At 50.1% G+C, this 143,607-nt stretch overlaps 1 protein-coding gene and 1 long non-coding RNA gene across 3 annotated transcripts in view; both read right to left on the reverse strand.

Moving 5' to 3' along the window:
• Nucleotides 1–47,077: 47,077 nt before the first annotated feature.
• Nucleotides 47,078–119,699, reverse strand: RGS9 (regulator of G protein signaling 9). Of its 2 annotated transcripts, none has more exons than XM_015072649.3 (19): nt 119,455–119,699; nt 108,371–108,467; nt 103,226–103,276; nt 101,691–101,797; nt 101,422–101,473; nt 101,101–101,159; nt 98,995–99,071; nt 92,762–92,843; nt 85,909–85,971; nt 77,054–77,083; nt 76,260–76,321; nt 74,187–74,300; nt 71,756–71,871; nt 67,897–67,984; nt 65,513–65,651; nt 62,956–63,041; nt 60,364–60,481; nt 51,644–52,101; nt 47,078–50,484 (listed from the first exon to the last, which is right to left on the reverse strand). In XM_015072649.3, exons 1-19 carry the CDS (start codon nt 119,509–119,511, stop codon nt 50,334–50,336), a joined length of 2,007 nt encoding a protein of 668 aa, XP_014928135.2. In that variant the 5' UTR covers nt 119,512–119,699; the 3' UTR covers nt 47,078–50,333. The 2 variants fall into 2 exon arrangements, with proteins under 2 accessions (XP_014928135.2, XP_014928134.2); XM_015072648.3 differs by having other exon boundaries at nt 85,900–85,971.
• Nucleotides 119,700–143,103: 23,404 nt separating this feature from the next.
• Nucleotides 143,104–143,607, reverse strand: part of LOC128313451 (uncharacterized) — a 4,214-nt gene continuing 3,710 nt past the window's right edge. Inside the window, exon 2 of the long non-coding RNA XR_008294179.1 lies at nt 143,104–143,607. This exon is cut by the window's right edge and continues 3,316 nt beyond it. This is a non-coding gene — a long non-coding RNA (uncharacterized LOC128313451).

Genomic DNA, 143,607 nt, shown 5'->3' on the forward strand with positions numbered 1-143,607 from the left:
TGGACATAGCTATTTAGCAGGGTTTCCCGTGGGGCCAGGCTGGACAGGTCCCTGAGAAGGCCTGAGAGGACCCTGGTCTCTTTCTCTCATCCTGCTCTGGGGACAAAGCCAAAGGACAGGGGCAAGTTTTATTGCAAAGCGTCAGCTTCTTGGCGAGGCTGCTCCCGGCTTGGCCAGGTTGCCAGGAAGGAGGGGACAGAGCAATCCAGAGCCAAATGAACAAAGGGTGGCTTTTCTGTAATGCAAATGGAGGGCGTGTAATAGCTCAGGCAGGTTGGTTGGATATGGAGCGTGTTATTCAGGAGGGACCATCCTCCTGGGCAGGCTGTCTCTCTCTGAATCAGAGTTTACAACCCCGTATCCAGGGCCCGGCACCTTTTGATGCGGAGAAATGAGGCCCACCATTCTGGTGAATTGCCATAATCTGCCAGTTCAAATATTGAGCTAAAAGGTGACTAGAGAAGAGAGGAGGCCATTTCCCAGGAAACCATTGATCCAGAAGATAGCCGGACAGATTGTTGCTCAGATGTTCGGCCAAAGAGCGGGATCAGCACTGCCAGCAACGCCCCCTCCCCCATTACCCGCAGAAGGACGTCAGAGCTGGGACAGATGACACATAGGTATGGGGGATAGTCGTCTCCAGGATATATTCAAAATACTTCCAAGGTTCTATCCTGCCTTAACCGCTCTCCACCCCGTTTGATTTGTTCTGAATGGGAGCCTCATTCTCCATTAGATCTATCAACAAACATTTATGAATACCCACGCGCCGTGTTGGGGTTTTAGGAAACAGCAAGACGCTTAAATATGATCACCGTGCATCTCCAATGTGAGAGGGAGATCCCCAATTTTAAAACACCCTCTCTGGGGGGGCGCCCGGGTGGCTCAGTCGGTTAAGCGGCCGACTTCGGCTCAGGTCATGATCTCGCGGCCCGTGAGTTCGAGCCCCGCGTCGGGCTCTGTGCTGACAGCTCAGAGCCTGGAGCCCGTTTCAGATTCTGTGTCTCCCTCTCTCTCTGCCCCTCCCCTGTTCATGCTCTGGCTCTCTCTGTCTCAAAAATCAATAAACATTAAAAAAAATTTTTTTAAACACCCTCTCTGGTTATTCTAGTGAGTCAATTCATATATGTCAAGTTCAAGGAATTTACAAATTCCGTGAGTAAAGATCTGTACACATGAAAAGCTAAGGAGTGATACGGTCAGTTAAGAACAGCCCCACACCAGGGGCGCCTGGGTGGCTCAGTCGGTTGAGCATCCGACTTCAGCTCAGGACACCATCTCCCAGTTCAGGAGTTCGAGCCCCGCGTCAGGCCCTGTGCTGACAGCTCAGAGCCTGGAACCTGCATCGGATCTGTGTCTCCCTCTCTCTCTGCCCCTCCCCTGCCGAGCTCCGTCTCTCTTTCTCAAAAATAAATAAACATCCTAAAAAATTAAAATAAAAAAAAAAGTATAGCTCCACACCAGAGTTTCCTCAAGACCATTCAGATAATTGTTCCCAAGCACTTGGTGCAGACATGTTCAGATTAGAAAGCTGACCATGCATAATGTTAACTCTGAAGGCTTCTCGGAGGAGGAGGGATTTCAAGAGGTCTTAAAGGACGAGTAGATTTCAACAGGCAGAACCGAGGAGGGGGAAGTACCAAGCAAAGAGAACATGCTGGAAAATAGACCCAAGTGTTTGGAACAGGAAGGAAATCCCCTTGACAAAAAGGCCCCAGCAGTGGACTGTGGCCAGTTTGCAATAGGCTTTGAAAACCGGGTGTCACGGGGCCACCACTGAAGCTTCTCAGATGGGGACGAATAGACTCAGAGCAATGCATTTGGGAAAGTGTGGCAGGAGGGGGGGAGGGTCAGGAACAAGGGTCAAGAACCAATGTGGTGGTTCTAGAAGGGCCATGTGGCCGGTGGACTCAAGAAACGCAGGGGGCAGGGGGCTGGGGGGAGCGTCGTGCGTGACCAGCTGGTAGAGAGGAACAGGTTTACCAAGTCTTTCTTCCCAGGGGGGTTTACGAGGGTGAAGTTTCAAGCCTGGGGCTTTTTTAAAGGGGGGGTGGGCCCCAGCATGGTCTGTAGGTGTTCAGATGCAGCAGAAATTTCTCGGGAAATGCAGGGAGGGGCAGGCCCAGCAAAGTGACCTCGTAATGCTCCCTAAAGAACTGAATGCAGCGGAGGGGACGCGCTCGCCGGGCACCGTCTGAGAGAAACGGAGTTATAGATCCTATGTGACTTTACGTTTTCTAGGGGTCACATTTTTAAAAAGTGGAAAGAAAGCAGGAGAAATAGATGCTGCGTTTTCATTAGTCCCACAGACCCAGGCCATTTCCATTTTAACACGTGGTCAGCCCTTCACACTTAGTATAGATGCTCTGCATACCCCGTTTGTTTGTCCTGTCCTCTTTGAAGTCTGGCGTATATTTCATACCCTGAGCACATCTCAGCTGGGACCAAATGACATTCCAGGGGCTCGGAAGCCACAGCTGCCATACTAGACCCCTAGAGAAATGCTTCTCCACCCTGGCCGTTTTGTTCCCCGGGGGACATTGGGCAACATCTGGGTTGCTACAACGAGAGATGGAGACCAGGGATGCTGCTGGTGCACGAGGCAGCCCCCACGACAGAGAGCGATCCCGCCCAAAATGTGGACAGAGGCAAGTCAGGGCTCTACATAACACTGGGAGGAAGTGGGCACTCCATGCCAGGTTGTCAGGGTGATGCCACGGCACCCTCCCGCTAGAACTCGAGCCTCGCCTCAGACAGGGCAGGCTTCCAGGCGCCAGTGTCAGAACTTCCTGGTGCTTTGTGATATGGCACGGGCTACACCCTGAGCCACTCAGATAAGCCAGATTGTGTTTGTAATGATTATAGTCCTGCAATTACCCTCCCTCTACCCCACCCAAACCTCAGCTTTGGGGTTGCTGTATAGCGTGGTTCCTGCTCAAGGCAACTGTGCCATGGGCAATCATGTGAACAGAAATCCCTACAGTTATGCAGTGCGCAACCTGGATGACCGTACGTGGCAGCTCTACTCCCAGAAACCAGGATACCATGTCTCATCATCGCAGGGGCCTCTTCTGGTTCTCTGCTTGGCCATCCCTGTGTTTAGAAGCCGCAAAGAATCAGAGCAATTGATGATGATGTATGTAATAAAAGACTTTCTCTTTCAACGTGGGGGCCATAACCAAGAATCAAAAGCGCCACTGAATTTCTGTCCGGCGTTCCTGCTCTTAAGACAGAGAACTTGGTCTTTTTTATAAGGACAACCTATCCCTCCTTTTTTCCTTCCTTCCCTCCCTTCCTACAAATATTTATTGTAGTGCAAAGCTGTGAGTTCATAAGGAGGTTGGGCTAGGTCTCTGAGCAGATAAGGGCAGAAGGATCACTGCTCGCTGCACTGACATCCCTACAGGAAATCAAGATAAACTTAGAGCAAACTGTTTCCAGTAGAACCAGCTCGGTCGATGTTAACAGGTGATAGGGTTTGTTGTTTTTTTTTTAAATCGTCATCAAAAAATAAGGGCAATACTGAGTTAAAGCAAGAGTGTATATGGCATTATGATTACGGGCACACTCTGAACCCAGCTTCTCTATTTGCTGACCCTGCTCTTTTAGGCAGCTTATTTCAATGCTCGGGGTCTCAGTGTCCCTGTTTGTAAAATGGAATAAGGGTTACCTCGGGAATTTTAGCAAGTGAATATATGTAAAATGCTTGGGATCCTGTTTGCCATAGCGTAAGTGGTTAAACAATGGTAGTTTGTAAGGCAAACAGGTTTTTCACTCGTTTGTTTTTACTGCAGAACTTCTCAGAGTCTTTGATATGGCGACGCGCCCTGAGACTCTCAAAGTGGGGATCAGGATAAAGTAGGTAATATTTCCTGATTTTGTTTGGCCTCAGTTTTCGACCAGGCCCCCTAAAACACAAAGCCTGAAGCAAAGGCGAAAGCGCCAATGTTCTCTTCGTCAGGTGTGAGCCCAGGGCAGGGAGGGTGAAGCGGGGGGGGGGGGGGGGGTGGCGGGGAGGAGGTGGCGAGAGACAAGAAGCTACGTCCATCCGCGTCTCACCTCACTGGCTAATACTTTACCGTGATGTTACCCCGCTGGGCACACAGGACTTCTCCAGAAGGGCTACAGGGAAGAAACGCACTCCACTGGAGTCCCCCAAAGAGAGAAAGAAGGAGGGTTTCTCTGCCCGGCTCCCTCCCGTGTCCTGTTGGTCAAATTTCCCTCCGTGAGGAGGTGATTCCACTGGCTGTGCCATCTGGCCCCTTGGCGGGTACTCCAGACTCCACACCTGGAGGTGTGAGTTTCCATCGGAGTCTGGAAGAGGAGGAGTCGCCCGCCAAGGGTGGGAACCAACCCAGAGCCGGGAAGAATGAGGGTAGTCGAGGGGGTCTGAGAAAGCACATGGGGTCATGGCGAGCACAACCACAGAACCCATTCAGAGGAAATGTCTGGGGAGATGCTCCGGGGAACCTGATTCGATGTGCCTGGAATGGCTGGGAGAGCCATACCCCGAATCCTTGTCTTCAAGGAGCCACAAGGAAATCGCTACGTGCTGGAAAAACTGTAACATGTTTGGGGAGGATCCCACCCGGTCTGGAGAGGTCAGACAACGAGGTCTGATGTAGTGAGACTAAAGGATCCGTAGGAGGTGGGTGGTCAAGGTCAACAGATGGAGGGAACATACGATCGGAGAGCACAGAGGCAAGCGTCCATGACAGGGAGGTATTAATTTCCAAGGTCCGCCATAACAAAGTGCCATACACCAGCGGCTTGAAACAAGAGAAATGTATTCCCTGAGTCCAGAAGTCCAACATCAAGGAGTCAGCAGGGCTCTGCTCTAGGGGAGGAAACTTCCCTGCCTTGTCCTAACTTCGCATGGTTGCAGGCAATCCCGGGCACGCCTTGGCTTCTATCGCATCACTCCCATCTCTGCCTCCGTCCTCACATGGCGCCCTCCCTTGTGGGTTTCTATGCCTCTTCTTGTAAGAACACCAGTCATATTGGACCAAGAGCCCACCCTACTCCGGTATGACCTCATCTTAAATGACACCTGCCACAACCCTAATTCCAGCTAAGGTCACATTCTGAGGATCTGGGGGGACACGAGTTTTGGGCGGAATGCTGTGTAGCCCTGTACTCAGGGAGAACAGCATGGGCAAAGTCCTAGAGGAGGAAAAGAGAAAGCCGGGCCAAAGAAGGTGGCCAGAGTGCTCCTTGAGGCCAGGAGTGGCAAATGTGAGGATGGAGGAAAAGTGAGGTGGGACCCCAAGAACGCCAAAAGCCCAGGGGCTTATCCTGAGCAGAGGAGTGAGGGCTGTCTTCACATCTGTGCTCTAGAGAGACCCTTGGCCCCCCCACAAGGACTACAGTTTGGAGAGATCTGAGTCCGGCCATGTGATATTGTGATTTACATGGAGAAATATCCATTGGTCTTGGTCCTGTTTCTGGCACAGAGCTACCGAAACCCTTGAAATTTCCTAAGTGATGAGAGCCATTAAAATGAGTTTTGTTATGTTCATGAGATGACTCTGGACTGAGCCCCAGGATGGGGACCGGCTGCCAGGAGGCCCAACCAGTGAGTAGAGGGTTGGAAAGATCAGTCCCAACCACCACCACTTGACCTCTCCCACCTCTGGGGAGGGGGAGAGAGGGGCTGAAGGTTGAATCTATTGCCAATGGCCCACAATTTGGTCCATCACGCCTAGGTAACGATGCCTCCATTAAAACAAAGAAAGAAAAAAGTCTGGATTCGAAGAGTTGGTGGGCACTTGGAGGTTAGGGAGAGCAGCACATCTGGAGAGGACACAGAAGCTCCGTGTTCTTTCCCCCGCACCAGACCCCACACACCTCTTCCATCTGGCTGCTCTCGAGTTATATCCTTTCCAACAAACCAGTGATCTGGTGGGCGAAATGTTTCTCTGAGTTCTGCAAGGCACTCCAGCAAAGTAACCGAACCCAAGGAAGGCGGGGGGTGGGGTGAGGGGCGGTCATTGAAACTTCCGGCCACAAGCACAGGTGATCATCCGAGACTGCTGTTGGCATCTGAAAGAAGGCGGACAGCCTTGCACGACCGTGGGCTCTGATGCCTTCTCCGGGTGGTGTCAGAACAGCGAAATCATAGGACACCCAGCTGGTGTCACAGACAATTGCTTGGTGATGGGAGAGACGCTCCCCCTCCCCAACACGCACACACACACACACACACACACACACACCCTGGAACCGGTGTCAGAATCTGAGGCAGGTTAACCGGGGAAGGCTTCAGGGTGGATTTGAGATTCGAGCCAGGTTTTGTCCAGGTTGGCAGGAGGGTGGGACGGACCAAGGGCCTGCCTAGAGCCAGGAACAAGCTGTACGTGGGTTCCACGAGCAACTTGCAGCTTGGTTCCAAGGGAGATGCCATGGCGGACTGGGAAGCAATGATGATGGGACACGGAGGTCCGGGGTGCAGGGGCCCCATTGTGTGAGTGCAGACCATCCACGGTGGGGAGGTGACTCCGCTGGCCTGAGCGGTGGGCCATTCCTCCGAGGCTGGCCTAGCATGAGCGGAGCCACAGTGCTGTGGCCCCTGATTCCACCCCAGACGTCCTTTGAAGGACCTCAGCCACTCATGGCAGCTTCTGGATGCTTTCCTAGAGATGGGTTTTTGGAGACATAGCTACAGAGGAGCTACTGCCTTCCTGTCCCTGGTGGGGTGGCTGAAGCCTTCCGGTCACTCCCGCCCCGCGCTCCTTCCCCAGTGCTCCGCTAAGCACAGAGGTGGGAATGCAAGGGGGCGCTGCGCAGCGAATGCTGGGGTCGGGGACTCTGGGAAAGAATGTCAACTGTGAGAGGGGTCTGTCGATTTTAAGACGTGGGTGGCTGGAAGCTGCAGGGGACTCCAGACGCAAAGAGTTTCTGAAGACACTACTTCAAGGTCAGTGACAGGAGGATCCAGGCACGTCTCGTGCCTCCTGCCGAGAATTCCAGAGGCCAGAACCCTCTTCTGGGAGCCGAGGTTGGAGAGTTTCCCATGGAGCCCCCCTGAGGGGGGAGAATTCCATCTTTGCCCACACTTTCCTCTTCTAGAAGCCAGAGCCGAGGGATGCCTCTGCTTGCGGTGGTGGAAAACAGGCAGGCGCTGGGACAGACAGACGCAGATTTGATTTCTGTCTCCGCCCTTATGAACTGCGTGATTTTAGACTACTGACTCAACCTCTCGGAACCTGTTTCTTCACTGTAACAGTAGCTGTGAAATGAATGGAGGCGCCCACATATATGGGGAGTGCTCACTCTCATTTCCCTCCTAAAAAGGTGGCTAATGGGGCAGGACTGAATACACGTAGTTCACTGCCAACTGGGGCTAACCAGTCAGATTTCAGCCATTCATTGGTGCACGCACGTAACGAAAAATTATTGGGAACCACTACCCCCCAGTTGTTATCATGGACACTAGGGATTCGGCGAGGAACAAACCAGTCCTGAGAAGCTTGTACTCTTGGTGGAGGGAGACAGAAACAAATATTATCAGAGAAATAGATATAGAACATCTCAGTTAATGATAAGTGTTAAGAAAAAATAAAGCAGGCCATGAAGTCAGAAGTGCTGGGAAGGGAGACACCTGAGAACACTGGAATTTTATTTTATTTTATTTATGTTATGTCATGTCATGTTATTTTTTTTTTTAATGTTTATTTTTGAGAGAGAGAGAGAGACAAAGTGCGAACAGGGGAGGGGCAGAGAGGGAGAGACAGAATCCAAAGCAAGCTCCAGGCTCTGAGCTGTCAGCACAGAGCCCGACAAGGGGCTTGAACTCATGAGCCATGAGATCATGACCTGAGCCGAAGTTGGACGCTTGAGTGAGTGAGCCACCCAGGCACCCCCATGGGGTAGCGTTTTAGAAGGGGATGCCAAGACCGGTCTCAAAGCAGTTGGCCTTTATAATTTTTTTCAAGTTTCGGGGCATCTGGGTGGCTCAGTTGGTTAAGCGTCCAACTTCAGCTCAGGTCATGATCTCACAGCTCGTGGGTTCGAGTCCCTGGTTGTGCTCTGGGCTGACAGCTCGGAGCCTGGATCCTGTTTCAGCCTCCGTGTCTCCCTCTCTCTCTGCCCCTACTCCACTCATGCTCTGTCTCTGTTTCTCAAAAATAAATATCAAAAACAAATTTTTTTAAGTTTATTTGTGTATTTTGAGAGAGAGAGAGAGAGAGCCAGCAGGGGAGGGGCAGAGAGAGAATCCCAAGCAGGCTCCACGCTGTCAGCACAGAGCCCAACCCGGGGCTGAAATCATGAACCACGAGATCATGACCTGAGCCAAAACCAAGAGTCGGACACTTAACCCACTGAGCCACGCAGGCACCCCAAAGCAGATGGCCTTTAAAGAGAGAGCAGAATCAAGCCAGGAAGAAAGACCTAGAAGCTAAAGGGCCCTGGGCAGACACAGGGAACAAACACAGGGTCAGAACAGCTGAAATGCAGAGAACAGAGGGACCAGGGGTCAGCAGTGAGACCAGAAGGAACTGGGCCCATATCATGGAAGGTCTTGTCGACCACAGCAAGGCTTTTGGGTTTTCGTCACAGTGAGATGGGAGCTATGTTATCAGTTGTATCTGTTCACAACTGATGCTAACAGGGCTCCTTCCAGGTGCCAGGCACAGGGGCTAAGCACTTTACATACATTTCACTCTTCCAAGAAGCCCCTAAGTGTGGACCATCCCTCTCGCCACCTTCCAGATGAGGAAGCTCAGGTGTGGAAAGTCTGGAGTTGACTGCCCACCACCCAGCCTGGAGGCACCTGACTCGAAACCATCCCTAGGTGACCTTACATTAGCCTTCCTGCAGGGCCTCCAGCTCTCCAACTTATACCCTTGGTATCAGAAGAAGGAAGTCATGTTAAGGCCCATGTAAAGACAAGGGTAGGTTGAAGAAGTCACCCTCAACCAACACCAAGGATCGCCAGCAGTCACCAAGAGCTTGGAGGGAGGTGTGGGACAGATTGTGCCTCAGAGCCTCCAGAAGGAACCCACGCTGCCAACACCTTCATGTGGGACTTCTGGCCTCCAGAACTGTAGAAAGAGTAAATACCTGTTGTGTTAAGTGACCAAGTTTGTGGTCATTTATTATGGCGGCCCAAGAAATGAAAACAGATTTATGTGGCAGAATGGAAAGCTGTATTTAGAGTCAGGTGACCTGAATATGAGCTCTAGCACTACAGCAACCAGCCAGTGTCCTCAAACAGCTCTCTGACTTGTACCCAAGCCTCGGTGTCTTCTTCTGTAGAATGGGTACACTATGACCTGGCTTCCGGGGGCTATAGTGGGAATGAAGTGAGATTGAGGACAATGTCGATAAAGCATCTGGCAGAGATGAGACGATGAGCTGGGATCCCTAGTGCTCAGGACAGGACTCAGGACAGGGCTTGGAAGCAGCACCTCCTGGGCATTTGCTTCCAAGCGCTCCAGCGTGTTGCTGGCAAGCGACTTCTTCCTGACATCACCTCCTGAAGAGAGAGAGTCTAGCTCCTGGGCCAGGCAGAGGTGACCATTTGGAGAATGAGTCAAGGAGCCCTGGCAGTTGGATACTCAGTCATGACGTCCTGCCAGGATTCTGGGTGTGTGTGTGGACAAGAAAGCCCTATGCCAAGGGGAGTCTTAAGACTTCAAAGCCAAAAAAAAGGCAATTAAGTTTATAGTGGAATTAGTCAGGAAACTGTAAACCTAGGCCATTACCCCTGTACAGTAGATCCTTTTAGCATCATCTCAGAACACACTGAATAGTCTGAGATGTTCCAACAAAACTGTCTCTTAAAAATAAATTTAGAGTCTAGACAAAGTTACCATGCCCTCCTTGCCACCCCTGGGTCTTCATATGTCACCAGGTTGGGGAGTGTGCCCAGTGATAGGCCAAGATATTCCAAGTCCTGGACCCCCAGCCCCAACACTGCCCCATCCTGAATGGGGCTGCCATTTGGTCCCTTCCAATGGAGAAACATGGGGAAAAAACCAGAGACGGTGTGTTGCACAGCCCATCAGAATAGGCTAGGCATGAGTGTGAATTGGCTTCCCACACTGGATTGGCCTCACCCCAATCCCCACAGTCTTAGGTGGTGAAACCAAGTTTTCAGCAACCAAAATGGGGACTTGTAGGCTATAGACCAACAATAAACAAGCTCCTTTCATAACAATGAAGGGATCAGTTAACCAAGAGGACATAACAATCCCAAACATTTATGTTCTTAATAACAGAGCCTCAAAATACATAAAGCAAAACTGGATAGAACTACAAGGAGAAAATTACAATCGACGAAGAGACAAATTACATTTGTAATTGGAGATTGCAATACTCCCTTCTCAATAATTGATAAATCATGTACACAGAAAATCAACAGAGATACAGTAGACTTGGACAACTCTATCAACCAACTTGACCTAACTAACTGGAAGTAACCCAAATGCCCGTCAACAGGGAATGAATAAGCAAGCTGTAGTATACGCACACAGTGGAATACTATCTGCAATAAAAAAGAACAAACTATTAATCACTCAATGACATAGATGAATCTTGAAATAATTATGCTTAGTAAAAGCAGTAAACCAGGAAAGGAGTACATGCTATATGAATCCCTTTATAGAAAACTCTAGAAAATGCCAACTTATCTATGACAGAAAGCAGATCAGTGGTAACTTGGGAGAAAGGTGGGAGCACGAGGGGGAGGGATTGATTAACAAGGAACACAGAAAACCCTAGAAGGAGAGAGATACGTTCACTCTCTTGTTTGCAGGGATGGATTCACGGGTATAGACATCCGTCAAATTTTTACATTTCAGGTACAGCATATCATATATAAAATATACCTCGATAAAGTTGTCTTTTAAAATGTCTTCAGGGGCGTCTGAGTGGCTCAGTCAGTTAGGCGTTCAATTCTTGATTTTGGTTCAGGTCATGATCTCATGGTTTGTGGGTCTGAGCCCCGAGTCAGGCTCTGGGCTCCGTGCTGTCGTCGCAGAGCTTGCTTGGGATTCTGTCTCTCCCCGTCTCTCTCACCCCCTCCCCTGCTAGTGCTCACTCGCTCGCTCTCTCTCTCTCTCTCTCTCTCTCTCAAAATAAATAAACTTTAAAAAATAAATTAAATAAACAAATAAATAAAAATGTCTGCAGCCTCCCCAGAAGGCAGAAAAGAAAGTCCCCTCTTGGAGATCTTTTTTTCAAGGTTGCACAATTTGCCTGGTGTCCAGGCTCATGTGTCCCACTCCTGAGACATCAGCAGAAGGCATCAGACCCAGCTCGGCGTTCTCGGTTGGGACACACCATCTCTAGGATCCCAAGGGAAAGTGCCAATGGTCTCTCTCAGGTAGAATCCCTTCCAAGAAGGGAAAATGAACACAGCTACTTTGTAAGCAACTACAGAGATCTTACCAGGGCAGGCAGACACAGAGCTCTTGTCCAGGGCTGGTCCTCCTGGCCTCCTGATCCTCTTGGCACCTGGAGTTGCCGCACCCAACCTCCCTCCCCACCGCACCCCCATGTCTATTTCCACCTGGGTCTGTGGAGGGACCTCAGACCTGCTGGGGCAAAACCTTCTGGTATACGGCCATTGTTCAGCCATTCACAGACGTACTTGGTAAACTTTGGGTGGCAGTACTGGGAGGGACCCAAGTCATCTGAGAGAGAATCGGTCATTTTGGGAGAAGGAGTTTGGCCAGAGGATGCCGACTCCGCCACCGGACCCGAAGATCGGGGCCGAGGGTAGTTCTAGGCCAAGCTCGCAGCTCTGTCTTGGCCCAGCTGAACCTTGGGGAGGAAAATGGTTTCTTGTGTGAACTCAACCATCCCACTGACACCAAAGCTTAACTTATATACCATATCGACCCCCAGACCTGGGGTGTGCAGACCACTAGCCATAGGCCAACCCAACCCTCTGCCTATTTGTGTAAATAAAACTTTATCAGAACCCAGACCCCTCCATTCATTTATGTCCGGCCATATGGCTCATAAAGCCTAAAATATTTACTATCCGGCCCTCACAGGCCTTATGTTGTGAATAATCTGTTTTATATATATATACATACACACATGCACACACACATACACGTGTATATATATATATGTTTTTTATGTATGTATATGTAAACATATAGAGTAAAACCTTGTTTTGCGAGCATAATTCATTGCAGAAACATGCTTATAATCCAAAGCCCTCGTATATCAAAGCAAATTTCAAGAACCATTGGCTCAGTTGTGATCATGTGACACTCGGCGACACATACTACTTGTCTTGCAGGACGCAGCTCATTTAGCAAGTTCAAATTTATCAGCAATGTTTGCTCGCAGCACCTTAAGTTACGTGCATTCCAAGGCTTTCCTGTATATGCTTTAGTCTATATTTATATTTATTTATTTATCAAATAGAATGTTCCTCAGCCTTCTAAAGAGGGAAATTTCGACACGCGCTACAACGTGAATGAACCTGGAGGACATCACGCTAAGAAGCCAGACGCAAAGAGACGAACGCAATGATTCCGCTCACGGGAGGTACTTACATTCATAAAGACAGAAGGTGAAATGGTGGCTGGCAGGGGCTATGGGAGGGAGGATGGGGAGTTACTGTTTACTGGGTACGAAGTTTCACTTTGGGAAGATGAAAAAGTTCCAGAGATGGTCGGTGGTGATGGGTGCACAGCAGTGTGAACGGACTCACTACCACTGAACTGTATGCTTAAAAACGGTTAAAATGCGGGCGCCTGGATAGCTCAGTGGGTTGAGCCTCCGACTTGGGCTCAGGTCATGATCTCTTGGTTTGCGAGGTCGACCCCCCCCCCCCACCACCGCCGCGTCAGACTCTGTACTGACAGCTCAGAGTCTGGAGCCTGATTCGGATTCTGTGTCCCCCTCTCTCTGCCCCTGCCCTGCTCTCTCTCTCTCTCTCTCTCTCTCTCTGTCAAAAAGTAAATAAACATTTTTAAAAATGGTTAAAATGGTACATTCTGTGTTATATGCATTTTACTATAATTTTTTTTAACCTTTATTTATTTTTGAGACAGAGAGAGACAGAGCATGAACGGGGGAGGGTCAGAGAGAGGGAGACACAGAATCCGAAACAGGCTCCAGGCTCTGAACTGTCAGCCCAGAGCCCGACTCGGGGCTCAAACTCTCGGACCGTGAGATCGTGACCTGAGCCAAAGTCGGCCGCTTAACCGACTGAGCCACCCAGGCTCCCCTATAATTTTTTTTTAAAGAAAGAAAAGAAACAGATATGTCATGAAATAGAATGTAATCTTCCACGATTTTTTAATTTTTTATTTATTTATTTATTTATTTATTTATTTATTTATTTTAGATAAAATGGAGCACGTCAAAGAATGTTCGGACATCTTTGGTGGCCTCCGCTGTGGGGGGACACATGGGTGGTGGCAGTCAGAAGCCCTGACTGCGACTGCACAGCCAGGGCCAGGCAGCCTTGGCAGGTGTTCCGAGGGACTCATTCCATCAAATCCCTCTTCGGCACCGGGAGCCCCGCGCCCCCCCCCCCCCCCCCCCCCCGCCCCATGTCTATGCTGCAAAACGAAGGCCTTTTTAAGAGCCCGTCTCAGGAGAGGGTGGCTACCCACACACTTGGCGGGCGCTGGCTGTGCCATGGTTGGCGGGGTCCCCGGGGCAGGGACCAGAGCCAGGTCCGGGGTCTCCCCACCCCCCACCCCCCATCTGAGATCTCCTGGGAGAAGCAAACAAGGTAGCGGAAGGGGACACGCAAAGGCTTTCATGAGTTGAAAGCACGCGCTGACGGCTGGACGTCTCCTGGGTCTCCAAGGGGTCACGTCTGTTGTTGCAGGTGGTGCGGGGGTGCGCGCCGGGACCCAGAGCTCGGAGGCCTCGGCTCTGCGACCTCCTGGCTTTGCGACCGCTGGCGTAAGCCTGCTCCCTGATGTGTGTGGTGCACCACACTGATAGGTGAGGCCTTGCGCAAAGGACCCAAGCGCTGTCTCAGCGTGGGCTCAGGTCCCCGCGCCCCAGCCGGGCAGCCAGCCGGTCCTTCCAAAGCTTCTCCTAAGCCCGGCCTCCGGTCCCCCAAACCCGAGGCGGGGGAGGGGGCTCTTCACGGCGAGGGTGGTCTGAGAGAGGTTATCAGACACCTGCTTGGCGCCGGGGAGGCCAGCATCTGTGTAAACCCACCCCATCCTGCACCCACAGGCCTGTCGGAGTGTTGAGTGAAGCTGTCGCCAGAGATCCCCCTGTTCCGCCGACTTCTAAGCCAACGGGGCCCCCCGGGGGCGGCATTGATTATTGTGACAAGCCGATCCAGGCCGAGTCGTGGAGTGACCACCACTGACTTGTCAAGATGGGGCCTTCTGGGCGTGGAGAGGGGAAGGAGTAACAGAGCTACGGGACCCGGAGACCAGGGCCTCTGAAACTCGAGAGGCCCTCTTGCCGGCCTCCCGCGGGACCGCACCTGTCACAGAAGAGTCACCACTCTGAGCTGGCTTTTAAGTGCGGGGCTGCTCAGTCGGCCGGGTTCCCGCAGGACTCATGGGACACTGCCCTCAAACGCAATCAGGACCTGGGGGACTTGGACCTGTGACCAGGTCTCCCCCGCACTGTTGGAGCTGGGGGGGGGGGGGGGCGCTGCGCAAGGTGCTGGGTTGGACGTGAGAGATCGATAGGACAGACACCCGGCTGGCTGGATGCTTCTGTGTCAGGAGACACAGACACCACGGTCTTCTCAAGAGAGCTTGTGTGGACCCCCGAACCAAAACAGAAATTAAAGTGGAGAAGCGAAAAGAATAATGTTTCTGTGGAGATTTTTCAAACTAAATAAAGGGTGGAAGCAAAGGAGACCATCTGCCCCTCAGTCCGGTCTGCGTGTGCATGAAAGGACACTCTTCTTCATTCACTCTTCTCCTCTCTCTGAATGCGGCTGGATCGTCAAAGGACACCCCGCGGAAACTGTTAAAACCTAGAGGTCACGCCCAACCCAGCTTGGAAGCGAGGGGACGGTCTTCCGTCTTAGCACAAGCGCATACTTGGAATTGTAAATGCACATTCTGTAGAGACAAACTCGCCTCCCTGGCCGGTGAGTACAGACAGAACATTTGAAAGCAGGTCTCGCTTTAATTTTTGACAAGTGTCGGGAAGAGATCCCCTTCACAGCTGGAGAGAGAAGGAGAACGCAAACCAGCTTGCAGGTCAGAGTGTGCAGAGGGAGGGCGAACGAAGGGGGCTGGCTTCTGGAAGGGACCGTCTGACTCAATTTCCGCCTCTGTTGAGGGCTCTCTCTGATGAGAGGGTGGCAGGGACGTCATAGGGGAAATCCAGTGACGTCATGGCAGCCAGCGCAGTGGGGGCAGGTACCTATGAACCTGGCAAGCAATTTGAACTTTTCCGGGGGGGGGGGGGGGGGAGAAGGGAGCAACAGAGGCTCGGGTTCCCAGAAACTCATCGTAGTCAACTTGGCTTATGGTGATTTGCCAGCCCTGAGCCTTTTGGTCCAGCTGAACTCTTGTAGGGCTCACCGGAAGTTGCCCTCAGACAAAGTCTAGACCTGAAGGGTTTGGCTGGGAAGAGATTCTCTTCCCAGTAGAGCCTGAGTGAGGGCACATGGGGCAGTTCTGTCTCGTGTGTAAACACCAAACTTTCGGTACTTTCAGTGCTCTGGGAAGACGAGGAGAAGGGAAAGCAAGGCATGAACATTGACTGGATATAGACCAGGTCGCAGAGAAGGAAATTCAGATCGATGGGGGCCCAAGATCTGGCAGTGAGCAAAGGGCAGAACCAAGATTCTGGCTCTAAGGCTCGTGTTCTTTCTTCTATGCCAAACTACCCACATGCGTAAGAGAAAATCAGGAGATGTCCAGCGACCAGATTAAAATCACTAAGCAATGGAAGAAACAAGACCAAAATATGCATGTCCCAGTCGCCTCGTCTGGGCCACTGTCACTTTGAACGAGCGACCTCTTGCACACCTCAGTCGTGTTTGATGATTACGAAAAATGCTAATGTGGACAAGAGAGATGAGTCTTGATGTCGCCTATGCTCTCGTTTGCCCCCTTCACTCTCCTAATCCATTTCCCAAATTCATCCCCACAGTCTTTTTAAAAAATTGAAACATAACTTACATCTCATAAAACTCACCCATTAACAGCATACAATTCTGTGGGCTTTGGTGTTTTCCCAAAGTTCTCCAACCGTCACCACTGTGTAATTCCAGAATATTTTCACCACCTCTAGAAGAAATCCTGTACCCATTAGCAATCATTCCTTCCCCATCCCCAACTCTTAGCCTTTGAAAAACACTACTCTATTTTCTGTCTCTGTGAATTTGCCCACTTTGGACATCTATATAAATGGAATCCTATCATACGTGGCCCGTGTGTCTGGCTTGTTTCACTCAGCATCATGTTTTCAAAATTCCTCAATGTTGTAGCATATATCAGTACCTCATTTCGTTTAATGGTGGACAAACATTCCCTTCCAGGAATATTTTTATCCATTCGCCAGTTGATGGGCACGTGGGACGTGTGTACCTTTGGGCCATTATGAATAATCCTGCTGTGGACATTCATGTACCAAGTTTTTGTGCAGACATTTGTTTTCAGTTCTCTTGGGTGTATACCTAAGAGTGAATTGCTAAGTCTTGTGGTAACTCTATCTTGGACTTTCGGGGGAACTACCAAACTGTTTTCCAAGGTGACTGCACCTTCTTACATTCCCACCAGCCATATTTTTCCACATCGTCACCAACATTTATTACGGTCTTTCTTTTTGATCATGGCCATCCCAGTGGTTGTGTATCACATTGTGACTGCCACTTGCGTCTCTCTGATGATTAATGATGTCGAACATCATCCGCTTGTTGGCCATTTGTAGGTCTTCTCTGGTGAAATGTTGATTCACATCCTTTGTCCATTTTCATTTTTGTTAATGTCTATTTTTGAGAGCGAGAGAGACAGAGTGCAAGCGGGGGAGGGGCAGAGAAAGAAGGAGACACAGAATCCCAAGCAGGCTCCAGGCTCTGAGCTGTCAGCACAGAGCCCGATGGGGGGCTCGAACCCACGAACCACGAGATCATGACCTGAGCCGAAGTCTGACACTTACCGACTGAACCACCCAGGCACCCCTCCTTTGTCCATTTTTAAATTGAGTTCTTTGTGGTTTTATTTTGGAGCTGTAAGAGCTCTGGACACTAGACCTTATCAGATATATGATCTGCAAATATTTTCTCCCATTCTGTGGATTGTCTTTCCATTTTTTTGGTAGTGTCCTCTGAAGCATTTAATTTTGATAAAGTCCAACTTATCAGTTTTTTTGATTGCTTGTACCTGCGGTGTCATATCTAAGAAAGGCTAAACCAAGGTCATGAAGATTTTCACCAATGTTTTCTTCTAAAAATTTTAGCTCTTACATTTAGGTCTTTGACTAGCACTTGTTGGGATGAGCGCTGGGTGTTGTATGTAAGCAGTGAACCACAGGAATCTTGAACCCCCAAAACCAAGAGCACACTTGACCCACTGTATGTTAGCCAATTTTACAATAAATTATATTAAAAAATAATTTTTGTATATCGTGTAAGGTGGGGGTCCAACTTCATTCTTTTGCATGTGAGTACACAATCGTTCCAGAACCATTTGTTGACAAGACGATTCTTTCCCCCATTACGTTGTCTCGGCACATTTGTTCAAAAGCAATTGATCATAAATGCATGGGCTCATTTCTGGACTCTAAATTTTATTCTATTAATCCATGGGTCTGTCCTTATGCCATATAGAAAACTGTAGTTTTGTAGTACATTTTGAAATCAAGAATGAGTCCCCCCAACTTTGCTTTCTTTCAGGATTGTTTTGGCTGTTCTGGGCCCCTTGCATTTCTATATGAATTTTAGGATGGGCTTGCCAATTCCTCCAAAAAGGCCAGCGGGGATTTTGAGCCCATGTCTTTTAATCTCTGAACAGGGAGGGGAAGAAAAGCTATGGGCAGATAAGGGAACTTTTTTAGCACATGGATAATGGGAACAAGACAATATCTGTCCAACAGACTAATTGTCTTAAACAGGCTACTAAACGCTGATGTGACCATGGCTGTCATAACAGCTGAATAACACAGGGTGTCCATCCAAGCCACCCCAATGTGGGAGCATTTTACATTTGCCTGTGCGTTATTCCACGGCCACTTGAGAAGAATGAACTAATTTCTATCAAGTCTAATCTGTCACCAAGAGTGTTGAGATGCACAATGAATTTGATTTGGGGTTTAGCGTGCCATCTTGAAATTAAATGATATATCTTCTGTGATTCTGAACCAAAGTCACTGAAATTGGACCAAGGTTATGGAAGCCCCATGGCACCAAATTAGATTGCTATTAATGAAGGCTACCATTAATTATATGTGGACACTCGATGTGGGCATCTCATCTGTAGAGATCAGTCTTGGGTCTTTCAGCCCTTGAAGGTCTGTGGTTTGTGTACTTGGCTGAGTTACAATGAGCAGCTCCTTCATACCTCGGGTCCTTTGCCAGTGCAGGAACCACCACCGCCCTTGGTGATCCTCATTGAAAGGGACACCTCAGAGCTACTTCTTGGCTGAACCCAGTGATGAAAGGAAATGTATCCTTTTGAGTACATCCTGCTGCTTTAAGAGGTTCTCTAAGATAAGAGAACAAAGGTCTTTAAGACAGGGGGAATCTCCCTTAAGTGACTCTTAGACTGCTCTTCTCATACATCTTTAGGTTAATAATTTCAATTCCAGGGGAGGCTCATCTTGTAGGATCAGCAATACTGCACTTTCTCAGAGTCTCCTAAGTCCATCTGCATAAGTGACTAACCAACCCTGATTCAACCAGGCCCATGTGAACTCTTTCCCAGTTCTGGAAGTCTTTTGTTATTGTCTTTAGTCTCAGAACCATGCCCAGCAAGCATCCCCTGGTCCCCACCCTCTAAAAACTTGCACCCTGTATCAGAGGAAGGAAATGAGCCTATGCGTGACTTCGTGTGTCAGCTCCCATAGATCGGTAGTGATTTCTTGGAGTCCTGGGTTAAGAAGGATTCTGAGGCCGAATTTCAGGTTCAGCAGGGGAAAAAAATGGAATGATGGAGCGTGCACCGGATGGGAGCCTGGAGACAGACTCCACATAGTTGTCATGCCTCATCTATAGACAACAGCAATTTCGTATATACGTACACTCACTAATCTGTGAACACTAAAGAGACAGTAGAGACTCTCAAGTCGTCTCAATACTGAGCATTATATCTAGAATGAATAAACGATGCCTAACACATACATGTGCAATGATTTTCCAAACCTAAGTAGGTGTAGTCATAAAACGCAAGCTTATTTCAAAGAATGATTAAATGCATTAAATTTAGAGTGGCTAATGTGTTTTCTGTCTACACATAAGGAAAATCCAACCACTCCTAGTTAGGGGTCCGCCACAACCTTTTGATGTTTAAAGGTGTCCTCATCCTGAGAAATGTGGAAACCACTGCTTTGTAGTCTTTCCATGAGCAAAGGCTGAAGGACAACGTCACCAGACATAGCCATGTCACGATGATTTGACATGAGTCAAACATGCTTATATGGCATCATGGTATGAACATGTTTTTTTCCAACAGCCAGGTAAGCCTACTGTCTTGGAAAAAGAGGTCCTGTTGAGTAAGTGAACTCCTTCCCATGCTAATGGATCTCCAGGAAAGAGGGAGTGACCCCACTCTAATCTTTTCCCAGTTTAGATCTTCTAGAATGTCCGCACCAGGGGCCCCTTTAGATACCTGTTTCCGTGGTTCACAAACAGTGCTGTTAGTGGCAGATTTCTTCTGCCACAAAATTTTACCCAGAACTAGAAAATAACGAAGCCTGAAAAGGTAGCCATTACGGGTGAGGGAAGGATAAGATTCCCAGACTCCTCCCTGTTGGGCATCATCAGGGTCCGCTGGGCCAACAGCATCAAACCCCTGACCTCACTGGCTGCCTTTACCACATTGGGTAAGGAAACCAAGACCCCACACCCTCAGCACTGCGCCCGCACCCCACCCCAAAAGCAGGTCCTATCCAATCGCCTTGACAAAGCCCAGGCAAGCCACACGTGTCCTCCTCTTTCCCAACTGACAAGCTAAAAACAGCCCCACCGCGGTGCGGGGACACTTAAGTCGTCATGACACCAAAGGGGTGACCAGCCAAACCTTGAGGGCTCCCCGCTCTCCTGATCATGAATCCTTCCAGGGCTTGGATTTGTCTCCATCTTTCGAAAAGTACATGCAAACCAAAATGCAGGCATATTGTGTCGCCTTCCTGTCCTGTACCTGTACAGTGAAAACCACCCAGAAGGTCCACCCCCACCCCCTTCTTTGCTTCCTCTATCCCCCCACCCACCCACCCCTTTCCCCACTGCTTCCCTACCCCCACTGTGAGCAGGGTTGAGTCAGCCTCGCCTGGGTCCCGCCCCCGTGGTCTCCGGCCCAGCCGCCCGCAGAGCAGTGAGGGCCCGACTCCGTTCCACGCCACCCCCTGGGCACTTCCTTGGCAGGGATTTGAAACGTTTCTATTTAAATGACATTTGAACAAACGCGGAGGGGTTCAGTTGTACTTCAATCAAATTCCGTAGGATCCAGTTGGGAGCCGGGTCCCTGTGGACAGAGAGCATGGAGTTCGCTCTGTTTTCTGATTTGAATTGCTTTGTTCTCTTTCCAGGAAGGGGGAAAGGGAGGGGGGGGGATGCATTTGGCCTAAAATGGAACATTTCCCTTTTAAGTCAAAAACTTGAACATGGCTTGAAGGAGAGAGTTTAAGCTCCATAATCCCCGGTCCAGAGCAAAGCAATGACGAGCCCGCGATTTCGGATTTGGAAGAGAGAAGTCGGGGCAGAGCAGCCGGGCACCCCCGGTGAGCACCCCCGGAACAGGCATTTCACACGCTCCTGGGGCCACGGCTCAGAAATGGTGCCCTGCAGGGCAGTCTATGCAGATACGCTCCGTGTATCAATCCTTTGGTGGGGGAAGCCACAGGGGCAGCTTTTCTGTGGCTCCCAGCTCTCTTCCCCCTCCCCGTGCGTGTGTGGATCCCACCCACGGCGCCTGTCACCACACCACCTGCTTCTGGTTCTCTGCGGGCCCTGCCCCCCGGGAACCTGGAACCTCTGTGCTCAGCCCTCAATCTCTTCTCCTCTTCTGGCCCGCCAGCCGCCGTGGAGTGGCGCCGTCACCAGGGACAACGTCGATGTCAAGTCTTGGCACAAATCCCTCAAGCTCCCTATGCTTGGGTTTTCCCATCTCAGGCCTGGGAAAATTGGACCACATCGCATTCTGAATTATCATGCGTTTGAGAGTTGTTTGAATCATCAAGCACTGAAAGGGATATGAGCAAGTATCTAAGTCAGGTTTTCTTATTTTTATCTGATGAAAAAGAGGGCAGCTAGCTGAGCCCTAGCCACCAGGCACCCAAGTGAAGTGTCTTGCTAGTTTGACCTTGACCACGTGCTTCAAGCCCTCCCTCTCAGAAAGCTTGGGCCAGCTATTTAACTCGATCAATATGGGTTTCACTGAAGGGAAAATATAAAGACGGATGGATGAACAGGTGAATGGATGGATAGAAACTCTATCAGATTAATGAATATTTACTAGCCTGCCCACGCAATAAAATGACCGGGAGTAGGTTTCAGACACACAACGGAACCGACCCAACGTGTCCCATCTTTGCTTAGCCACGCAAGTCTTGCTTAACCATAGGTTTGCGGTTTTGGGGTTTTTTTTTTGTTTTTTTGTTTTTCTGTGTTTTTTTTTTTTTTTTTTTTTTGAGGCCAGGCTTGCCTCTGTTTTGTCCATTCTGAAGGAGGAGCTATTTTACATGGTGACTCTATGTCCTGGAACTCGGAATTAATCAGAACTACACTACATTAATCAGAACACTTTTGTCTGCACCTGCCAGAAACTCAAGTCCACCTGGCTTACACCCCAAGGAGAATTCAATGCTGTACACAGTTGACCCCTGACCCATTGTTCAGGGGGTTGTGGAAAGTGCATCAGTCCCTTGCACAGTTGAAAATCCGAGTATGACTTTTGACTCCCCAAAGACATAACTACTAATAGGCGTCTGTTGACCGGAAGTCTTACCGACAACATAAACAGTCGCGTAATGCATATTTCATCTGTTGTATTATATACTATATTCTTACAATATAGTAAGCTAGAAAAAGAAAATGTTCTTAAGAAAATCATAAGGAAGGGGCACCTGAGCGGCTCAGTCAGTTAAGCGTCTGACTTTGGCTCGGGTCACGATCTCATGTGAGATTAAAAAAATTTTTTTTAAGTTTTAATGTTTATTTATTTTTGAGAGAGAGAAAGAGAGACAGAGTGCGAGCGGGGAAGGGGCAGAGAGAGAGGGAGACACAGAACCCGAAGCAGGCTCCAGACTCTGAGCTGTCGGCACCGAACCGACGTGGGGCTGGAACTCACCGTGAGAGCATGACCTGAGCCCATCGGAGGCTTAACCGACGGAGCCACCCAGGCACCCCAACATTAAAAAAATTCGTTAAAGGAAATCATAAGGAAGAAGAAACGCATTTACGGTGTTGTACTATGTTTAGTGGAAAAAAATCCACGTATAAATGGAGCCACGCAGTTCAAATCTGTGTTGTTCAAGGGGCCGTTGTATAAACAAAAGCTCCAGAGGTAGATTTGCTGTTGTGTAGAGTTGAAAACAGGCCCGTAAACAATGTGATCAGGAATCTTTCTCGGCTTTGCATTCCTCGGTTTTGGCTTCATTCCTGGGCAGGCTCTTATACACGGAACCTTAGAAGAGATGCCACACAGAGAGCAGCTCTAAGCTCACCTGGTCCTTAGAGCCAGCGACTCCACAGTTGTTCTGGCTAAGGCTCCATGGCTGTCTCCGATAGGCCTGGCTTGGGTCAGGTGGCTATTCCTGAACCAATCACCGTGGCCAGAAAAATGGAATAAATATTCTGATTGGTCAGGCCAGGATCGCAGTGGTAGCTGACTGAGAGAGGGCACAACGGACAGGGAGGGTTCTTCATCCAGAGGGAGAGGTACGGAGAACACAACGGCACCTGACCATGACGCTGACGTACCTATTCTGCCCCAGGCTGCAGCTATGTTTTTCTCCACTTTTCCCTAGGACACATTTATCCTCATAAAAGGTAAAGTTTACGAACTTGTGAAGTAATTCCAGGGCCCATGGTACAGGCTTGCGGCACATGGCACTTTCTAAAAACGGCTGCAATAATATCTTCTTCCCCACGTGCTCTTTTAGAACCTTGCTACTCCCCCTCTCCTTGAACCCGGGTGGGCCTGGTGGCTGCCCGTCCAACGGAGTAAGTCAGAAGTGACGCTATGTAACATCCGAGGTTACATGAAAATGTAATGCATGTCATGAAAATGTCATGCATTTCTGCCTCGTCCTTTTGGGATGCCCACTCTTAGAGCGTGACCACCATACTATGAGAAAGCCCATAGGGACGGGCACTGAGCCCCACAGATCTGGCTGAGGCTGAGTCTCCAAAGAATAGCCAGCATCAACGTGCCAGCCATGTGGGTGAGCCATCTCTAGAGAGAATCCTTCAGCCCCCTGTTGAGTTACCCCAGCTGAAGCCACGCCGAGCAGAGATGAACCGTTCCCTCCAGGTCCTGCCCAAATTGCAGATTCATGAGCGAAGTAGATCAGTCTGTTTTTTTAAGGCACTAAGTTGTGGCATAGTCTGTTTCACAGCAATAGATAACCAGTAGAAGGATCTAACAGGGACAGAGGCTGGCAGCCTGGAGTTAATGATGCATAGACCACTCCTGGTCCCTCTTCCACCTCCTTGGGATGGTGACAAATTAGACATCACTTGGTGCAGAGGTACCAGAAGGTGTGGGAGTTCTCTGGTCCGTTCTTCCAATTAGCTGTGTGACTCCACAAAAGGCGTCTCACATTGTTAGACCTCCCGTGTGCCTCCAAATATGCAAATACTACGTCACAGATCCTGCCATATTGCAAATGTAAATCGCACAAATGTAGAGCTTTCTGTAGGGACGATTCTCTACCAGCAAGACGTGGGTTCTGACTCAGGCGCTACCCAGGTGGTTAAACCGTTCTGGTGCCTGTAACCTGCCCCTCTGGAGGTATCTTAACTCAGGACATGAACTTGCCATTAATACCAAACATCCTGCTTGAAGGCTCCTAATCAATGTTGGGTCTAGTCATGATTAAAATCAGAGCTTGAAGAACCCCAGAGCGTCTGCCAAAATGAAAGTAGGTTAGGGCAATGAGTTCATCTCGAGGCAAAATTGGACATAACCTTGCACGACCTCACCCCAGCAAGGATTTCTAGGCTCCAATCTGTCCGCCGTGCCTTCTGGGCTCGGGTTTCGCTGGATTTCTGACCTGTTACTCAAAGGCACTCATGATCCTGTTCAGACCCTTTCTTCTGCCTGGGATTGAAGCTCTCCTATCCCCCCTCCTTCTCTAACACGCCTATTTATCCTCCATGATTCACCTCAGAAATTTGCTCCCCAATGCCTTCCGTGTTGGTCTCCACGGTCAACACCCACCTCCCTCCCCCACACTCCCGCAGCCATCCACACACGAGTGTCCCCGAGGATGAGCCCTGCTCCCAGCTACGGAGCCCTGACAGGGGCTGAAGCGATCTAACGATCTCCCCTAACAGGAAGCCCGGGGCCAGGGCCGTTCTGGGGTTGGCACAGACGTTCCACAAGGCTCTCTGGGAATCTGGCTCATATATTCTTCCCATATTGCAGAACTCCGCACTTGGCCTTTCCGGTTTAGTCTCGACACCTGCCTCCTCTCCAAATGCCATGTCTATGCACCACCATTCCCCAGGCAGGAAGGAGGAGGCCAGACCTCATTGTCCACCTCTAGTCACATGCCCCACCCCTAAACAATTCCTAGAAGTGGGGATTACCCTTGGCTTGGTCTAGTAGTGGCTTATCCCTTGGGATTGGGAGGGACCCACCTGTCCTAAGAATGTGCTCGCACGATACAACCTCCGAGCTCCGTAAACAAAGGAGTAATGGAATTTGGTTGTTGGGTAGGCAAACAACAGGGGTGGGGTTTTTTTTGGTTTTTTGTTTTTTTAATTTTTTTGTCTGTTATCACGTCATGTAACTGCTAGTTATATACATGACTGTCTTCCAGCTGGACTGAGTTTTGCCAAGAAAAGAACAATAGTTACTTATCGCTGCGTTCACAGAACCGCCTCCAGAGCCTGGCACTTTGAAGAAACTCACTAAATATTGCCCAAATGAAGGCCAAATTCATTTTGGAGTCCCCATGTGCTCGGTTCTCTTTACGAAACCCTTTACGACTCGCTTACGAGTAACTTCTTCATTACTCTTGGCTCCTCAGGGGGCCTCCTCAGAGGCACCTGCCATCAGCAGAAATATGGGTGAATTCTACTATGTATATTCACATACATTCAATACAGTCACTCAGTATAAACCGTGGAATATGATCTGTCAATAAGCATGAACAAAACTTTACATACACATCATGGATAAATCTCATAGTACGGTACGATCCATAAATCTCGGTATGATCCATTTCTATAATGTTCAGAAAATTTCCGTCTACAAAGAAGACCAATCTCAGGTGTCAGAAGCCCGGGCGATGGTTCATGGAGGGGAGAGGTAGCTGGCAGAGGGCCCAGGGGGAACTTCTGGGGTCCTCGAAATGCGTGTTTCTTGATCCAGGAGCTGGCCACATGGGCTTAGCGCTCACTTTGAGAAAATTCATCAAGCCGTATGCTGGGTCTCCGCGTGAGCTTCTTTACTTATGTCAAACTTCAATGAGAACGTACGTTAAAAAAAATACTGCCTAGTTCAGAAATTACACTGAGCAGATCAATGTTGAAGCGATTCATGTGCCTTTGTGTTTTAATAACAGTTCAATTCTTTCCAAAACGATTCTTTCATTGTTACATCAATATAATTCATCATGGCAAGTTTTCCTTTCACACTGTACAGACAGCTGTGTCCTCAGGCCCCATGCTGGCCAGCCCTTTGTACGGACTCTTCTGTTTATTGGCAAGGCCAGTTCTGCTCGGCACCTGTGCTCGCCTGGAATCCCTAAACCCATCCCAGATGCTTCGGCTAATTTCGGGTTGAGCAGGAAAAGGTCCCCTGATAGACAATGGGGTGTGATGGAAAGAGCACGAGACTTGGAGCCGGATAGACCCGTGCCGTTAACACATCTCTGCCGCGTGAGTTCAGCTTCAACCGTGTTATCTGTAAAATGTGACCACGATCGTACTCGCCCCATGGGACAGTCATGAGGGGTGAACGGCATAACACAGCGTGGCCAGCCCACTTGTTGGTTGTCTATTTCTCTCTAGATCCGGATGTCGGATGTGGAATCGTTGCATTATCCCTCTGAAACCAATGGAAGGTTGTGTGTCAGTTCTACCTCAATATAAAATAAAATAAAATACCGGTGGCTTCCTTAAGAAAGAAAAACACTGGCCAGCCCAATGCCCGGCATATTGAGTTTCCTTCCTTAGTAAATGTGAGCTGTTGTTATTGTCATCTGAAGTCCTTTTTTCTTCCCATTTTCAAAATTAATGAATGTTCTATCGCCCCCCCCCCCAAAAAAAAGACTATAAAAAACACAGGAAAGCACCAAGAAGAAAGAAGAAATCGCTCAGCATTAACCGCTGACTCATAATTTTGTGGTGTGACCCTTTTCCTGTGCCATAAGGGTATATACCCTTATACCTTTTCCTGCGTATAAATCCCAGCCCACAGCTTCAGGTGGGCAAGAAAGAAATCTTTATTTCCTCTAGCTCAACTCGATTTGTGTTATGAGCCCATGAGGCCCTGCAGGCAGGAGCTCAGTCTCCTCAGTTCAGCCCCTCTCCTTTCCCTGGGCCGTATCCAAAGTCCCACGGCAGGTGGAGGAGGTGAGGAAGACTGAGCAGAAGCAGTCAGCGGCAAGGGGGTCTGGTCCGTGGATCTGGGCGTCCATCCAGACGGTTCACTGCCCGTCGCCCCTCACTCCCAAGTGCAGACCCAGCTGGTCCCCTGCCTCTGCCTCGTGGGTCCCTGGAGAGTGGCGACAAGCCAGGGTGTGCCATAGAGGTTGCCTGAGGTCTCATCGCAGGGACCTCCCCCAGTATTCCCTCTCTGGGGTCAAAGGCCCTTTGGGAATTGGCCTCAGGCCCCCTTGGTTCTTGAAGCCTGTGAAGTTATCCTCCACCTTCCTGCAGGCAAGGCTCAGGGCTTTTTTTCTCAGGAACACTCTAGCATCTAAGCTCTCAGTGTCTCTGAGACAGTCTCCCCTCCAACAGTGGGACAGTGGGACAGTGTCTCTCTGAGACAGTGTCTCCGTTCCAACATACCTCCATCCCTCTCCCCCTCCCCCACCAGCCACCCCCCCTCCCCCCCCACCCCCATCAACCCCAGAGGATCTCTTTCTAGGGAGGGGCGGGGGGGGGGGGGGGAGGGTGGAGTTTATCCCCCTTCTGTTGTTTAAGCCCCTGTCGACTTTCCAACTTTCCGTTTCTGCTGCTTCCATTCACACGTTCCCTTCCCTGAGGCAACAGGCACCAAAGAAGGAACTTTAATAATCCTGGCTAAGGAGAGGGTTCAGCAAAGGGTAAAAGGAAATGCAGATACAAAGGTTTCCCTTCATGTTTTATTTATTTACGTTTTTAAATGTTTATTTCTGAGACAGCACGAGCAGGGGAGGGGCAGAGAGAGGGGGACAGAGGATCCCAAGCGGGCTCTGCACTGCCAGCAGCGAGCCCGATGCGCGGTTCGAACCCACGAACTATGAGATCATGACCTGAGCTGAAGTCGGACGCTCAACCGACTGAGCCACCCAGGTACCCCTCCCTTAATGTTTTAAAAATACACACACACACACACACACACACACACACGCACATGCACCCACACAAGAGTGATGCTGTTTTGTGACCTGGTTTTTCCTCTCAACACTGCATTAGGGACCCATCCCTGTGTCATTAGGGCATCTTGACTGACTGCATCTGTGCCACCGTATGGAGGGGGAGTTACTTACCTTCCTGTTCCCAGGAGAAATGCGTCATTCCCAAACCCTTACTACTGTAATTAACACTGCAATGAACATCCCCAGGGCACACCTCTCTCTCAAGGCAGGGGTCAAAGCCTCCCCAAGCCCCAGTCTCCTGATGTGAAATCACTGGCAATACTTCACAGAGTCCACGAAAGAATCAAATGAGGGGCGCCTGGGTGGCTCAGTCAGCCAAGCATCCGACTTCGGTTCAGGTCATGGTCTCACGGTTCATGGGATCGAGCCCCTCGGCAGGCTCTGTGCTGACGGTGCGGAGCCTGCTTCAGATTCTCTGTCTCCCTCCCTCTCTGCTCCTCCCCCACTCACGCTTGCGTGTGTGTGTGTGTGTGTGTGTGTGTGTGTGTGTGAAAAATGAATAATTAAACATTAAAAAAAAAGAAAGAGTCGAATGAGACATGTGAGGTGCTCAGCAAACTCAAGTTCAAGGAAAGATAAAATGATGATGGCGGTGATAACGGCACAGCTTCTAACAAGTCCCTATTTTCCTCGGGATTAAAACCAAAACACGAACCTTTTGAATTCAATAATACGTACATTTTCGAAAGTCTTCTGACCGTTCATCTCACTTACCCTCCAGAGGACCCTGCCCAGGCCCCCGTTGCCAGGCTGGTGCACCTGCCTCCCAGCTGTTGGCCATCTTGACTGCAAAGAGCTCACAGCTGCACTGTTATCTGGGGAACCTTGGCCTGGGCAGTCCCAGGGCAGCCTGCGGCCAATGGCTGATTGATACAGGGTACAATGGCTAACCCCCTCGCCTCAAGGAGGGACAACCTGTGGCGTCATTCAACCCCCAGAGTCCCCCTTGGGATGGGCTAAGACCAGTTTCTCTTTGCTGGGCTCCTTCCTCTATCCTGCCTCCTTTACTTCCTCAAAGGTATTTCTCCTAAGAACCTCCTTCAATGAAAAAGTCACCTACATGAGTGTCCCTTCTGTGACTCCCTCCTACGGCACTCTTCCGATGGTGGTGTGGCAGAGGCGGTCAGGTTGGAGGTGTTAGGCGCTATACACAAATGTCGCTCTTTAAAACTACCTACAACAGCCGCGCCTGGGTGGCTCAGTCAGTTAAGCGTCCAACTCTTGATCTCAGCTCAGGTCATGATCTCACAGTGCCTGGGTTTGAGCTCCGCATCGGGCTCTGTGCTCCAAGGGTGCAAAACCTGCTTGGGATTCTCTCTCTCCCTCTCTCTCTCTGCCCCTGCCCCCACTCACACTCGCATTCTCTCTCTCTCAAAATAAAAACTTTAAAAAATAATAATAATAAAAAAAACACCTACCACAGAGCTAGGAAGGATGGGGGGGGGCTGGTATGTGGGTGGAATGGGGTTCTCAGTCCCAGAAAACCCCAACTCCAAATGGTTGCATCTCCCTCCAATACCCATGCACAGGATGCCCTCACCCAGCCAGCCAGTGGAGCCTCGGAAGCAAAGGAGGGCCGGCAAGCCATACGATGACCTACGGGCCAGTGCCAAGTAAAGGAGACGGGGCGGGGGGTGGGGGGGGTGGTTGGCTGCCCTTCACGCGAAGAGACTTGAGGAAGCTGGAAAACCACAGGGGAGGACTGAGAAGTAGCGGGAGGAATAGGTGGGCTGCAGGTGAACACAAAGGTAGCCGAGACAAAGTTCAGAATGGAGCCAAGGTGGAAACTGAACAGTCGGCCCCAGTTCACGTGCATCTATTTAACAAGGACGCTCATTGATAAGCCGACCACCTGATGCTCGCCTAGTAGAAGAAATAATAATAAAGCCTGCCTTTGGGTTGATAAGCCAAGATCTTTCATCTTTCTCTCTCTCTCTCTCTCTCTCTCGCTCCCGCTCTTTTCTTGATGACTGAAGTACCCACTCTGTGAGGCCTTCTGCTCAATCCACACTGGTAATAGTGACAAGACTTTGATGTCCTCCTCATTCAACAGAATGTTGTTTAGTTCAAAGCAAAGAACAGAAGCAATTCTTTGCTTTTAAATTATTAGCTCCCTAAGTCTTCTGTAATGATATAGTTTTTGACTGAAGTGTGCAGTTTATTAACCACATAAAGACGACATTATCAGAGCAGAGAAAGGCCGCTGTGAGTTTTGCCTTTCAGCCCAACAGCAGGGGTTCCAGATACTTTGATCTCAATCAATGCTAAATGTCTTTGTGAGATAGAGAGAGGGCTGAAATTATCTTTGGCATGGCGGCAACATCAATTATTCAAGCCCTTTTTCTTATGAATTAAAGTGTTCTTCAACTTCCACCCCACTTGTGGGTTTGGGGTTTTTTTTTTTTTTCTCTTATTGTTTTTCCAGCCAGGAAAGGCACTTGGAATAAATCTCCAAGCGTCCACTAACCATAGTCGAGCTGACCTTTGAAAAGCTACATCCACTCCTCCTCCTCCTCCTCCTCCTCCTCCTCCTTCTTCCTGATTGCTGTCCCCACCCTCACTCCCAGCCCCGGTCTTCTCTGAGGTGACCCATAGGACGACTCCAAGAAAAGGGGGACATTGTTTGGGTCTGGATTCGTGCCAGGATGGTCAGCAGAGGCCAATGAAGCAACCCCTTGACAGAAGCTCTGGTTTGAAATCTGCTGAAAAGGGGACGCCCACAGGCGGTGAGAAGTCCCCCCAGGCTGACGTCAGCTGCTTACCGTGTCCCCCAAGGCAGAGTTCGACTAGCAAAATTGCCCTTGTCGTCAAGACCCGGTTCTCCGCCATCCACTCACCCTCCAGGGCTGGTGATTTTCAAACTGCAGCCTGAGACCCGCGAGAGGGTCATCAAATCCCTTCAGTGGATCACGTCCTGCAGAATAGAATGGAAAAGAAAATGTCAGAGTCATTCAATGTACAGAGTCAGTATTGTTTCTTGAAACTTGTGTTTCAGATATGAGTGTACTGGGTCATCATATATCATCACCACGTTTTTGCCTCCAAAGAGAACCTGAGACAAGGGTTTGGGACAAGTAGCTTATTTGGGGGTGGGGGAGGGTGATTCCAGAAAGTACTGTGAGTAGTGAGGTAAATGAGACAAGAAAGGAGGCAAGCCAGTGAAGCCTGAATTAATGAGACCACTGGAAACCTCCCGGTTCCCTTTAAGAGACCCTATGGAAAGGCCTCGGAGTTATCTCCCTGGAGGCGTGGAAGCGGAGGGTCCACAGACACCCATCCTTCATCAGTTAGTGTCTCGCTTGGGCATTAGCTCCCTAGCACTTCCGGAATGCCCCACACGAAGACCAAGTATGCCCTTGTGCCAGAGGACATCTTCTGGCAGAGCAACGGGGTGTGTGTCAGAATGCAGAGGAACTTTCTGTGACCACCTCGGAATAGACCGCGGGAATCTAGATGGAGCTTCAACAGCGTCTGCTCTGTCATGTAAAACGTGTTTCTTATCATGGATGGCAGTCGCCGTGCTTGGTGCGGTGGGGAATCCAGCCCTTCCGGTGCTGCTGCTCCAACTGGAAGACAAACCAAAGCAGAATCCCTAGCCAGAGAGCAACATGCAGCCAGCCACCGAGTCAGAAACTAGGACTTGTCCTCGTCCTTGTGTGATGTTTAGCTTTGCGGGTCAACCCGAGTCGGCCACGGTCAGTTCGCCCCAATGTTTCTGTGCAGATGTTTTTTAGATGAAATAACACTTAAACTGGTGGACCTTGACCGAACGTACAGACAGGTGGAGACGACTGGGCGGATGATATGGAAAGGGGCGTGAAACCCTATGAGGCGTGGTTACATTTCAGAAGTCCCCTGGGAGGAGATGCTGAAGTTACTCTCCCTTGTTCTGAAATCACATCCTTACTTGGCTTCCTCCCCTTCCCTGTCCTGCTCTTCCCGCTGCCTGACTGGGTTTCTTCTAGAAGCAGGTCCATAATAAAATCACTTGAACGTGAATCCGTCCGTATCTCAGGGTCTGCTTTTTAGGAAACCCACCTGCAACGTTGCTCTTGGTGCTTTAATGCATTTCCTTCCATTCCTTTTCTATACATACAGTGCGTGTCATATGGCTCTGATACACTGTGCTTTCGTTTTTTAACCCTTTGAGAATTTTAATTTTTTTTTTGTCTTGGAGACAATTTTAGTTTATTTTATTTATTTTTTAATTTAATCCAAGTTAGTTTATTTAATTTAATTAATTTATTAAATTAATTAATTTAATTTAATTTAAATCCCAGTTAGTTAATGTATAGTGTAATAATGGTTTCAGGAGTAGAATTTAGTGATTTGTCACTTACATATAACACCCAGTGTTCATCCCAACACGTGTCCTCCTTAGCGCCCATCACCCGTTTCACCCATCCCCTCACCCAACACCCCGCCAGCAACCCTCAGTTTGTTCTCTGTATTTAAGAGCCTCTTATGGTTTGCCTCCCTCTCTCTTCTTATCTTATTTTTCCTTCCCTTCCCCTGTGTTCATCTGCTTTGTTTCTCAAGTTCCACATACGAGTGAAATCATATTTATCTTTCTCTGACTGACTTATTTCACTTAACATAATATATTCTAGTTCCATCCATATTATTGCAAATGGCAAGATTTCATTCTTTTTGATCGCCAAGTAATACTCCATTGTATACATATACCACATCTTCTTTATCCATTCATCCGTCGATGGACATTTGGGCTCTTTCATTAATTTGGCTGTTGTTGCTAGGGCTGCTCTAACCATTGGGGTGCATGTGCCCCTTCGAATCAGCACTTTCTAGCCTTTAGATAAACACCTACTAGTGGGATTTCTGGGTCATAGGGTAGCTCTATTTTTCATTTTTTGAGAAAACTCCCTACTGTTTGTTTTTTCAAATGGCCATACCAGTTTGCATCCCCACTAGTAGCGCAAAAGGATACACTGTACTTTATGAAAGATTTGGCCCTGATCTTCCCAGAAGCCAGTGCTGAGAGAGCCATGATTGATCATATGATTCATGGCATCTATGAGATTTAAAGAAAAAAAAAATCATGACCAGGAAGAAGAAGAATTTTCTGGCATTAAGTATAGAGAACATTTTTTCCTGGGGATTGTAGGGAACCACATCCTCAACGGCTTCCGGCAATGACGATAGTAACAAGTTCCATAAGCTGATGGCAAAGAGCCCAAGTGGTGTGGTTGAGGGAGAGAGCTTTTGATGCTCTGACAAAATCCAAGGATTAAATTCAGTGTGTAATGAGGGATTGCACAAGCAAAGGCCTACAGAGGCAAAGTGGGTAATATAAATAAGGCACCATGTGAGAAAAAAAAAATCACAGGGGGGCACATCTCCTATCTGAGGGAGCCGCTAGTCAGCATGAATTAGGAGTGACCATGGGAGAACATTGCTTCCAGATCATCAAGAGGACCTCGAATTTTCAAGAGGGCATGGAAATCAGAATTTCTATGTAAAATATTCCAATTTAAAAATATTGAAGGGGGCGCCTGGGTGGCTCAGTCGGTTAAGCGTCTGACTTCGGCCCAGATCATGATCTCATGGTCCATAAGTTCAAGCCCCGCATCGGGCTCTGTGCTGACAGCTCGGAGCCTGGAGCCTGCTTCGGATTCTGTGTTTCCCTTTCTCTCTGCCTCTGCCTTGCTCTCTCTCTCTCTCTCTCTCTCTCAAAAATAAACATAAAAAAATAAAAATCTTGAAGATGAATTTTTATTTTTAAAACACTGTGCCAGATATGACTGTGGACCAAATTCAACCCATGACTAACAACTTGCAACCACTGTCAAAATGGGAAAATAATGCATGCTCTTCAAATAAGCCACCAAAAATAGTCCCTGACACAATTTAGCTTTTAACTGCATTTTTCTATTGCTAAAAGTGTATTATACAGTCGGTTTTATATTCTGCTATTTCCCCTATCATAGTATAAGCATTTTCTTACATCATTAAATACCACTCATAAAAATAATTGTAATGGCTACATCACTAAAGTGTCATGACTCACTTAACCCTTCTCCCTGTTTGATAACTTAGCATGCACGGGGTTCGGGGGAGTGCTTTAGTAAATACTGTATTTTAGATACTTGCCCCTGCAAACATCTATTTCACACTCTGTAGGTCAGCTGCCGTGTGTCTGATCTTGTCCAGAATTAGTTAAACTAGACTGGACTCCAGACGTCGTTTGAGTTCTGGTCTTCTTTCCTGAACACAATCCAAAAGAGCCCAGGTCACCTGGGATACTCTCTTCTCAGACTGGAGGACAGAAGGTCTGAGAGAACTTGCTGTGCTTCTTACGACCTCATCTAGGAGCTGGCTCGTTGTCCCTTTTTTCCCACACTCCCCTGGGTCAAAGCAAGTCACATGGCTCACAGGGTGGGAAGTATGTCCTGACTTCAGGGAAGTCACTGCCAGAACGGGGAAGGAAAGAAAAAGTCTACACAAATAATAAATCTGCCAGGCCAGTAGACCAGAAAGTCACTGAATTTAGAATTATTGTCTTGTATCTAATCCTCTTACTAACTTCGTAACTGACTTAAATCGTTTTCGGTGATTCTTTTGAGTTTTCCGTATTTACAATCATATTACCTCCAAATAGCATTCTTCTCCTCCTCTTCCAACTCCGGCCTCAACTCTCATTATTTCTAATATTATTATTACTTATTACTGCATTAGTAAGAAAGAGAATAAAATGATCAAGATGGTATAAAATTACTATCATGAGGAAAATAGCACGATATGGACGTAGGGACAGCGGAAAGATCTAGTAAAACTTTTTGAGGAAATGTCATATAAGCAACACACATAACTTGAGGGAAATATACCAAAATGAACTTTGTATCTTTTGTTATTATGGAAGAGACAGTTTCCTGTGTATCTAATGTTCAATCAATGTTTCTGGCCTTGATATTGGAATGAATGAATTTATACCCTGGCTAATAAATTTCCCTGAAGACGTACATTCCTTCTGTCAAACTGTGCCCTGCCTCTGTGTAGACTGCTTCTTTGGGATCCCCTAGGGCCTTGCTTTGCCACACTCCTGACCTGAATCCAATTCCACCAAACACTGTTTTCTTACCCTTGACCCTCACTCTCTTGTATCCCAGTGCGCCCCTCCCCCCAAGTCCTGTTGACCTCCACCACCGACGCGTCTCTCAGATCTTTCCGTGTCTTTCCATCCTCATTGCCACGTCCCTAGTTCACCTCATCGTGTTCCCCTCCACACTGCTGCTGGAGAGAAATTTCAAACTTGCGAATGGTACCCTATCCTTCCTGATTTGAAATCTTTTGACGGCTCTCCACTGTGTTCACAGAGGAGTCTCATATTTAGAATGGTGCTCATCGCCTGGCTTACCCCTCTAGCTTTTTCCCCGGTCCTTCCACCTCTCACACCCATTCCCTGCGGTGTGAGAATCCTTGCAGCATCCTGAAAAAACCAGAAGAACTAAGGATCAGAAGGCCTGATTGGGAGCTACCTAATTTGGTGGGAAACAGATGAACATTACAGAAACTCCCTTTCTTAATTCCTTTCAAATCTGGTCCATGTGGGTAGAATGGAATAATAAAAACGTCTTCAGTGGTGCAACGATTTTGGAACCACTGAGATACGGATGGGACATAAATGATCACAGATACGTCCAAGGGAAGGAAAAATAATATTATTACTTGTATGCCCCTCATTGCCTGGGATGGGTGGAGGAGGAGGGGAATAATGAGCAAGAAAAAGTTGTTCAAGGATAAAGCATGTTTTCCTACATTCGACACAGGAGTGATATTAGAATGGAATTTCCACTATGTCTTGGAAAAAAAGGAGAAGGGGTTGAAGGTCACCAAAAATGTGATTTACGAGGTCGAATAGGTGAAGTCAGGCGACAGGGAGAACGGACTGAAGGACACGTGTTTGGACGCACAAGCTAGTGGTGGGGTTGAGGCACCTGCTTAGGGGAAATCTTGGGACATGGAGTAGACACGCCCCTCACAACAGTCCTGGGCGCCCTCAGCCAACACGCTGGTTCTCCAACCACAGTGGGTCCTCAGCGCTGCGGGGCAACCCTGCCCGTTCCTCTTGCCGTCCTCACCTCCGCTCTCCTCCAGGTTCTGCTTTTCCGTCTTTTCTCTTCCTCGACTCCGTCCCTCAACACCAGGCCTTCGGTATGTTCGTTACGTCCACGGAGTCCACAAAAGCCACCACTCCCTTCCCAACTCCTCTCCCCGGGAACCCATTCAGCATTTGCAAACATCATGAGTTTATCTCCCCTCCTGACTTCCTGGTCCCTTCCCTGCTCCACTCTCCAGAGCCCTGGGTTCCACATCTCAGCCTCTCTGACCTCACCCTGCCCTTTCCCCGACGTCGTGCTCCAGTTCTGTTCACCTCCTGGGACGGTCCTTTCCTTTCCGACCCCATCGCTGTCCCCCAAGCGCAGTGTCTTTCCTGCTGCGGTCCCGGGGAGGCCTCAAAAACTCCCTGCGGCCTCACTTCCCAGCCCATGTGATCCCTGCCCCCAGATTGACTGTTCCAAAGCACAACTCCAGTCAGCCACGGCCAGGCTCAAAAGCTTCCCATGGCTCCCCGTTACCGATCAACTGAAGTCTCTCCTCCTGAGCTCAGCCCTGGGACCAACCTGTGTTTACAACACTCTCTCCTATACCCCTTCAATAAACTGGACTCCTCCCTGTTCTCGAACACATACCCTCACTCCCCTCTTGCCACCGCTGTCCTCATTGGTCCCCTCCAGCTGGAATGCTTTTCTCTTCCTCTCCGTGTCGCGTAAGGCTCAACCTAAACTCATCTATGAAAACCCCGATGGTGCCAGTGGGGTAATTCGCCCCACTCCGAAACCCTGTGTTCTCTAAGCAATTGATCACAGTCTACTGTGTACTATTTTGATGTACTGTTTAGTGCCCTGACGACTTGGAGAGTTGAGGGTGGAGGCCACGTGAGCTGTCCTTGTATCGCCAAGCAACAACCACACAGTAAGTCCTCATAACCAGCGTTGAGTGAATCCTTAAAATACTCACGTCACCGAGACTCCCTGAGCCAGGCCACATCTGTTGATACGTCATTCTCTTCCTCAGCTCTGCTACGAAAACCACACGCAAACCATCACATTTGTGCTTTCCTCTCAAGTGAGGCAGGCGTACGCCTCTCCTCAGTACAGACGTGTCCAACCGCCCTGTCTTCAGACCAGAGATCTCTTGCCCTGAGGGTTTCGAGCCAAACCCCCTCCCCCGCCCCCCCCCCCCAGACTGGGATCTCAGTCTCAATCTCAGAGCTGAGTTGACTTCTGAGAGCCTCGGTCTCTGTCTTCCTGTCCCCAGCTTTCTGCTTCTGGGACAATCCCCAGGCCCAGAAGCGAAACCAAAGCTTGACCTCAAGGCAGTGTCCCCTCAGAACCAGCATAAGAGCAAAAAAACAAAAAAAAAAAACAAAAAAAACCCCTCTGCCTTCCCTGAGATCAAAGCTCTGTGCCGGATCACCCGTGGCCTAATGCCACGCTGCTATGGCAACGTGAATTTTAAGCAGTCATCTGCGGAACCTGCCTCTTCTATTTCAACAACCCTGGAGCCAGGCTCTTCAGGATGGGACTCCCCACAATGAGGGTCCAAGGTGCGCCTGAGGGACCTGAGTCATTTGGGGGGGATCAGGACAGCTCCGCCCCATGGCTGACATCCTGAGACCTGATACAGGGAGGGGAGGGAGAGGCCACACGTACGTCCCCAGAGATGGAGTGCGTTGCTGGTGAAGACATAGGGGGACCAGCATCCTCTAGGACCCAACCCCAACAGGGAAGCTGGAGACAGCTCCTTACTTCTGTCCCCTCCAGGAACCCAGGCTCCTCTCTGTCTCTTGCTTCCACACGCAAAGATGACCAAAGTAGAAGGCAATCCTGAGGACGTCACCATCTCTCGGGGAGATAAATCACGTACTGAAACAACACAAAGTGTATTGCAACTGAGGTCATGATAAAAATTCTCTCACTTCCGTTAAGCTGCATACCAGACGCCGATGACAGGGACACCAAACAAACACCCAAAACCCCAGCAAGGCTGGGGAGCCCCAGAGGACAGGCAGGGAGGCACATGTCCCAGGTCTCTGTGGTTGTCCCCACTGTCCCGTCCTTCCAGGGTTAGGAGGGTGCAAGGGGACTGTGGCCCCATGTACTCAGCCTCCAGCCCTGCCTCTAGAAGAATGTGCTCGACTCCCGGTGGCCTCACTGCTGAGCAAACACCAGCACAGACAGTCTGGCGGGGACGTAAGGAAATGATTGCCCTTGTACATTCATGTTGGTAGAAATCTAAATTAGTATAGTCTGCTAAAATGGCAATCTGGTTGGGGCGCCGGGGTGGCTCAGTCAGTTGAGCGTCCGACTGCAGCTCAGGTCATGATCTCGCGGTTGGTGAGTTCGAGCCCCCATGGGGCTTTGGATCTTCTGTCCCCCCTCCCTCTCTACTCCTCCCCCACTCTCTCAAAAATAAAAATTAAAAAAAGAAACTAAAACTAAATAAAATGACAATCTGGCGTGGTGTATTGGTCTATGAAATAGGCACACTTTTTAGCCCAAGGAGCTCCTCCTTTTCTTTTCTGTCCCGGGGAGGTACCTATAGACAGGCACAGACAGGAATCCACCAGGCGTTCAAGGCTGTTGTCATGAAAACTGGGAAACAACTTGATACTCGTTTACAGAACAATCAAGCCAGGTTCCAAGCATAATGTAATTCATCTCCTAGAGCTCGTATAACAAAGTGCCACAAACGGGGTGGCTTAAAAGAACAGAAATTTGTGCTCTCAGAGTTCTGGGGAGCCAGAAGTCCAAGGCCTCGGCAGGGCCGAGCCCCCTCTGGGGGATCTGCGGGAGGCTCCTTCCCGGCCCCTCCCAGCTTCTGGGAGCCCCAGGAACCCTCTGCAATCCTGGACTTGTAATCACATCATTCCAATCTCTGCCTCCGTGTTCACATGGTATACTGTGTCCCTATGCGTCACCTCCTCTTATTAGAAAGATTCCAGTCATTGGACTCAGGGCCCACCCTAATCCAGTATGACTAATATTTCAATAAAATTACCAGTAGGGATTTTTTTTTGGGGGGGGGGGTAAGACACTAAAAACCTCAGGCCAGCAACTCCTATGAAGTCATTGGCTTTTCATCCTGTTTCAACAAAAATACTACAGACGTTAAAAAAAAAAAAAGTACTAAAAGGGCCACTGATTCACAATATTAGCCTTAATTTACAAAGTGATCTTTGTGGGCATTTGCTGATTAATCGGGAGATCTTTATCCTAACAGATGATCCAACATCCCCAATACCCCAAACCTCGAACTGAGTGTGGCGTTGCCTTGGGCTCTGGACAAAGATGAGCCTGTGGTCATGACTCCTGCCTTTTAAGTTCCCATTGTTGGCATTTATTGCCTCCAGGAGTCCCGAGGCTTGGCCGAAACTCCCGGGAGTGCCGTGTTACTACAATGCTTCAGATTCTCCTTGCCTTGGAGCCAAGGAGAGAGAGAACGTTGAGGATGATGGCACAGGGAAGGACCAGAGCCAGGGCTCTCCAGGAAAGCAGAGAACTCCCTAATCTAGGCCCTTCCAGTGTCTAATTCACACACACAATAGAAGCTACCGATGTGGGTCGAGCCCTCAGGCCCCACTGGCTACGTAGCTGGCGGTTGTCTCGGGATGTGAAGCTATGTTTCCCTGCTGACTGACCTGTGCTCTGCTCTTTCCTCGCCCCTCGGGACTCCAGGAACTGGCCCCCAAAAGACATTTGACGTCAGCTTCAATGCCTCTTTCATTCTGGGCCTTCTCGCTTCATATGGGTAATATCTCACCACCTTCTGTTGCAAGTTATTGAAGGTGAGTGCACGGAGATTATTTTTGTACGTTCCTGGCCTTCCCTACCACATGTCCCTCATGGGAACTAAAACTTTCCATACACTGGCCCAACACATACAACAGAGCCACATTCTGAGGCCAAGAAGACTTTCTAGAGGCTCTTTTTTGCTTCAGTACCACCCTGTGTGTAAAAATAGCAAACGGTCATCCAGCGCGGATAGGAGCGTTTTACGCACATTAGCTCATAATCTTCGCACCCTTGTACGAGGCAAGGATTGTCCCAATTTCAGTTTTATGGAGGAGAGAACTGAGGTTTGGAGAGCTTTAATAAAATGCTTAAGGTTACTCAGCTAGGAGAGGGTGGAACCTGGGTGCGACTGAGACAGACGAGAGACGGCACCTTGTCTCTCACAGAAGCATCCTTCTAGCTGTCATGCGCTGCACCCCTGCCAATACAGTGTATTCGAATCCTTAGTTTAAAAGTACTCCTTCCGGGGCGCCTGTGTGGCTCACTCGGTTAAGCGTCCACCTCTCGGTCTTGGCTCAGGTCACGATCTCGTGGTTTCGTGAGTTCAAGCCCCGCATGGGGCTCTGCGCTGGCAGCACGGAGCCTGCCTGGGATTCTCTTTCTCTGGCTGCCCCTCCCCCACTCGCCCTGTCTCTGTCTCTCTCAAATAAATCAACTGTTTAAAAAATTTTATAAAGAAAAGTATGCTCTCCAACGAAACTATGAACTCTTGAGAGCAGGGCCTATTTTTATTCGTGACAGCATAGCAAGGATCTAGCAGGCACTCTGTGAAACTTGGGTGAATGGAGGGATGGATGGATGGATGGATGGATGAGTCGATGGATGGATGAAAATGTTAGGAGAAGAAAAAAATTTTCTCTCTACCAACTTATGTTCAGTGATAGGGGGGTGCGAATTAACTGACAAAAGACAAAGTAACAGATTAATTAGCAGAGATTAATCCTCAGATTAACAGAGAAAAGACAAGGTTTATTCGCATTCATGAGAGCACGCAAAGAAATGGCTCCTCGAACAGCAAGAGTTGAGGGTTCATATATCATCTTAGGAAGAGGGGTTAGGAATTCAAGGGAAAGCAAATGGTGGGAAGTAATGAGAAATAAGTAGGGAAAACAAGCAAAAGGAAAGTTTTTAGGAGGTTTTGTTTATGTGATTTCTCATCCAGGTGCAAGAGGACCAATCTCCTCTCTAACCATAAACCTCTGAGAGGGGATTTACGGAGGGTGTATTTTTGAGAGGCTTTATTTAAGTCAGGGGGGAAAAAAAAGCTTAGATAAGGCATCCCCCCCCCCCCCGGTGGCTGCTGTTTGTTTAGATGTTTTCAGCTTAAATTAAGCTTTATATCACATCAGCAGCCTGAGTGGATCCCACCAGATGGAGGGATGGATGGATGGATGGAATGTTGAAGGCAGATGGTATAGACTCATTCGAGTGTTTGTGATGGAAAGGGAAGGAACATTTCATGGCAGGGCCACAGCCAGAATCAGCCTCATAAGGCATTCCCTGAGTACAAATCTCGCTGCCCCCAAATTATATCCACAGCTTGTTTGGTGCCGACCATTCTAAGTTTGGAGATGCATTTCCTTGAACCAGACATCCCTATTAAAATGGAGCTACAATGAAGGGAGAAATAGAATAATTGGACAACTGGAAGAGTATTTATATATATATATATATATATATATATATATATATATAGTATTTATATATATATTTATATATATGGTACTTATATATATACACACATATATACAGAAAATTTCATATATGAAATATATATGTATAATAATAGGAGAAGGAGAAAGAGAAAGAGAGACAGACATCTGTGTTGTGATAAAAATCAGATCCTGGATGGACGTCTAGTTCCAGCAACATGACAACGGAGCTAACACAGACTCCCTTCTGTTACAAGATGTGGAGATCATACTGAACAAAGGTGGAAGTTACCAAGACCCGGAAAGAGCAACAGAGACTTGGAGGGCCTGACCTGAGACCCCTCCATCAAGCTGGAAAAGCAGAAGGGCTGCTCAGGACAGAAAAAGGGGACTCAGAAAAAAAAAAAAAAAAAAAGGAGGGACCTCTCTCCAGGGTATAACAAGCATATAATAGGAGCTGCCAAAAACGAAACAGAGAGAATGGGGAGGAGGGAGACACACTCGAACAGACAATGGTTGAGAGTTTCGAGAGTGAAATCAAGACCTGAGTCCTCAGGACTGAGGAGGCACCACCAGACCAAGATATGCACAAGCACATCCGTGCCCAGACTTGCTGCCAGAAAGCTGCAAAACACTCAAGACAAAGACCAATCTTGGGGGCCAAGTAGAAAAGCACATCTATTAAATGACATCTCATCGGCAGCAAGAAAGGACCACAGATGATGAAATGATATCTGAAGGGCAGAGGGAAGTTACTTTCAATCTGTCATTCTTTTTTTTGTTGTTGTTGTTAAAGCAAGCTCTCCACCCAGCGTGGGGCTCAAACCCACAACCTGGAGACAAGAAGTTGCGTGCTTTACCAACTGAGCCACCCAGGCACCCCAACCTATCCTTCTTTATTCAGGTAAACAATCATTTAACAGTAATGAGGAAGATAGCAATGGGGCACAACAGTAATGGCGGTAAAATAAAGACATTGTCAAGCAAAAAAACTATTTACTTCTCAAAGCCATCAGTCAAAGAATTACTAAGGGATGCACTTCAGTACAAAGAAAACTGGACCTGGAAAGAAGTAGGATACTAGGGAGAGAGGTGAGCAGAGAACCGGGTAAAACATGGAGCTAAAGTTAAATAAGCGTTGACTATAACACACAATACTGACAATAATGATGAAACTCATAACGAAGAACAAAGGTTCGCAAACTTTGACCCTTTTTTTTTTTAATGTTTTTATTCATTTTTGAGACAGAGACAGAGCATGAGCAGGGGAGGGGCAGCGAGAGAGGGAGACACAGAATCCGAAGCGGGCTCCAGGCTCCGAGCTGTCAGCACAGAGCCCGACGTGGGGCTTGAACTCACGCATGAGATCATGACCTGAGCTGAAGTTGGATGCCCAACCGACTGAGCCATCCAGGCTCCCTGGTAAACTTTGACCCTTGAGCTAAATCCAATCAGGAGCCTGTTTTTACATGGCCCTCGTGGTAAGAACACTGTTGACATTTTGTTTTTACTGTGGTAAAATACATGTGATGTAAACACTACCCCTTTATTCTTAAATGTGCGGTTCAGCGGCAGGAAATACATGCACATTGTTAGGTACCTGTTACCATCATCCATCTCCACAACTTTCTCAGCGTCCCGAACTGAAACTCTATTAAACAATGATTGTTTAATGATGGGGGGGAAGGGGGTGATTAACCAATAACTTCCCATCATCTCTTCCTCCAGCCTGACTACTCTACGGACCTCATAGAAGTGGAATCACATGATATTTTTTTCTTCTGTGTCTGGCTTATTTCACTCAGCATAATGTCTTCAAGGTCCATTCGGGTTGCAGCAGGTGTCGGAATGTCTTCTTTTGTGAGACGGAATAATATTTCGTTGTGTGGCTACGTCACAGTTTGTTTATCCATTTGTCTATTGAGGGACACTTGCTTCCACCTTTTGGTGACTGTGAATAACGCCGCTATGAACGTGAGTGGGCAAATATCTGTTGGAGTCCCTGCTTTCAGTTCTTTGGGGTGTGTACCCAGAAGTGGGATTCCGGATCATATGGTAAGGGAATTCTGGTTGTAACTTTTTGAGGAACCGCCATACTGTTTTCCATAGTGGCTGCACCATTTTACATTCCCACCAGTGATACCGTTTCTCCACAGCCTCGCCAACACCTGCTGTGTTTTGAGTTCTTTGACAGGAGCCAACCTAACTGATGTGAAGTCTGAATATGCGTTTCCCTAAATATGAGTGACACTAAGCATCTTCTCGTATATCTATTATCTGTGTATGTATCTTCTTTAGAGAAATGTCTATTTAAATCTTTCACCTATTTTTTTAATTGGGTTGTTGGTATTTTTGTGGTTGAGCTGTAGGAGTTCTTTATATATTATGGATACTAACCCCTTGTCGGGTATATGAAGATTTTACATTTTTATGTGTTTTTTTTTTAAAGAAGACTATGTGCCAGAAATCAAGTGTAACCTGCAGAATCTAAAATATTGTTTTAGTGTTTATTTATTTTTGAGAGAGGGAGAAACAGAGTGTGTCAACGGGGGAGGGGAGCTATCCAGATCCCCAGGTCCCTTAGACGGAGAACTCCAGGACAGGACAGGCTGGGGCTTCCTGCGGGCTGAGGACGAGGAACACGGGATGCCAAGGCTGACTCGGAGGTGGACGATGAAAAAGGATTTCCTCCGAAAGGCTCTGAGAAGGGACCCGCCGTAAACGTGCCGGGACCCGTCCAGAGCATGGCCTGGGTTTCATCGACCCAATCTCGCTGCGCCCCAGCACCCTCCTCTAACACACTGTGCCCACCTCTCCCTGAATGTGTGGCTCAGGGATGTGGAGGCCTTCCTTATAAACATCCAGCTTCTCAAGGACATTCCTGGAGTGCCTCCCGCACGTACCACGGTCTCCAAGCTCACCGCGGAGACTGTTGTGCTGGGGTGGGCGGAGGGCGGTGACTGCAGGCTGTGCCAGCCCCACGTCCACAGCCTCCCGTGCACACACAGCCCAGGGTGTCACAGGCGGCCCCCGGTGCTTGTGTTGGCACAGGTGTGGAACACACACACCTCTCTGTGCATGGCAGGATTCCTCGCTTCCTCGGACGTGGTTGGTGCCGAGGGACCCGCACCTGTACCCAAAGCCGGCTGCCCCAAATACCCCCTCCTATTCACAGGGGCCTTTGAATACCCTTGTTCTACTGCCTGGGAAACAAATGACCTTGCCCGCCTTCAGTCTCCTGTCATATGGCCACACACAGGTCCCTCCCATCAGCGGAGTAGAAAAGCCCGTTTTCTGATGCCATATATTTGCCCTAAACATCACTGTGCTCCCGCCCCTCTGGCTGCCCCAGGCCTCCAGTCTCACCTGCTTAACAGAGCAGCTGACAGAGCCCTGGGGCTAGGAAGTGGACACTGAATGAGGCAGCCAGTCCTAGGGGGCAGAGCTCCACACAGAGAAGGCCCTCGAAAGGGGAATTCTACCACCGGTCTGCAAGCAGGCGGGGGAGGCAGTTTCTTCCTCTGGGGCTTTTCCTGCAGAGTCTCAGCCTCACCCAAAGCCAGCAGGAACAGAGCACCAGCCCCTCCCCACCCCCACCCGGGCACAGCAGCCAGGAGAACCCTGTGGGGGAGGGGGGGCCCACGGCCAAGAGCAGAGAGCAAGAGGCTTCTCTCGCACAGTCCCCACCCCCGCCGGTTCCAGGGGCTCTGGGACTGGGCACAGGAAGACAAAGGACGCGCAGCCCCTCCCGCCGCCCCCAGCCCCACCCCGATCTGGACTTCTCTCCAAGTCCCTCTGACTTCTTCTCCGGTGCTGGTCTCTGAATTCCTAAGGGGAAAGCACAGCCGCCTCTCTTTGGGGATCTGTGAGCCGTGGACTCCCTCTTCTGGCGAAGTCTGAGAACATGGTGCCCGGAGCAGAGGGCTGGGCCTCCCGGGGCTGAGGTGAGTAGAGATCCCATGCCCCCTCACCCTCCCCTGCTCACCCCTGCACCCAGCAACCCTGCAGTAGTCGGCCGGTACAGACTCCTTAAAGATATTTCTTCTTCTCTTTCCTAGCAAGAAAGCAAGGGGCAGCACATTGAACCTCATCCTCTCAGGTTCAATGAATTTCAGCCCCGAGTGGGCCACCAAGCGTCCCCTCCCCAGAAGGCAAAGGGACAGCCACCCTAGGAGTCCCAAAGACAAGGCTCTGCTCGTAGATTTTCAAGAGAAAGAAAATAAGCACACTCCTGACGTTTGACAAATATGATGAAATGTTGAAGTATGATGGAATGTTCTCTCTGTCTCCCTTTCTGCGGTAGCCCCAAAGGCCAAAAATAAAACAGTAGATGCCAACCGCTGGCCAGCCAGTCCAGATGAAGAGCTGGACACGTGGGCACGACTAGCAAAGGCGATGGTCCAGAAGTCATTCTTGCAAACCCACTCGCTGGGGAAGGGGATGCTTTGCTCTCTCTTAAGCTGAGAAAGGGGTTTGATGAGTCACTCGGAGGGCTTGATTTGTGCAGCCAGTGAGAGGGGAAGAACCAGAGGAAAGCTGAGATCAGGTAAAGTCATGCAACCGAGAGGAGAGAAAAAGGACAGGGCTGCCCCGTTGGGGCAAGGATGCCAGGATCTGAAGAGTCTACACGGAAGCGAGATGGGTGCACAGTCATTTGAATCTTGCCCCAGGCAACTGAGGACATGACCACAGCTGAGATGGGGGCCGTGGGATGAGTTCCCCGTGCAGCCGGCTGGAGGACACTCAGGGTTCCTTCTGACCAAGGAGGCTGAGGCCGGAAGGGCCCAAGAATCTAGGAAAACCCCACCTGAGTGAGAGCCAGTGGGGGAATCCCAGCATGCACCATGACCGGTGCTTTTTGTGTGAGTCAACTAAGAACTTCCTGGCTCTCCAGCCCACGCCTCCAGGAGCCACAGGCTACACGTTGGGTGGAGAAGAAGAAAAGCAAAGCAAGGAAGGCAAGAGAGGAGGAGTTGACCCCTTTCCCCAACCCGGCTCAGCTCAAACTGGAGGAGAGTTTTGCCTTTGGATGAACTTCTGAGTTTTGCTCAGCACACAAGAGTCTGAATGGCGTGCGGACAGAGCTAAATTGAGATGGCCCTTGTCTCTGATCGTGCTCGGAGAATTTATTATCTGAAAGGGACCAGAGAAGTTACGGGGCTCACCAGAGCTTTCATCCAGGGTTGGAAAACAAAAATAACTCACAGTGGGGGTTTACAGGGAGAAGTGGACGGGGAGGGGGTGATGGATAAAGATGTTTCCTTCTTGCACCCTACAAAGTTCTGCACAGGCAGACATTTGTATGTGCATTTTACATATCTTCAAATAACCCTATGACAGAGGTCCAATTATCAGCTGCCAGCTCACAGGTGAAGGAATCAAGGAGCCGTCCCATGCTGGACAGGGCTGGGGCAGGACTCACGTATCCCATAGTCCCGTGTCCACCAGTGACCCAGAGATCTGACTTCCCCCACTTGCTTCTGAACAATAACAGAGGTCCCTGAGAGAATCAGCTTCACTCTTAATTCAATAAAACCTTGGACTGCAAGTAACTTGTTCTGTGAGTGTTCTGCAAACATTTCTAATAAATTTTAACTTGATCAACGAGTGAGGTCTTGCAATACAAGTAGCCGAACGTCACGCGATCACAACTGAGCCAGTGGTTCTCTCTCTCTCTCTCTCTCACTCACGGAGGGATTGTGGGTGATGGTCTCCCATGCTTGGATGCTTGGTCTCAGGCCGTGGTGTTTGGCAGAAATCAGTGGTTTTTCAGGACGTTGGAAGGTGCCCACGACTGGCACTGGTGTATTTTTTGTCACTTCACAGCACCTACGGACAGTCCTCTGCTTTTCTGGACAAGAGTAAGCTGAGGAATACTTTGGTTCCTCCTAGGTCAGGCTGCCTGCAGATAGAGACCCTTTCCTCTGCTGCCTGATTGCCAGTTACCTTAAATACAGTATAGGACAAGAGTTTCTTAATACTGTAATCTGGTCAACATCCGTGCCAGTGTATGCAATGGTCCCCATTCAGAAGATTCCATGGAGCCAATAGATAGCAGTGATTCCAGTAGTGATAGTGGAAGTCGTCCTGCACAATAACCCTCCTCTCTCTTGTCTCCCTCACACCAGCTACGAAGGTTTTCAAAGGCAAGTGCAAGTTAATTTGTTTATTTTTCTTTATATTTTGGATTTCCTTTATTATTTTGCATTATATGACAGTGCTGTAGTCATCGCATATGAATATTTTGGGGTTGTGGAACGAATCATCTGAGTGTCCATTATCTCTCACGGGGAAATTCGCTTTGATATCCAAGTACTTTGGATGACAAGCATGTTTCCAGAACGAATTATCTCGCACACCGTGGTTTTACTCTACTTCACCTGGTGTTGGGCGCCTAGGAGGTTTGCATTCTCAATGAAGGAAAAGCCGCCCAACCATAGAATAGAGCAGAGATGCATTTTACAGATATTGACCAAACATTTGGCCAAATACAAACTGATCAGCCACTCCCAGCTCCTCTTGCCCCACCTCCCACATTCTCCCCTTTTACTATACTTTCCACTCCCTCCACCAAGACTGGGTAATAGTTTCGGTCCAGACAAGGTGGAGAATAATCATGCCAATCACTAGGGGACAGGTGAGGCAACAAGGTTAAAAATATTTACCTTGGCCCCTGGATTTCCTCTCTTCCCTGGAATCCAGTCACCATGAAATGCCTCCTGCCTTTGGGCAATTACATGGCAGAGTCAAACTCCTTCATGTTTGAACCACTTCCTTCCTCCTGGGGTCTCTTTGTTACAGCACTTTAGCCGGGACCTCACCTAATCCCATCAGGGAATCCCGCAGCCTTGGATAGTTGATGCTGAAGGTCCATACGGTCTTGGTCGAGGACCCTGGGGGCTTCGGAGTGGAGCCCCCATAACCCCAGTTTACAGTCTGGGCACAATGGTTGCTGGCAGATTAAAGGTATGGGTTGTTGTGCCTGTAATCTCGTTTTAGACCAGCTTCGCAAATAAAGACATCAAGTTCATTGACCCACTCGCCTTCCAAGAGAGAGCCAGCCCGCGTTGTGTGCTCTCTAGGAGACAAGTTTCCTCATCCCCACGTAACTCTTGTGAGCCCAAAGGAGTGGATCCCACAGAATGTAAAATGACACGCTCTTTCAGAATTAAATCACCTGCGCTTCCTTGCGTGGTCAGCAAGTCCAGGTTTTGGCCATGCCCCTAGCCACCGTTCATTTCTAGAAGTGTCAAGACAGATGACTCAGTAGCCCCCAGGGGGGCTTATTTATGGACTGAATAAGGTAAATTGTCCCACGTTAAAAGCAAGTGAGGGGCTCTTATCTACTAATCAGAATCTGATGAAGCTGAGAATTCAGGGGAGGGGGATAATGAATGGTTTGGCAACCCACTCGAAAAATCTTTTTCCCATGAGAGCTTGCCATGCAACTTTGAAGAAACGTTTTTGACGATGTAGTCCTTAATATCAACCCACCCCTGAATCCAATTATAATCCCAGCAGAACACCCTCAGGCAACAGTTCAGGGCTTGGGGGCAGAAACCAATGACAAGGGGCCCGTGTCCAGCAGCCCAGGGAATCACCTGCACCCTCTCTTCGAGGATTTCCCAACAGCAGCACTTGCTGATTTGGACAAGAGAATCTTTCGTTGTGGAGGGGTAGAGGACTATCCCGTTTGTAGAATGTTTGGTGTCACTGCCTGCCCTCCACCTGCTAGAGGCCAGCAGCGTTCTCCACACTAGTCCTGACACCCCAAAAATGTTTTGAGACGCTGCTCAGTGTCCCCCCGGGGCAAAGTTGTCCCGGGCTGAGAGCCACGGCTCTAGATGAATTCAAGGAGGCAAGGAGGCTCACCCACCACTGCATCCCCAGGGCCTAGCACAGTGCCTGGCACATAGCAAGGGCATAACACATACCAGTTGAGTAAATGACTATGAGAAGAGGTGGGGGTGCACCGAGGCCTAAGCCTCCAGAAGCGCCTACCGGGTTGCATGCAGCAGACATGAACGTGCGTGCTCAGACCCCCCTGCTGCAGGGAGTGGATGGACCAATGGCCAGCAGTGTGTCCGTGCTGGGGCCGGGCTTCCCCCCCAGGTGCTCCCAGCCAATGACCTTGCATGGTGGAGGTGAGAAGGCAGAAACGTTCTTGCCAGACCTAGTCACTCTGCGTCAAGGACACCCCAATGGCAAGGCCAAAACTCACTTGGAACTGTACTGCCATATGAGACTCTCCAAGCCTGCCCTTCCTTCCCCAGAGGCCAGCCAGGCACTTGGTCTGAAGGCCCCTACCTCCTTCTCCAGATCGCACTCTTTATCCTTCACAGGTGTTTCCCCCAATAAACCCCTTGCCCAGCTATTCCCATCTTGTTTCTACTTCTTGGTGGATGCGAACAACACACCTGCTCATTCTAGAAAGATGCCTTTCCCCGACACCCCCTTCGTGCACGATGCCGTGCTCTGGGGAGCTCCGTTGATAGAAGTAACATGCACAAACCAATTTAACCAGAGAGGGAGTTCTTAAAAGCGACTCAGTGTCCTTTTGTCTCTAAAACCAAAGGAGAGATGAATTGAACTCATAAACTGATAAATAGTAGCTCATAGCTAATAAAACCAGACGCACACTAACATCCCAGGCCAAGAGACTCTCACAAGTTAACCTCTTATTGGTTTTAAGGCAGCAAGTAAAGTCCTCCGGTCCACATGCCTTTCTTCTGCCCAAGGAAGGGAAGGTCAGGAGGGAGGGTGGGAATCGGCCATCGGGACCCGAGGCAGTGCACGCTTCCCCACAATCCATCCCGTCTTCTCTCTCCAGGCCCCAAATGTGATCGAAATGCACTTGGGTTCGAGAGCCCGTGGCCCCATCTGGCAGGGTCTGCTGGGAGCGTCTTCTTGGTCCAGCACCCCCGGCTCAGCTAGCTTTCCCCTCGGCCACGCTCTCCCAGGGACAGATGACCTCCTTCTCCTCGGCCCGGTCACCCGAGTCTCCTGTCCCGGTGTCCTCCGAGTCCATCAGGCAGGTCCCACTCTGCGTAGGCACGTCCATTTTGATCTGGAAAAAGCTTCAGGCACAAAAGACAGGCAAGTGCATAGGGACAGAAGGGACACCAAATCCTCAGCTCACCCTGACGTCCCTGGAGGAGAGTGACACCCAGATGTGCCGCGAGCGGGCTCCGCGGATCTCTTTCACTGGGGGTAGAAGGGGACTCCTGTTTCTCTGCTGGACTCAGGCTCATTCAAAAGATGCTTTATTTTCATGTTGGAGGGGCTCAAATTGTTAGGGTTGGAGCAACCAACAGGAGCGTGTTGGTTGGTGCAGGGATACCCCTGACTGTCTCCCCAAAACCAAATAGAGGCGGGGGGCTGATTCTCAGTTTTGCACCGTCTACAACTTTTCTTTCTGCCATTGGTCCAGCAGTTGGCGTGCACCCCCTCAGAGCCTTTGTGCTGCCCCCGGTGACCTGCCTCCGGGCGCTTGGGGTTCTCAGAACTCAGGCTTACACCCAAAATGGAGCTGAGAGGGGCCACCTCTCGGGGGAGACTGGGCACAGTCATTTTCACAGAAACACCTGTAGAAGCAGGAATCCCCCCAGGCCCCTCTGAGAGCCTGCTCAGTCGGTTAAGCATCTGACTCGGTTTCGGCTCAAGTCACCATCTCACGGTTCGTGGGTTCGAGCCCCGCGTGGGCTCCCAGCTGGCAGTGTGGAGCCTGCCTGGGACTCTCTCTGCCCCTCCCCCGCTTACTCCCTCTCCTCTCTCTCTGTTTCTCTCAAAGTATATAAATAACTTTAAAAAAAAAAGTACAATGGATTCATTAGACTGACTTTCTGGGGATGGGGCAGGCTGGGTGGAGCACAGAAGGGGGAAAAGGTGGAAAAGAAAGACTCCCATTCCTTTTCTTTCTTAGGAAGCAGGCGAGGGCAACGCTGAGTTTCTGGAAACTATCCAGCGGCCAAACAGCCCTCTTGTCGTGTCTGCTAACCCAGAATCCTCGTTACTCACCCCCCCACCCCCAGTTCTAGACCGTGCTCAAGCCCATGGCCTCGGTACCCAGCACAGACATACACACACACACACACAGACGTGCATGCACGCGCACTCATGCAGAGACATAGGCACACGCGCATGCTCACATGCAGGCAAATGTGCAAACACGTATGCTCGCACAGGGACAAATGTGCCCCTGCGCTCACACACGGCACAATCCTTTCTGGTTCTTACTTTGCTACTCTCCTGGATTTCAGCCGTGACACCTGCTGGCCCACGTCCCCCAGGGGCTGCACCTTCCCGTGGGACACGGGCGGGCACTTGGGCGAGAGCCTGGCAAAGACCGGGGAAGCCGAACAGCCCCGTCTCAGAAACCTGCTGAAGGACAGAGCCACGCGGGCCTTTGGCCGGACCCAGGGGTGTTCGGCCGAGGCCTCACCCCCGGCGGTGTCGGAGGGCCCCGGGCAGGCCCCGGAGGCACCAGCGGCCCCCGTCTGCTCGGAGCTCTCCGAGGCCACCCTCATAGGCGTGGGGCAGATGGTGCTGCTGGGCCTCCGGATGAAGCGGCCCGGCGAGGGGAAAGGCATCCTGGGGGAACGGCAGGAGGGGGAGGAGGGACCCGAAGGAGACGGGGGCACGCAGGTCCCTGTGTACACGGCCAGGTGGGGGCTGGGAGCGGTGTGCTGGCCCGGCTGCAGACAAGGAAAGAGAGAGTTCAGGGTGAGTCGTGGGGGCTCAGGGACACAGCCCTCTGCTGACTTAGCCCCTTCCAGCGCCCGGAGCACGGCCTGGTGTGGCGGGCCCATTGGGGAGCTGGGAAAGGGGCCCGGAGCCCCCTGTGCTGACGGCCCAGCCACACACGGGCCTCCCGTCAAGGGGCCCGCCGGTCCCCGAGCCCTGGTCACGGTGCCTGGAGCTGGACATTTGCATCCAGGCTGACCTTTGCTGGACCTGGGATGCTGGGGTGAGGCCAGGCTGGCTTTCCAACTGCCCTGAACCCCCGTCCCCCAGCAAACAATGCTTAGGACCCGCTAGATGCCATGCATCCTTTCTCCGTCCTTAGTTCCCAGCCCGAGGACACTTTTAACAGAGCAGTGGTGACACGAGAAGCCCCAGCCCGGACCCTGCTCACTCCTCCAGGCTTGAGACCACCCCACCTCGTCCTGAGCCCCGACCCCGTGTCCAACTGGCCACGCCTTGGGGGTCGCCAAGCCCCCGCACTGGCCGTGCCTCCCGCGGCAGAACAGGGTGGCCGGGAGGGGAGGCGGAGTGGGCGTCGTGGGCTCATCGCTGGAGAAGGGGAGCATCCCGACCTCCCTGGGCTCCCGTGGCCCCAGAGTCAAGGAGCGGGAGGGGGGAGGGGCAGAAGTACTGGACCAGCAGGTTTTCAGCAAAGAAGCCCAGGAGAGCTTGGTCTGAGCTGACAAAGTTAAAGTTGGAATTTTCAGGGAGGCTCTCTGCTGTCACCCCTCTGTTGTCACCGCTCTTCCCTCCACAGATGGGCCTCCGAGGGCCCATCGGCCCGGTTCGTCATGCCCCGTCCTAAAGGCCTGCTGTGGCCTCTCACCGTGTCAAAGCCCAGTCCTGGCAGGGAAGGGGGACCCTCTGGGACAGCTGGGCCATCACTGCCTCCGAGAGAGAACTGGAAAGGACTTCAGTGAAGAACAAACCCTCTTTGAAACTGGCACAGCCACACGACGCCCAGCTTAGAGAAACCTGCCTGCCCCGGGGGCCCGGGCACTGCCCCGGGGCCGAGGGAGGGCAGCTCCGGGCGCTGAGCTGGAGGCTGCTGGCTTCTATGGGGTATGGCCTGGTTTCCAGGTCCCCTGAGTGTGCTGGTCCCAGCCGGAAGAGAAAGGAGCAGGCACATCCAAGGACAACTTTTAGAGGAAAAGAAAGGCCAGGAGGCCACAGAAGTCTTTGCCGTGGGGGACAGAGGGGGGACGGCCTCCATTCTCCCCCACCAGCTCCCTGAAGTTCAAGTTCGATTCCATTCTGAAACAGCAGCTGAGAGCCACTGGTACTGTGCCTCTGCTCAGGTCTCCACAGGCCCACAAACCAGAGCCAAGGCCAGGACCTGGGGCCCCAGGGTTAACATACGAAATCAAAACTCCTGGCCTTAACACGCAGCGAGAACTCAGGAAACGTGAGGGTCGAGGCTGAGCACGTTTTGTGGATCATCGCACTTATTTCCCAAAGCCGCTCAGTAAGGCCACCAGCTCTTACTATGCCCATTATACAGACGAGGAAACTAATGCTTCGAAAACTGAGCCCCAAGGACAGGCCACCGGGGACAGGGCCGGCTTTGAAGCCGGGCCCGTGGACGGCCGAGTCTGCACGTGTAACAGCTGGCTGGCCGTCTCAGGATGGCCTGCCCATCAGCGCACCCCGGGATCACCCAGGGTGCTGCTGCAAGTGCGGATCCCAACCCCACCAGACCCACTGAAGGAGATTCTCGGGGGGACACAAGGAAAGCATCTTCTAACAAACACCCGAGGTCACGGTTTGGTTATGTCCAGTTTGAGGAGCCCCACGCCATGCTTCTATAGGACAAGGGGTCTCCACTTAGGACACAGTCTGCTGACCAGAAGAGCAATAAAGGAGAAAGCTGGGCCCTCGATAAGGGTTTGGGAGACAACGGTTAGGTGAAAGGGTCTGGCCCTGTAACTTCTTAAGCATCTGCTATATGGTAGGTAATCTAGCATATTACCTAGTATCCAGAAAATTGAGGTCTAGACGGGCTCATTGCCATCCCAAGGCTCTCACAGCCAACAGGGACAGTGATATGTACAACACGAAGGTGGCCGCTAACACTCCTGCCCCCGTCTTCCAGTGTGGATGTGAACTAGAAATAGCACACGACAGCCACTCCGTGCTCAGGTGACGTGATATGGCATAGGTGACATCAACAAAGGATTATCTGGGTGAGCCTGACCTCATCACACGAACCCTTCAGATCTGAGTCACAGACCAGGGACAGACGTCAGACAGGGTTTGAAGCACGACAGGGACTCAACAAAGGAGAAATTCTCCAGGATTGGCTTTGAAGGTGGGACAGAAGGGACACAGGACGAGGGATAGGGCAGCTTCTAGGAGCTGGGTGCAGCCATCAGCTTAACGGCCAACAAAAACGCTGGGGCCTTGAGTCCTACGGTGACAAACTGAGTCTCCACAACAACCTCAAAGAGATTGGAAGCAGGTTCTTCGTAAGAGCCTCCAGATAGGAACACGACAGCCTGGCGTGACCTTGGGTGTGAGACCGTGAGCAGGGGGCCCGGCCCAGCCTCACCTGGCCATCGGTGCGCGAACAAACGGCTGTGTGTGCGCTGTTTCATTGCACAGCAGTAGATAACTAACACAGAATGAGAATCCCATCCGAGGAGCGTGAAACCCCAAAGCCCCCTGCTTTGTTCAGATGGGACCTGGGGTCCTGGAGAGCGGGCTGAGACACCAAAACTAGGCAACAGGCTTTGGTGAGAGAATAAACTGACTGAGGACACCCTACCTCCGGTTCATTCTCTTGAATCCCACTTACTCAGAATCTGTGATAAAGTCCTTATAATCCCCACTTTACAGATTAGGAAACTGAGCCTCGTGGAGATGACAACTTGACCAAGACCGCACAGCTTATGACAGTACAGGCCACTCCCATTTACTGCCCTCCTTAATTCTGTGCCCTCCTCCCCACCCCACTCTTCTCCCCCCATCACTTTCTTTTCCAGGATGAATGACAAGACAGGTGAGGAGTGGCCACCGTCCTGCTTTACTCACCTGGCCTGAGAAGGTCCTTTCTTCTGGGAAAATAGCCATTGACCCCATCGGCCCCGGACACCCAAAGCAGGAAGGCCTTTTTTACCCCCTTCCCACCAGGACTCTGGCCCCTCCCACAGAGACCTGGCCCCTCCAGCCCACGCCACGCCCACCCCTGGTGTGACACAGCAAAGCAGCGGCATGCAAGGCACGTGGCAAAGAAATGTGACACACAGAGACACGGTGAAGCTCTGAGAGCTCTGTTTTATTAGGCAAGGGAGTGACACAGGGGGAAAGAGCGTGGAATGGAGTGGGTACATTGACATGACGTCACGATCGTAGGCTTTTTAATGGCAGGCAAGGCAGATAAGTGCAAAGAGGTACGATTCGTCTTCTGTCTAGAAACTGGCTGAGAATCTGAAGGAGTCTTTGTGGCCCCCTGAACTCCTGCTTCCTAAGCCACATTCAGGTTCAGCATGCAGTGTGCACAGCACCCTCTCCGGTCCCCCCTTGCTTTCCCCTCGCCCACCGCCTCCAAAAGCAAATAAGCAAAGTTGGCTCCGTGGAAACAAATCCACAAGGGTGGACACATCATTTCTCTTACCCACCATCTCGTGTGTGGTACAGCCTTACCATCTTCAACGGACCCTTGCTTTAGCCACAGAACTTGGACAGACTCATAGAGCACGTGACATCAATGGCCCACCCTCGTCCCTTCAAATACATCCTGATGGTCCCTGGAAAGCTGGGCGGCCCACACTGCAAGACTCTGAGAGAGCAGAGAAGTGAGACGGTTTAAGTCAACAAAGCTAAAAGTGCACCCGAGGGAATGCCCGGAATAGTAAAGAATAATGGATCACCGTACTGGACGAACACCGACAGGTGCAAGGAAGCCCAAGGTTACTCTAAGACCGTACGTGACTAAGGATGGTGGTGATGATGGTGGTGATGATGAAGATGACGACATTGACGGTGTTGGTGATAAATGGTGGTGATGGCGACAGTGACGATGGTTGTGACCAAGGTAACAGGAGCTAGCATCTACTGAGCGTTTATTATATGCCAGGCATTATCTTATGTACTCTTCTCGTATTTTCTTGTCCCTAGCCCTCGTATTACCACAACCCTCACAAGAAGAGCAGTCCTTTCTCTAAAAGCCAAGCTTGAAAACGAAATTCTACAAAGGAAAGCCTGGCACTTTCCAGCATGATTTATATTCTAGCATAAGAGATGCACCACCGTAGGTGGAGAAACTCAAGCTGTTTAAAGCATGGCATTGAGGAATCAAGAGGATGCCTAAGTACACAGAACACAGAAACTATCACAATCGTTTAAATATATCGATAATACTGTCCAAATAAATACTATTTTTGATGCTATCTGAGATCAAGACAGACCCTGCGGGGGCCACTGTTATGTTTGACACACAGAAACAAAGCCCCCAGGAACAGCTGTCACCTGCTGGGGCCCAGCGGCCGACGCTCTTACAAAACCTCAAAACTGGATAGGGACCTGGGTTCCTTTACCACCAAACACGAGAATCTCCTGGTGGATCCCCCCCCCCCCCCCGCCCCACCAGTCCTCCAGGCCAGACAATCCTCTCCCATCTCTGTGCTCTTCTAGTGTGCCACACTCAGTCTCGATCCCGTTCCGTCTCACGTTGCAGCCATTTGCATCTAGGCATCGATGCCGGCCCCTGGAGGGCAGAGAACCTCTTGCCCATTTCTGTACCTGTCCCAGCAGCCATCACCGGTTCTTACATAGAAAAGGTGTTTAGAAACGTGTGGAACGTGGCTGCTGCTATCCAGGAGCGAAGCCATTTATCTCCTACCCTCCTTCAGATGCATTTCTCCGGGTTCTTTATTTATGCATTTATCCGTTAAAGAGTGATAACTGACCCTGTTTACATCCCTGTGCCTCTCATTAGATTGCGGGGTCCCTGTGTGTCTGACGTTGAGAAGGTTTCCATTAATATGTGTGGCGTATCTACTCTGTGCCTGATACGGAGCCCCTGGGAGTCTGCTGGAGGGTGGGAGACATCTCACTTGTGGGAGGTGGATGGCTGAGTCACAGACAAACACGATACACTTTGTAGCCTGCGGAACTCCTGATGTGTTGGACGCCCCGCCATCGTCACCGCCATTGTGCCGGGTATGCGGTCCCAGCTCACAGGGGGTAACCAGAAGGGACAGTGCATCTCTCTGGTTTTGTGCTTCTCAAACTTTCCCAGGAAAGTAGGACAAACAGCAGGAGAGCCGGGTAAACGTCCTCTCCCAGGAGTCTGAGGGTAAAGCCTAAACCTGCCACAGCCAAGCATGAAATGTCTTTGATGTCTCGATTTTTATCTTAAAAAATTCATGTACGTTTTGCATTCTAATTCATACTATATTCATGATGATTTTAATGCAAAAAAATATCTAAAATTACCTAAGTGTCCTCCCATTCCAAATCTTCAAGCAAAATCGAGGCCCCAGGCGGGGTACCCTCCTGGAACTCACAGAGTCTGTTTCAAGAAGCGTGGATCTGGTCCTAACCCCTCACTCCACAAATCAGGAAGCAGAGATCATAAGTGACTTGTTCAAGACCACATGGCTGGTGGCAGAACCAGAGACCAAGAGGCCTTCTCCAAATCCAGGGCTCTTTCCCTTCCTTCCTTCCTCCTTTCATTCATCCACTCAGGTAAGACACGTTTCTGCAGAACCCATCAGGTTTCAGAGTGATCCTGGGCAAACACAGCCCCTGTCCTGTGTCATTCCATTTACAATGGCCATCACCTGAAATTCCTTCTGGGGGTGCCCTCCCTGCATCGGAAAACTTCCAACATTCTCCAAAAGAGAGACGACCAAAGCACACCTCAGGTTGTTCTTTCGGAGTTTAAACTAGTCTACGACTAGGGAAAATGGAGAGAGTAATGGAATCATTTCACTGACATGAAACCAAGAGCTGTAGACTCCTTACAATGGCCTAAAAGGTCCCCAGTGACCTGGCCTCGCCCACCTCTCTAACCTTGTGTGGCACCATATGCCCCACGCCCACCAGGCTCCATCCACCTGGCCTTACAGTTCACCCTGACACACTTTCCCCAATGGGCCTTCACGCATGCAGTCCCGTCTGCCTGGAAAGTTCTCCCTGCCTGCCCACATTCTTTGTGTGGCCGCTTTCACTCCACCTCTGCTTCTCCGTGACCGCCTTGAAGAGGCCTCCTTAGTGCACACATCTCCCTTCTCCCTCTCAGGGCACCATATCCACATCCTTTGTAACACTCTCTACAGGTTTTATCATATATGTGGACTGTTGGTCGCAGTGACGGCTCCGATTCGTCCCTCCCTGTCTCCACGTCTGTGGCGATAAGACTTTAACATTTCTCTCGCTAAAGAGCTAGAGTTTATTTCCTCATCCCTTGATTCTAGGCTGGCTTTGTAACTTGATTTGGCCAAGGAAATGAGGTGGAAAACCAGGTCTAAGCCTACACCTCAAGACTCTGACGTGTTTCCACTTACTCCCTTGCAATCTGCCATCACCACAGATCATGCCGCGGCCAGGCTGTTGGAGGACAAGAGGCACGAGAAGCAGAGAAGAATCGTTCCGCTCGTCCCAGCTTAGGCCACCACAGATCAAGGCCCCAGGCATGGGAGTGAGCTCCACCAAGATCAACAGAGCCACACAGACGACCCTATACCCAGGAGCAATAAACGCTGATTATTGTGTGACGCTCTAATCTTGTTTGTCACATGGCAATGGCTGCCGATACCATTGGCTTCGTTATTTTTGGTCAGTCCTAGACTATAAATTCGTGAGACAGAGACCAGGCCGTTGTATTCACCACTGCCTGGCACGTAGTAGGTACTCAGTAAACGTGTTGAAGGAGTGAGTCCCTTTGCTGCATAACGTCGGTTCCTTGCTCGCGGACTTGCCCTGTTGCCTTTGCGTTCTCACACAGGTGCATGAGGTAAGACTAGCTTCCAGAATTACCTTGTAGGCCTCCCAAGGTCAGAGTGTGAACTGTCCTCTCCCTGCTCCCTGACCACAGGGCTGGCCTAGCCTACAGCTACAGAGGAGAGAAGCACGAACATCGAGAAAATATCCAAAGGAGGGGCGCCTGCGTGGCTCATTCGGTTAAGCACCCAGTTCTTGATTTCGGCTCAGGTCATGATCTCACAGTCTTGAGACTAAGCCCTACATCAGGCTCTGAGCCAGGTATGGAGCCTACTTAGGATTTTCTCTCTCCCTCTCCCTCTCCCCTGTCCCGCCACAAAAAAATAAAAGAAAATATCCCAAAGAGTATTATCTTTGACCCTAACTCGTCTTGGAAATGTCCAGCCGCCTACCATCCCTCTTCCCACGAATGAAGTCACCATCACCTTTCCTTTATCCAAAACGATATGGCCTTCGTCATAAGGCCATTTCACCTTGACTGCCCGGGAGGCTTCCGACTGAGCCTTTCGTCTAATTAGTCTAATTAGCCCTTCATACTAATTCCCCCAGCAGGTGTCAGGCGGTGGGGAGACAACAGGGAAGGAGGGAGCTCACCAGCCCTCAAACCGTGACTAAGAACTAGCTCAACAGGAATGTCTCAGCAGGACCCTTCCAGAAGGTGTAACAGAGAAGCCCAGGGGAAGCGCATCTAGGGGGGACCCTGCATCTAGTGCCTCAGAGGCATCTCAGACTGCTTTAGAAGCGGAGTCTGAATCGGAGAGGTAGGGTGAGGAGCTCCATTAAAAAGAACTATGTCTTGGGGGACGAGGCGGTCTTCCTGTTCATTTTCCAAAGCAAACGGTGCTACACAAAACAGCCTGTTTTCTCTGGGCTTCCCACTCCAAGAACCCCCTCGGTTCTTGTAAGAGGGTAAGTGCTAAGTTCGTACTTACTAAGTAAGCGCTAAGTAAGTCACACAGCACCTGAGTCAGGGGACCTCCCCGCCCCCCACTGCTGCCCCTGTCCCCCCACGAACTGGAGCTCTGGTTGCGGTGACACTGTGAAGTCCACCCCGAAGGAGGTCAAGGGGCTGTGGCACGCACCTGGCGACCCCGCTGCCCACCCCCCACCCCCCCCGGGCAATGGGGCATAGAATTCTCTAGACTCTGACTCTGCCTTTCTTTGCGTGCCTCTCCCGCACATACGCCCCCGCCCCCCCAAGGATTCTAGATCTATTTAGGAGGCAGCTCTCTTTTGAGTTGGCTCCTACGGTCCAGCTTGCTCATGACCTGGGTGATGTCCACCGTGTTGGCTGCTTCTCGAGCCTTGGCTTCTTCTTCCAGCTGCCTCAGGATGACGGGGCTCGGGCTGGAACGCAGGTGGCGTCGCATAAATGGGAGACCGGAGCTGGAAGGAAGGACAAGGCTGTGGTTGGTGGAAAGCCACACAGCTCGCCCAGCTGTGCCACTGTGGCACCTGGTGGGAGACGGGGCTGCAGGACCCGAATCTGGGCTCGTTCCCTCATTCTCCTCGTGAGCACCAAGGGGGCGCCCTCAGAGGCGTGTTCGACCTGAGCTCTTTCTCCCCCTTTGGAGGATGGACCAGAGTGAGGACCAGCCGCCATCGGATTCTAGGCTAGGCGCGTGGAACACTGCCTGTCGTGGTGATGACATACCTCTACAATGTTTAGAAATCAATGTGTCAACTTTCCATGGGCTCTCTCTGAAAGAAGGGGGCAAGGAGAGTTTGATACTGGAAGACCAATGGTTCTTGCCTTGGAGGGGTGGGGGGGAGCATTTGTTTTCAAAAAGCCAAGGCTCTGGGAAGGAGGGAAAGAGCCGGGCTGTCCAAGGGGGCCAGGCTAGACCAGCAGAGAACGCGGGGGGAAGCCTGGAGAGGGTTGGTGCGCTGGTGGTACTTTGTGCATGCACCACGTGAGTCAGAACCTCTCCAGAAGTCAAACATGGGTTCTTGGGACCCAAGTCTGTCTCCCATGGCCTTGGGGACCAGGACAAAGCTCCAGGCGTCTGACAGATGCAGGCAGTGGTGAGCAGCTGAACCACCCCCATGCCTGGAAAAAAGCACTTCAGCAGCAACGGTAGACTTCAAACCTAGGACCTCCCCAAACCTCTGGACTACAAAAGCCCGGAGAACTCTGGCATCTACGCGAGGGAAGAAGACGGCTCCCTTACCAGTGAGTCATGGTTGAACTTGGGTCGCCCACCAGCCCAGCCCAGGGGGAGTTTGGAGCTCGATTTAACGGATTCTAGAGAAATTAAGTTTCACACATTGGCTGACACTCACGAGCCCTGGGACGAGCCCACACGCCCTGCAACCCGCACACACTGACAGGCCGGGCTTCCCTCATTACAAAAGCATCACCCGTGTGTCCTCACTCACAGGGCCATTACCAGATAAGCACTGCACCGGGGGCCTCAGGGCACCCGGCACCCAGGGCCCCCTGGATGCTCCAGAAAAGATGCCAGTTGATTTCTCAGGTCTGCTGCCTACTTATAAAACATCTGGCGAGAGGTGTACAAGACTTCCTTTCCTTCCCCACTACTCTCTGGCAGAACTTCTGGAGCCATTACGCTTCTTTCTTGTGACTTAAAGGAGAAGCTTTCAAGCCCCCAGGGACACTGAACTCCCTTCCTTACCGGGCAAACCTAGAAGAATAGCACCACAAAGCCCTCTTTTCTCTCCTTTTTATAACAGGGCCATTATCCTCAAGAATGAAACTAAGTTGGGTTTTTTTTTTTTAAGGTCCTTTGACAAAGGCTCTCATCCAACCACCCCTCTTTTGAATTGACTGGAGACGCTGGAAAAGAGCCCAGCATGGGCTGAGCCTGCAAACAGGGGAACATTTACTAACCGTGGGGGGTGCGGGGGCGGGGGGAGAGGGATGAACAGACCACGTGCCGTCATTGAGAAAACCCCCACCAAAGTCCCACAACTTTGTTCATGCTGTCATTTGGTTACTCTTTTGAATCTTCAGTCCCTCCCCGTAGAGTGTTCTTTTACCCCTCCAGAAAAGGGTTCAAACTGCCCTTCAGAACACTGCATCCTTTGCCCAAGGGCTCTGCCAGTTGAGATGATCCACATCTCCAAGGAGGAAGTGAGCAGGAACCAGTTAACGGGGGACTTGCTGACAGGCAGTCCCTGGAGTCAACAAGAACACTTAGAATGTCACTGTCGTTTTTCCGCATCAGTCCACCATTCTTCTTGAGGCACAGTCTGCTGTGCTCTCTAAGGTCTTAGGACATTCCAAGGATACAAGGATGTAGCTAATTTAATTCCCACAAATCAGTTTCAAGGTGAAGAAGTATAGCAACTTTTTAAAAAAATTTTAAATTTTAAATTTTTTAATGTTTATGTCTTTTTGAGAGGGAGACAGAACACGAGCAGGGGAGGGGCAGAGAGCAAGGGAGACACAGAATCCGAAGCAGGCTCCAGGCTCTGAGCCGTCAGCACAGAGCCTGACTCGGGGCTCGAACCCACGAACCGTGAGATCATGACCCGAGCCGAAATCGGACGCTTAGCCGACTGAGCCACCCAGGCGCCCCAAGAAGGGTAGCAAATTAAAAAACCAATGAGATGCTTCCATTTGCCATAGGGTAATTATCGGTCTGATAGTCAGAACTTTTCCAAACCAGCGTAAGGGAAACAAAACTTAGTGGCAGTAATTACTAAGGAAGTCTTGCCGGGGTTAATTCAGGGCATTATGAAGCCAATGAGGCAATCATACCCCTACGAAATCCTTCCCAGTTCCCAATATTTTCATCAAGCAAGTATCTCAATCATGACCATTTGGCTGAAAAAGACCCTCACTTCTCTGTAAACAAAACAGCAGGCAACCAGCAATTACAGTCCATCCCACTTGCCTTCTCTTGGTGGCTTCCTGAGGTTCAATAGCTTTGGCCAGCATTTCCTTATAGATTGGAGACTTTAAATAGCGAGCATAAGAATCCTAGGGGGAACAAGAGAAAAACAGTGACTACGAGAGGGGAGGTGTCAAATCAAACACATACACTTGCTGTTTTCAAGTCCTCCCTGGGCAGTCAGATGGCAAAGTTAAGAGAACCTGTACCCTTGCGGGAAAGGCATTCAGGTGTGCGGCTAAAGCAACTGTGGTCAAGTACGGCCCCTGGACCCGCAGAGTCAATTTCACTTGGCAACTTGCTACGAATGCACATCTTCAGGCCCCCTCCCCAGTCCCACTAAGTCAGAAATGCCCAGGATGGGACAATTGGAGTCTTAAGAAGCGGCCCGTTGATTCTGCTACACTTTGGTTTAGAGAACTGTCTATAACCCCCCCACTAAAATCCACCCGGGGGGGCTTCAGCCAAGTAAGCATGAGAGGACACTTGTATCCCACCTCTCCCGCCCAGTATCTGCCTCCAGGGAAAATGAACAGCCATGAGCATGGAGTCCACCTTGATGCCCATGAACATCCCTTTCTGCCCTGAACTTAGATATAAAAGCGAGAGAAAACAAAACAAAACAAGGGGGCACCTGGGTGGCTCCGTCAGTTAAGCATCCGACTCGATTTCAGCTCAGGTCATGAGCTCACAATTCATGAGTTTGAGACCCACATCGGGCTCCTCAATGACAATGCGGAGCCTGCTTGGGATTCTCTCTCCTCTCCCTCTCTCTCTCTCTCTCTTTCTTTCTCTGCCCCTCTCACACATGCTCTCTCTCAAAATAAGTGAATAAAAAGAAAAAGAAAAACCAAGACTCAGATTCCTCTTATGCGGGTATTTCCAGGTTCAGAGAACTCGCTTCACAAATGCTCGTTACGTGCAGGTTCAACTCAAAACTCTCGTTCTAACAAATATGGGACAAAGCCCACAGCAACGATGTAGGGACCAAGGGTTTTTTAAATTTATCAAAACAGTTCCATTCTAAAAACCAAGCAGTAGCAGTGAAAGTTACAAGAACCAGGACAGAGGTTGGGAGTGGGGACTATGGATTGGTGGGTCATGTTGACTTTATTGTCATAGGACACAGCCTCTCGTGACACACAATCTACTAAGCGTATACACTGTCCTTAAGTTACCCACGGCTCTGGTTTTTTCTGGCTACTATCTGGCTTTCCTGGGTATCTCTGTAAAAGGCTGTATAAAAATCACATTAAAAAAAATTTTTTTAATGTTTATTTATTTTTGAGAGACAGAGACCAAGTGTGAGCGGGGGAGGGTCACAGAGAGAGGGAGACACAGAACCTGAAGCAGGCTCCAGGCTCTGAGCTGTCAGCACAGAGCCCAACACGGGGCTCAAAGTCATGAACCGCGAGATCATGACCTGAGCCAAAGTCGGACACTCAACCGACGGAGCCACCCAGGCACCCTCCTTTTTTTCATTAAAAAAGCACATTTTTAAGAATCAAAATGTGGGTGGCTCAGTCGGTTAAGCATCTGACTCTTGATTTTGGCTCAGGTCATGATCCCAGGGTTGTGGGATCGAAACCCAACTTGGGCTCTGAGCTGACAGTGCAGAGCTTGCTTGGGATTCTCTCTCTCTCTCTGCCCTTCTCCCTCTCTCTCTCAAAATAAATAAATAAACATTTTTAAAAACATAACCCAGGGACGCCTGGGTGGCTCAGTCGGTTGAGCGGCCGACTTCGGCCCAGGTCACGATCTCGCGGTCCGTGAGTTCGAGCCCCGCGTCGGGCTCTGTGCTGACCGCTCGGAGCCCGGACCCTGTTTCGGATTCTGTGTCTCCCTCTCTCTCTGCCCCTCCCCTGTTCATGCTCTGTCTCTCCCTGTCTCAAAAATAAATAAAACGTTAAAAAAAAATTAAAAAAAAACAACAACAACAACATAACCCAGAAAGCTACCTGAATTCGCACAGGGTTTTACCAGAATCACACCACATTTGTCTCTTTCGGGTACTAACCTTCCCCTCCTCCAGCAAATGAGATATTTGCTTAGGGCCAGCACCACCTTAACTGCCACCATTCTCCAGAAGAGACTAAGAGCTCAGCCTCTGGATGCAGGCAGACACAGTTGGACTCTCGACTCTACCTCCGGGAGACCCTGGACAAACCACTGGACCCTGGAGAAGCAAGTCCTGTCCCATGGGTTGTCCTTGGTACAAAGTTCCATGCTCTGCATCATGACCGCACCTCCCAAGCCGCTCGGTAAAGAACAGCTGTTACAGCAACGCTATCATCACCAGCGTCATGACTGCCTCTACGGCCACCACAGAGCGACAGCCCCTAAGGACACACACAGCACCTGTAAGTGGTCCTTCCCAGCCACCAAGACTGGGGGCTCGGCAAGGTTCCAGACCAGTGGACAGGTGCAAGTTGACCATCCTGCATCTCAACACCAGCAAAGGAAGCCACCCGGCATCTCCCTTTGTTCCTGTATTTCCCTGGTGCCTGGGAAGGGAAGGGCTCCCTGGCCCCGACGTGCCATCAGCACCGGCCCCACCTACCTTCTTCATGAGCATGTAGATGTGGGTTTGCGCGGCATCCAGCACGTAGCGGTGAGGGTGCCTCAGCCCCTTGACCGTGATGTCCATGGTTTTGCCATCTATGTTTATCCACCGCCTCGCCCCGGGGGCCAAGAATAGCCTGGAGCAGGGAGGGAAATGTTAGCGAGTAGCTAACCCAAGTCCGTGAATGAAAGTTCACAGCCGCTTGGGAGGGAGGGACTGACATGACTCAGGTCACCGGGAATGAAAGCGGTCCTTTTTTTTTAGGAGACAGGAAAGAGCCCTGAACAGGTTGTCACGTGACATTTCTCAGACGCAAGAAAACAGTCACGCCCGTCTTCAGAAGGGGAATATTTAACTTTAGCGTCCCCCACCCCTAAGAGAGAAAACAAAATGCTGGTGGGCAACACCAGGCGTTAGAATAAAGAATCCAATTTCCAACGTAATGCCTTCTGCCTCATTCACCAGGATTTGGGGCCCACCCGGAACCTCCAAACAGGTGTCCCAGGGCCCCTGCTCTCCTTTGGCCCAGCCTAGATGTATTTAGAAAAAAAAAAATTTTTTTTCAAGTAATCTCTATCCCCAACGTGAGCCTCAAACCCACTGCCCCGAGATCAAGAGTCGTCTGCTCCACTGACGGAGCCAGCCAGGCGCTCTAGATGCATTTAGAAATGAATCTCAAATGCTGGGTCGGGAAGCAACCTATAGTCCCAGCGCCCAGAGGGTGGATGACGAGGGCATCCTTGCTAATGGTCCCAGAGAGAACCCAAACCCAGCCACATGGCTCCCCACTGTTCCCCCTTCTGAGTTGTTTCAGGGTTAGAGATGCGTGAATGTTTTGCCACACTATGCAGCTGTACGTTAAAATTTGGAGATTTAGGGGCGCCTGGGTGGCTCAGTCGGTTAAGTGTCCAACTTCGGCTCAGGTCATGATCTCGCGGTTCATGAGTTCGAGCCCCACCTCGGGCTCTGTGCTTGAAGCCTGGAGCCTGCTTCAGATTCTGTGTCTCCCTCTCTCTGACCCTCCTCTACTCACTCTCTCTCTCTCTCTCTCTCTCTCTCTCTCTCTCTCTCTCTCCAAAACAAATAAACATTAAAAAAAATTTAATTTGGGGATTCAGACTAACATTACATACCCGGGGACCCTGGAGAGAAAGGATGCTGCTATAAAGGTGAAGACAGCTAGTTTTCTTACAGTGGATTTTTGGAGTTAGGGGGGGGGGGGGGGGGCGGGCAGTCAGGTGCCACTGTTCCCGGGAAGGGTGTCACAGGACCTTCCCGGAACCACAATCCCTCCGTCACCCCTGTCTCTCTCGGTGCACAGTCCTTGCGTGGGAGGAGGTGGACACGTTGAGAAAGTGCAGAAGCCTCCAAGCGTGAGGCCCGAGATCTCCAGCTCTTACCTTCAGTGTTATTGGTGCCTTTCCCAAAGTTGCAGTGGTCCACTCTGAGTCCGCTGGAGGGACACCAGAGGTTGAGATGGACGAGTGCACAGAGGGGAGGGGCCACCTGGCCTGCTGCCCCAAGCTCAGCGCCACAGTCCGCTGGCTGCCGGGGACTGGTCCCAGCCCAGCACGGCAGCAGGGCTTTGACAACCATGGCTACGCATGTGAGTACGACCCGAACGTGCTGGGCACTCAGAGCCCAAGACTGGTGTCCCCTACGTCCAGTGCTCGGGGGAGGGAGGGTGCAGATCTCAACCGCTCGGCACCCGGCAGCACCGGCTGTCTGTCTGTCTGTCTCTCTCTCTCTCTACCGGGCCATGAGAGGGAGGTCTGGCCCTCTGAGGCCCTCTGAACTGGAACCCCTGCTTCCTGGGTAACACAGAGGGTGGCTTAGACAGGGCTGGAGCAGAACAGACTCACTGCTAGAACGAGCAAGTGGGGCCTACAGCCATTAGGTGCAAGATTAGAGATGTACGCACATTTGTACGCCCAAGCGGGGTGCACGGTCCCAGAGGCTTGGGGGATCTCCCTCTTTTCGTGGTCCTGACTTCTGCAAGATGACTGGGGAGAGGAAGTTTTCCCACACCACCTGGTCTCTCTCCTCTCAAACACGCACGCGCGAACACCCCTCTCGAGACATCTAAGGGGGGGTTTGGTCAAAGACAAAGCACTTTGCACTATAACTCGGGGCAGCCTGCTTTAACTCCTGAGCACATCCCCCTTGGTGCAGGGCGGTGACATCATGCGCCTTCCCAGACTTTCATCCGAGGGAGCCCCAAGCCTTAGCGAGGAGATAGCTATCCATAGCACGGCAGGTGCAGTGACTAAGGCCCACACCAGGAATGCGGTCCCTCCCATTCGATCTCAACCTCAAATGCAAGGGGGTGGCCAGCAGAGGCCCCCCCAGGCAGCTCTCCCAACAATCTGGCTGGTCCTCACTTGTAAATCTCCTCCGCTTTCTCCTTGACCTTGGACTGATCTCCGTACTTCAGATCTTCACAGGCTTCCCAGAATCCCAGATTCTCCCCTGCACGAGGAGGAGGGGTCCACGCAGATGAAAGCCAAGCAGGAACGAAGGCGGGCAAAGAAAAGAAGAAAGAAAGGAGACGGGTCAGCTGGGGTGGATTCGGTCCCCAGCCCAGTGAACACCTTCCTTCCCTCTGCAGAACAAACCAGGGCACCCTGTGAGGCTAGACAAAGATAGGACTGTCCCAGGCTTGCCTGTCTGGAATTTAGCTGTAGCAAATATTGCTCGAGCAAGTCGGCATCTGATTAGGCTTGTGAACATCTACTGCTACACGACAGGCTTTCTCCATAAAGGTCCCCGTTTGCTTTGCTCATGTTCAGTGACTGCACGTGACTTCTGCCTCCTTGGCGTGTATAGCCCCGCCCCCCCCCCCCCCCCTTTGATAGCCCCTCCAGCCGAAGGTGCTTCCAGAGAGGCTACACAGGCAGCGAAGCTGACTGACTCACTCTCAGGGAAGGCCTGGCCAGCGGGGGACATAACAGAGGATCGCCCGAGCCAGACAGACTCCAGAAGGAAAAGCCAGTCTCCTCCCGAGCCTTCCCTTCCTTTCAACGTAAAACTCTCTAATCCGTCTCCACGGCACCCACAAGGAAGGTGAATACTCTGGCGCCATTGTGCCAGGTGGTCATTTTTGCCTGAGAAAATAAAGATGATCACACCAGGGGGACAGCAAGTGCCTGTGTGTGTGCACGCGTGCGCACGTGCTTGTAAATCACAGCACACCGTGGTGTGGGGAAATAGACAAGAACTCCCCCTCGTCTCCTTTCATAGCATTTTCTGGAAAGCTCCCAGGTGCTTTGGAATGGAAAAAGCTGCACAATCCTAAGCTAGTTGACATCTGTCCCATAACCCTATACAGGTCCCTCCTCTTCGGCATGAACTTCAGGATGTTCTGAGGACTGAGATCACAGGCACGAATAAACAGGCCAGCGATGCTTTTAAGGGACAGCTGTCGGTTTCACATCAGGTGCAACGCAGACCACCTCACCCAGGGCACAAGATAGCTGATTGCTTTAGGTTAAATGAGCAGTTATTCACAACAGCCAAAGGTGCGAAACAAAATTGTCCACCAGCAGGTGAATGGATACCCAGAACGTGGTCTATTCCTACAATGGGATATGATTCCGTCTTCAGCCTCTTTTGCTTAATGTTTATTGAGTTTTGAGAGAGAGTGTGTGAATGGGAGATGGATGGAGAGAGAGGGAAACAGAGGAGCTGAAGCGAGCTCTGCACTGAAAGCAGCAAGCCCCACATGGGGCTCAGACCCACCAACCTGAGATCATGACCTGAGCTGAAGTCAGATGCTCAACTGACTGAGCCACCCAGGTGCCTGATTCAGCCTTCACAAGGAATAAAATTCTAACATGGGCTACAACAGGGATGCACCTTGAAATAAGCCAGTTCAAATGGACAAAAAAAAACCATATGATTCTACTTATACGAGGTACCTAAAACAGTCACATTCACAGAGAGAAAGGAAAATGGCGGTCGCAGGGAGCTGGGGGAAGGGAGACTGGGGAGTTAATGTTTAACGGGGACAGAGTTTCCGTTGGGGAAGATAAAAAAGTTCTGGAGTCGGATGGTGGAGACGGTGGAATGGCAGCTTTGGAGATACTGAACCAAACTGTACCTGTAAAGATGGTTAAAATGATACATTTCATGTCATGAATATTTTACGGCCATAAAACACTAAACGAGCACACGAAAATGTGTACATGAATGTGCAGAGCAGCATTATTCGCGATAGCCAAAAAGTCTTAACCACCCCAAGGGCCACCAAATGATGAGTGGATAGACAAAATGCGGTATATCCACACCGTGGAGTATTATTTGGTCATGAAAAGAACTGAACCACTGCCCAACGCCATAGCAGAGATGAACCCTGAAAACGCTTTGCTGCGTGAAAGACAAAAAGCCACACAGTGTATAATTCCATTTATAGGAAATGTCCAGAACAGGCAGACCCATGAAGATAGAAAATAAATGAGTGGTCGCCTAGGACTGGGGGAGGGGGGCGGGGGTGGAGGAGAAAGTAGTGGGGGGCAGAGGAGGAGAGAGGAATAGGGCTCGACTTTTAACGAGTAAGGGGTTTGTTTTGGAGGTGGCGAAAACGTTCTATAATTCTATAGTGTTGATGGTTGTGCGACTTTGTGAATGTACTAAAAATCACTGCTTTGTACACTTTGAAAGGATTGTGGCATGTGAATTACACGGTCTGTGTATTTATGGTATGTGAAGTCTATCTCAATTTTTTTTTTAATTTTAATTAAATAAGAAAACCTATGATTCATCTTCCCTGTTTATATCTGAAGCCTTGGGAATCTCATGAGGAATCACCGAAGTTTGTGTTGTTTTTTTTTTTTTTTTACATTTCTTTAGTTTGCGGGGTGGGGGGGTAGAGAGAGACCTACGGGGGTCGAACCCACGAGCTGTGAGAGTGATATCATGACCTGATCTGAAATCAGGAGGGATGCTTCACTGACTGAGCCACCCACATACCCCATCAGAATTAACAGGGAAGTCTTTTCAACGTGATCTCGCTGTCACTAAGTAATGGACGGGATCAGCCCGGGGGTGTGGTTTGTCGTTTTGCCACTAGATGGCAGCCTATCCTCTTATTCTCCAGTTGCTCCAGGGGCCCCAGCTAAAGGCACTTGCCTTTCCCATCATCTGTTCTGGGTTTTACCGTTATCATGGCAATTAGGCTTGATTAGAGAGGATTGTCAGGGATCCACATTATAATGTGACGCGCTGCATCAGGCGGTCAAAGAGGCTAATGGCCTATCCCCTGGGATTAGTTCAGGAGCAACCCCCTGGACAAATGGGTCCTGGGAGCCAGCAGCTGAGAAGCGAGGTTCAAATGGGATGCTTTGCAGGGCTGGGGGGATTCAGTAAGCAGATGACAAATCCCATAAAAGCACACATCTCAGCCAAAGCTGGTGAAGCCAATTGAATGTTTGGCCTGATGAAACCGGTTTTAATCTGGCCTTTCGTTTTCCCAGGTGTTTCTCGGGGCAGTGTGTTTGAAAAAGTCACCAGTGCCTCCCTACTACCATGCGGGGACACCCAGAGTGTGTGTCTCTGAGACACCAGGAGTAGAAAACGGGGCCCCGCCCGTCCCACTAAAATCGGCACACTCCCAAGGCCCTGAAGGAAGTAGGGCAGGAGCTGAGATGGTTCTAGAGCTCAGCCATGTATTAGAATCACCTGGGGAGTTTTCAGACCTGCGGAGAACCCACCCCAAACCAAAAACAAAACAAAACAAAACAAAAGGAACCTCTGGAGAAGGCATCCGGGCAGATGTGTTTTTAAAATCTCCCCAGTTGAACCGAATGCACAGCCTGGGCAGAGAAGCACTGAGCTGAAGGAAAGCAGGCTGCGGGACAAAAAGAGAAAGCTTGTTTTTCCGCTTCCCTCCTGGCCAGGGCTTGGCGAGGGAGGGACTCTTGGACTCTGACGGTAGAATCAGGGTGAGGAAGTGAGAGAGCGGCCAGAGGGGACTGGGCCCTTGCACATGCGAGTAATGCTAAGGCGGACGGATTTCATTAGCAGATTCAACACCCCTCATCCCTACCCCCCACTATGGAGCCCCTTGGAAGGGATGGAAAGGACACGTCCAAGAAGAGCCTGTTGAAGAGCGCGCGGGCGCAGAGCTGTGAAGACACCTACCGAGAAAGCCTCGAAAGCTTTGCCAGACAGTTCTAACAGGTGTGTTGCTGAAAGTAAAAAATTGTAAAACAAAAAATGTGTGAAAGAAATCAAAAGACCCACCACTGAATTCTTTCTTGAGAAAGTACTGGAAGCTCTGTCGGCCCTTGGGGTCTCGGATCAGTTCACTGAAGTTGAAAGCCCATCGCTCCACCCGCATCTTGGTTGGGATTTCCACCCTGCAAAGATGATGATCTGTAAACGCACCAGACACAATGCAAGACAGGGGCCGTGCCAGGGGGTGGCCCGGCTGGGGGAGAGGGGCTTTAGCACCCCCCTAAGTTCACGAGTCCCTCCGCCCAGGGCTCAACCCGATCCTCCCCCCTCAATCCCTGCACGAACGTACAATACAAGTGATCCCTCGCTAGGAAAATGCAGCCTCGGACAAGTCCCCTGGGGCTCTTATGGAGAGCGGGTGGCCCAGAGGCGAGAAGGACGCCCACATTCAACAGCCTTACAGTCCGGCAAAGGAACACGGATGCGCCCTCCAAGGCTTGTGGAGACTGGCCAGCAGAGGGCCAGTCAGGCTGTCACACCAGACCAGAGAGGAAGGATTTCCAGAGCAGCACTGGTGACGCGAGCTGTGGTCACTGCCACCCCTCCCCACGCCCCTTCACCACCGGCATCTGGTGGGAGGGAGTCTGTGGTTCCTCCTTTACCTGCCCTCAGGCCCCGAGCCCCAGGTAGACCCTGTGGTCACCGATGGGCCCTCTCCCAAAGCATCCTCCAACATGCAAGTCCCACGCCCCCTCCGTGTTTGGAAGGGTCTCCCAGCTCCCAGGTGGGACATCTGAGCACAGCTGGCTGAGGCCTAACATTCCAGAAAATCAGGAAAAGGGTTGGCTTTTCTTCCCATTCCTTATGAAATTCTCCAGAACCCGGCACAGCCCCTTGGAAACAAAGGCTTCCAAGTCCACGACCCCGGCCCAAGAGTTCGCATTTCTAACCAGCTCCCCGCTCGTGTTGCAGCTGCGGGTCTCAGGACCACACTGGGAGCCACACTGCTCTAGACCAGTATCACGAATCCCGGCTGTTCATGAAAACGAGTGGGAGCTTTTCAAAACCACTGGTGAGGATACGAGGGTAGCCCCGGCCAATTAAGAGGCTGCGGGGGGTAAGGGCTGGACATTGGGCTTTGTTTACCTTTTGGTTGTCAAGCCTCCCAAGGTGATTTTAATACGGCTTTCTGATCTAGACCATTCAGAACAAGGCTTCCTGTTTTCAACGGGCACCATTGACGGGCGGAGGCTCCGGAAAACCACCCTACAAACTAGAGCCCCCAGAGTAGGAGGGAAGCCTCTCCGGAAGGTGGTTCTAGAGTCTTCGGGTCTGCGGTTGATATTGGTAAACAAGTCACCCCGAACTCCAGATGAGTGCCCCCCTTAACCCATCAGGCCCCCACAGCAGGGCCAGGAGGAGGAGGTGGAAGGATTTCCCAGCTACGTCTGCTTCCCTGGCTGGATCTGTGCTCCCTGAATGTTCCTCGTGCCTTACGTGGCAATGGCCTCGGTGGTGACCTAAACTGTGGTACGCACCTGATGCTGTCTATCTTCCCCATCACCCCACCTGCCTCATCCACTCCTACAGCCCCTTCCTTCTTCCTCTCTTCCTCTACCTCTCCCTCTGACGTGATCGTTACACCTTCTCTTCTTCCTTCATTGGCCGATGCTCTCCTGCATTTCTGCCTTTGTCCCTCTGGCAAACAACAGGCTCACATAGGCACAATCAGCAGCGACAACTGCTCAAAACTCACAAACAGAGCCACGGAGTGAGTGATACGATTGCCAAGGCAGGTGCAGGGCCCCGCCCTCCAGGAACCTGTTCTCTAATTAGCCGTCGAAAAGGCAAAGCCGTAGAGATGGTCGTTTTCTTTTCAAAAACAGTATCTTGTTAATATAGAGTTACCATTTGACCCGGCCATTCTACTCCTAGGTACATACCCAAGAGAAATGAAAACATACGTCCACACAAAACCCTGTATGTGCATGTTCACAGCAGCATTACTCATAATAGCTGAAAGACCAAAATAACCCAATGTCCATCAACCGATGAATGGATAAAAAAGTGTGTGTCTTTCCAGTGAATATCATCCCTGGATGGATGATATTCATCCATAAATAAGGATGTATTATACACTATACAATACAGATAAAACCTGAAAGCATTATGCTCAGTAGAAAAAAAAGCTAATCACGCGAAAAGAGACCACATGTTATAGGATTCCATTCACACGAAATGTCCAAAGCGGGCAATTGCGCAGAGACAGAAGATACTTTTGTGGTTGCCTAGGGCGGGAGGGGTAGGGGGGGGAAGGGTTCTTATTTGGGTGATGAAAATGTTTTAAAATTAACTGTGGTGATGGTTGCACGACTCTAGGAATACAGTAGAAACCACCGAACTGCACGCTTTAATTGGGTGAATTGTATGGCATGTGAATTGTAACTCGAAAACCTATTTAAAAAAAAAAAAAACCACCAATGTATCAAATACATACAATTTGGCATTCAAGTCCCAGAACTGGGTGTCATCTGTTATCCAAGGATTGCTAGGGAGGCAGCCTGACATGATGGCATCATTGGACAGAAATTGCTCGCTGTATTTGACGATCCTGAAAAGCAAACGGAAAAGGATTTCCTAGAAGTTCAACACCCAAGAGACAAAATCAATACTCAGGTTGATTGACCAGCCTGCCCTCCTTCCTCTTTATCGATTTAGTTACATACTTATTACTGTCTTCTTAGAAAAACGCTCTAATAGCCCTCGGGAACGGCAGGTATTCGACGGGATCTGGTCCCGGCCCTACTTGGGAGATGAAACACTGTCTCCCCATCCAATCCCTTTGCAGTCTCTCTCCTGTACCTATTTCATTAAAATAAAGGCTCTTTATCTTTTATCGTGCGTTTTCAAAATTCAAAGCCGACGCCATGTGCCCGTATTCGAACCAGTGTCTCGGCACCTGCTTGGAAGCATGAGGCAGCCATGGTCTCTCTGAGATTCTGCTGCCACGTCAGGTTCTATCCTTTATCAGGATAATGCATTCATCCTCCAAAACCTGTGGGCTCACTGAGGTGTGAAGCCCAATTTTGCAAATGTGAGCAAGAACTAATTCCTTCTATGTGAGTTAGACCTTCTTAGCCAGCACATTTCCCGGTGTTCGGGCAGTCTGGAAAAGCCTGCTGTGCCTCTACCCCTTAGGCGGGGAATCGTATCCACGGTGTACATGAGACACCTGCCGCGAAGTCTGCCCCCAGCCACGAGATTTTGATAGAACGGAATCCATGCCCTAGAGATACACCCGAGCATGAGGTGTAGAGTTCTGTGCAGAACTCGAGCCCCTTGCTTTCATTTCTCCCCAGACCCTCCTATTTCTCAGCAAGACCCCTACAGTGGAGTCACTCAAGGGAAGAACAAAGAAAACTACGTCACAGGTCCAAACACAAATGACGTCATACAACGGTAACGAGGCACTAAAACAAATAAAAATTAGAAAGTGGGGGTAAAAATATCCAACAGCCTTCGAGTCTCCTTCAATGTTCTTTCTGCTTGGTTTCATTAGATCGGGTCTCCGGAACATCGGAGAAGATGGTTTTTACTTTGTCATGAAACAGGGATGATCATTATAACCCAAGGTGAATGTCCACTGAGTATAGGGGTCCACTCCCATCTGTGACGGAGCTGCAGTCAGAAGTCATTGAAAAATGTGGGTGAGGTCAGGGCACATTTTATCAGGCAGGTGGTATGTTTGCAAACTAGGGATTGGGGAAGGGGTAAAAAAGATATTTGAAGATTTTTCAAAGAGACTAACCCCTAACAGTACTGGAAGAAAGGCACTGGACAAAACACAACGCCTTCCATCTTGAATAGTACCATTACTGAAATCTTACACGGCCAAAATAAATGATTAGTCACACTGTGCCCCCGCCCCCCAGAAGTAAGCCAAGTCCATTTTCATGTGTGCAGGAAAATCTTAGAGTTAGCAAGGTGGGCCTATAATGAATTCCACATCTTAAAAGGACAAGTGCTTACATTTGGGGGGCACTAAACCCTTTTGTGTCTCCCAAATAATATCCTATGAGGGACTGGATCAAGGTACCCTGAATGTTCAATAAATAAAATGTAAATTTCCAATTTATCATCACTGGATTTTAAATCAAAGATTAACAATGGACATTTGATAGTGCGTTGAATCAGTAAACATAACTCAAATATCTGTAATAAGTTCGAGTGAATAATGATAGGAACACAGGCCACTGAGGAGCCCCAAGGAACAGTTCATGAACTTTCAACTCTTCCCTCCTTCTCAATCCTCACTTTAGTGGATCCCAAGAAAGACGAGACTTGTATAAAAACGCCCATTCCTGATCTTGGCTAACCCAAGATGAGACCTGGACACTTACACAGACTGAGGAACCAGGAACTTAATCCTCAAGGGACTGGTTTTGTCCCTCAGAGTTCCTTAGGCTCTTATGTCAACTCATGACTGCTCAAGTTTGCCTGAAAGTGGAAAGTTCTCCTCTTGCCCACCTCTTGTTCAAACCTCAGCAAGACCAACTAATTAGGGACATACCCTCCAAGGGACACCGAAGACTTCACCGTGGACCTCATTAAGGCCTGTTGGTAATACATGATCTGAAAAAGACACAGTGGTTAGAAGACGTCCAACTTCCCCACCTTGAGTGTCACTAACACTGGCACTTCCATGTGGCCTCCAGAACCAGGAGCCATTTATCTGTCACAGCCCCCGATTCCATCCCCTCAAGCCACCCACCTTGGTACTAACAGGACACAGGCTCACAGTAGACAGGTGACCCCAAGCTCCAAACTAGAGGCCTCTGCAGCCCATCATGTATCAGTCCGGGAAAAGGCACCAATTGAAAAAGCAAAAAGTTCTAAGGAACATTAAATCGAGACATGGGGACAGATGCTTGGCTTTTCCCTCAGGTGCTCCTGGCTGACAGAGCAGGTCTAACCTCAACAGCCAACGCTTCCCAGGGCTCTGTCTTGTGCCCTGGTCATGAAATTTGCCAAAATGGGTAGTGTGCCTGTTCAGATTCTGAATGTCCCCCTAACTGTAGGAGCAGGGGCCGGGGTGGGGAGGCAGACACTGTGGCATTCACTCCCACGTCCCTCAGATCTGTGCCTTCTGAGGGTGTCTCATATCCCAAGCGTCGGCACCAATCCATGTAGATCTTACAAAAGAATCTTTGTCATTCTGTGCTGCCCATTACTTTGGAGACAACTGTTTGAACATTACACGTGGTTTTTCATTTCATTACTGAGGGCAGAACATAAAGCCAAAGTACATACAATTTGTGAGAGGATTTAAAAACCAAACTTCCCTGGGACTGGGAAACTAATTACCTCTTTTCTGACAGCAGTGATTGTTTGTTTCTGTAAAACAAAGAGGCAAAAACCATTAAACAGCTGCCAGTAAGTCATTATAGTTCAAACGCCCATTTGAAAAATAAAAATCCTTGCCCATGAGAAAATTGTTTCACCTCTCCTTCCTTAAAAGATAGAATTTCCCCATCACTGACACCTCCACCCTATTCTATACAACCACTGGAGAATTCATTCAACTAAGGCTTTGGTGAGGGAACAGGTATGATTTACTACCATAACTTTCTTTTTTAAGTTTATTTATTTTGAGGTGGGGTGGGGGGCAGAGAGAGAGAGGGAGAGAGAGAGTCCCAAGCAGGCTCCATGCTATCGGCACAAAAGCCCAACATGGGGCTCAAACCCACAAACTCTGAGATCATGACCTGAGCTAAAGGCAAGAGCCAGACACCCAACCGACTGAGCCATGCAGGTGCCCGATATACTACTATAACTTTGCACTGTTCTCCCAAAAGCCAAGATGAATTCAAGACTAAGTTCAGGGATTCGACCCAACCTACCATAGTGCCTACAGGGCCATCTTAAATAGAATGCGACGCAAAGACAGTGAAGCAAGTATGCGGCTTGAATGTTTATTTCTTTTCTCACAGGAGACTGCTCTGAATGAATGGTGACCTCCATTCCTCAGGTATTCATAACAACTTGACCGATACAAATTGGAAAAGAAACAAGCCACATGGCCAAACATAAAGTACGTAACAAAAAAACCTGAGACCAGCATCCAAGGAAGGTGAGTCCCAGAGTTGAGCTGTAACGTGGACGATCATGTCGGGCCCCATCCTCTCATTGAAGCTGCCAAAGCAAGCTCATGCCTGGGGTGAGCAGGGCATCCTCTCTCTGGATTTTTTGAGATGGAGCAGAGAAAGCCTGGCTCCCAAAAGGGACTCCGTGTATAGAGTCTTAGAAGCTCCTGGAAACTGTTACCATTCAGATCTGTCTCCTACTGAAATGCTCTACAATCTGACATGCTTCCTTAGTATCACTTTTCTGCTCGGTGCAACCCCTGGGAGCTGGGCACAGTTGATGATTCCAGTCTCAGTTTTTTGAGATTTGGTTGTGTCCAGGGGCTGCTTGGTGCTGACACCCATACCTTAAATTGATCATCTTAATTTCTTGCTGCTATCATCCAAGCAACTTAACACAACCAGATCTTCACTGGAAACAGAATCAGAAGTCCAAGGAGGACACTATTTCCACTAGCCAGTTAGCAAAATAAGTACTGGCCCATGAGCCCATTGACAAGGAATGAAGGAAGGTCTAATCTGGAATGTCACATCCTTGTCTCTCCTTTCTAATCCATGCTGGGTTCCATTCTGCTTCATTAGATTGCTTTCATGTAATGAGCTTTCCCAGGACATCCTTTTTCCTGGGTGGGGGAGTAGGGAGAGTTATCTCAGAAAATTAAAGGTAGGTCTCTCCGTTTTGGACTCACATGCACCCTGACTTCTTCCTTCATAGCACTTACCACAACTGTAATTAAATATTTATTTGTGTGATTCTATTTCACATATGTATCACCCGCCAGGCACCATTAAGAGCAGGGGGACCATGTCTGCCTCTAACATAATTTCTGGTGCAGGTAGATGTTCACAAAAACATCAGACATGGATGCCTGGGTGGTTCAGTCTGTTGAACATCCAACTCTTGATCTTGGCTCAGGTCATGATCTCAGGGTTTGTGAGAATGAGCCCCGAGTTGGACTCTGCTGACGGCACAGGGCCTGCTTGGGATTCTCTCTCTCTCCCTCTCTCTCTCTGTCCCTCCCCTGAGTGAGTCTTTCTCTCTCTCCAAATAAATAAACTTTAAAAACAAACAATCAGAAAAATGATGGCTTCCATGTTCTTGGTGGCCCAGAAAAATGGAGATGTATTCTAAGCTTAAATTAGAATACAGTATTTTTCCACCTAACATGTTTGAGACACTCCCCAAATGGTCCCTATTTTGGTAACCACACCTATTATCTGTTCCCATTGTCTCCTAACAGGAGGCATTGTTTTAGAAGACTCTCATTTCAGGTAGAAAAGGACCCTGGGGTCAGAGTGGCTTGGCATCCAAACATGATACAATCAGAATCTCTTGTTAGAAGTGTGCTAAAGTAGACTAAGAATAACAGCTACTGGTCTACCAACGCCCTGTGTTCAAAGCGGAAGCTAGCTGTTTGCATAATAGCAACCAAGTAGCAATTCATGCAAGGCAATTTACATCTTCCTGATCCCTTACAAAGTTTAAGGGAGGCAGGTTCCATCATTCTGAGTTTCAGCTGAGGAAACCGAGGCTATGAGATGCTATAGGGCAACTGTCTCAATATCTCCTGGTTGGTAATTGGTTGAGCCAGGATTCAAACCTAGATCTTCCCTTTGCAAAGCTGAGGAGTGATCTTGGAGAACCAGAAAATAGATAGCCTACTCTCTTCACCAGTTCCTTCTTCGCCTTCAAGCGACAGGTGCTACACAACGGAATGACTCTGGCCGGCCATTTAAGTTAAAACCAGACAAAAAGAGAGCTAAAGCCCCCATCACAAGATGAAACAGAAAGACAGGAAACACTCTTTAATCAACACTAATGACAGTAAAACCAACTCCCAGCTACAAGATAAATAAACTCTGGGGAGCTAACACACAGCACGGGGACTATAATTAACAATACTGTAGTCTATACTTCTACGATGCCGAAGAGAGTAGATCCTAAATGTTATCACCACACACTCAAAAAAACCATACTTATGTGAAGGCACGGAGGTATTACGTAACCTCATGGGGGTCACAGTTTTGCAATTCATACCTATTTCTAAGCATCGCATCGTACACCTTAAATTCATATACGTTATATGCCCATGAAAGCTAAAGGGGAGAAAACCACTAATGACGGTAAGGATCGCGATCATACGAGGCCTGGGTTCAACAGCCAGCGTCATAAACGGCCTCCTGCAAAGTGCCCCAGGCCCAAGGTCAAACTCCCTGCAAGCACGGGGCTCCTGAGCACACAGCAACAAAAACTCAATGAGCCAGATTCTCAGTCCGCCTGACGTTCTCCGTTCTCCCGGATCCCCGAGGAGACGTCCCTGCAAGTCAATCCTTTTCACACACACTCTCAATCTGAGCCCGTTTTCTCAGTCTTCGGTGTGTTAAAAATATTTCATATTTGAATTCACTTTATTTGGTTTTAATTACCCCATTAGGGCTCCTGCCTCGGTGGTTCAGTCTGCTGTTTGTTTTCTGCTTTCCAGGACCACCAGCCACCCTCTGGGAAGAGCACAAAACCTGGGGCTTCTCCACCTCTACCTTGGGTTTCCCACATGGATTTTACTGGTTATTTCTAGCTTTAAAAATAGCTTTCCGGGGGCGCCTAGGTGGCAGTCGGTTAAGCATCTGACTTCAGCTCAGGTCACGATCTGGTGGTTCATGAGATCGAGCCCCCCGTCGGGCTTTGCACGGACCGTGCGGAGCGTGCTTGGGATTCTCTCTCCCTTTCTCTCTCTGCCGCTGTCCCACACTCTCTCTCTCTTTCTCTCAAAATAAGTAACAGCTTCCTCTTGACGGATATAAGAGTACCTCTGTCCTGCTAAGGGTCTGTCTACATTGGGATGGTACAGGAGAGGGTTCTGAACTTTTCTAACAGACAGAGAGAGAGAGTTCGGGGAGAGGGGTAAGTCTTAGAAAATGGTATGGACTTTCAGATCAGGCCCAGGTCCAATTACAGGTTCTGTCACTTATTGGCCATATGACTTCGCATGAGTTATTTAGCACTTCAAAGCCTCTTTCCTCCCTTGTAAAAGGGGATTAAAACGGGGGGGGGGGGGAGGGGATTAAATGAGATAATACACACAGGTGACTGGCATACAGGAGAGGCTCAACATCCAGGGGCTCCTGACTGGGGTTCACACACTACTGCTGACAGCTGGCATGGTATGGGGTTACCCCAATCACAAGGTAAAGGACAGGGTGCCCATCAATATCTGGGACATACTTATGCTAAAGAAGCTATCTGTTGTTTATCTGAAATTCAGATTCAGCTGAACACCCTGTATTTTTATTTGCTCATAAATATCTCATAAACTGGTCAATATCATTATTACTTAGCCAAAGGCCATTTAAAAAAAAAAACATTAAAGGGGCACAGGGGTGGCTCAGTCGGTTAAGCGTCTGACTTCAGCTCAGGTCATGATCTCTCAGTCTGTCAGTTCGAGCCCTGTTCTGGGCTCAGTGCTGACAGCTCGGAGCCTGGAGCCTGCTTCAGATTCTGTGTCTCCCTCTCTCTCTGCCTCTCCCCCACTCACGCTCTGTCTCTCTCTCTCTCTCTCAAAAATAAATAAAACATTAAAAAATGTTTTTAACATTAAAATGAAGTTATTAAAAATACACACACACACACACACACACACACACACACACATTTCTAAGCCATTCAAAGAAAACCACTTCCTGGCAACATAAGACATAAACATTTTTTTCTCCCTGTAATTCATGCACAAACCCCCTGCTTTCTCAACAGTTGGCCCTCCTGGTGGGAAGTCACTTCTTTATTCCTCATCCGAGTGACACATTTGCCTACAGGAAGATACTCTGCCTAAGGAATCTTCAAATGTTATGCATTCTTGGAATTCTAACTTGTTATTTTTCTCCTGTGGAGCTACCCAAATAGGGACACATCTATAGCCTGTTTACACAGCTCTGTGGCCAGCTTGCTGGCCTCAAAACCCGGGTTTTGGCTGCAGACAATTATCAGGCCATGCCCTGAAGAGACCCTGGGGCCGCTGCAGACGGGGAGGTGGAAAGGGAGGAGGAGGGGCCGGCAGGGACCCTGGGATCAGGCAGCCAGGCAGGAACACACAAAGAAACAGAGGCGAGGGTCTGGCAAGCCACAGGGTGAAACACAAGATGGGGACAACCGTGAGGAATCGGGGAACACAGGCATTAAGAGCAGGGAGAGGGTCAAAAGTCAGCAACCAGGAAGTCTGGGGACTGATGCAGTTAATGCAGAGCAGACGAGACTAGAGATGGGAGGCGGCTACCGGCCAAGGAGACAAGAATCCCAGGTTGCCACCAGCCCTGCCTCGGACTTCCTGACCAGGCGCAGATTACACAATTTGCAGGGTCGGGTGCAAAATGCACACACGGGGCCCCTTGTCCGAAGAAAGCATGAAGAACTTTAAGGGCACCTGGCCCACCGGGAGCTGTCCGCCAACATCAGCCACCGGAGCGGTCCCTTCCAGCCGGCGCCAGCCATGAGAAGAAAGTCGTTTGTCCCCGGTCGGTGGGAGCAAATGGGGGCTTTCTCTCACTGAGGGCTCCAGGCTGAGGGCTCTGAAGCGCAGAGTATTTAACCCTATGGAGCCACATTTCTGTCTTTCACCCCAAGACTGGTGTGCACGCCAGTGTGAACAGTGCTGTTCAGTGGCCTAGACAAGAGAGGCCTCCCCTTCCCACCGGTAGAAACAGAAGACGGTGTAAGGGTGGAAGAGGAAATTGGCTAAGTACAGCCCCCGAAAACAGGGTCTAGGGTCTAGAGGACCCATAGATTAGTCCACTCACAGCATGGCGGCAGCTACCATAATGACAGCTACTATCTGTGCAGTGACCTCTACGTGGCAGATACCATTCTAGACACTTCACGTAAGTGATCTCACGTGATCCTCCGAGGAAGGGGCTCTTGTTATCCCCATTTTATAGGTAAGGAAACTGAGGCTCTGAGTGGCTCAAAAGCTTATCCGAGATCACATGTCCAGGGAGAGGCAGGGCTGGGATTCACCCTGATGTCAAAGCTCTCTTCAGCACGGCGCACCGGTCCTCATCACGACATGACCATCGTCACCCTGTCGGGGTCAGGGGAGGAAGGGGCAGCCCCGGGCACACCACTGTTCACGGCCTGGCTACTGCCCGGCCGCCATGATGTCTCCTCACTGAAATAAAGGGAAGATGGGGGCCGAGTGTGCCACAAGGTATGGGAACCGAGAGAAGACACGCTCTCTGGGTGCAGCCCTTGGCCCACAGCCAGTTCCCCCCAGGGCTGGGCAGCCACACCAATCAGAGGCCACCAGCCTAAGGAGGTGGGGCACCCAGAGCCCTAGACACCTGCCAACCTAACAGTTTTCTTTCTTGTGCCTGATGCTGTTCATTTCTTTTGGGTTATTTGCCTCCATTTAAGGAAAACAGGTATCTTTTCTAGAATCCACTAATTCTCAGAAATGGCCTCTCTCTCTTCAAACCAGCAACAAGAGCTCTTCTCTGAAATGAGACACAAATCTGAAAGCCCGAGGCCTCATGGAGACACTTCACGTTCTTGTGACCCTCTCCCCTCAGGGCAGATCAGCCCAGAAAAACAGGGGACGTTCAGTTAGATGGTGGGAAATGTCGCCAACAGATCCAACATGGCGCCAGCCTCCATTCCCCGCCACAGCCGGGCCTCACACACGCCGAGGCTGGCTGAGCAGGAGGCCCTGCTCGCACGAGAATTACGGTTTTTTATTCTTCTGAATATTCCAGAGCAGCCAGAGTGCAGACAGGACAAAGAGAGCTGGTGGGAGAGAGAGAGAGAGAGAGAGAGAGAGAGACAAGATGAAGGAAAAACAAAGTGAAAGAGCCCCCGTGTCAAACATGCCCATGGTGAAGACAGCCCTCAGCCTCACACACCTTCTGGCTCTCTGACTCTGAGCTGAGAGTATTGCTAGCATCTGGCTAGAAGTGGGTGGTGAATGCCAGAAGGCAGGCTCTCCTCCTGGCCCGACCGCCCGTGAGCCGAAAGATGCTTCCTCAGAGAGAAGGGGTCTGGCCAGGCTCCTTGAAGTTACCCCCAAGGAGCACAGAGGACAGAGGACCTCAGCTCCTCTGCTGTCCTCCCAGAGCTGGAATCAAAGGCCTCCCACATCACAGACACACACACACACACACACACACACACACACACACACACACACACACAGGTGAGCCAATTCCCAACAGCCCAGGGTCAGAGAACAGTGATGCACTTTCCACCCATGCCCTCCCCTCCTCCACACCACAGAGGTTTCTAGAACTGCCAGTTATCCATTTAAAAAAGAAAAAAAAGCACATCTTCCACCTCAGTTCAGTATTTTCCTTGATAATTCTGTTTCCATAGCAACCCAGCCTACTAGGCCTCAGCAATTATCTGTCGTCTGATGAGGGGAATGTGGAAAAAGCCGTGAAGGCTGACAGTGCCATATATGTGTCAAAGGAAGGGTCACTTTAAGTTGTTGACCAAGGGACCTAGCAATGCTCCAGGGGACACAGCCCTCTGGGAACTCAATGCCCCCTCTCCATGTGGACCCCATCCCTAAACTCAAACCTCTGTCTCACGCACTGGTGGTCCCCACAGCCATCTTGAGTTCCAGGTCCCTTTTTCCTCCTTTCTGGCACATTCCCCCCACCTTCCAACTCAAGACTTTAGGCACCACCAAGGCTTACACGTGACACACGAGGCTAAAACAACCCCTTGCTGCCCAAGGACATTAGAAGGAGAGCAATGAAGCTGTCTAAGACGAGCTTAAGTGGGTTTCAGGTTCCATGGATCTCAACCGGGGCCATCTTGTCCCTCAGGGCACCCTGGACAATGTCTGAAGATACGTGTGATTATCAGGACTGGGAGTCTGGCAGGGAAACGCATGGAGTTACTGGCACCCAGGGATGCTACTCAACATCCTACAACACGTAGGCAATCCCTCAAGGAATTATCTGGCCCCAAAGATAGTGCCACGCTTCATGCTCGCTCTTTCAACAGCTTATGCCCTGCATTTCTTTAAATAAAAAATGGCCAGGGCGCCTGGGTGGCTCAGTCGGTTGAGCGTCCGACTTCGGCTCAGGTCACGATCTCACAGTTTGTGGGTTCAAGCCCCGTGTTGGGCTCTGTGCTGACAGCTCAGCCTGGAGCCTGCTTCGAATTCCATTTCCCTCTCTCTCTGCCCCTCCCCTGCTCATGCTCACTGTTTCTCTCTCTCTCTCTCTCTCATAAATGAATGAATGAATGAATGAATGAATGAATGAATGAATGAAATTTAAAGATAGATAGATAATTGTCATAGAAAAATGGCCATCCATCATAAATGGTGGCCTATCTGGGAAAAGGGTCCTTGCAAAACTAACAGCATAAGAGAATCTTTGCAAAGGCCCCCACCCTACTACTGAGATGCAAAAGAAAGAGTGACATTCTAGGTCACATGGATTAAGGTTTAAATTCAAAGTTGATTCAATGGTTTTGAGCCTGGGGCCTCTAGTCTCCAGGGGGTCTGGGACCTGGCTGAAGTTGTGTGCAAAATGTCTGTCTGGGCATCTTTGGGCAGAATGGGTTCATAACTTTCATCAGGTTTTCTTTAATTTTTTTTATGTTTATTTTTGAGAGAGAGAGAGAGAGAGAGCCAGGGAGGGGCAGAGAGAAAGGGAGGCACAGAATCTGAAGCAGGCTCCAGGCTCTGAGCTGTCAGCACAGAGCCCGATGCAGGGCTCAAACCCACGAACTGTGAGATCATGACCTGAGCCGAAGTCAGACGCTTAACCGACTGAGCCACCCAGGCACCCCACTTTCATCAGATTTTCAAAGGAACTGCCTTGTAAAAGTCTGAAGACCAACCACCTAGATCCTATTTGCACTGACCTGCACTCTACATTCTCTCATCTCCCATCATGCGAGACCCATGGCCTCCCCCCTTCCCAACACTGGTATCACAAGATATCTCTTGGTAGCCTTAAAGGGGAGATATCATTGCCCCAACAGACAAAAATAGGCAATAGACATACGGACACCTTCCCAGCCTAAGAACCTGACCTTGGCCCTGCCCAAAGTATGCAGCAGAGACCTACCTGGTTTACCTGAACTTCATTCGGATTCGTCACTCGGTCCAGGCCATAGTCCAGCACATTGTTCATTCCCGGCTGAATGGAATAAAAACAACATAGGAACCACGACTGGAAAAGCCTCTACTTTATTATGATTCACTTTGGGTCTTCACCAAGCTGCCAGTTATGCGACTGAGCTAAGAAGGGCTTATGGCTTACCCCACAGGGTGCTACAAGCTACCGTAAGATGCTCTAGGTGAGCTGTTAAGCCTCATGGGTTTGTTCCACTACCACAGCATCCCCAGAACCCAACACAATGGGATGGATGGGTGGATAGGTGTTATGTTTGGGGGAGGGGTGAATGGATGAATAAATTTATGGATGGATGGATGGATGGATGGATGGATGGATGGATGGATGAACAGGCGGATGGAGAGAGGGAGGGAGGGATAAAACTCAAACTCAGTAAGAGTTCACTGGGATTTGTCCATAGGACTCTGACTCCTCTGGGAGTGCTCCTTCCCCACCCTACAGTGCAGTACTTTGAAGAGTCCGGGCACATTTGGGTTCCAACCCTGGATCTGCCACTTCCTAGCTGTAAGGAAGATTTTGGAAACTATTTCTCCTCTCTACACTTGCTACCCCTCCCGAGAACTGGAGATGATCTCTCCTACCTGTCAAGTTCTTGTTGAGGATTTAGCAACATGACATGTGAAGCTCTCACCAGACAGTAGCTATTACTGAGCAAGGGCTTGTACCCATTTTAGGATCATGTATGTAAAGGCCTGGCCCCAAACGGGCCTCAGTCTTTACCAGTTCCCTTCTCCATCAGGCAGCCAACCCTCCAGCCAATCTTGCTTGGTCTCTCCCAATTCCTTGGCCAACAAGTTGGGTCTTTCACTTCCTTCTCTGTTAGTTTGGTGCAGGCAACCATCAAATTCTCCATACGTGTGCTTAACCAGGCCTTCCACACTGATGCAGACGCCAGAGCCTGCCGAACTTTGTCCCCATCAGATTCAACCCCAATGGGATTCGCCACATTTTTAGCTCAGAGGCATGATTGCCCAATAAAATATACGGTGCTCAGTTAAGGGTGAATGTCAGATAAACAACAAAGAATTCTGATTCGTTATTTACATAAAAATACGTTCCACGTGTTTTTAACGTAAATATACAACAAGCATAAAAATTTTGCGACATAAATCATTTGCTGTTTATCTGAAATTCCAGTTGAACTGGGCATCTTCTATTTCACTTGCTAAATGTGCCAGCTTAGCTCAGCGGGCTACCACGGGGGCAGACACTGGGCACACGGACTAGGCAAGGAAGAGAAAAAAGAACGAAGTAGAAGGTGGGTGGGGAGAGAGAGAGGGGAAGGGAGCGGCCATCGTTACTCTAATTGTCACATGTGGGCTTCCATCAACAAATATTTATCAGGCACTTCCCATGGCTGACATTGCGCTCAGCCCAGAGAGCCCCTGGCCAACGTGACACCTCGAGGCATCCCCAGATGGCATCTCAAGGCACTTCCAGTCTTGTGGGCGAGGCAGCCCCTTGGCAATTAGTCACACACCCCCACCCAGGGGACTGCCTTTCTCCCTCTGCTGGTTTGGAAGGCTCCCAGCCTCCGCTCATTCGTTCCTTTACTCGTCGGGTAGCACCAAGTGCTCGTTCTCCACGGCGGTCACCACCGCTGATGCCGTTTCTGGCGCACAAGAGGGTGCTCGACGAAGACAACCCAGAGCTGACCGCCAGCTCACAGGAAACAGGGCGAAGACATCCCTGCAGTGGGCGGGCGGCCAGCAGATAAGGAGACGCGCCGATGTGCCCAGGGCCGCGGCCACACGCGGGAAGCCCGCAGAGACAGTCCCCCTGCGGTGAGTGCCAGCGGGTGACGCCCCAAGAACACCTCTTGGGCGTCGGCCAAAGAGGCGATTTGCTAAATGCCTCACAATTCGGGTGAGGAAAGGACCCTTGCACCCCCAAAGACTGCTCCGCGAGGAGGCGACATCCCCAGAAAGGGCGTTCCAGAGCAAAGCCAGGCTGGGAGCTGACGGACACTTCTTGGTGACACGCCACACGTCCCTCCCGTGCCTTGTCCTCCTCTCCCTCATCATCTCTCTTTCCCCTAACGTATCGGTTCAGACCCTTCCGGCGCATGGAACAGAAAACAACAAAATGCCACACGGTTCCATAAACAAAATAAAGCAGGGGGAAGACAGAGAGGAGGCTGCACCAGGGGACGAGTCCTGGCTGGAACATCACTTCTACGGAGAGGTGCTCCCGGGCCCTGATCTGCCTCGAGACCCCGGCCTCTTTCGCGCTGTGCTGGCGTGCTGTATGGTACACACCCATGGTGCAAAGCTGTCCTTCTTCGTCCCCCCGCCAGACCGCGAGCCCCGTGAGGGCTGTCCTGGCTTAGAATTCAAATACCCCCATTGCCTAGGGGGCACTTGGCCCAGAGAGGGCATTTCTGATCATCTGGATCAGAGTATGTGGAGTTTTCCATCGGTTTTTATGACATAACGCTCTATGTCAGACCATTTTCCCAGGTCAACAAATGGCCTTTGAAAATGCTATTTTAGTAATTTAATGATTTAATCGCAATGGTCCTTCATATGGATATAATCTTATATTTAAAGGTTTTTTGGTTTGGGTTTTGGTTTTTTTTTTTTGAGAGAGAGAGAGAGCAAGAGAAGGAGAGAGAAAATCCTAAGCAGGCTCCAGGTTCAGTGGGGAGCCCAACACAGGGCTCGATCCCACAACTGTGAGCTCACGACCTGAGCCAAAATCAAAAGCTGGATGCTTAACCGACTGAGCCACTCAGGCGCCCCTTAAAGATTTAAATCTATTGAGGCGCCTGGGTGGCTCAGTCGGTCAAGCATCCGATTTGGGCTCAGGTCATGTTCTCGTAGGTCCTGAGTTCGAGCCCCACGTTGGTCTCTGTGCTGACAGCTCGGAGCCTGGAGCCTGCTTGCAATTCTGTCTCCCTCTCTCTCTGCCCCTCCCCCACTCGTACTCTGTCTCTCTCTCTGTCTCTGTCTCTCAAAAGTAAATAAAACGTTAAAATTTTTTTAAAAGATTTAAAACCATTTACGTATTCAAATTTATTTTGCCATCTCGCTGTTGTTGGACATTCAGCCCAACCTTGACAGGAAACGGAAGGCAGCCACTCTCTTCTCTGGTGACCGGGCAGAGTTCGCGGTTGACACGAAGGCCATTTAGCTTGATACTCAGACAAGCGACCGCGTGATTTAAAGCACACGCCACCTGCATCCCTGGACCATAGCCTTCATGTATCCATGGTCCAGACGTCAGCGACCAGATCCCCGAGAGACCCAGAAGTCACGGCCGGTGCAGCAAAGACGCACGGAAAGCCCCCAGGTGACTTCTCTGAAGGAACCATTCTCCCTCGTTCTCCCTCCGCTGCCTTACACAATTAACTCTTGTTGGCATCCTGCCCGGATGCAGCAGGTTAAAAAAGGGGAGGGGAACATCACTTTCCCTCATCATTCTCCCCTTCTAGACCCAGTCCCCAGCACACCCATGCTGAGTTACAGGCAGCGTTTGGGCTCAGGATGGGGGTTGGGCCGGATCCCTCAGCCACCACCTCCCATCCCACATCTCGAGGGTGGTCTCGGCCTCCGTCTGTGCTGATATCCCTCTACAGCATCTGGCACCACATTCCCACCACCCCCTTAACCGATCACCCCGCGCTGTGCCCCCTCAGCACTTAAGCCTTAACGGGCTGCTAGCCCGTTACCACGATTTGGATTTTGCACCCCCCGAGCTGGGGGAGGGGACCACGTGCGGGCGCACCTCCCAGAGCGGGAGCTCGTCAGACAGATGTGGATTCACATCCCAGTGCTGTGCAACCTACTGACCATCTCTGAGCCTTGATCGCCGGCCCCGTTGGGATAACAGCGATGGGGAGACTCCCTATTGGGCGGCATTGTCATCAGGTAAGTGGGATCATCCTCGCCAAGGGCTTAATATGGGCAGGGGCTTGAGGACTTTTAGCAGTTGTTTTACGCCCAGAACCCACCTCAGCTGGCCCAGAGTCAGGGCCCGTGAAGGTTTCACGGGTCACTGAACAGACAAGGGGACGGCTGGGTAACAGCAAGCCATGTCCCACGCTATGACAGTTGGTTCCAGACAGTCCACACACAGTTGGTTCTAGACTCCACGGAGCCAAAAGCTTTGTTTGCCTGGCTGCCTTTTCTCCCACTGAGGTGACAGTTTGTTTGGGTCTCCTGGGGACAGTCTGACAGTCCCTAAGCCCCTGGGCTTCGTGGGTCTGTCAGTCCAACTGCTCGATTTCTACCTAGGCTGAGACAGACTTCAAGCAGGACGCCCCTCAAATGGAACATTCCACCAGGAGACGGACTGTGTTTTAAGAAAGTCAGGGAGATGGGGGCGCCTGGGTGTGGCTCAGTTGGCTAAAGGTCCAACTTCGACTCAGGTCTCACGGCTTATGAGTTCGAGCCCTGCATCGGGCTCTGTGCTGATGGCTCAGAGCCTGGAGCCTGCTTCGGATTCTGTGTCTCCCTCTCTCTCTCTCTCTCTCTCTCTCTCTGCCCCTCACCCCACTCACACTCTCTCTCTCTCTCAAAAATAAATAAGCGTTTTAAAAAGTTAAAAAAAAAAAAGTTGGGGAGAGCAGGACCCAGATGCTCCCTAGCCTCATCTTTGACTTCTGGTCCAGCTTTGGCTTGGGGGGCAGCACTGACAGGGGCTGGATGCGAGAACAGTTTTGCGCCCACGGGGTTTTACGACTGCCCCGGGTACACCAGAACGTCACAGCGAACTTGGCTCCCTGGCGCTATCAAAGAGGGACTGGGTACCTTGGAACCCTGGCATCATGTTCGTTGGAGCAGCAGCGATTCATGCGATGCACTAATGACCGGGGGGGTTACAAAAAGGCCTTCGGATGCGCTAAGACATCACAGGACACTGTCGTGGGCGGCATAAGAGCAGAGGGACCGGAGAGAGAGCTCCTCTGACACTCACTAGCTGTGCAACTTTGGCAACATCCCTGAGCCTCAGCATCCTTATCAGCAGAATGGGACTAATAATACCACCTTCTACACGGGGCTGCAAAGATGAGATGAGGGAACGAATGCAGAAGGGTGCTAGCACAGTGCCCGGCACACACTTATGTGCTCAGTTGGGTCTGCTGTGATTGATGACGACGATGGCGGCGGCGACAGTCACAATGGTGCCGGTGGAGGCGGAGGAAGCGGGAGCAGTGGTGGTGGGTTGGCAGCGGCACAGGTGATGGTGGAAGAAGCAGTAACCACAGAGTCGCCTTGTCAAATTCAGGGACTTGTGCATCATACCGTGAGGAGCCACTTGGCCAGTTGCCTGGGGCGGGGGCTGAGAGCTTTCCCCAAGACATGGGGAGAACTCAGATCATCTGGTTTTCACTCTGTTCCCTACAGAGCAGCCTCGTGGCTGCGGGGACAGAGGGGAGGAGAGAGGCCCGGGGCGGATCCTGTGCACAGCCCGTCGATGTCACGTTGCAAGCAACGCAGTCACCCGGCTATTTCCCCACCACGGAGTCTCTGCATGTACCACGGAAGCCATTCTCCACCGTGCAAGGAGCAGGGTCCCCTCCATCACGAGTGCCACGGGCACCAGGACATCTTGCCAGATGAGTGGCTTACCCGTCATTTGCCCTTATCCTCACCAAGCCTCCCTGGTTAGGAACAGATGACAGGAGAAAGGCTGAACAAAGATGTCACTCCTGAGCTACGAAGGGGAGGGGTGGGGAAGGCGTGCTTGGCTGTCTCTCCAGGACCCTGTCATCCCAGTCGGCACTCCTTCACCCAGGGGACCTGTGTCGGGCGTCAGCTAACTGGTTTGTCTAGGGGAAGGAAGCCTGAAACAAAGCAACACCCAACAAGCTTCTTGGGGATCAACCCCAGGACCTTGACCTCAGCAGCGAGGCGTGCAAATCGATGCCCCCACAGATGGCACACCGCATGCGATATCTGGTTCCGAATGTAGAAAGAAAATGGCCCAAATGGCCCAAATCTGACGAGCTCCAAGTTCAAAACCCCAGAAGCTTTGGCACCGTGACCGACCCAGCTCACGTGCTGGTTCTGAGAATTCGGCCACCTGGCGGGCAGGAAAAGTGGAGGAAGAAGAGGAATGACATTTGCGTTCGCTTTTCAGAATCCCTGTAGCGACCTGTGGGCAGCACCTGGGTCTGACACTGGAGTAAACTGAGGCAGCAGAGTTAACCCCAGTGGGTGACCGTGACCGCATGCTTCTCTGCTGGGGGGCGGGACTACCACTTCCCGGTAACCAGCGGTAACAAGTGACGTCACTTCTACGCAGCTTGTCTCTCTGGGCCACTTAAAGTCCCCGAGCTCTGAGCAGGGAGGCACAGCACACACGCCTTCCCTCTAGCCCCCTCCCGCCTCAGCTGCTGGGGAAGGATCCAGAAAAGCAAACGGAGAGGGAGCAAGAGACACGAGGCATGGCTTCCAGTTCCCTGCGGCATTTTCCATGGAGCCTGGGTTCTAGTTTTTTCTTCCCGTGTTCCTTTTCCAAGGTATCATGGCACACGCACACACACACACACACACACACACACACACACACACAATTCCACCTCTATATTATAAAAGGCAAGCTCATTCAGGTTCCTCCCACGGCTGGCTTCACTTAGACCCAACACCAACAGACCAACAGATGAGCCACAAGCTCATTCCTTCCAAGCCGTCTCTTTCCTCTTCCACCGAGAGGCACCTGGATGTTAACCCAGCGCTAAGCCACCGCTCTTGCTGATTTAGTCCCAGCCCCAGAGGGAGATGAGCCAGCAAAAGGGATGGTGAGGACAGGGTGACAGATGGGTGGGACCAGAAAGGGTGATACTCACAGGGCATCGGTGGACCAGCCAGTACGCCTTCTCCTGGCAATCCAATGCATACCTGTCTGCTTTATTCCTTCCCTTCCCAGTCCTGAAAAACCAAAAGCCGCATCAAGGCCAGTGAGACTTTGCTCCATTTGCTCAGTGATGCAGCCCGTCCCCAAAGCCCCAGACCACTCCCCCCGCCTCTCCAAGTCATCTGTGTGTGCCCATAATCGTAACAATGACAGTGAACACTAATATCACCCTCTCGTGCTAGGTCCTCTCACGCATGTGAACTCACGTAATCCTCCCCAGTGACCTCGTCTCAGCTCGCAGCTCGGCGGACTGAAGTAAAGACAGACTGAACGCCCCGCGGAGGGTCACGGTGGCAGCAAGGGGCAGAGCACGGCTCTACCCGACAGCCCTGTGCTGCGACGCAGCCACGCCACCGTGACTCAGCCCCAGAATCGAATCCCCTCCACCTTCACCACCACAGCGAGTGCAGACGACATTTGGGGTTGATGACATCGGACCACCTGGCTTAACATTTCCCTGCTTCGATAAACACCGTGGTCAACACCCGGACAAGTGGCAGCAGGCAATGCCAGAGCTTGCTACCAGGGACGATGCTGGGCCTCGGGTGGGGGTGGGGGCGGGGGGGGGGGGTCGTGTGTGTCTCCCTCCCGGTCATTCCCGCTCTGTCACTTCACAGAGTTCGTGCCAAGTCGGGGTTTTTTCCAAACCCAACTGATTATGGTGAAAGGCTATTTATCTTCGCTCTTATCTCTCTCTCCCCCTTCTCCCATTATGGGTAGGAAATGATGCTGTGCTCTCCTCCTACGGAAGCCGGGCGACATTAATTACGGTGCCAGGGGCCCCATTTGCCACTATTTCCACGGCGACCTGCACCCACGTGGCTATGCCGGTTTTCCAGGCAACGTGGGATGACGTACATGCCCTCCAGAAGACAGAGACAGCAGACTTATCCGCCAGCGAATGCATCGTCAATAACATCATCACATCTAGAGGGCCAGGTGGGTGGAGAGTGCCATTCCAGTAGGGTGTTTTGCCAACTTCCTCTGGAAATTAAATATAAACACCATCCCTTCTCCTTCCCCTTGCCGGCCTAACTGGATTTTCCACCAGGTTAACTACCCCGAGTCCTCAGGAGGATGGGCCACAGACGGCCCGAGGCACTGTGGAGTTTCCACAATGCTGGAGAGTCTTATGAATACAGCCGATCGCTAATTTACAGTAATGGTCCTTTCTGGCTTCTTCTCTGGCTCTTCTGTGACCAGCATCAGACTGGCTGCTGTCAGCGCAGAGCCCGCTTCGGATCCTCTGTCCCTCTCTCTGCCCCTTCCCTGCTTGTGCTCTCTTGCTCTCTCTCTCTCAAAAATAAATATTAAAAAAAAAGAAGAAGAAAGGGGCACATGAGTGACTCTGTCAGTTCAGCGTCTGACTCTTGATTTCAGCTCAGGTCATGATCTCGTGGTTCACGAGTTCAAAGCCCGCATCAGGCTCTGCATTGACAGCATGGAGCCTGATTGGGATTTCCCTTCCCTCTGTTGGCCCCTTCCCCTCTTGTGCTCTCTATCGCGAAGTAAATAAATAAATTTTATGATATTAAAAAGAGAAAATAAAAAAAGAAATACAATTACATACTGCCTTATGAGCTCTAAGGAAAAGTTCAGGTGCTCTAATGCACAATCTCAGATGGCCCCTGTGGAGCTTGTTAATCTGTCTAAAATTCCTTGGCATTCCTCCCATCGAGAGGAGGGTCTATGTCCTCCCCTCCTGGGACCCAGCTGGGTTTCTTGGGGCTGTTTCAACCCAATATAATATGTCAGAAATGGCACACTGCGATGTTTGAGGTTGGGCCCTAAAAGGTGGGACAGCTGCCATCCTCCTCACTGGAATATCTGCCCTTGAAGCTTCCAACCACCTGCAAGCAATGTGACTGCCCCAATGCCACCATGTTGTGAGAGAGCCCAAGGAGTCCAGAGGCTACAAGACGAGGGCAGGAAATGCCCAGCCAGGTGCTGAGGGCCCCCAGCTCCAGCCCTCCCACCACAACCATGTGAGAGACTCAGATCCAGAACTGCCCAGCCAAGCCCTTCCCAAATTCCAGACCAACAGAAACCTTGAAAGATAATAAAGTGACTGTTGCTGTTTTGAACCCCTTTTAGGATGATCTGTGTGCAATAACAACAACTAATCAGAAAAGCCTCTTTGAGCATGTGACATTTGAACTGAGAGATCTCTCACTCTGAAGGGTGACAGGGCTCTATTTTTGTTTCAAAAATGGCGGCAGGCGCACCTGGGCTCAGTCATCGAAGCGTCCGACGTCAGCTCAGGTCATGATCTCGCGGCTCATGAGTTCGAGTCCCGCGTCGGGCTCTGTGTTGACAGCTCGGAGCCTGGAGCCTGCTTCGGATTCTGGGTCTCCCCCTCTCTCTGCCCCTCCCCCACTCATGCTCTGTGCGTCTCTATGTCTCTCTCAAAAATAAATTATATTTTAAAAATAGGGGCACATGGGAGCAAAGAGGCCAACTGGGGGGATACTGCCATGGCCTGGGTGACAGCGAGGTTGGTTCAACCAACTCAGGGGAAGGCAGGGCACACAGAAGGGAGGAGGTGGGGTGGCAGGAATTTTGTCAGAAGTGGCAACAGGACTGGATGACTACACAGGGGGCGTGAGGGCTTGTGGGCAGGAGGTAAACGGGGTTCCCCGTACTGATGGGGGTAACACTAGAGGAAGAGGTTTGGGGTGCGAGGGAGCGAAACATTCAAATACGAACAAGTTATGTTTGAGATGCGACATCAACATGCAATGAGTCTGGGATTCGGAATAGAGGTTTGTGTTGAGAGGCTCAGTATAACCAAACGGCTACCTCATGAGCCACCAACACATGCACAGCCAACCTAACTTTGTGGTGAGACCCTGTGTTTGTATTAATCGGGGTTCTGCAGAGAAACAGAACCGGTGGGAGATTAGATAGATAGATAGATAGATAGATAGATAGATAGATAGACAGACAGGTAGATAGATAGGGGCAGAGTTTATTTGTTGAGTAACACAAAACTGAGGAAGCTGGCAAGTCTAAATTCCACAAGACATGCCAGCAGGCTGGAGACCCAGGAAACGGCTGATGTTGCAACTTGAGTCCAAAGGCAATCTGAAGGCAGAACTACTTCTGCCTCAGAAAACCTCAGTCTTTGGGGCACGTGGGTGGCTCAGTCGGTTAAGCGTTCGACTTCGGCTCCCGGTCTCACGATCTCACGGTTTGTGGGTTCGAGCCCCGTGTCGGGCTCTACGCTAACCGCTGGGAGCCTGGAGCCTGCTTCAGATTTCATGTCTCTCTCTCTCTCTCTGCCCCTCCCCACCCACACTCTGTCTCTCACTCTCTCTCAAAAATAAAAATTAAGAACAAAGATTAAAGGGGCGCCTGGGTGGCTCAGTCGGTTGAGCGTCCGACTTCGGCTCAGGTCATGATCCCGCCATCTGAGTTCAAGCCCTGCGGCGGGCTCTGTGCCGACGGCTCAGAGCCTGGAGCCTAATTCAGATGCTGTGTCTCCCCCTCTCTCTGCCCCTCCCCTACTCACACTCTGTGTCTCTCTGTCTCTCAATAACAAATAAATGTTTAAAAAAATTTTTAATATTGTAAAAAAATTAAAAAATTAAAATAAAAAAAAACCACTCTCAGCTTTTTTAGTTAAAGCCTTCAATTGATTAGATCAGGCCCACCCATACTACGGAGGTAATCTGCTTTACTCCAAGTCTACTGATGTAAATGTTAACCTCATCTAAAAAATACCTTCACAGTGTCATCATAGACTGGTGGTGGCCCTGCTGTCTAGGTACCACGGCCTAGCCAAGTTAACACATAAAACTCGCCGCTGCACACCCTAGAGATGAAATTGGAGGCAGCCTTTGAGTTAAGCAATGGAATTAGTAGGGAAAAGCCAGTATCTCAGAAGGACGGAGTCTTTTCAGAATCGCTCATCCCAAAGCAGCTAGAAACGATGGAGGAGGGGATGCCCTATCACACAGCAACGCAGAGCTCTGTCCAGGCTAAGGCCAAGTCTGAGTGCTAGGGCCGGGGGAGCCACTGAGAATAGCCCTGAGTTGCACACACAGCTAGGGCGTCCTGGAAGGCATGTCAGGGTCGCTGGGCTATCCTGCTCAGAGCAGAGAGGTGGAGGAGGATGAGGGGGTTCCAGCCCAGTGTGGAACCCAGTAGAAACTCAAAACTGATGCATCGACTAGAACTAAGTAACACTAGCCCAGCCTTGACCATTACCTCAAGAGCAACTTTGCCAAGGACTTTTTAACCTCTCTAAGCCTCCATTTCCCCATTTGTGGATGTGAGGGGTGACAAGAGTTCCTGCTGTGAGCACTTGCTCTCACCATCATAAACAGAGGCGGTACAGGGAACTCACCAAATGAAACCTTATGAACAAACACAAGTGATGGGAGGTTAGAGCACTCCCCACAGCTGTTCTGCCTCAGGCACACCCAGGCAGAAACATGTCAGCGGCGAAAGACCCGCTCCAGGTCTCTCAGTAATGCTCCTCTACCTGAATTTAAAGCCCTCTCCGAAGCAATAAAGCCACCTGCCATTAGAACTTTTATGCCCCCCCCCCGCCGCCCCGCCCCTAACAGGCCCTTCTGCATAATAGTGCTCACCCTCTCATGATGGCTAATTTTATGTGTCAACTTGATTGGGCCATGGGGTGCCCAGAGAATTGGTCAAATGTTATTCTGGATGTATCCCTGAGGATGTTTTCAGCTGAGGGTATTTTAAAGTTGAAGGCCTGAATGGAACAAAAAGACTGATCTCCCCTAAATGAGAGGGGATCCCTTCTGCCTGGTGGCCTTGAGCTGGAACATCAGTCTTTCCTTGCCTTCAGGCTCAACTGAAACGTCAGCGTCCGGGCCTCCAGCTGCTTAGCCTCCAGACGAACCTATCACACCAGGGCTTCTGGATCCCCAGCCTGCCAGCCGTAGGTCATGTCACTTCGCAGCCTCTGTAGTTGTATGGGCCAATTCCTTATCATAAACCTCTGATATACATACATACATATCCTAGTATTTCTGTTTCTGTAGAGAGCCCTAACCAATCCACCACTACTCGGATCCCAAGGCTCTTGGATGAGATTCCACTGTTCAGCCCAGCCACGCACCAGCAAGGGTAGACCTTCCAGAAACTGGACCTGCCTGGGCAAGTGAGGCTGACTGGACTTACCCATTTTGGTGATATCTGGTATTGGTCCCCAGGTATTCTTGACTCCCCCACATCACAGGCACACAGTAGGATTGTACATCCCCACCCAAAGGAGTTTAAAGTTGGGCACAACCATAGAAGCCACTTTGTTGGGCTAATGAATTGTGAACACAAGTGACATGCATCGCTCGTGACCCATACAGGCTCTGCCTCCCTCTACTCCAGCAACAGGCGAAGCCTGGATGGTGCCGCTTCTTCAGCACGGGTCCCGGAGTGGGCACAAAGCATGTCAGGGCCCCAGCTAAGCCACAGTGGACATGAAGTGCAGGCAAGAAATGAACCCGTGGTTTCGTGCTCCTGAGGCTTGGGGGGATGTTTGTTACGACAGCCTAACATCGTCCTGACGGATTCACTCTCTGCAACATTGACATCTGGCTCTCGTAGACAAGGCAGAGCCTTCACGGGGACTTCCGGCTCCAGTTCTGAAGTGGACGGCAGGCAAATGAGACCAGTCGTGGGTGGTTCTACTGTGCAAATCTGCTTTAGATCTTTTTATGGCTCCCCATGGCCCTTAGCGCTAAACCCTCTCCCGATCTGCTCCTGCTAACATGTCGGGTCTCACTTCTCTTGGTTCCAGGCTCTGTGCTCTCTGCTCCAGCTACACAAAACTGCACCAAGTGGGCATTCCCCCGATTCCAGACTCTGGTTCTCTCTGCTTTGAAGATCCTTCCTCTCACCTCGCCCTTCTTCTCCATCCGCCAGCACCACCCTTCCCCCCGGCAACCTCCTAGGCAGCTTCAGGTTCAATGCTGTTTCTCCAGCTCTCCTGCAGACACCTGTGTGAGACCTCATCTCAGTGTAGCATCACAGCCTGTTTGCTCGTCCGCCTGACCCCAGACTGTGCCTTCATATTCCCCATGCCAAGCCCAGCGTTTGACAGTAAAAGCCCAATAAAGGTTTGTTACGATAAAAGGAAACAAAGAAGGAAAGGAGGGAGGAAGGACCAACAGACAAACGTGATCTTTCACTCACTTGTACTGTTCTTTGGCCTGCATAATGACAAAGTCCCACTTGTAGTTAATTTTTTTGTTCAAGAAGTTGTAATTTTCCTAGAAATGGAGAACAAAAAGAACGCTAAGCCCCACAACATAGGCTGTGTGCAGACGGAAGCAAGCTCTAAGTCAATGAGGCTGTGCCCCTGGCTCTAGATGCAGCCAGATGATCTCCCATCCCAGCTTTGTGAAGGCATTCGCTCAAAAGGTAGCACTGAATTCTCAAAAAGCCTGCACAACAAAAGCCTTCACAAAAAGATCTAAAGCTTCTCAAAAAGCCACAGCCTGGCTTGGATTTTTTTTTAATAAATGTATCCCAAATCTGATTAGGAAGAGGGGAATCGTGTGAGGGGAAATGTAGAAACTCAGTATTCAATAACAGAGCATCACAAATGCACAAAGACAAATCCTAACATTGGTATGATGTGGGCCCTTCGAAATACATATTTGTAAAGAATAAAAACACGGCAAGATTGTTGCTGTCTGCACAGGAATCTAGCCTTTTGAGGGATGCATGTGTTCTTTGAGAAATCTGACTCATCCAGCCTAAAACCAAAGCTACACTATTGTTTTCCCATCACAAACTCAAGTTCACATCTGTTTATCACATAATGTCCATTATCATGCATATTAATTGTCTCATTAATAGGACAGCGAACGGAAGGGAGTAGCTAACGTGTGTCCAGTAGCCACTGAGGCAAGGGCTTAAATTACAGCAGGAGAAACTGAAGCTTGACATGGGGAAGAATTTATTTCAGCAAGCTGCTTCCAAATAGATGGACGGATGAATAGTAGATGGATGGACGGTGGGTGGATGGATGGATGGATGATGGATGGATGGGTGATGGATGGATGATGGATGGTGGGTGGATGGATGGATGGTGGATGGTGGATGGATGGGTGATGGATGGATGGATGGATGGATGGTGGATGGATGATGGATGGATGGATGGATGGATGGATGATGGATGGGTGGATGGTGGATGGTGGATGGATGGTGGATGGATGGTGGATGGGTGGATGGGTGGATGGGTGGGTGAATGGATAGATGGTGGATGGGTGGGTGGATGGGTGGATGGATGGATGGATGGTGGATGGATGGATGGATGGATGGATAGATGATGGATGGATGGATGGATGGATGATGGATGGGTGGGTGGATGGGTGGGTGGGTGGGTGGATGGATGGATGGTGGATGGATGGTGGGTGGATGGTGGGTGGATGGTGGGTGGGTGGATGGGTGGGTGGATGGGTGGATGGATGGATGGATGGTGGATGGATGGATAGATGGATGGATGGATGGATGGATGATGGATGGGTGGGTGGATGGATGGATGGTGGGTGGGTGGGTGGATGGATGGATGGTGGATGGATGGGTGGATGGGTGGGTGAATGGATGGATGGTGGATGGGTGGGTGGATGGGTGGATGGATGGATGGATGGTGGATGGATGGATGGATGGATAGATGATGGATGGATGGATGGATGGACGGATGATGGATGGGTGGATGGGTGGGTGGGTGGGTGGATGGATGGATGGTGGATGGATGGTGGATGGATGGGTGGGTGGGTGGATGGATGGATGGATGGTGGATGGGTGGATGGGTGGGTGAATGGATGGATGGTGGATGGGTGGGTGGGTGGGTGGATGGATGATGGATGGATGGATGGATGGATAGATGATGGATAGATGGATGGATGGATGGATGGATGGATGGATGATGGATGGGTGGGTGGGTGGGTGGATGGATGGATGGGTGATAGATGTTGGATGGATGGGTAATGGACGGATAGACGGTGGGTGGGTGGATGGATAGGTGATAGATGATAGATGTATGGCGCATGGATGGATGGTGAATGGATGAATGGATAGATGGTGGATGGACGGATGGTTAGATTGTGGATGGATGAATGGATGATAGATGAATAAATGATGGGTGGGTGGATGGATGGATGGATGATAGATGGATGGATGGATGGATGGATGATGAGGGTACACATGATGTAACCAAGGGGGAAGAGGAAAAAAAACAGCTCAAGACTTTATTCCAATTATAATAACTTATACTTGAAAGCATGTCTGTACCTTTTCATATTCTTCTAAAATCCCTTTCTTCTTTATATTTCGCTTGGCTAGATAGATGGCTGCAAAAGAAAGCAATGACATTTTCCATCATCACCATATTTTAAAACGGCAGCTGCGCCATTATATGCACGAGGCTGCTGTGCTTGGCTTGGTAGGGAGAAGTTTCAGCAGATCCTTGCTCCCTTCCCTGGGAACACACCCAATACAGATGTGAACGGACATAAAGGTCGTGATGACAGTAAGACAAACGTCACCAAGGTGCAGCGAGTAAATAAGCAGCACGTTGAGCACTACCAAAGGCATAGGGGGATGGAGTTTTACCATAGTCTGTATCTTCAGCCGGCCACTGCTGGGTGGGCCAGAAATACGGGGTCTATAAAAGAAACCAGGAAAGCACGTAAGCGTGGGCTTACAACCCACGCTGTTGACTGTCCCCCTGGGCCCCCAGCCCTGTGGCTTGAGATGAAACGACCTCAGCCCCCTCCCCCACCATTTCTAAAGTTCTGATCTGTGAGGATATGAAGCCATGCAATTCCCTTCTCAGATAAGATTAATCCCATATTAACACCAAGGTCAAGGCCAAGACCCACCTGAAACCGGTAGAGGCTGTTGTCAGACTTGAGTACGAGATTCCTGGGATCCTGCAGAGGGTAAATGTAGCCATATTTGACAATAAAGTTGCCCAAGTTCTGTGCCTCTGGGAAGAAACAGTTAAGACATGGAAGTTAACAGCAGACACTGAAGGCAGAAGCTCATTGCCCATCCCCCACACAGCACCCCAAACTCCAGGAGAGGCGCCCCATCCAAACAGCACTTCATCTAAGGAGAGAGGACAGTGGTTCCTGAACTTGGCTATGGGCAAATTTCAGCTGGGGAGCATGGTAAGAGGAAGACTTCCCCAGCTCGACCCCCAAGAATGACAACTCATAAGTCTGGGGGGAACCAGAGAACCCAAATGTTCATGGGTATCACAGGTGGTCCACTGCAGATGTTTAGAGAAGCTTCTTTGGGCCCTTTGGCTCTGGAGAAGTCCCCAGGAGCAGGGAGAGAATGTATCTGGCCACCAGAGAGTTCCTCCCTCAAAAAGGAAAGGAAAGAGGAGGCCATGTTTACTGTCAACTTCTATCCCCAAGCTCCATTCTACCCGCATCCTAGGTATGGATCCCCCGGCTCCTCCCCAACTCACTTTATTACCTAGCCCACCTCCAATGTGCTTGGAAACATAGCCTTGTTTCTGGATTTGCATCAATTAAAGGAAAACCTTCCTGGCTCTTTCTCAGAGTCACCAAGGAAGCAGGTGTCTTGCCATCATCGAGAGAATTTTCTATCCCTGCCGTCCTCGGGCCCAAGGACCCAACCCACAACCCCTCCTGTATCTCAGCCTCCCACGCTTTGAGAGACTTTCTCCCCATCCCTCCTTCTTCATGTCTCACTCCCCCCCCCCCCCATCGTAGACAAGTCTCATTTTCTATGCCGTGTGATACCAAGAGCCTTTTTTCCTAGTGGGAAGTCTGTGCCTCAGATTCCTTCTGTTCCAACCCATCCCTCAAAGTGCTGCAAACATCCTAGCTTACATATGATTATCACACATATGGCTCAAAACTCCCCCATGACCTCCTATTGGCTGCCTCCCAGATGAAACTTGGAATCTGCAAATATGCCAGCTACATGCCTGTCCCTACCCTGCCCTCCATACCCAGCTGAAGTCATTTCTCCCAATTTCCCCCTCATCCCCCTCTCTGTCTCATTCAGCCCATTTCTACACCACTGCTCTTGCTAGTTTCCCCTCTGGGAAGACAGACCCTCGGAACTCCCCTCCACAGTCTGCTAGCGGCCCTTCTTTCGAGACCAGCCGTATGCGTGCATCACCCCTCCAAGACTTCTGTCTTGACTGATTCTTCCCCGGTTGCCTGTTATTTACGTGCTCCCAATATTTTGAATGAAACAACCATTTTTCTTCCCCAATTATCTGTCACGCCTTCGCTTTTGATTCTGGTTGTTTTTCACACGAATGCCTTGTCTCTCCAATGTCAATTTCTCAGAGACAGAGGCTAAGCCTCCATTTAGTCTCTGGCCTCCAGAGATTCTTTGGTCCTTGTCGACGGAGTGCCTGAGGAGCTCTCACCCAGACTGGAGATCCAAAGCCGCTGGGCGATCCACTGGAGAATATCACTGCCTGCAAACCAGAGGTATTTGGCCATCATCAGAGTTTCCCAGCCCAGCCCCCGACCTCCACACCCTCCTCCACGCTGTTACCCCACGGGGTCTCCTCCAGGCTCAGCTGTGATCTCATCCCTCATCAGCTCAAAACTTTCAGGGCCTCCCCTCCACCGCACCCCCATCACTATGTTCAACCCAAAACCCCACAACCCATAATTCAGGGTCGTCCACGATCTGACTCCGGCCAGATTTCCAGCTTAACATCCCCCCACACCCTCAATTCTTCACCTCTCTTGTGGTGTTTATTTCCTTACCTTACAATAATTTGTGCATGGACTAGTATTTATCAAGTAGGAAGTAAAGAGCCTAAGTCTGAGCCCTGAAAAAAACCAGACCCAAGGCATGCTACCTGTGGGGCTCCAGATGGAGCCTGGTCACATGAAGGGACATCAGAACCAGGGATGGGAGAAAAAGTGGGAATGAGCTAAGGGTAGGGGATGGTTCTCCCCGGCTCCCAAGTTCCCAGGCAGAACTCTGAGGAGTCCGAAAATTCGAAATTCAGACCCGGCCTCTCAGGTCATTGTGAAAGTACTCTGGTCGAAGCAGGAGGGTGGGACATATTCTAGTAACACTCTGTGGATTGATTTATAACTTCAGACAATGGAATGGGAGCACCATTTGCAGTCACGCCCTGGGCTCGGCAGGTCTTAGGGGCCAGCCTGGGAACAATAATGCAGAGTGAAGACTGGTGTGGGAAAAAAAAAAAGCAGGTGAGGCAGACAGGGACGAGATCAGGAGAGATCAGGAGAGAAGAAGCGCCCCCTCCTGCCCATCTCCCAAGGATTCAGATTTATCTAAGGGCCAAAGCGAGCCAAGTTCCAAAAGCAATCCAGAACTGTTGCAGGACCCCAAGGAGCTGTGTGGTTCCTCCTCAACCTGGGCCCTGCACCCCCTTAGTGGAACAGACTCCTTGTACGAGGAAGGCACCTAAAGAAAGATGAGATGTCCTGGAAGGAACCACCCTTCACCAGACACCATCTGGCAAACAGCAATAACCACATTTTCCAGCAACTTCACAGGCCAACCCTGAACCCCTGCCTGCATGAGAACTGGCCCACAGCACACACCAAGAAGGAGGATCCGGGTCTGAGACCCCACTGCCCATGTCCTTGTGGCTGGACTGTTGCATGTGATAGATACTTCCCTCTTCAGAGCTAGTGAAGGGGCATTTCTTCTGGGGCCTTCCAGGGAAGGCCCTTATCACCCACTCACACACTCTCTGGGCTTAATTACCTGCCCGCAGCATGACTTAGGATGGACAACCTGTAATTCTTACCTTCCTGTCCATGCCCTGGGGCACGAACGTTCAGACATTATCTCTGTCCTTGCCCACATGCCCACCATTCTCACTTCCGGTGGGTTTTCTTCTCTTGTTCTTAGTTTTATTCACCCCTGGTTGGCTGTTCTCAAGCAAAAGCCTTCATCTAAAATCCTCCTTAAAATCCTAGGACTGGGTGTTTTAGACTTTCCACCCCAGGTCTCCTTGAATGCTACTCGGGAGGCATGTAGACCGAGAGAGAGAGAGAGAGAGAGAGAGAGAGAGAGAGAGAGACCCAAGCAGACAGCAGTTTGATTAGCGCTCTCCACCAAGGAGACGAGGGTTTTCTCATCCACTTGACTGCTTCCCGAAATAGACCAAATGGGATTACAGAGCCACCGGCTTCGGCACCACGTGGTCTGTGCTAATGGCGTGGCAGGCTCCACATCAGCCACCGTCATCCCCAGAAGTCCTGGGTCACCTGCCATCTGAGGAGTTAGAGACTGATTACCCGGTTTGCTTTTATTAGTGCTGATGCAGGACCCAAGGCTTCTCCCTGAGACCCGTTCCAGCGGCAGCTGAAATTCACCCACACAGGAGGAACAAGAGAACACATGGCAGGGTCGGCCGCCTCGGCCAAATCCAGGAACCACGGGCACCCCGTGTGCAAGGAAAAGGAGCAGCTTATGCGCACCGACAGTGGGTAAGGGTATGGACACTGGAGTCACACAGCTGGGATCAGATCCAAGCTCAGCCACGTGTGAGTGTAGTGACACGGGGACACGTTGCTGAGCCTCTCTGCTTCTCCGTGGCCCCACCTGCAAAATGCGGATGGTCGTGTCTATCCCTAACTTTGTTGTGGGTGTTAAGTGACACAGTGTGGGGAATCGCCTGCTGTCACCACACATCAAGCATCCATGCTTGCTGCCCACGTAAGTACTATCTCACCTAACACCCGCCATCATTCTCGTAGACAGGGATTGCGAATCCTGTTTTTTTAATGTTCATTTATTGATTTTTAAGAGAGAGAAAGAGAGAGAGTGCACAAGCGGGTGGGGGGCAAAGAGAAGGGAGAGAGATGATCCAAAGCAGACACTGCACCGTCAACGGAGAGCCCAACGCAGGGCTCAAACTCATGAGCTTTGAGATCATGACCTGAGCCGAAGTCAAATGCTTAACCGACTGAGCCACCCAGGCGCCCCCCACTATTCCTGCTTTTAAAATAAAAACACTGAGGCAAGGGCTACACGGCTTGAAAAAGGCACCTGAAAGATTCAATCCCAGGTGCCCCTCAACGTCCAGTGCTCTCTGCACAGCACTAGGCCAGCACCGGCTCACGCATTCAGCAAACTTCTGTTAAACCTCCCCCCCTGCCTGACCAGCAGCTCTGCTAAGCACTGGGGTTACCCAGGTGAGAAAGATGCGATGTGAAGGCTTCCCAATCCAGTGGAGAATCCAAGCCACAATTAATGACAACCAGGAGCGGAGGGGGACGGGGCAGGGATGCCTTCGGGAAGAATGGTCCCAGTCCCCCCCCCACCCCACCCCACCCCCCCGTACGTCTTAAAGGCTGGGAGGAAGCAGGACCACCCTGAGGAGTCTGCCCATTTATTCCTGCTCTTTGGGCGCCTGTGCTACCCTGGTTCCTAGCCTCTCCCAGGGGTGGCTCGTCAGTTTCCTTTTCTTCTGTGAGCTACCCTGTTCCGTTCCGATCAACTGCTCTTTTGCTCCAACCAGCCAGGTTGGTCTTCTGTGGCTTGCACTCACGGAAGCCTGCATGATACACTGATGGTGGGGGCACTCTTTCTTCCAAGCAGATAGAAAGGGAAACAGGACAGTGTCAGCCAGCTTATCTCTGCCAAGACCAGGGCACCTTGAGTGAAAAACAGTGAGGTCGTGGCGGAGGGGAGAGAGTGAGGGTTCACAAGGAGCAGAACAGAGGGGTGAGTCCCAGGCTTGTGCTTTGAGAAACTGTCTGTTTCTGCAGACACTATATCTCGGTAGGAAACACGCTCTTGACCAAAAAACCAGAATCATACGACATATGCGACCCATTAATCAAAATTCATTCTTCTTTTGTGGTTCGGTCCCTTCTGCCAATGTCCTCAGATGATGCTCCTTTATCCCACATCCAGAGAAAGGAGACGCTGGTGGCATCCCGTGGGGTGGTTAAGGAGGGCGCCAGTATATTCAGATGGCTAACGAATGCATGAAAAGATGCTGAATCATCACTCATCATCAGGGAAATACAAATCAAAACCACAATGAGATACCACCTCACACCAGAGTGGCGAACATTAACAACTCAGGGGGCGCCTGGGTGGCTCCGTCGGTTAAGCATCCGACTTCAGCCCAGGTCATGATCTCACAGTCCGTGGGTTCGAGCCCCGCGTCGGGCTCTGTGCTGACAGCTCAGAGCCTGGAGCCTGCTTCGGATTCTGGGTCTCCCTCTCTCTCTGCCCCTCCCTAGCTCGCTCGCTCTCTCTCTCTCTCTCTCTCTCTCTGTCAAAAATAAACTTGAAAAAAAACTCAGGAAACAACAGATGTTGGCAAGGATGCGGAGAAAGGGGAACCCTCTTACACTGCTGGTGGGTGCAAGCTGGTGCGGCCACTCTGGAAAACAGTATGGAGGTTCCCAAAAAAATTAAAAATAGAACTACCCTACCACCCAGCAATAGCACTATTATATCCTTTATCTAAAGGGTACAAAGATGTTGATTCGAAGGGGCAAGTGCACCCCCAATGTTTATAGCAGTGATATCAACAATAGCCAGATTATGGAAGGAGCTCAAATGCCCATCGACTGATGAATGGATAAAGAAGATGTGGTATGTATACACACACACACACACACACACACACACACACACACACAAACAATGGAATATTACTTGGCAATCAAGAAGAATGAATTCTTGCCATTTGCAACAATGTGGATGGAACTAAAGTGTATTATGCTAAGCGAAATAACTCAGTCAGAGAAAGATTAATATCACATGATTTCACTCATGTGTGGAATTTAAGAAACAAAACAGACGAAAATAGGGAAAGGGAAGGAAAAATAAGATAAAAAGAGAGGGAGGCCAACCATAAGAGACTCTTAACTACAGAGAACAAACAGGGGTGCGGGAGGGGAGGGGCTGGGGGGACGGGCTAAATGGCCGATGGGTATTAAGGAGGACACTTCTTGGGCTGAGCACTGGGCGTTATATGAGTCACTGAATTCCACTGCTGAAACCATTATTACACTGTATGCTAACTCATTTGGAGCCCAATTTTTAAAAATTAATTAATTAATAAAAACAGAAAGTTGTCAGCGTGAATCAGACCAGGGTGGAGCAAAGACCAATTTATTTCTGCCAGATAGTATTTTTCTTCCTCATGCTACCTGATTTCATCAAAACAGGGCAAACAGAAAGCGACAGTAAAAGCTTTTTAAATGACCTCCCGGGAGGGATGGCTTCACAAAGTGCCCCATTGGTTCTTTTTCTCCTTTCCTTTCCGACCCCTTCCTCAGAAGGAGCCTGTGGTCCAGGAATCAGCAAACTTCCTCTAAAGGGCTGTACATAGCTTCACTTCGGGGGGCCATAATTCAGTCTCTGCACAACTATGCAACTGTCACTGTGGCGTAAAAACAGCCAAAGATAAAACACAAGTAGGGACGTGGTTGCGTCCCAATAAAACTTTATGTGTAAACACAGGCCACGGGCTGAACTGGGACCTTGAGCTCTAGGCCACCATTCCCTGCGTGTGGATGGTTCGAGGCCAAGACTAAGTCACAGGATACATTACCTGTCATGGCATGAGGGACACTGGTGACCAGGACCTTCTGGTTCTGCACCCTGACCCCCGTCTCTGGGTTCTGCATGTCCTTCACCAGCGCTTCAATCTGCAAAACAGAACCCAAAAAGCTGGCTGACCGGAACCGTTTTTCTCACAGACACAAGCACCCTCGCCGGGTTGGGGAGCCCAGAGAAATGCGTTCTGACTGGAGACGCTGCGCAGGCCTAAGAGAGAAGGTGGCACTTAGCAGAAGAGGATTTTGACGGACAGAAAGTGAGAGGACAAGAAGAGCCGAGGCACAGGAGGACGGCCGTGCCCGGGGTGAGAGAGGGACGGAAAACGGGGGCAGACGAAGCCGGAACGACAGGTGGGAGCCAGATCACAATGGGCCTCGAATGCCATTCCCGGAGCGTGCATTTTGCTCCAGCAGCGACTGCTGGAGAGGAGCATCATCCAGCCCACGTTTGCGAAGTGTGGTCCACGGCGGACAGAAGAACACTGAAGCATGAAGAAGTTTGCCAGGGTGGACGCAAGTGGGGACATCCATTTGAAGCTACTGCAACGGTCCAGGCAAGAAATGGTGGGGCTCCCATGCTTGCCACTCCCACCCCGTGGTCTCCTCTCAGCAGAGCAGCCAGGGTGAGTCTACCAGTTATTCTGGAAGATGTCCCTCCTCCGCTCAAAACCCTGCAAAGGCTATTCCACTCAGAGGCAATGGCAAAGTTCCCCTACTGCTCTAGTGGCCGGGACCCTGTCCCCCCTGACTTTTCTCCTACCACTGCCCACCTGGCTGCCTCCCATCCAGCCACAATGGCCACCTTGCTGCTTTCTGGTCATGCCAAGAATATACCAGCCTCCTGCCCCGGGGCCTTTGCTCTGGCTCGTCCCTGTGCTTACACCACTCTTCCCAAGAACCTACATAGCTCACTCACTCACCACCTTCTTCAGCTAACATTCTCGGGAGGCCTGAGAACATCTTACTTAATGCTACGACTTTGATCTCCACCCCTGGCATTCCTGACCCCCTACTCGCTTTTTCTATAGCACTCAGCTTCTAACCCAGGAAACTATCTACCTAGTGATTACATTGTTTATTGCATGATTCCCTTGATCCTAGAGAGTAAGTTCTTCAAGGGCAGGTCTTCTGTCCGTTATCGTCTGAGGCTGTATTATGACTGCGTGGCATAGAGCCTGACACATAGGTGATACTCCGTAAGTGACTGATGCATGAGTTAATAAATAAAGGAAGACAGCGGCAGGAAAGATAACAGGAAGGCGTGGCTTTTAGAGCCCTAGTTAACTCGAATGAACCGTACTTGCAAGTGATTGACTTGTTCAGTGAGGGGGGCAAAGTCTGTAACTCCTGTGATCAGAGTTGCCAGTTACCTAAATAGAAAATGGAGAAAATGGAAAGGAAGGAGCACCTTCTGGAAGCAAACGCTTCTGCTTCGGAACGCTGACCGAGCTAGCCAGAGTGCAGGTAGGGGATGGGAAATGAATGCCTCAAGTTCGAAAGAGATAAAGGTCAGAGGTAAGAATCAGTCGTGACTATCGAAGAGAGATTGAAACAAACAGAAACAGTGAACTGTCCGAGGAAGAGTCAACCGCATGAAGACAGACACAAGGACACCCCTGGTGGTCTTTAGAGTACTTTTTAAACTGTTATTAAAAAAAAAAAATAGTCTTCCACTTGAAAAAATTAAACGGAAGTAAAGTCAACTGAAGGATATCCTTTAAAACAAACCGGATGGGTTGGCACAGTTTAGAAAAGGCAACCCGGAGGGATGGGCTAACTGGGCAAGAGGCATTAAAGAGGACACCTGCTGGGATGAGCACTGGGTGTTGTATGTAGATGAATCACTAAATTCTACTCCTGAAATCATTATTGCACTATGTGATAACTAACTTGGATAAAAATTTTAAAAATTTTTTAAATTAAAAAAGAATAAAGTGGAGCTATAGGAAAAAAAAAAAAAGACAACCCAGGTGTTTCTCTTGTCAATGTTTACGATGGGAATTGACGAAGCCCATGCAGAGGTTTCGAGCTCCATGTTCCCCCAGGAAACCGCTTACTCATGAAGAAACCATGTATCCCCAAGCCCGCCAGGTGCTTGCAAGGATCCATCGGTCGCTCAACAACCAGCCATGGTGGACTCAGGAAAACCAAAGATAAGGCGACGTGGCCCCTGAGCCCACGGAGTGCACTGTCTGGCACAAGGATATCATAGGACAACATGGGAAGTGCGATGGCAAAGGTGAGCTCCTGGGATCACGAGGACACAGTAGTGCCAGGAGGGATCAGCAGCGGGGACTCTCGGAGTGAGTCTTCAAAAGACGATAGGAACCAGGGATCAGAGAGGGTGGGGGAAATGGCGGGCCACGGCATTCCAGGCTCCGGGAGCAGCAGGAGCAGGGGCATGAAATACGAAGGAAGGAACAAAGGTAGGAACACAGACCTTTCCTGTCCTTCTCTGGCCAGAAGCCTTCCCCCCGCATATAGCCCGCTGTGTACTCATGAAGGGCTGCATCTCAAACCCAACCTGTCTGCATCCCAACCGCCACCCAAACCAAAACAGGCCACTGGTCCACCCACTTCCCCTCCATTTCACTAACTTGGTTATATCATCGTCCTCCCGCTTTTTAATAAAATAACACTCCCCCACTCTGTGCAGCCCTTCACAATTACCTTTTAGGCTCTGCTCAGTGCTTGCAGTGAGGGCAAAGGGAAGACCATGATTCTGGCAGCTTCGTGGGGTTTCATTTCTCTACCAACTGCAGGATTTCACTTAACCTCTCTGAACGTCCCTCCTGGACCATAAATGGGGACACTGATAGTATGTGCCCGAGTAATTGACACAGTTTTGTAATCTCTTAGCATCTCATTAAGTAATCATGCAAAAAATGCTTTACGAGGCCAGACAAATGTTATAGACTCGTAAAGATGTACAATAAGCATGAAGATATATACTTTATCAGGAGACGTGTGTGTTAGTGGTTATGGTTTGAATAGGTAAACAGCAGCAGCTTTCATAGAATTAATGTATCTTTGAAACTCGGCATGCAGGGCTGTGTTCAGATGCCTGGGAATAAAAACCCCGCTCTACTTACCGTGCAAATGCTGGTATTTATCGAGCATTAGTAAGCGCCCAGCACTGTGGGGGGTACAACGAGGCAGAAAACATACTCCAAGTCCGCGGAGGATTGGGAAGACACGTGTATAAAAATAAAAGGGTAACTAAGATAAATGCTAGAGATCTGGGTGCAAATCCCTGCTCGATATACAAGCCAGGTCAATTGCTAAATTTCACTAAGACTAATTTTTCTGTAACCTAGAGATGACAATAATACAGAGACGACAAAAGTACCTACATCATCAGAGGGAGGTTGCAAAGATTACATGAGATTAAGCGCTTAAAGCACTTGGTATCATGCTATGCACGGAGTGTTCAGTAGACAGCAGTTGAAGGCTGAATTAGGCACCAAAAAGATAGGCAAGGTGCTGACTGCAATAGGAAAAGAAATAGCCAGGGAAAGAAAAGGATAACTGAGAAGATCCCCCCTCACACACACACACACAAAAAAAAAACCATAGAGGGCGTATAGGAAGGGAGGGATGGCCTGAGAAGGCCCCAGGGTTCTCTACACAGGGAAGCGAAGAGATTGAACGTGGCCCCCTCTTGCACAGTTGGCGGGAATGCAAAATGGTGCCGCTGCAGTGGAAAACAGTAGGAAGGTTCCTCCAAAAATTAAAACTAGAATTCCCAGCAACCCCGCTTCCCGGTACACATTGAAAAGACTCGAAGCCAGGATCTCGAAGGGAGACTAGCACTGCCGGGTTCGCTGCAGCATCATTCCCGACGGCCAAGATGGGCCAACGGCCTAAACGTCCATCAGCAAGTGAACAAGGCAAAGGGTGCCACAGACATACAATGGGACATCAGTCAGCCTTTACAAAGAAGGACATCCCGCAGTATCCCACGATAAGGATGCGCCCGGAGAACACGTCGCTAGGCGAAGTAAGAGCCAGTCACAGAAAGACGGCATGGTCCCACTTACGTGGGGTACCCAACAGGCAAGTTCATAGAATCAAAGAGTGGAATGGTGGTGCCAGGGGCTGGGGGAAGGGAGATGGGAATTGGGTTGCCAACCGACAACTATCAAGTTTCAGTCAAGCAAGGTGCATAAGCTCTGGAGATCTGCTCTGCCATATCGTGTCTATTAACAATAGACGGTTGTTAACTATGCTGTTTGTGCACTCAAATTTTAAGAGGGGAGTACTCCCGGTAAGTGTTCTTACCATAATAAAGTAAAACTTTTATTTTTTTTAAGCTTATTTCTTTATCTAGTGGGGGGAGGAAAGGGGTAGAAAAAGACGGAGAGAGAGAGAATCCCAAGCAGGCTCCGCGCTGTCAGCACAGAGCCCAACGCAGGGCTCAAACTCCCCGCCCGTGAGATCATGACCTGAGCCGAGATCAAGGGTCGGACGCTTAGCCGACTGAGCCCCCCAGGCACTCCCACAATAAAATAAAAATTTTAAAGGGAGAGTGATAGACAGAGATTGCACCCAGCTGCATCGGAGGTGAAGGGTCACACAGGGAGCAGGACTGGTCCATCTGCCCACTTTCTCGGCTCACGGATTGTTCCAGAACAGAAACGATCCGTTTCCGCTCCAGTCAGAGCTGCCATCCTTGGCCTTCTGCAGCATCAGGCTCTTGGCCACTGCCTAGAGCCTGCAGTCGTGAGGGAGCAAAGGGGTGAACCCAGCAGGGTGTTGGAGGGGCCGAGAGGAGGCCGCTTCTTCTGGACTTGGGGGACCCAGGAGCCGTGCGCTGCGGGGGTCACTCCTGCAGTTCTCAACCCACTGTGAGCCTCAGATTTATATGCTACTCCAAGAAAGGCCTGATTTTCTGGTGTGAGGGCTCAGGCCTCCCCTCTCTCACATTAGCTGCCAGATGAAACCCCATATTTATTCACAAAAAGTCTTAGACAGGGCACCTGGGTGGCACAGTTGGTTAAGCGTCCCAACTCTTGATCTCAGCTCAGGTCATGATCTCACGGTTCCTGGGCTGGAGCCCATGTCTGCACCATCACCACAGAGTCTCGTCAGGATTCTCTCTTTCTCTGCTCGTCTCTCACTCCTGCGTGTGCGCGCTCTCTCTCTCTCTCGCAAAATAAATAAACTTTTTTTTAAGTTTATTTATTTGCCCTGAGGGGGGGTAAGGGCAGAGAGAGAGGAAGAGAGAGAATCCCCAGCAGGCTCCGTGCAGATCAACATGGGGCCCGATCCCATGAACCGTGAGCTCACGACCTCAGCCGAAACCAACTCTTAAGACCTCACTCTTAACCAACTGAGCCATCCAGGTGCCCCTGAAAATAAGTAAACTTTAAAAAAAAAAAAAACTCTTGCATGAGACAACAATGTTTCATAGGAACAGGGGGTCGAGATATTGGAGAAGAAATAGAAATTGCCTTATGAGTTAGAAATCGGATAGAAAGTCAGCAGATTGGATTCCTTCTCTTCGCATTTAAAAAAAAAAAAGGCTAGTTATAAAGAGTTTGAAAATAATCTTCAGAGGAGGAATAATGAGAGTTATTTTAAAAACACAATGAGGGGAGTCACATTTCTTTCAGGCAGGCATGTCACCCGTCACAGAAAAGAAGGGCTGGTGGGAGGAGGGCACAGCACGTGAACCTCGAGAACATTCTGAGGGAGTTCAGGCCGCTGAAACTCCACTCGATTTGCCTCAGACTTTTCCTCATATAAATTCCTCCGAGGGGTCTCCCCAGTCCTCCAAGGAAACTCTTGAGAGACCCTGCTGTGGGCTGATTTGTGAACCCCAAAATTTGTATGTTGAAGCCCTAACTCCGAGTACCTCAGAAGGGGAGTGTACTTGGGGGACAGGGTCTTGAAGTGGTAAGTGAGGTAAAATGAGGTCGTTAGGGAGGCCCTAATCCAAGAGGGCTGTGTCCTTATGAGAAGAGGAAATTAGGGGCGCCTGGGTGGCTCAGTCGGTAAAGTGTCTGACTTCGGCTCAGGTCATGATCTCGAAGTTCATGAGTTCAAGCCCCACGTCGGGTTCTGTGCTGACAGCTCAGAGCCTGGAGCCTGCTTCGGGTTCTGTGTCTCCTCTCTCTCTGACCCTCCCCTGCTCATGCTCTGTCTCTGTCTCAAAAATAAATAAAACATTTAAAAAAAATTTTTTTAAATATGTTTTAAAATTTAAACTTTAGGGGCACCTGGGTGGCTCAGTCAGTAAAGTGTCTGACTTCAGCTCAGGTCACGATCTCGCGGTTCATGAGTTCCAACCCCATATCAGGCTGTCTTACTGTTAGGGCAGAGCCTGCTTCAGATGCTCTGTCTTCCTCTCTCTGCCCCCCTCCCCCTCCTCTCTCTCTCTCTCTCTCTCTCTCTCAAAAAAAAAAATTTTTTTTAAAAACAAGAAGAGGGGGCGCCTGGGTGGCGCAGTCGGTTAAGCGTCCGACTTCAGCCAGGTCACGATCTCGCGGTCCGTGAGTTCGAGCCCCGCGTCAGGCTCTGGGCTGATGGCTCGGAGCCTGGAGCCTGTTTCCGGTTCTGTGTCTCCCTCTCTCTCTGCCCCTCCCCCGTTCATGCTCTGTCTCTCTGTCCCAAAAATAAATAAACGTTAAAAAAAAAAAAGAAAGAAATCTTTAAAAACAAGAAGAGGAGGAGATTAGGACACAGACACGTCCGGAGGGAAGACCACGGGAGGACACGGGGAGAAGGTGGCCGTCTGCAAGCCAAGGAGAGAGGCCTCAGAGGAAAACCAACCGTGTCCGCTCCTGGTCTGGGATTTCTAGCCCCCAGAGCCGTGAGGAAATAAATCTCCGTTGCCACAGAGCCCATGGCACTTTGTCACGGCAGCCCGAGCAAACTAGCAGACGCTGGGATCTAGCATCCACCCCGAGAGAAAAACCCCTTTGCGCATCGCGGAGGAGAGAGAATCCCAGTCGTTTCCAGGTTCTCCAGAGAGCGGGCGAGAAGCCCTTGCCTTTCAGCTCCAAACGGCTGCCAACTCTCACACCTCCCCCTGGTGTCCCGTGGGCGTCCCCCGGGGCTGAGGCACAGGCCAGCCCTCCCCACCTGCAAATGTCAAGGCCAACGCCCAGCCAGACTCCACCATATCCCGTTCCCGGGCACAGACAAAGGCGGCACAGCCAGGCCGCGCTGGCACCCCCCGCCCCGTGACCCTGTGTCGGGGGACAGTGTCGGGGGCGGGAGGTGAGGGCGTGGGCCCCACGTTTCTTCTCTCAGGAGCCGTCGTGCTGCACTGTGACTGCCAACGTGCCAGGGAACCCCGACATCACAGAGGAGCAGACACGACGGCTTTGACGCCCCGACATCCCACCCTCCACGCCCACGCCACTCCTCACATTAAGGAGCTGTCACTCACTGTGCAAGATCTCCGGGGCTGGAATTTTCCTTGAAGCCGGAGAAGGCTCCCAGGGGGATGATAATAATCAGTCCTTGTCTCTACAAAGACGGGCAAAATGAGCCAGAACCACGGGGTTGTTGTGCTAACAGAGAAGAAGGGGCTCCTGCTAACACGCCTGGTCACACAGAGGCCTGCTGACCCCTGCCTTATCACGCGGGGTCCCGCACACCCTCGCGAGCGCCACACCCTCATCGGTACTCAAATCCTGCTCTGCCCACGCTGGTCAACAGCCCAGGAAGCGGGGCGCCTGGGGGGCTCAGTCGGTTAAGCGGCCGACTTCGGCTCAGGTCATGATCTCGCAGTCCGTGGGTTCAAGCCCCGCATCGGGCTCTGTGCTGATGGCTCGGAGCCCGGAGCCTGTTTCGGATTCTGTGTCTCCCTCTCTCTCTGCCCCTCCCCCATTCATGCTCTGTCTCTCTCTGTCTCAAAAATAAATAAACATTTAAAAAAAAAAGAGTCAACACTTAACCAACTGAGCCACCTTAGCGCCCCAATATCAATATATTTTAAGTGCAACCGGGGTAGAAAAGCACTCAGACCCTCAAATCAGAATCGTCTTTCTAGACATAAACCGAGTGGTTTTAAAACAGCAGACAGCTTCTCGCTGAATGCAGAAAGCATCAAACTCCTCACGCCAAGTACAAAGCCCCCAGTTCTGGGCCCTCCTTTCCTGCCAGCCTTACCGTCCGTCGACCTCCCGCTGTCCCGACCCCTGATGACCCCCCATACCAATGTGACACTTCACACATCCGTGTTTTGTGTCTGCCTAAAAACTCACTCATCTTCCCATCCTCCTGGCAAAGAAAACTAACTTCTTGTACCTCAGCTCGGTTGCAACCCCCTTTGTGAAACCTATCCTGATTCCCCTCACCCCGGGCAGAACTGACCATCCCTCACATTGTGTGAGATATATATGTGTGTGTGTGTGTGTGTGTGTGTGTGCCTCTCTTTGTGTAGACAGATATAGAGATACATCTCCTCTAACAAAGTCTACCACGACCTTGAGAGCACTTCTCTTCTTATTTACACATCCAGCTTTCTCTGGGAGACTCTAAGCTCCGGGAGGAAGGGGCCAAGTCTTAATCCCCCCAAGCGTCCCCAGCACCTGGCACAGTGTAGCACATAAGTGCAGGATTATGTGTGCGTGTGTGGAGTGAAAGAGTGATACGAGCAAAAGATACCATGCTCCACCCACACCTCCTCTAATATTTCTGTGTCTTCACTCCCATCACAAGCAAAAGCAAATGCCAGAAGCCACACCAGAAAGCATAGCATCTAACAGGAGGCTTCCCACGTGGCACCAGGAGAGTCAATCCCATGGTCTATCCCAAGGACAGCAGCACGGGTACTCGCTTGGGATGGCGATCCGGCGATCACAGAGGGGACGAGCCAACATTACAACAGGAGCCCATGGGTGTTGCAACCATGGGGAGCAGTGCACTGTATCACACACACACACACACACACACACACACACACACACTTAGCATATGCCATTCCCTCTGCCTGGAACACCCTTCCTTGTCTTTCTCTCTTTCTAGAACTCCCATTTATCCTCTGGTTCTCAGCTCCACATCCCCCATGCACTTAGGTCAGGCCTTCCCACGGCCTCCACTCCGCCCAAAGTTCATAGCATCATATCACATTTGGGAACAGATGATGGTCAGTCCCATATTTTTCCTGGTTCCTCCACCCAGTGGCTGTATGACTGGGGCAAGAAACCTCTCTGACCTTCAGTTTCCTTCTCTGCAAATGGTGATAACATCTGTCTTGTGGACCAGATGGGATAATGGGACACAGCATCCTTCATGAATATTCATTAACTATCTCATTGAATATTCACTGAGGGGTGAATGACACCACGCCCACGTCTACATTCCTTTGGTCTGGGTCTTTCTCCAGAAGACTGGGCATCTAGTTCAGCTGGCTCGTTAGGGACTCCCTGGCAGGGCTCTTGAAATTGGCTCTAAGGAGCTCTGTGACCTGACTGAGGACCTCAGGATACACAGACAGACAGGGTCCCTTCCACAAGGCAAAGGGAAAGATCGGTACTGGAGGTGTGGGCAGAGTCTGGGAGACAGAGAAGGAAGTCCCTCCGCTCCAGGGGGGGTGGGGAGAACCGGCCTTCACCGAGGAAGGCTGGGAAGTTGGCAGGTGAGAAGGGGAGAAAGGGCTTTCCCAGGAGAGGAGCCTCGCGTCTGAAAGGGCACAGGGTTCCCAGAAAGGGGGGGGGGGGTCATTGAGGCCAGAGCCCCACTGAGTACCGTGGCCGCTGTTTTGTTTCCCTGGAGGGCAGGTGCGGAAGGCGGCTGGGAGGTAAAGAGAGGTGGGTCAGAGCAGGATCCCGAGGGGCTGGGGCTGAGCAGATTGTACTTTACCCTGTGTGCATGGGAAGCCAACAGAGGGTTTTGGGCTGAGGGGATCAGCGTTGATTTAGGAAAGAAAATCAGTGTGCTTATGAAGCACAGGGTGGAGGTAGACAGACTGAGGGGGAGCAGGGGAGCTGGAAACCAAGACACCAGACGGAAGGCCAGGTAGAGACAGGAAAATCTACCAGATAACAGTCATGATGGAAAAGGGTGTCCGAGATTCAGAAAACAGAATGTCTCCAGACAATTACTTTCTGGAAGAAGACAGTCTCGGGAAAATCCTGGAAGTTGATTTCTGGCTCTCAGAGATCAGACTTAGAAATTTATGCTTTGAGAAACTGGCATCTGTCTGTTTCATGGATGGTCCTCGCACCTCTAATTCCTGGAATATGCACACACGCTTCTTGAAGTAGGTGGACCACGTGTGACCAACTGTCCCCGGTGTGCCCGGGACCATCCAGGTTTTAGCGTTGAAAGTCCTGGTCCAATCAGGACAGTTGGTCCCTGCCTACACCAGTCTGCTGAGCTCCAAGGGCTCAAGGCAGAGTTCTCATTGTCACAAAGCATTGAGCTAATTCTACTCAACAAGATAAGCCTAAGAGGGTGTACACGCACTGCGAAAAATGGCTGTACATGGGGATGAAGGGTGGGCAAGGGACCTGGGACCCAATCCTTTGCCGATCTCTTCTGACACTGGCTATCTCAATAGCCCAGAGCAAAAGGGGCCAGTTCCACCCCAACACATCCCCCCACGGGGTACATGCCACATCCCAAGTGTCCTCAGGACGGGTCCCCTGTGCCTGGCCACTTGGTCAGAGAAAGCCTTTGCGGAGGAAGGGGGAAAGGTTCTGACTTCTACCGCCAGCACAGACAGACCCAAGATCCACAAATACACGTACTCGGGTGAGGAACCTTAGGACAGTATCGGGATTCTGTCTCAAATCTGACACAGCCTCCGCCGGACTGCCTTCTGGCACCCTTCTCTCCAGAGTAACAGGTTGTTGTCTAGCCTCCAACCGACCGTCGCCCCTGGCTTCAGATTCTCCGCTACAAACAGGTCACACGTAAACCTAACCATTATAGTCTTAAAACACACGCGTGCACACACACCCACACAGAGCAAATAAGTCATCAAGCGGCACTAACGGACCGCAGGTGTGCCCTCCGCTCCCGGCCACACGCTCCGAGCCTCCCCAGCATCCCCGCGCTCACTTCCCAGAGTTGGGAGCCTGCGCACCTCCCGGGGCCCAGGGCACCGGACCGCGCTCACCTTCTGGAGAAATGCCATCCTCGGCCTGTACTGTTGGCCTTGGTGTCGGATCGTCATCCTGGCCCCCGGGTGGATTCGGAACCGGAACACCGGCGGCCCGCAAGGGGTGGGTGGGGGAGCCCCCGGCGCAGGCGCCCGCGCGCCCCGCACCCGCCGCGGCGTCCGGGGGGGAGGAGGGCGGCCCGGAGCGCGGGCCGGGGGCGGCTGCGGCCGGCGGCGCCCCTCTCCTCGGCCTCGGCTCCCGCCCCGGGAAAGCGGCTGGAAGGCGCGCCGGCCAATCAGCGCGCCGCGCCGCGGGCTCATTAGCATGCGCCGCGCCGGCGCCCACCTGCCGCCAGGGGGCGGCGTCCGGCCCCCGCGGGACCCCGAGGAGCCTCAGGTGAGACCCGCGCGTCCGGGACCCGCCACCGGGAGGATCTGTCGCAGAGAGTGCGCCTTTCCACCCGGGGCAGAAGTGAGGTATGTGCAGAAGTGAGAGCAAGCAGCCTCACTAAAGAGCGCGGTGGAATAAACGGTCTTTCGCCTCCCCGTTTTGCCGCTAGCCGGAGCAAGGTTGGGCAAGTTTCTTAAACTCTAAGCCTCAATTTCCTTACCTGAAAAGGAAAAATGAGTGATGGGATAGTCATATCCAACAGACGGTTGTTGGATCCTTTAATGGGGAAATGTGTAACACGGTGCTTGGCCCTCAGCACTGTTTTAGCAGTATGTTTAGCAGTGTTTAGGAAAACAAATCATAAGGGGATTGGTAAGGTGGGGGGGGGGGGCGGTAATAAAAGGAAGGGAGGGAGGGAGGGAGGGAGGAAGAAAGGAGAACAGAGAAAAACAGGAAAGCTGTGGTTGCTGCTGGGTCAGCTGCCTGATCCAAGCAAGTTATAATTTCCTTCTCTGGTCCTCAGTGTTTTCGTATCTAGAAAATTAAAAATGAGCCTCCTATGTAGTCAGCAAGAGTCTTCAAGTCTATAAAGCATCATTATTTTCATATTAGCTGGATGGCGACAGATTGCGGCAGATAAAATGTTTCAGTTGTAAGGGGCACCTGGGTGGTGGCTCAGTCGGTTAAGCGTCTGACTTCGGCTCAGGTCATGATCTCATGGTTCGTGAGTTCGAGCCCCGTGTTGGGCTCTGTGCTGACAGCTCAGAGCCTGGAGCCTGCTTTCAGATTCTGCGTCTCCCTGTCTCTCTACTCCTCCCCTGCTCCTGCTCTGTTTCTCTCTCTGTGTCTCAAAAATAAATACACATTTAAAAAAAATGTTTGAGTTGGAAGAGAACAATAAGGGGCTTGGTTCAGGCAGGCACATCAATGACTATCCCTGTAAAGCACTGGTTTTTATCCATATCTTTGGTCATACCTATAAGTTACAAGCTGTGGGCATTCTCTCAGGAAACATGTTCATGTGCACACACATGCACACACCTTCACACAACACTGACTCCACTTTGCAAACAATTTCAAGGGGTTCATGGCTGGTCCACCGCTCCCTTTTGCTTTAGAGAATCCAGGAACCAACCGGGGTCCATCTACACAAAAAGACCAGAGATCCTACTAAGTAAACTAGGCTACTGGGAAGTATGTCCCTGGTGTGAACAAGGACCCAAGAAAAGTGCTGGAATATTCATATCCAAATATGACCTTTTTTAAAAGTTTGTGTATTTTGAGAGAGAACGAGCAGGGGAGGGGCAGAGAGAGAGAGAATCCCAAGAGTCCCAAGTCAGACGCTTCACCGACTACACCACCCAGGCGTCCCAAATATGACTTTTTTTTTAATGGAGCGTCTTTTGGGCCTGGACTTCTATGGAACACACACCGGGATATACTGGAGCAGATGAGCTGTGAGGTTCCTTCCAGCTTGAACGTTCCTTAATTCTATAAACCCTAAGCACAAAGGAGAAAAGTGGTTTTCCTACAATCGAGGATGAGAAAACATAAATTATTCAGGAGCAAAAACAGGAAAAATACAAGGGATTTTGCTCAGTGATAGGGCAGGAGAGACTACGGAATGCCTGCCACTCTCTTCTGCACCCCTTCTATCACACACTGCTCGCTGAGCAACCTTGCTCTGTGGGACGCGCCCTCAGCTCATCAGCCCGGGGATGCTGAGGATGTGACCTGCCAATCAGCTCCTGCTCAGGCTGTGGCCGTGATACGGATCTGAAAAGCTCAGATGAGCTTATTAGATTATCACCTTCGCGAACGTCAACTCGAGGCAAACAGAGGTAAAGTGAGGGCCAGAGGAATCTGAGGCCAAGGGCAAGGTGAAGTTACAGGGAAACAGAAATGAAAGGTGCGCAGAGGCAACTCGTGGGAAAAGAGAAGCAAAGAAACTAAATGCAGCAAATGCACAGGATTGGCGTGAGGCCGACAGAGAAGCCCCTGGGTTTCTTTCCAAGGGCACATGTATCTTCACAAATCCTCTCACATATGTTGAGTCTTTGCTTCTTTCTTTTTTTTTTTCTTTTAAACATTTTATTCTAGGGGCACCTGAGTGGCTCAGTCAGTGGAGTGTCCAAATCTTGATTTCAGCTCAGGTCACGATCCCAGAGTCATGGGATCAAGCAGATCCTGTCTCTCTCTCTCTCTCTCTCTCTCCCTCTCCCTCTCTCTCCCTCTGCCCCTTCCCCCTGTGCACACACTCTCTCCCTCAAAAAATAAATAAATAAATAAATAAAATAAGTTTAAAAAAAAAAAAGGTTGTATTTTACGTAATCTCTACACCCAAGGGGGGGCTCAAACTCACAACCCCAAGATTGAGAGTCACATACTCTACTAACTGAGCCAGCCGGGCACCTCAAATCTCTGTTTCTTTTGCAAACAAAGGGGCTCGACACATAATGTGGTGTCCAAAGTTTAATGACAGTGTCCTGAAAAATATAATTGATTTAATTCACCTATTCATTTAAACAACAAACTATCGCATGCCAGGCATTGTGTTAGAGTCAGGAAATCAAAGCGGAATGTGACCCAGTCCCTGTCTCAAGGGGATCAAAGGTTAATGGGGGAGAAGGATACTTGAACAAAAATGTGTTATGAACAGAATGTATATATAATGAAGATCCAGTCAGTGCAACACAGACTTTGTAGAACAACACCCTATCCAGCCAGAGTGGAAGAGAAATTCAGGGAGACTTTCTGGAGGAGGTGTCTTAAAGGAAAATAGGGAGTTAACCAGGTTTTTTTTAATTTTTTTTAATTTTTTAAGTTTATTTCTTTATTTTGAGAGAGAAAGAGAGAAAGCAGGGGAGGAGCAGAGAGAGAGAGGGAGAGAGAGAATCCCAAGCAGGCTCTGCATTGCCAGTGCAGAGCCCAACGTGGGGCCCAAACCCACAAACCGCGAGATCATGACCTGAGCCGAAATCAAGAGTCGGATGCTTAACGGACTGAGCCACCCAGACGCCCCGAGTTAACCGGGTTGAAAAAGGGATCACTCGCAGGTACATCAGACAACAGGGGAAGATAGGTGCCGAGGCAAGGCTCAGCATAGTCTGAGGGCAGTGGCAAAGAATTTACCGGAAGCAAGATGACAGGAGACTGGGAAGAGGATGGTGGGCTGGAATGGGACAGTGATTGGCTTTGGTGGTAGTGGGGGCAGCTAGAGAGTTTGGCTCAGGGATTAAATGCAGAGGGGTATGAGGGAACTTGCTAGAGTGATAGAAATGTCTATATCTTGATAGGAAGGATGGTTACGCAGGTAAATGAACTTGTCAAAACTCATCCAACTGCACTCTTAAAATTGCAGCCTGACGTTGTCTGTAAACTATACCTCAAAATAAAAGGACTGACCCCCAGAAGAAAATATTATCCTGCAACATGGCAGAGGGACATGCGACAAAAATGACATCCTCCATGATTCAGGCAGGTTAGCAATTGTCATCACTGTCACTGCTGTCATTCAGTGTCCTCCTCTTCATTAACAAAAGGGTGTCCTTCAGACTCTAAATTGGGGTCATGTTGCCCTGGATACTATCCAGCGTGATCCACCTGGGCCTGACCCTTGTCCCCTGTAGGATAAACCTCACCCAGGCGCAATGATGTGGTCATCCATACGGCAGTGTCCTTTAACACCCAGGTCTAGGGTCAAATGTCCCTGGTCCACTCCACAGTTTAGTTGAGCCCACTGTGCTAAGTGCCGAGGAGATAAAACTTTAGAAGGACACGCCGGACGGGAGACACTGGAAGGGAGACAGCATCTTAAACAGCTCATTCCCACATGATGGATGCCTTAAGCCACTTCCAGGCAGAGAGACTTCCTGAAGGGACTTCTTAGAGGTGGGGCTGGGTTAAGGGAACCTCTAAGGGATGTCGAAGCGCCCAGAGAATGGCAACCATGGAAACCACTGCTATTATCCAGACATAAAGGGCTGGGGGACCGGGGCTCTGGTGGAGAGGTACCTGGCAGAGCTGTCCTCTTGGAGGGACAGAGCCATTGCTAGATAGGACACCAGGGGAATAAATAGTCTGACTCACTCTCCTCCTGGGCTCTCCCACTGCTCAGTGGGACCAGAAGCCAGAGGGCAGTGGCGCCTGAATGATGCAGCCTGTTAGGGCCGGCCCCCTGGAGCACAGAGCCACACAGAGGAAGGTGAAGGATTCAGAGATGGGAAGGAACGCAGGGTAGGTAAGCCATGAAGAAGCTGCACGGTGGCTTAAATGTCTTCGACGGCACAGAAGCCCAGAGGGCCCTTCTCAGAGTTGATCCTGTGTCGCCAGGCATTTTGAACAGCTCGGTAACAGCGCTTCCCATACCTGCACAGACATCTCCCTGACTCGGACAGAAATCACACTGAGCTTATCTGACTTCCTGGACCGCTGCCGTATTCTATCCCTTGTCTGCATTTCACAGAATTCTGTCTTGTTTGAATGTGTTACGAGTGCGTATTGCCTTTGCAATTCTACCAAGATCATATAGAGAAGGAACACCTTCGATGCGTGAATGTTTCTTCTTCCTAGCACCTGCTAGAGAGAGAAGCAATAGCTCATGAAAATCGATTCTGGTAGGGAAACCAGAGGGCCTTGTTCCCCCCACCCCCACCCCCCCACCCCCTGCTCCACAGTCAGCACAGCAGGGCGGCCGGACAGAATCTCTCCATGCACCATTGGTCCGCTCTGGCTCAGTCAGTAATAAAGGGAAGTGTGGGTGAGGCACCCACTCCCTTCTCACTTACTGTCTCCTTCTCCACAAAGAAGCTATTCTAGACCTCAGGAAGCTGGCCACACCTGGCGGCCCTGGCCGTTTGATCAGGAAGAGCGGAAGAAAAAGAGGACTCGGAGTTTTTCCAGAAGGTTCCCCGCCTCTTCCTCAACCAGGGATTGCTCAGAAATTACCTTGGCCCATTAGAGGCCATCAACTACATCACAAAGGACAGTCCTAGGACAACCCCATCCTTATCTTTTCTCCCCCCTAAATTAAACCCTTGGCATGCATCCCAGAGGTCATACCCTCCACAAGCACCACCAGAGATAATCATAGGTAAACAGAACAAAATGAGGTCTTGCTCTGTCCCCACCCTCCTCCCACCCTCTGTGGGGTACAGTGCTGTCTCTTTACAGACTAGGTCACACTGGACCTGTTGAACGACACCGGCTGCTTTGTGGTGAAGGGTGTTATTATTTTTTCACATCACAGACAATTTGGAACTCTGGAGTCTTTAAAAATGACATTATGAGAAAAGGCATTTTTCACAACTCGAAGTAGGCTTTGGTTTTAAGACAGCACTGGGGCTGGGGGGAGGGGTGTGAAGGCCTCAAGATGTGTGTCCTAGGCCTCGCTCACCTTCTCACAGGATGTGTGACTTTTTTAAAACAGCTTTATTGAGGTGTAATTGACATCCACCAAAAAACACCGCATTTAAGGTGTACAACTTGATAAGTTTTGTTGTACGTATACGTACATCAAATGTGAGGCTACACCCATGAACAAGATAGGGAACATATCCGTAACCCCCAGAAGTTTCCTTTGTGATCCCTCCCCCTGCCGTTCCTAGGCAACCACTGGTCCCTTGACTGTCACTATGGATTAGTTGGATCAAGTCACCTGATCTCTCTGAGCCACTAGTTTCTTATTCGTAATTAGAGAGTATCAGACTTGATGAACTCAAAAGTCCTCTCCTATTTTCACATCATATGACTTCAGTGTTCTAAGTAGAATAAAAAGCTAAAAAGCTCCACCTGCCTACAAGCAGGAGTGTGCAATCTAGTGTTTCCTAAAAAGCGAGGCTCCTCTGAACTTAAACCAGCCGCCCCCAAAATGGGGTTCCACGTGACAGACATCGAAAAGTGCTGGGTACTAACCATCTACCTACATACCCCGAGCCTTCCTGCTGCAAGTGATCAAGATAGGTGGGGGGGGGGGGGGGGGGGGGGCAGGTAAGAAAGACCCACCTTAGGAGAAGAGACCCCAGGAAAATGTACCACTCGGTGCATCCCAGTTGTACTAGTCTGTATGAGCCTCACTGAAGTCCCCTTCTTTTTTTTTTAAATTTATTTATTTATTTTGAGAGAGAGCATGTGGGGGAGGGGCAGAGAGAGAGGGAGAGAGAGTCCCAAGCAGCCTCTGCCCAGCTCCATGTCACGAAACCAAGAGTCAGACGCTGAGCCACCCAGGCGCCCCGATGCCCCCTTCTTTTGTCAGACATGCCATGCCTATCCTGTGAGGATGCTAAAAACAAATGCACGCCAGCTTGGGGCCCTCTACTGACACACAGACTCTGCCCCCCCTGCTTGTGTGGGTGGCTCAGGCACCATAGTGGAGTCCCAGGCCCATCTTCCTGCTTCCAGAAGCCATTGCTGCCTTTTGTGAAGAGCCCAGAGGGCAGCAGAGAGCCAAGGTTTTTCTTCCTTTTTTTTAAGGTTTATTTACTTTTGAGAGAGACAGAGTGGGGGTGTGGGGAGAGCAGAGAGAGAGGGAGACACAAAATCCAAAGCAGGCTCCAGGTTCCAAGCTGTCAGGACAGAGCCCCACACGGGGCTCAAACTCACGAACCGTGAGATCGTGACCTGAGCCGAAGTCCTATGCTCAACAGACTGAGACACCCAGGCCCCCTGAGCAAACGTCTTTCTTAATGCTTTACGAAACAAGGGATTTTCTGGAAGTCCCTGCCCCTTCTTCTTTTCCCTTGGTTCCCCCAGAAATGACCATGTCTGAAAGGGCATAAAAAGATGACCCATAAAGGAGATGCAAAGAAAATAAAAAACATTAACCGCTGCAAGAATATTTTTTAACATCTATAGCTTACACTTTTTTCAGAAGTTGCATTTGAAGACCTACTTCACCCCTGCTCATGTCTCTTTACTTCCATGTGTGCATCCAATAATGCTTTCTCTCTTTTTTCTTTCTCTTTCTTCCTTTCTTTCTTTTCCTTTCTTTCTTTCCTTCTTTCTTTCCCTCTTTCTTTCTTTCTCTTTCTTTCTTTCTTTCTTTCTTTCTTTCTTTCTTTCCTTCTTTCTTCCTCTCTTTCTTTCTTTCTTTCTTTCCCCCTAGTTAGAAAGCAAGAGAGATGAGACAGAGAGACGTGTGGATACATCACCTGAACCTCGGAAAAGCCAATTCTGTTTCCCTTCTTCTGTTTATCTTTGGTAGCCAGTCCTTCTGGGTTCAGACCTCAGGCCACTTTACAGACACAAGATCTGGTGTTTTGTTTTTTTCATTTGTTTTAATGTTTATTTTTTAGAGTCAGAGAGACAGAGCTTGAGCAGGAGAGGGGCGGAGAGATGGAGACAGAATCCGAAACAGGCTCCAGGCTCAGAGCTGTCAGCACAGAGCCCGACGCGGGGCTCAAACCCACGAACCGTGAGATCATGACCTGAGCTGAAGTCGATCGATGAACCAACTGAGCCACCCAGGCGCCCCGAGATTTGGTGTTTTGTAAAATGTACAAATCTTCAGGAGAAGAGGGAGTGGGGAGTGGCTGCTAGTAAGTATAGAGTTTCTTCTCGGGTAATGAAAATGTTCTGGAACTGGACAATGGTGATGGTTGTATGACCCTGTGAATATACTACCACCCCTAAAACCACTGAGCACTGCACACTACAAGGGAGACCTGTAGGGTGTTGTGAATTACCGCTCAGTTTTCAAAAGTGCAAACTCAGAGAATTAATTTCCCCCAAAGGATTGCTTTCAGACAGACATTTAGAATGCCCCTCGCTTTATCAAACAGTTTCCAGTGGCTCCCATTTTCCTCCCTCATAAAGTTCATTCTTTCGGGGTCGAGCCCAATCTGATTTTTCAGCCATGGTTTCATTGCTCGTCAACACGAGGCTCCTTTTCCATCAGGCCCGAGATTTGCTCTTTCTCCAGCACATGGTGGACTTCTTCACCTTTATGTCTTTTCTTGCCGGTCGTTTTGCTGATAATCCCCTCGTGCATATATTTGGCAAACGAAATGCTCCCCGTTGGCCCGGCTTCAGAACCCACATCGAGTTGCACTCTCTGAGGGCGCTATGGACTACCTTCCTCCCTCCCCCACTCCTTCCACGCTTTCCACTCACAACTTTGGGTTGTAGATAATTGGTATGTAGCTTACGGCCCCTCCTAACCAATGAATTTCACCAAGGATAAGGGCAGCCAGGGGCTTGTAAGTAGCAGTTTCTGGGTTGGGCTTACTTTGCTTTGGGCGAGAGGTAGATCTGATATGTGCCCTTGCCAGTGTCTGTGGTATAAATTCTCCTACTAAGGTGACATCAGTGACCCCAGAGATACTAGCTGGGAGTTGGAAGTCCTTCTCTGTTAGATGCGTGGTGTAGCCGCAGAGATTGCTAAGGATTAGCAAAACCTGAATTGGGACATAGTTACCTAAAGAGCGATTAGTGAAACTGCTATAGAAGCATAGAGGTGGATGGAAATTAAGATGGGCACGCTAATGTTTCAGCAAGCCTTGACTTGAAACTGAACACATTTTTCTCTTCCTCGTCCTTAAAGGATCCTGCACCCCTTCATTTGTTTTTTCCGTAGAATCCGTTCTTCCAAGAACTCGGTGTCAATATGGATGTTCCGCCGACCTCAGTGTATATACTTGGTAATGAAACTCGAATGGTGGTACCAAGGTTCCTTTGTCTGGCAAAGTAGTAACACTATTGTTGCTCTTGATCCCCCAGCTCAGCCTTCATGTTATATTTCAGCTCAGGTACCCAGAGGTCACTTTTCAACAACATTAGGACGGAGTGGGGAAACTTTCTAGCAGCTAGAACGTTCCATAAACCAAAGGGGTTGTCTCCTGGACCAGAGAACCGGGGGTCAGGGGAGTGTTCATAGTTTAAGTGGCCATGGTCTAAATGTTGAAGGTGAGATCTATGCTACACTCTGGGGTAAACTATATAAACCTGTCCATCTCTTCCAACTCTAGGAAATTTGGAGTCTCAACTGGGTATGGCTCCAAGGGCATAGGGCAGAGAAACAGATGCTGCTGTCAATCACCCAGTGTCCCCATGAGAGGTTAGGCAATCACCCACTAGCAAGGTCTCCTGGCTGGCCTGATCCAACCCCTCCCTGCACCTAATATAGCCTTCCCCACTTAAGCTCCCTCTCTACTTTGCATTGTATGTGTGAATTTTGCACTTGAATATGGGTTTTGCCAGGCCGCATCTGATATCCTGAGGGTGGATTTGATCTCTCAGAAGGCAACGCTCATTTTTCCCGCCGGTTCCCAAGGGAAGAGCTGAGTTCTAAATCAGGAAAAGGAAGCAATAATTCACAAAGGCTGCCTTAGGTACCGGTCTATTGCTGGAACTCATCAGCCCACTATATGAGAAGAAGTCCCTGGCCAAGAAAAAAATGGAATCTGTAATCCTCAAGAATCAGGCCAATTGTTTCAAATGTTTATTTATTTATTTTTGAGAGAGAGCCAGGGAGCACAAGCAGGGAAGGGGCAGAGAGAGAGGGAGAGAGAATCCCAAGCCTCCACACTCAGCACGAGCCCGACGTGGGGCTTGATTCCATGACCCTGGGATCTGTGACCTGAGCCGAAATCAAGAGACTGAGCCACCCAGGTGCCCTCAGGTCATTTTTTTGTAAGGAAACTTTTCTAGCTTCATGTGGTTTTCTCCACTTCTCTTTTCATCATCTAGGATTAATTACATTTTCATTAACTGTTCCCACTTTCTCTGCTCTGTGGTAGAGGATATTCAGTTTTGTCCAACTAAGCCTTTATTGAGCACCATTTCTAGGGTGGGAACTGCTTTAAGCGCCTGTGATACAAAGGTGAATAAGATACAGCCCTGCCCTTTGAGTATTTCCAGTGAGAAAGAAAGCCCTAACATATAATTCTGGGATCATGCAGTAGATGATATTGCAGTATGCGGAAGGCAAAAAGAAAATTAAAAAAGGAACTGTGGTAAGAGCTTGCTCAGAGGCATGGGGGTAGAAAATGATCACGGCAGTACCTAAGAAGCATGAGAATATTTGCTCCATTCATTAGTCCCCACCACAACCCTGTAATGCAGACGTCTATTAACAACCCCGTTCAACGAATGAGTAAACTGAGACTCAGCGAAGATAAGCAAGGGGCTGAAGTCCACGCACCTACTAAGTTGCAGAACCAGGGCTGGGAACCTGGCAGCCACATTCTCACTGGACATCTTACCTCCGGGCCATGCCGGGGCCTCCTGATTGGCCGGACCTGGGTCATGTGCCCGCCCCGGAAGCAGACTGCGCGTTAGGTGGTTTCCCACAGAAAAATCGTAGCGTTAAAAATCAGAAAAAAACAAAAACAACAAAAAAAAAGCAAGCTGGTGGTGGGGCAAGCAAAATCAACAGTTGTCCGCTGCTGAATCGCTTCGGGACTGCAGCTGTTCTCTTCCCTTGAGTTTCGTGCTTGGGATAAATTTTCCGCGGATGGTATCTCATTGGTCAGAACCTAAAACGCGTTAAATGACTCTTGATAGAGAACGCCGAGCAGTTTTTCAACAGGATTGCGTATTTACATTGTTTGCCCAGAATGAACTAGTTTTGCCACACTCTTCTCTGTGTGAGATGCTGTTAGGTTTAAACCTAGACAATTCTGATTTTACTAGATTCTGTATTTTCAGTTGCATAGTTTTCCCTTTCTCTTTTTAGAGTGGAAAGTCCAAAGAAGAGAGTATATAAAAGTTGGTTAGCCTCTGAAGCAACGGATGAGCCAGTTGGGGCCCTGGGGGGAGGGGAAGGACAGGTGTGCCCATTCATCCCTGCAGCGTTGGGGACCAAAGGTCTGGGTCTGAAGAGACGAGCAACAGGTCCAGCCGCAGCCTGGGGTTCAAGTTCAAAAGGTGCTTCCAATGTACACCTTTAAAAATTCTTTTCTTTATGGTCACTTCAGTTGTGTTATTGTAGTAAAGTTAGACTTCATGCCAATAAAAAAAAAAAAAAAAAAAAAATGCGTGCAGACACTAATAAAAAACAGCCAAAGGGGGCGCCTGGCTGGCTCAGTCAGTAGAACGAGCGATTCTTGGTCTCGGGTTGTGAGTTCAAGCCCCATTTTGGACGGAGAGCTTACATACATACATCCTGCAAATAAAAATAAAGTGCTCTCTTTCAAAAAAAAAAAAAAAGCAGCTAGAAAACTTGAGACATTGCGGGGTGGCTCTTTGTGAGCCTATATCTCCATTTTTCTAAATCATGAGGAGGGCAACCCCCAGCTCTCTGCCAGCAGTGCTGCCAGAGGCACGCGTGTGGCGTGTCCTGAAGACACAGATCCACTCTCCACCCCAGGGTCCCCGCGCGCCCTCTCCTCCCAACCACCCGGCCGCCAGGGCCCAGACCATAGAGGCGAGGATACCTCCAAACTCCTAGAGGGGAAACGCGACTCCGGGAGGCGGACTTCCGCTCGGGGCCACTTCCGGTCGTGCCCTACCCGGCCGAGGGCGACGGGTTGGAGGGCGTGGGCTGGGGCCTGGGGCCTGGGTCCGAGCCGGAGCCCTCGAGGGGCCTCCGGGGTGGGCGCCGGTCCCAGCCGGCGGGCCGCGGGGCGCCCGCTCAGAGGGACCCGCACGCTGCGGAGTCGGGGGGCGGGCAGGGAGGTTGCCTGGAGGGGCCACCCTGGAGCCGGGGCCCCTGTCCCCGAAGTGATGCCTCCGGCTTCACTCCTTGAATCCCCAGCGCTTTGGACTCGTTTCCTTTTTCTAAATTCCGGAGGCCACTGGCGTGTAGAAAATAATGGCCGTACCCCCACTTAAGAATGCGTAGTTTAGGGTCCGTTCCCATAGAGCTGAGAGGACGGTCTACGTACCCATTTTAAAAACAGCCCAGGGGCATCTGGGTGGCCCAGTGGGTTACAGCCTCCGACTTGATTTCGGCTCAGGTCAAGATCTCACTGCGGGTTGGAGCTTCTCAGGCTCTGCGCTGGCAGCTTGGGGCCTCCTTGGGATTCATTCCCTCTCTCTCAAAATAAATGTAAATACATATGTATTTTTTTAATGACATCAAAAACAGTCCAGTAACTAAAAAATAATATGCCATAGTATCTATTGTGGCCGGATACAGGAGAGAGGTGTCAGGTCAAGCTATGAGGAACTGTGGCCGGGGAAGAATGGAGTAAAGGGGGGAGTGCAAAGAGGTAATTTAGAAGGAGGTCGGGAGGTACCAGATGTAAGGAGTCCCAGTGCCTTGCCTGTGGGAGAGGAGGGTGAAGGCTTAGAATAAAGAAAGTCCTCTTACCAAGGGTAAATGGGATGCTCGCCATTGCAAACCAACTGCAGAATACTGGCCTGGCTTCTTTACTGTTCTTGCCACAGGCTCTGACTGCCTACACATTTCAACTCGATTGTTCAGTTGTTCGGGATTTTCAAGTGAGGACAACGTCTGCTGCCTACTGTGTGTGATTGTACAGGAGCAAGAGTTCTTTGGTGAACCGGATTTACCTTCTCTGACACTGTGTTACAAGACTGTGTTAGGGAGTATTTCGTATGAAGCTTTTACCATAATGTGTTTACCATAATGAACAAAAATAAGTTTTGGGTTTGAACTATGGTCTCTTAGCACAGCTAATAATAGAACACCAAAGTGTTCTGGAAGCCCTGCAGTAACGGAACTTGTCTCACTCTGTTTAGCCTGGTGTTTCTCAAGCATTTTGACCACAGAAACGTTTGAGTAACACCCTATTAATATCTCTCCAGTGCGGTTTTTCCCAGAACACATTTTGGGAAATGCTGACAGAGAAGTCATTCACCTGGGCGCAGACACTGTCCCATCTCAAAAGACATGTCAGAAGTCCTTTTTGAAAAGCAACTGACCGGATTTCAGTAAGGATAGTTGTGTTCAGGAAAACGGTCCAAAGTTAACAAAGTACTACAAGCCATGTAACGTTTGGAAAAGGAAGCGAACCCTCCTTGCCTTTCCTGCTACGTACGTCATGGACAGTAGATAATGTCTCAATATTATTGAGCAAATGCCCTCAATGTATAATTATAAAACAATGGAAAAAATTACTGGGGGGGGGGGGGGAGGGGACCATGAATTGTTCCAAGTGGAAATACTACAGTTAAGGGTTTCTTTTATTTTTGTTACTTTTTTTAATGTTTATTTATTTTTGAGAGACAGAGAGAGACAGCGTGAGCAGGGATGGGGCAGAAAAAGGGAGACACAGAATCTGAAGCAGGTTCCAGGCTCTGAGCTGTCAGCACAGAGCTCTGAGCTGTCAGCACAGAGCCCGACACGGGGCTTGAACTCACAAACCGAGAGATCAGGACCTGAGCCAAAGCCACCGAGCCACCCAGGCACCCCTACAGTTAAGGGCTTCTTAATGACAAACCTAGGAAATTTGTTCACAGACTCTGAGAAAGATCTATATTATTTTTTTAATGTTTATTTATTTTTGAGAGAGCGGGGAAGGGCAGAGAGGAAGGGAGACAGAGGATCCAAAGCAGCCTCTGCGCTGACAACAGAGAGATGGATGCAGGCTTGAACTCACGAACCACAAGATCATGACCTGAGCCAAAGTCAGATGCTTAACCAATTGAACCCCCCCAGGTGCCCCAACCAGCAGCTCTTAATGAGGTAGTTTCACATGTCTGACACAAACCTCTGTCCTGGAGAGCTTTGAAGTGACTTCCTAGTATGTTACTAAATTTGCAGCTTCAAGCAAAACCTCCCTAAAGATGAGGTAAGAATACGTCGGAGTGCCCTTGCTCCGTTGCGTAGAGCCAGAAACCTGGTTTCGTTAGTTTGCCCAGAGGTGAGTAGGCTCCAGAGGACACACTAATGCTAACCAAACTCAAAAGGGATTGATGTATAAACCTAGAATGTGCATTAACTACTTTCTAGTGAAAAACTTAATTTTCAGCCATCTGGATAATTTTATTTGCCAACAAAGTGTTCCTTCATGAAGGAAGATCTGCGTGGAAGACCAGATTCTTACGCTGTGGTAGGTCGTATTGAACACAGATAGCATGGAATTAACCGAGAGAATGATACCCAAGTTTAATGGCACCGGGTGTTTTCAATTCTACAGATAATACCTGTTGGATTGACTAAATGTTTTCATGAATAAAAGGCACTGTGTCCCACGGTGCTAGAGGCAAGACAAATCATTTTGCCTTTTTGAACATCACTTTCAGAGATGCTCTCCCCACCACATTCTTTCTCAAGCTACAATCCAACACGGTGAACTTGGTTTAAGTTTTTCTGTTTCCAGCGTGTCACCAGCTGTGCCTCCCTGCAAGTGCACCCAGGTCACAAAATTTGGATTTGGGGGCTTTCTAGATGGTCTCTTTGTCCTTTCTGTTGATGACCGATTTCATTCTATATATTTGCTCTCTTTCTGAAATTTAAGTATCTATTGGCCCCGTTGTTGGTTTGAAACCTTGGGAGCTTCGCGGGTGAAATCTGAAATTGTTCTCCGTACACAGACGGTGAGTAGAGACCGAAGAAAAGGGTAAACACCCCCAGATTGGTAGGTAGGAGGTTTAATAAGCAAGGCTTGTCACGGGTAGCCGTAAGTCGTAAATCGCACGCACCCACCAGAATTTTAAGAGTTTACGTAGAAGCCTGGACAGGGTCAGTCATGGGTACTGTCCAGATGACCTCAACACACATTGCTCTCTCCAGGCTCTTTCTTGAAAATGGATCCTAGCACGGGAACAGCGGGCAGAGTAGACACGCCAAGGACGGAAGAGGATGAGAAGCCTCCGATTCTCCAGTCCAGCCTGAGGGTCACCTGGTAATCAGTGTCCTCTTGATGACTTCCTCCACCACCCACTTAACCCATCCAAGAACCGAAACATGTATTAAGTTGTTTTTTTTTTTAAGTCTATTTATTTATTTTGAGGGGGAGGAGGGGTAGAGAGAGGGAGAGAGAGAATCCCAAGCAGGCTCCACGCCGACAGTGCAGAGCCCGACGCGGGGCTCAGACTCACAAACCATGAGATCATGATCTGAGCCAAAGTCAGATGCTTAACTGACTGAGCCACCCAGGCATCCCTGAAACCTGTATGAATCTATTTAATGAGCTCCTTTCCTCTTTGACACTGAACTTGATGTTAAGACTAACGGCACGTGATTTTCTAATCAAAGAGGACCCGTCCGTTCCATAGGACACATAGTCAAAATTGCATTTGCCCACTGTTGAGATAGTATAGCTATCATTATTTAGATAGCTCCGGGCTCCGAGCTGTCAGCACAGAGCCTGACATGGGGCTCGAACTCACAGACTGCGAGATCGTGACCTGAGCCGAAGTTGGATGCCCAACCGACTGAGCACCCAGGCACCCCACTTTACATATATTTTATACGTGCTCCCAACAACAGCTGTCATTTATCTACATTGGTACTAATTTATTGTACTTGAAGAGGGGCCCTAAAGAGGAATCTCCCAAGAATTTGGAGAGCTAGCTCTTGGAGTTTGAGCTCAGCAGCACCCATCTGGGACGAAGTAATAATAAAAGAACCCGAAACGCAGCCAAGAAAATATCACCAGGAAAGAGATCTCGTGTCAGTGCTCTAGAAAATGCTCATACCAGGGGATGCCAACCACCTGTGAGACTTTGAGCAGACTCCAAGAGCTGTGTCACGAAAGGCGGAGCCCAGACATTTATGCGAAAGGACAGATAGGAGGTGCTCATACCACCACAGCTCCTGGTGATTCTGCCAGAGGATGCCAGACCCCTGTGGGGACATCACCCACCAAGTGCAGAGAGCTGGGATTGTTGTGGAAGCTCTGGGGGAGGTTCGGGATAGTGGGTAAGAGGCAGGAGGTGTGAGCACGTGGAGAGTTGGGGAAAGGGGATGCAGAGGGCTGGGACCACCAAGCCAGAGCAAGGTGAACAGTCCCTACAGGGGGAGAAAGAGGCTGAAAAGGTCTCTGCCAGGCTGGACTGAGAATGCTGGTCTCTCTGATCTGACTCCCTCAGAACTTGCCCTACAACTTACCGCCTTCAGAAATTAGTCAAGATCTGGCTTTGTCCAGGCTCCTGCCACACAGTTCCTAAACCCTTGGAGTTTTAGGAGTGATAAGAGTGTCTTTTGGATGCTGCAGAGATGGCTGGTGGCTGGAGGCCCTTAGGGCTGATACCCAGAAAGACCAAGGTTTGACCGTAGGGCTGGATGTTTCAGCCCTTTCCCCTGACCTCTAAGGAGGCGAGAGGGCCTGGAGTTAATTACTAACGTCCAATGATCTCATCAGTCATGCCTACATAGCGAAACATCCATGAAACCCCTACACGATGGGTTCAGAAGGCTTCAGCGTTGGTGAGCACAGCCAGGTTCCAGGCAGGTGCCTTGCCCTGAGAAAGCTTGGAAGTTCCAAGTGCACCCACCCTCCTGTCCTGGGCCCCGGTGCATCTCTGCCATTTGGCTGTTCCTAAATCGGACCCATTAAAGTCAACCGGTAACAGTAAGCAACGTGCTTGTGTGAGTCCTGTGAGTCGGTCTAGTGAATTATCAGAGCCGGGGCCAGGGGGCTGCTACGGATTTATAGCCAGTCACCAGGAGTACTGGTGATCTGGGATTTTGTCTGGCATCTAAAGTGGGGACGGTCTTGTGGGACTGAAGCTTTAAACGTGTGGAGTCTGACGCTAACTCCAGGTAATGTCGGAACTGAATGGAATTGTTGGACACCCACTTGGTGTCAGAAACCTGGGGAAATGATTGGTGTCAGGAAACAAAACAAAACAAAACCCTCATTCATGAATGTAGATGCAAAATCTTAAATAAAATATTAGCCAGTAAAATCAGGCATCCAACTAGGGTTTATCCAGGAATGCGAGGGTGACTCAATATTTCAATATTCTAAAAAGTCAATCAAGGTAATTCATCACAGTAGAAAAAAATTCATAACATTGCAGACGTACCTCGTTTTATTGTGCTTCAGTTTACTGCAGTGCACAGATACTATGTTTTTTACAAACTGAAGGTTTTTGGCAATCCTGGGTCGAGCAAGTCTATCGGCACCATTTTTCCAACAGCATTTGCTCACTTCATGTCTTTACGTCACATTGTGTAATAATTCTCACAGTATTTCAAGCTTTATTGCTCTATTTGTTGCAGTGATCCGCGATCATGATTACCACTCGTCACAAGCTCAGATGACAGCATGTTGTGGCAAGAAAATCTTTTTTAAAAGTAAAGTATTTTTAATTAAGGTATGTACATTGTATTTTCAGACATAATGTTATTGCACATTTAATAGACCACAGTAGAGAGTAAACATAACTTTTACACGCACTAGGAAACCAAAAATTCATTTGACCTGCTTTATTGCAATGTTTGCTTTATCTCAGTGGTCGGGAACCAAGCCTACAATATCTCCCAGATATGCGTGTCTTTTTTTTTTTTAATGTTTATTTGTTGGGGCACCTGGGTAGCTCAGTCAGTTAAGCATCTGACTCTTGGTTTCATGTCAGGTCATGATCTTCCAGTTCATGAGTTCGAACCCCACGTCGGACTCTGCACTGACAGCTCGGAGCCTGCTTGGGGTTCTCTCTCTCCCTTTCTCTCTCTGCCCCTCCTCCACACTCTCTCTCCCTCCAAATAAATACACTTAAAAAAAGAGAGAGAAATTTTTTTTATTTATTTATTTATTTATTTATTTATTTATTTATTTATTTATTTATTTTGAGAGAGAGAGCGAGCACACAAGCCGGGGAGAAGCAGAGGTAGGGAGAGAGAGAATCCCAAGCAGGATCTACACTGTCAGCACAGAGCCCAACGTGGGGCTCGATCTCACAAAGCGTGAGGTCATGACGTGAGCCAAAACCAAGAGTCGGACGCTCAACTGACTGAACCACCCAGGAGCCCCAACATGTCTCATGATAGATACATAAAATGATGGCATCAGAGAAGGTGATTTGAAAAAGTGACACTGAGGGTCGCCTGGGTGTTTCAGCCAGTTAAGCATCCGACTCTTGATTTCAGCTCAGGTCATCATCTCACAGTTCGTGAGATATAGCACAGAGCCTGCTTAGGATTCCCTTTGTCGCTCGCTCTCTCTCTCTCTCTCTCTCTCTCTCTGTCCCTCCTCTGCTCTGTCATGCTCTTTCAAAATAAGTAAACATTTTAAAAAGTTTTTTAAGGGTCGCCTGGGTGGCTCAGTCGGTTAAGCGTCCAACTTCAGCTCAGGTCACGATCTTGCGGTCCATGAGTTCAAGCCCCACGTCGGGCTCTGGGCTGATGGCTCAGAGCCTGGAGCCTGCTTCCGATTCTGTGTCTCCCTCTCTCTCTGCCCCTCCCCCATTCATGCTCTGTCTCTCTCTGTCTCAAAAATAAATAAACGTTAAAAAAAAATTTTTTTTTAAGTTTTTTAAGTGAGCTCTTTCCTTCCTCCCTCCCTCTGAGTTCTGTCCCTTCAGTTTGAATGAATTAGTTGAAAACCGTGGTCTCTTGTAGTCCCGGCCTGAGCCATAGGCTATACTACCTGTTGTGTCGCTAGGGCCCCTGATCCTGTGATCACAGGATCCTCTGGCTTTACATTCTGGTCCCCATCTCTGGTTCCGTGTGTCTTTTGCTGATTCCTCAATCTGCAAGACAGAACAGAAGGAAGCTGGCAAGCAGATACTATTGGATGATTAATTATTGTAGCAGGTACTCCAGTAGGTACCAGAGGGACAAATATGAACCAACGTCCTGGAGGAGTAAGTCACTCATCAAAGGTCCCTCTGCTGATAAATGGCCAGGCAGGGCTGAGATGTGAACCCAGTTAGTCTGGTTCCACAATTCACACTCTTTTTTTTTTTTTTAATGTTCATTTTTGAGAGACAGAGAGAGACAGAATGCAAGCAGGGGAGGGGCAGAGAGAGAGGGGAGTCACAGCATCCGAAGCAGGCTCCAGGCTCTGAGCTGACAGTGCAGAGCCCGACGCGGGGCTTGAACCCATGAACCGTGAGACCACGACCTGAGCCAAAGTCAGACGCTCACTGACCGAGCCACCCAGGTGCCCCCAGAATTCACACTCTTAATCCTTCTGTGTCCCTAACTCTACATGTACATAAACCAACCGGAACACTAAGCACTGTCAGATAGACGTCAAAGTACAAAGGGAAGTGATTAATTCTGACTGGGCGTGAGTTGGTTCTGGAAGGCTTTCAAAGAAAGAGGTAACATTTAAGCTAGGACTTAAAAGATGCAGGTTTTGGCAGAAAATGAGAGTGTATTGGCCAAGACAGACTGGACTATGCCGTGGAATCGAAAGTTTAACCCAACCAAGATTTCTTTCTCTTAACCAAATGTTAATTCAAGTGAACAAATAAATATCTAGGGCATTCCCTCAGGGTCACAACTCAGAGATCCAGGCTGCTCCCACCCCCAACTCATGGTCGTGCATTCCAGACACCTGCTTTCCTGATCCCGATGCAGGGAAAGAGACAAAAATGTGGAGCACACACACCTGCCTGTCAACGCTTTCAGCCCAGAAGCCACGCACTTCATCACTTCATTGGTTCTAACTGAGAAAGCACATGGACTGTTCGGTAAGAATCTATTGCCTCGCCACGGAGACGAGAACAGGGGCATTCCAGCCCGAGGAGGGAACATGTACAAAGGCGCGAGAGGATAAAAGTGCACGGTATGCGTAGGGAAGAGTAAATGAATTCAGGACCCAAAAGACCACGAATGTCATTTCATAAGTGGAAGTCTGCTGGGGCCGCCATTACAAAATGCCAGAGATTGGGTGGCTTACACAACAGATGCTTATTTTCTCACAGTTCTGGAGACTGGAAAGTCCGAGATCAGGGTGCCAGCAGGTGGGTTTCTTCTCAAGCCTCTGTCCTTGGCTTGCAGACGGTGGTCCTTCTGCATAGTGTCCCCTGATGTCTCTCTCTCTCAATCTTTCTCTCTCTCTCTCTCTGTGTCTTGATCTCTTCTTGCAGGGACAGCAGTCAAATTGGATTACACCCCACCCTAATAGCCTCATTTCAACTTCATCATCTCTTTTTAAAGGTTTAGTCTCTGAACTAAATGTTTGTGATGCCCCCCTCCCTATTCATATGTTGAAGCTATAATCCCCAGTATGACTGTATTCAGAGAGGGGACCTTTCAGGAAGTAATTAAGGGTAAATGAGATCATAAGGATGGGGCCTTGATCAAGTAGGATTAGTGCTTAAGAGATCTGGAGTGGGTGCCTAGGTGGCTCAGTCGGTTAAGCATCTGACTCTTGATCTCGGCTCAGGTCATGATCTCACAGTTTGTGAGTTCGAGTCCCATGTCGGGATCTGTGCCGCCAGCTCAGCCTGCGGCCTGCTTTGGATTCTGTGTCTCCCTCTCTCTCTGCCCCTCCCCTGCCTTCACTCTGCCTCTCTCTCAAAAGTAAATAAACATTTAAAAATATTTTTTTAATAAAAAAAAAAAAAAGAGAGACCTGGGAGTCAGCTCTCCCGCTCTCTCTCTGGGCCTGCACAGAGGGGTCTCCTGAGGACACAGCCAGGAGGCGGCTGCGGAAAGAGCCAAGGAGAGATGTGTCAGAATGAAACCCACTTTGCCAGCACCTTGGTCTCCAGCTTCAAGAACTGTGAGACAATAAATCTCTGCTGTTTAAACCACCCAGTCTGTGGGATTTTATTTCAGCAGCCTGAGCAGATGAAGATAACCTGTGAATACGGTCACATTCTGTCATTGTGGTTAGGACTTCAACATGTGAATCTGGGCCAGGGGGACTCAATTCAGCCCACAACAACAGACAAGTGGAAGCTCTCACAGAGGAACATCAACGATTGCCTTGTTTTACATACAGTAACGAAACAGGGGCGGGGGCGGGGCGCGCAGAGGTGGCGGCCCGGCGAGCAGGTGCAGGCCGAGGTCAGGACGGAAGCAGTGAGGACATGACAGAATGGAGACTGGAGGATCTGCAGGTGTGGACCTTGCCCTTGGAGACTGGGTCCGACTCAGTGAGGGAAAGAGAACAGGATTCCAGGGTTTCCAGCCTCCCTGCCAAGCAGATGGGGGTATCAGTGTCCCAAATGGGATCCCCAAAAGCAGCAGTCCGTTTGGGCAAAGACAGACCTCGTTTTGTGCAGTGTTGCTGGAACATACACACAGAAGCGTCCAGAGACAACTGGAAATGCAGCCTCAAGCCTGGGAGGGGGGAGGGCGGGGTGGGGGGGACGTGAGGACGTTTCCCAGGGGGAGGGCGAGGCAAGGCAGAGGGACCGAGGGAGCAAATAACAGGGTTTCTGCGGATACCAGCAGTGAGACCAAAGGTCTCTCCTTGCCATTAACACAGCCCTCCTCACCCTCCCCATACACTCGGGGCCCCGCCAGCTGGCTCTCCACTGCCATCCACTGCTCCCTCTTTAGTCAATTGTTTCAATCCCGCAGTAGCTGCTTTCCTGCGATTCATCCCAACTCTGCGCCACACTGCATGAGCCCTCAGTTCACAAAGTCCTGTACGTGCCTGTCCCTGGTGTTCCCTGCCTGGTCTCACTGTCAGCTGTGTGACCCTGGGCCAGGCATTTAACCTCTCTGAACCGCAGTATTTTCCACCGAGGAAAAAAATGTAATACCTGTCCCCACCTATTTAAAAAGGGTAGTCGTGAAAAGCAAATGAAAAGACTGAATATGAAACAGATACTCTCTAAGGCAATAAAGAAACCGTAGCAGCTGGGGTGGGGGTGACAGTGATGGAAGTTATGGTCACAATATGCCCTTTAGGGACCAGTCAATAAAACTTAGCTAGACGACCTAATCCAGAGAGACATTTAATTGATTGCTTCTTTATGGATCTGACTATGATTGCTACAAATAAACAACATAATCTTTGTCCTCCGGGAGCTGGATGGCAGCATGCAGACAGAGATCAACACAAAGCACAGGATAAAGCGCGCCTGTCCCCACGTGGGTCAGACCCAAGCTGCACAGGATGTCAAGGGGAGCAGACATAGTCAGGATGATCCGGGAATGCTTCCTGGAGGAAGTGGACTTTGAAGGGAACCTGTGATGTGGCCAGGTAGAGAGGGAAGAGGTGCACATCGACCTGACTGCATTGGAGGAAAAGAATCGTGCAGGGGAGCCCTGAATTGGAAGCCAGCCTGCTCCTGACGCTGGGAGGCCCCACCTTCCTGGAGATGAAAAGAGTGTGGGACAGTGTCCTAAGTCAATGCGGTGGGGCTGGGATTCCTAGTTCATTCTATCGCTAAACCAGTACTTGAAGTCAAATCACCATCCCGCGAAACGGCAGGGATCAGGTGCAGGACCAGTCGAAACCGTTCCAGACACAGTGCCCGCCACTCAGCCAGCCTGCGAGGACGGCTGGGGCCCAGGCGGCACGCAGGGCTCCTCGTGCAAGACTGACTGCACGCTTCATCTGCACGGACACTTCCTTGGCTCACAGATTGCTCTGGAACAGTGGCAGCACTGGGTCACTGGGTCGGCCAGGCACCCGCAGCAGCAGGGGAGCGAAGGGGCGAGCCCAGCAGGGTGTTGAAAGGGCTGGAGGAGGCCGCTTCTCCTGGACACCGGGACCAAGGGGCCATGGGCTGCGGGGGTCGCTCCTTGAAGACGCAGCCAGAGGTCCCTTCCGCCCCAACACACACACACACACACACACACACACACACACACACACACACCCTGTTAAACTAGCATTCGTTGCTAATGACAGCTTAAGACTTCCTCTTTTCACTCTTAACTTTTCAGAGTATAACTTACTGAAAACACTGTATTTCACTGGATGAACAACCCTCATCTTAGTGGTGCTAAGCACTGGATGGAGGGGTTTCATCCACTTGACCAATTACAAATTTAAACTTCTCTGATAAAGGGGCGCCTGGGTGGCTTAGTCCCTTAAGCATCCAACTCTTGATTTCAGTTCAGGTCATGATCTCCCGGTTCAAGAGTTGGAGCCCTTAATTGGGCTCTGTGCTGACAGTGCGGAGCCTGCTTGGGATTCTCTCTCTCTCTCCCTCCTCCCCCTCTCTCAAAATAAATAAGCAAACATTAAAATAAGTTATAAACCTCTCTGATAAAAATATAAGCAGGCTCCTTTATTTCCCTTTGTGTTTAAAAAAAAATCTATGAAGAGTTTGAAACTCACCTTCAAAAGGGATCAAGAAGAACGATTTTTAAAAACCCAAGAAAAAGAGGCAGATTTCTTGCCAGCAGGAAGGTCCCACTTCACACAGTGGGAGGTTCTGCTGGGGAGAGGGGAACGTGTGTGTGCCATGTATATTTTTAGGGAGTTGCTGTGGTCTGAATATCTGTGTCTCCCCAAAATTTATAAGTTGAAACTGTTAAAAACATTTTTTAGTGATTATTTTTGAGAGAGAGAGACAGAGACAGAGAGAGCATGAAGGGGAGAGGGGCAGAGAGAGAGGGAGACACGGAATCCGAAGCAGGCTCCAGGCTCCGAGCTGTCAGCACAGAGCCCTATGCGGGGCTCAAACCCACACACCATGAGATCATGGCCCGAGCCGAAGTCAGACGCTTCACTCCCTGAGCCCCTCAGGTGCCCCTGTAAGTTGAAACTGTTAAAATAAAAACCACATCAAGACCAGCCTTGAAAATTCCCCAAGCAGGAAAAAAAACAAAAAACAAACAAAAAAAAAAAACCCAGTTTAGTCATACAATAAAGCCTGATTTAGCTTATTTTGCAAGGCTAGCTTGACCTGGGTCATTTCTTGCTTCTGCCTCTGGAAATTATAAGCAACATGTGACCTGTTTCCCCAGGATAATGTGAGGTAAGCACTGCCCATTTCCTTGTCACTTAAGAAACTTCTAGTATTATAACCCATCACTGTAAAGAATAAGCAGTCACTGCCTCCACGCT

This window comes from Acinonyx jubatus, chromosome E1 (genome assembly GCF_027475565.1).
Source record: "Acinonyx jubatus isolate Ajub_Pintada_27869175 chromosome E1, VMU_Ajub_asm_v1.0, whole genome shotgun sequence".
Lineage (NCBI taxonomy): Eukaryota > Metazoa > Chordata > Mammalia > Carnivora > Felidae > Acinonyx > Acinonyx jubatus.

Bases quoted from the DNA above. Each gene is read 5' to 3' on its own strand.
- RGS9 (XM_015072648.3), bottom strand. From the start codon at position 119,511: ATGACGATCCGACACCAAGGCCAACAGTACAGGCCGAGGATGGCATTT. The intron at 71,872-74,186 runs GTATGTATTTGA...TCATCTTTGCAG, and splicing joins TGGGACTTGAATGCCAAATT to GGTGGAAATCCCAACCAAGA. The intron at 50,485-51,643 runs GTAAGAACCAGA...TTGTGCCTGAAG, and splicing joins AAATCCAGGAGAGTAGCAAA to CTTTTTCCAGATCAAAATGG.